Source organism: Nyctereutes procyonoides, unplaced genomic scaffold (genome assembly GCF_905146905.1).
Source record: "Nyctereutes procyonoides isolate TBG_1078 unplaced genomic scaffold, NYPRO_anot_genome, whole genome shotgun sequence".
NCBI lineage: Eukaryota > Metazoa > Chordata > Mammalia > Carnivora > Canidae > Nyctereutes > Nyctereutes procyonoides.
Window position 1 is genome coordinate 11545240 of NW_026575135.1, and position 144179 is coordinate 11689418.

The following is a 144179-nucleotide window of genomic DNA, read 5'->3' on the forward strand; positions in this document are numbered from 1 at the left end:
GAACCCCATAGAATAATACAAATATTATTTTAATATTTGGATTTAATATGGATTTAATGTGGATTCAGTCTCAGGAAACCTCTAGACCACTGCAAGGAAGTCATGTACAGCATCGCATCACAAGGTATGTAAGGATAAAGTGGTGATGCACCCAATATGTTGTGAGGGATGAATGTTTCCTGCTGGGAGCTGGAGGATGGTCTTGCAGAATATTTGAGCTTTACACATGTGGCAGTACAAGGATAGAAGGAGGGGTGGAAGGGATTCTAGAGGGAAGGAACTACATGAGCAAGTGCAGAGAAGTCAAAGAGAGTGTGAGCAGAACGGAGAGCAGGGTACCACCTGGCTGAGTGAACAAGAGAACATGACGGAGAGTACCAGGAGCAGAGGTCTGCAAGGCGAGATGGCATCTGATCGCCAAGGCCTCGATGCTTCTCTCAGAAGTTAGAGCCTCACTCCCTCAGCAAGGAGAAGCCAAGCAGTGGGATTCAGGGTGGGAGAAGGGTAGGCCAGGGCTTCATTAGGAACGTGGATCTTGCTGCTGGGGGACAGAGACATCAATGTCGGAGGCCAGAAGGAGGAGAAGCCACTGGGGAGGCTGCTGCCGTGCCCCCAAGTATCAGCCAAGGTCCAACCAGGAGACAGAATCACACCTATAATTTGGAAATGAAATATAAAGAACATTTTTTTATTGTGGTAAAATATACACAACATAAAATTTGCCCATTTAACCAGGTTTAAGTGCACAGTTCCACGGCACTAAGTACATCTATACTGTTGTGCAACCATCACCACCGGCCCTCTCCAGAACTAAGTCATCCTCCCAACCCGTAACTGTCCCCATTAAATAGTCTCTGCTCTCTACTCCCCCTCTCAGCTCCTGGCAACCACTTTTTCACCTTCTGTCTCTATGGAGTTGACTATTCGAGGTATCTATATAATTATAAAGGACTTTTTAAAAAAGATTTTATTTATTTATTCATGAGAGACACACAGGGAGAGGCAGAGACACAGGCAGAGGGAGAAGTAGGCTCTTCGTGGGGAGCCTGATCTGGGACTTGATCCCTGGACTCCGGGATCATGACCTGAGCTGAAGGCAGATGCTCAACCACTGAGCCACCCAGGTGCCCCATAAAGAACTTTTGTGAACTATGGTTAATTAGTAAAAGGAATAAAAGATGCAGAAGTAGCAAGTGCAGAGAGCCGCTACTACCTCTGAAGCACAGTGGACAAGGAATTTCAAGACTTAGAAGGAGACCCCCTCACTCTCCTCTCCTCCTTCCAAGGCTGAGATTCAAACCCTTTTGGAGAGCATGTAGCTCCCACAGGATTATGCAACCAACTGATGACAGAGAAACATGCCACAAGCTAGTGCAGAGGACTAGCCTTCCAGGTGGCAAAAAAAAAGTTACCAGAAGGTGCAGGTAGGCTCAGATCAGTCAGTAGGAGCAGCCTCTCCATGGAAGACATCGTGTATTTTCTCATACTGTTACCACCCCCACATGCACCCCAAGATTTAATTTAGTCTAGCTCATTTTCAAAACCTGATGTGATGATTTGATATACATCTATACCATGAAGGGATTACCACGTAACATTGGTTAACACATCCGGGACCTCACATAGTTACTTTTTTTTTTTTTTAGATTCCATATATAAATGAGATCCTACATTTATCTTTCTCTGTTTAATTTCACTTAGCATAACGCCCTCCAGGTCCATCCATGTTGCAAATGGTAAGATTTTCTTTCTTTTTATGACTGAATAATTTTCGTGAGTGTGTGTGTGTGTGTGTGTGTGTGTGTATACACTTGTCAATGCATCCATTGACAGACACTTAGGTTGTTTCCATGTCTGGGCTATTGCAAATGCTGCCATGAACATGGGAGGGTGGTGCAGATAGCTCTTTGAGGTTCTGATTTCATTTCTTTCAGCTCTATCCGTAGAAGTGGGATTGCTGGACAACACGGTAGCTCTATTTTTTAATTTTTTGAGGAAGCTCCATACTGTTTTCCAATTTACACTAATTTACATTCCCACCAACAGTACATGAGGGTTCCCATCCTCCACATCCTTGCCAGCATTTGTTATCTCTTGTCTTTCTGATAATAGCTACCTTAACAGGTGTAAGGCGACAACTCATTTTGGTCTTATTTGCATTTCCTGGATGGTTAGTGATGTTGAGCACCTTTTTGTGTACATGTTAGTCATCTGTATATATTTTTTAAAAAAATGTTTATTCAGGTCCTCTGCCTATTTTAATCAAGTTGTGTGTGAGTGGTTATTGTTTGCTTTGCTGTGGAGTTTGTACATTCCTTATATATGTAGGATACTCACTCCATACTAGATCATAATTTGCAAATATGTTCTTCTATTCCATAGGTTACCCTTTCATCTTGTTGATTTTTTTTTGATAGAAGGTTTTTAGTTTGATGTACTCCCACTTGTCTATTTTTGTTGCTTCTGCTTTTGGTGTGATGTCCAGAAAATCATTGGCAAGACCCATCCATGTCAAGGAACTTTTCCTGTATGTTTTCTTCCAGGACTTTCATGGTCTCAGGTCTTATCTTTAAGCCCTTAACCCATCTTGAGCTAATCTGTGTGAGTGGTATAAGAGAGAGGTCCAGTTTCATTCTTTTGCATGTGGATATTCAGTTTTCTAAATATTATTTATTAAAGACACCATCCTTCCCCTCATTGAGTATTCTTGGCTCTCTTGTTGAATATTAAGTGACTATATGTGTGGGGATTTTTCTTGGTTCCTGTTCCCTTGGTCTATATGTCTATTTTTTATGCCACTCCATAGTATTATGATGACTATAGTTTTATAGTATAGTTTGAAATCAGGAAGTGTGATGCATTCAGCTTTGTTCTTCTTTCTCAAGATGGCTTTGGCTATTCACGGTCTTTTGTGGTTCTATTCAAATTTTAGAATCATTTGTTCTATTTCTGTGGAAAGTGTCATTAGATTTTTTTTTAGATTTTATTTATTTATTCATGAGAGAGAGAGAGAGAGAGAGAGAGAGAGAGAGAGAGAGAGAAAGGCAGAGACACAGTCAGAGGAAGAAGCAGGCCCCATGCAGGGGGCCCGATGTGGGACTTGATCCTGGGACTCCAGGATCACACCCTGGGCTGAAGGTAGGCGCTAAACCGCTGAGCCACCCAGGCGTCCCTGTCATTAGATTTTTGATAATGATTGCACTGAATCTATAAACTTGGGTAATATGGACTGTTTAACAACTAATTATTCCGATCCATGACTATGAAATATCTTTACATTTATATGTGTCTTCTTCAGCTTCTTTCATCAATATCAGTTCCCAGGGTGAAGGCTAGATTTTAAGTAGCAAGGCTCTTAAGCACTGGTTCTCAAACTTGGCTGAAAACTAGAATCACTTGGTCAGCTGTAACTTACATACATATTTAAGTCTTATCCTCAGAAATTCTGACTTCATTGGCTCAGGATAAGTCCTGAGCAGTGAGATTTCTAAAGCCTCCATGATGTAGTTCTAATGGGTGGCCAGTTGGCCCAGAGCAGAAGTTAAGTTATAGGTGGGTGGCCCCTGGGCCAACTCCAATCAGCTCATCTGTTTGGTTTGGCCCACCTAGTATTTTAAATTTGTTCCACTGGCAACATTCAAAAATGGAAATTTCATATACATGCACAAACAAAAGCCTACAATTCCAGCTTTTCCTGAAAAATCAGAAAATCTGGTGTACTCAGTCGGATCCCTACATGGCCACGATGGACAGATGTGAGGGAGCTGCTGCCCCTGGAATGGTCCTTCAGAAGCTCAGTCTGTTCTCTCCTCACATGTCCTTACTCTGTGGACATGTAGCTGTGCTAACCCAGATTAGATTCTAGAAGTACCATGGGGCCTTCTCCCTTGGATTCTGTCTCTGGCTATGCTGCTTGGCGGGGAGAGAAGCATTTCTTCCCAAAATTTGGTTTTCGATTTTCAAATTGCAAAACAGCCAGTGTGTTCTAAGTCTGCGTACCATGCCCATACATCTTAATCTTCAATATGTTACATACATCCTGCACAGTATTGTTTTATAGGAGTTTTTTTTTAATATCCCAGGACAAATTATGATCCCTTGTTAGAAAACCATATAACCACTTGATGAATTCAATGCCTGGTTGGTTTTGCCATTTCAAATTAATGCATCTATTCCATGATTCACTTCCACGCATCAATTGTTTGTATTTGCATGCAGAATAACACTCCCTCGTGTATTCAGAGTTCTGTACAGCTTTAAAAGCACTTCCTCAGATGTTCTTTCATAAGATCATCACAGTAAGCCAAACAAAAACAAATACATTATTCTCAGTTACTGACAAGAAAAATGAGGGTAAGTGACTTTCTCAAGTTCATCTGGCCTGTTATTCAAGACTCCTGCAGTTTTACTGATTCCTACCCCTACACTTTCTACTTCCCTATGCCACCTCCAAATGCTCCTCTAGGAAGTCCCATGAGAACTGTGACCCTTCACTGTAGAACGTTAATCTGGAAAAGACAAGACTTTGGAAATGCTCACTCCTGAGGTCACATCTGCTTTCTGACCTCATTCTGTTCAGATTAGATTGCTCTTGGAAAAGCCTTGATTTATCAAGAAACAAAAGTTATTAAAGGATGTTTGGTACAGTGGAAAGAACATGGACTGTGGAGTCCTACAGAACTGGATTCCAGGGGTTCCTAAACTTCACTTCCATCAGCCCCATCAAGGGGAAACCAGATGCACTCAATTGGCTGAGCATGAATTAGAATGAAGAAAAGGAGAAGCAGAACCTGAGGTGGGGGTGGGTTTGGGGGAGGCAAGACATTAACAGACAAACAAAAAATGAAGAGGACTGTTTCATGTAAAGAAAAGGGCAGAGAGGAAAGCTTTGAAGTCTAGCTTAAGTGGATTTAGAGCAGGGAGGGCGGGTGGTGACTATTCCAAAGGAAAGCAAAGAACTGTTTTATACCATCTTTGGGACTTAGCATGTATGCACAATAGTTTGCTAGGGGCCTCTCTGGTATCAGGCTGTCCCTTCCCACCCTCCCTTTCACTAGGATAATAGTTACCTTGTTTTGCTTGCTTAGCCAAATTCGCTCTCATGCTAGAAGGTTGTACAATGAAGAGGAACTGGGGGAAGGTGTATCAGATTTTGTCTCCAAGAATATGTTTACTAATTATGCTTCTGGGCTTGAGAGAGGACAAAGGGATCAGTGGAACTCACCATCTCCATCCTGCTCTCATTTTTGCTCATCATTTTTTACCTGGACCACTGCATCCATGCTAAGAGAAGTGGTCTCATCCTTGCTCACGGACTGGAATCACCTGGACAGATAAGGCAATAGATGAGGGAGGCTGGGGTCTGGCTGGGAATGTTAGGTAATGACAGTTATAGGATTTATACTTCACCGTGTAAGTAGTTTCAGGAAATTGTTTTAGCACAGTAGCCCTCAACCCTTGACTTTAGAATCAACCGAGGAACGTTTTAGACTCTCCATACTGAGTCACACCCCAGATCAATTACATTAGAGTTTCTGGGGGTGAAGCCCAGGCATCCCAAGTGATCCCAATTACATCAAGGACGAAAGCTACTGCTCGTGGCTACAATGTGGAGGATAGATTGGAAGAAGAGGTGCTAATGAAGAAGCAAGAGGGCAGGTTAAGAGGCTGACACAGTGATCCAGGTGAGAGATAATAAGGCAGGAATCAGGGCAAAAGAGCTGGAAATAGGAAAAGAAGGACATGAACTAGATTAAGGAAGGAGTTGGCTGGGATAGGCAGGACAAGGGAGGCATCAGGATGATTTACAGAGCTCTGCTTGGTTAACTGGTTGGTATGGCATCATCACCAAGAAGGGGAAGGGCGAGAAGTAATGGGGAGAGGAGGAGACGTTGAATGTGGTGGGGCTGTAAGGCACTCAGGAGGAGATATTGAATGTAGAGTCTAAAGTTTATGGGCGATACCTAAAGGAAAGAGCATATGGTCCTGCCCTGGATCAGAAGAATAGTTTGAGAATCCTCAGCATCTAAGTGGTAGTTGAAATTATAGGTGTTGATGTGATGGCCAGGGGACAAGGCGGGAACAAAGTCAAGAACATCAAAGGGGAAACAAATAATAACAAAGTAATAGCAAACAAAAAATTTAAGACTGTGGCTAAGGCTAAGGGTTCTTATCCCTCAGTATCCTAGAAAGCAAAACAGAGAAGAGAGAACAACTGGCCAGACTTGGCTCCCAGCTGAAGCTGAAATTTTGCCTAACATATCACTGAAATATTTTGAATACCGTCATCTCTGGCCGCACCCTCCCATGTGCCCCTAGCCTGAATTAGGGATGACATCTGAGTTTAAAAAAAAAAATAAACCTGAACACAATATCCTGTCCACCAGGTTGGCATCAAGAATCCCTGTTCATCTCATAGATCCAAAATCAGGGAGGAAATTCAGCCTCATTCCATGGATTTGAAAATGGAGGTTCAGAGGATGGAAATGCCTTGTCAAGGTGCCACAGCAAGTTGGTGGTCGAGTCAGGGAGTGGGAACCCAGGTTGCCTTGGGACCAGTCCACAGCACCCTTCGTTGCAGTTTGAACCCTATGTCTCACTGGCACAAAGTCCAGCACAGCGCTCAGCATCTGCTCAGGCACTCCACACAGTAAAGGCATATCGAAGGGAAAAATGTATCAAAACTATGTGGGACCTAACAAAATGGAGATTATTAGGGAGAAGGCAAGAGGGCATCAAGGGTCATCAACTTGAAAGCATTCGTTTGGGCCCAATATTTGCCGTGAGGAAAATGAAGTCTACTGTGAAGAGTATTTCCTCGGATCATTAATGTTGTCCGCAGGCTGGTCTAACAACCATCAACGGACTCTAAAAGATGTCATCCTGGTCTGGGGTCAGCAGAATTGGCTACGTAGGAGAAAAAGCAGTGGAGGCCATGCCCGGTTCTGCCAATTTCCCGTGTCTTACACTAATCGTGTCCCCTCTCTGGGTTGCCTGTGAAGCGATGAGGTCAGGCTAAATAATCTTCGAGATCCTTCAAAACCAATGACTTGGTTTATCCATCGCCTTTCCCCAGATCCCCATGAGATAGCTACTGTAAATTCTTTCCCAAACATGGAATAAGGACTCTTCCTTGCCCAACGCCTGGCGCTCTCCTCCAGGTGGAATTAATTAGCTATCAAGGCTTGATGTGGGGAAAAAAGAATTCCATTCTCATGTTATATTTGTTAAAAACACATTTCCATATAAGCACATCCATCTGTCTTTGTGTTTGCACTGAAAGATACTTCTGCTGACAGTTTCTTGGAGAGTTCAGAGACTCAAGGCCTCTTTTTCCAGCACTCACCTCGCTAGGAAGTGAGGACTTTGAAGCTCAATTAATGGAGTAGACTTTATGGTGTTGGAGTGCTGGTATCTCCCCTTCTACCTTGTAAGGTGCTTCCCCATTCTTTATGTCCTTGGGCCCTCACTGCAGCCCTACGAGGTAGGTGGTGTAGACGTGTATTCTTACTATCTGATTGGTGAGGCATCTGAGGTTGAGGGACTTGGCCAAGGCCAAGATCACACACTGGTCGCTGGCAGAGCCAGGACACCAATCAAGCTGTCCTGACCCCCACAGCCAACGCTCTTGCCATTACTCATTCATTCATTCATCCATCCATTTGACATACATTTACTAGGCTCCTCATGTGAGCCAAAGATGGTGACAGGCCCTGGAAATGCAACGCTGAGTGAGACAAGGTCCCTCGCTTGAGAAGCTAACAGTCGAACGAGTTGGGAGGCAGGTCTCTGCAGCATGGATGGGAATACAAGTGCTGTGCTTCAGGAGGAGAGAGGAGAAGGAAACCAACTCTGCCTGGGGAAACCTTCTCAGGGAAGCAGGTGCTGGGATAGGAGTTTTCAGAGCTATGAAGAGGGGAGAGAGCACTGCAAGGAGAAGGCACAGCACGGGTAGATATAGGCCCAGAGGCATGAATTGTCGATATGTTCAGGGGGCCCCGCAAAGTCCAGTGTGACTCAAGACTAGGGTGTGTGTGTAGGCACTGGGGGAGATGAGCCTGAAGGCTAGGGACCTGGTGGTGAAGGCTTTCTGAGTGGAGCCGGCCTTGACCCAGTAAGTGAGGGGTCGTTGGATAGTCAGCACATGGATGTTCCAGATTTTCCTGTTTGGCTAATGCTGTATCTGCCTAATCCACAGTCACCTACACAGTCGTCTCCTCCTCCTCCTCCTCCTCCTCCTCCTCACATATGGCTGACTTGACCCAATTATTCCAGAACATTGTTCAATTTCAGTATAGCTCCCATAAAAGGCCAGAGAGAGAGAAAGAAGAAGATGAAGAAAATGAAGAAGAAGAAGAAGAAGAAGAAGAAGAAGAAGAAGAAGAAGAAGAAGAAGAAGAAGAAAGAAGATTAGGAAGGAGGAGGAGGAGAGAAGAAAGAAGAGCGATGTTTGAGCAATGCAGATGGCCCAGCTGAGCTCTGGCCTCCCCAGAGCCCATGTGGGTTTCACATTCTCAAGAAAATATTTGCCACCCTCACTGGCAGAGGGCGAGTGGAGATTCTTCACAAACTGTTTGGGCACAGGTCTAGGCCTGAATGGGAGTGAGTCACTGGCCTTGGGTGGGGCTGGAAGGGAGCCTGGAGGCTGACGGTGGGCATGGGTGGAAAGGGAGCTAGGAGGGTACTCTCCTGGCCAGGGAGACTTTCCTGCTCCTGAGGCTCTCGCAAATCATCAGAACTCCTCGGGTTTCCTTTTGTCCCTCCCCCTCCACCCCAAAGACAACGTTAGGAATAAGGGGGGCTGGTCAAATAAGGAGTGGAAAGAACGATTTCGGCTCTGTGTCTCCAGTCCTGATGTACAGGTTGCAGCAGTGACCTCCACCTACAGACACAAGGTACAGTGCCTAGTATTCGCAGAGCCCCTTAGAGTTTATACTTTATCACTCAAACTGGGACCCTTGAGAGCCTTATGTTGCCAAAGAGGACAGGACGTCAGGTATAAACTGGAACTATTCTGGATTCACTGTGATGTATGGTCAACCTCGATATTTCCAAATCCAGTGGTTCATTAAACCCTCATGTTTTTCTTTTATGATTGAAGAGAAGCATGTGTTTCCTGGTGGCGTGCTGCCAAAGGGGTGGAAGAGGAAGCTGGGCCAGCAGAGACCAGGCGGGGTCAGCAGCATCCCTGCCCAGCTCCTCATGGGCAGAAGAGGCTGTGTTGTTAGGAGTGCAGCTGGGAAGGGAAGTCCCCTACGTGAGTGCTTGGGACAAGGCGGGTCTTGCCTTTAGCACGTATCTATTCATTGCCTCATTTAATCCTGACATTCTGTGAGGAGATCATATTTTGCCAATGAGGAAAACAAGATTCAGAGAAATCAAGTAATTTGTCCAACATCCAGAGGTGTTAAGTGAGGGGTGGAGATTCGAATTCAAAGCAGCACCTTTTCCATCACACTAGGGCTGCTTGGTGTGGCACATCAGTACACTTAGCCTGGAGTTTCTCAAGAAGACCTATGTCTGGTGGTGCTGGCCATCCCCCAGCATTCCTCTGTGGCTTCTTTCTTTCTTTCTTTCTTTCTTTCTTTCTTTCTTTCTTCTTTCTTTTCTTTCTTCTTTCTTTAAAAAAATATTTTATTTATTTATTCATGAGAGACACAGAGAGAGGCAGAGACATAGGCAGAGGGAGAAGCAGGATCTCTTTGGGGAGCCTGATGGGGACTTGATCTCAGGACCCCGGGATCATGACCTGAGCCAAGGGCAGATGCTCACCACTGAGCCCCCCAGGCACCCCCGTGCCCTGTTTCATAGCCAATTGCAACTTCAGCAGCCACTTATCTGGATGCGCCTTGAGTCTAGCCAGCGTTGTACCAATATGAGATAATTCGAAAGAGCCAGCAAACAAACCATCTTCACTGGACCCAGCTGCTCGGACGAGCATTTCCTGCAGACACTGAGGGAGAAGGCGAAGAAATGAGCTACAGAGATGATCTCTGGTTGTTTCCTTACACTCCAAGACTCCCTCTGGCAGTGCAGCTACCAATGTCAAGGGCAGAGCCCCTGGCCACTTCCTCTGGTCTTGGGATACCGTGCTTTCTCCTCATGCCATCCTGATCCCCAGTAACTCCAAGAAACCCCCTGGCAGCCCGCTCACCTCGTCTCTGCCCAAGTGACAAGGCAAGGTGCCCAGCTGCCATCACTCGCCTCTGCTCACGAGCGGCCCCTGCACACAAGGCAATGGAAGCCTGGAGAGCAAATCCTCCTTAAGCTCCTCATACATTTCCTAAGATGAGTGCGCGTGGCCGACTTACCTCATCCCGGATTGCTTGTCCAGGTGGCCGCACGATCTTGCCAAGTTTTCTCTAGAACACTGTGAGCCCTGTGCGGTTCCTGTTTGTCTGAAATCTTCCTCTCCTCTCTGGTGAGTCATTGCCTAACGTGGTCAATTCCCTCGCTACTCAAAGTGTAGACCGTAGATCGTTCTGTTGTGTCGACGCCACCTGGGAGCTTGTTCACGATGCACAATCTCAGCTCCCACTCTAGACCCACTGAGTCAGAGTCTGCATTTGCCAAGATGAAAACATCTGAAAAGAACGGCTCTTCGACGCCCGTGAGGGTCCAGTTCCAAAATTCCATCATCTCCTGAAGTCAGTTGCGTACAATGAAGGATTGAAGGTGATGGTCAAGTGCTACAGGTACTATCCAAACCCTGCAGAGCGCTCCTCTCCTCAGGTTATTAAAAAGTTACTTGGGCACCGGTTCAATTAGTAAAATTGTCCTGGTTCGAGAACATTTATGGTCTGATTATAGGCCAGGGCCAAAGTATGCTTGTGGTGGCCATGGAGCCCTACGCTGAGAACATGTTTAGGTTTGGGTTAGAGTAGAGGCTAAATTAGGTTTCGTAGGAGCAAGTTGTGATGGGGGAGCAGTGTGTGCCGAGGACCAAGGGCTGTAGAGTGGCTGCATGTATGGCCCGTATTACCCTCCCTATCCTAGGCACTCACTCATTATAACTCTACTCAGCTCCTGGCATTTCCCAGTAATTCCTGGGAATAAGAACTGGGTGCCTTCAGACCTGACCATTTAGGATGAGCACTGACCCCAACTCCTGCTCCCTGGCGGGTGGACACTGAGCACTCATCCTGGCCATTTTCTACCCTATAGTCAGGAAGAAAGCACAAATGCGGCCCTGAAATGGGCTCCCCTGTTGAATCTGATCCACTCGTCTCTGTGCAGGGGCTGGTGGGACTATGGGTCTGAAACCCTCTTACCACAGGGTCTGAAACTTCATATACTTCCTGGAAACTTGTCCAAGTGGCAGGAGCATTACCCCCAATACTGGTTTTGCCCCGACTCTACCATTCAAAGTTTTAGGCAACAAGTCAGCCACCCTTTTGCCTCAATCCATCCTGCTCAGTCCAGGACAGGGACCGAATGGTATGAAAACATGTGGCTTGGAATTTCATTAGGGAAGATGACTGAGGCCATGCCAAGAGGCTAAGGGCTCAGCCTGGGATGCAAGAGAAAGCTGCCCTCGTTTCCCTCTTGGAAAGAGCCAGCCGCCCAAACTTTCTGGCCTCTGGATCAATAACTCTTTGCTTGTCTTTGAAAACAAGCACCGTGGAGGTTTCAAAACCAGAACCTGAGGACACCAAGGCCTCTTCCCTGGGGCTGTCCCAAGTTCCCTGTCTTTCTACAGCTGCCTAAAAACTGGGATCCAGGGGTCGGGTCCTGGGTGGCTCAGTCGGTTAAACGTCTGCCTTCAGGTCAGGTCATGATCCCAGGGTCCTGGGATCGAGGCCTGCATTGGGCTCCCTGCTCAGGGGGGCGTCTGCTTCTCCCTCTCCCTCTGCCTGTCACTCCCCCTGCTTATGCTCTCTCACGCTGTCTCTCAAATAAGTAATATCTTTAAAATTAAAAAAAAAAAGGGAACCAATATGTATTGCATGCTATGCAATGTCATAGTGATCTCACTGACACTTTACAACAATCCCATCAGGTCAATGTCATTATCCAAATTTACAGACAAGTGAAGTGACATGTCTGAAGTCACACAGTTGGTAGGTGGCGGAACTAAAATTCAAACCCAATCCTACTGGATCCCAAGTTGGCCTGCCTTCCATGTTCATCATGTCTGCAGTGAAATCCAATGACCTCCCTGTTGCCAGAACCTCCTGTTTCCTTAGTCCTCATCTCACTCTATGTCTTAGTGACATTTGACCCAGCTGACCTGTGCCTTCCTTCTTGGAACACTTTCTTCTCTTGGCTTTTGCACACTGTTACTTGCTGACAGTCCTCCTACTTCACTGGCTCCTCCTCCTCAAGTGTCCTTTTCAGACTCTCCATTTTCTACTTAATTTCTCAACTTCAAAAAACTCAAGGCTTGCTCTTTCTTTTCTTTCTTTCTTTCTTTCTTTCTTTCTTTCTTTCTTTCTTTCTTTCTTCTTTCTTTCTTTCTTTCTTTCTTTCTTTCTTTCTTTCTTTCTTCTTTCTTTCTTTCTTTCTTTCTTTCTTTCTTTCTTTCTTTCTTTCTTTCTTTCTTCTTTCTAAAAGATTTTACCTTTAAGTAGTCTCTACGCCCAATGTGGGGCTCGAACTCACAACCCTGAGATCAAGAGTCACATGTTCCACCGACTGAGCCAGCCAGGCGCACCTCCTGGGCTTTTTCTCTTTTCCATCTACACTCTGCCTTGAGTGATCCCACTTATCTCCTGAGTTAAATACCATTGGTGTATGGAGGTTTCCAAACCTGTGATTCTCATCCTGACTTCTCTCTGGAGATCCAGACTCACATAACCAACTTTGATATTTCTACTTAGATGGTTAATAAGGTTATTATTTTTTTCCTGAAAAAATAAATTCTCCCTCCGTTTTCCCCATCAAAGTAAACAGTATCCAATCACCCAAGCCAAAAATCCAATTGTCTTTGACTCTTCTGTTTCTCTTGCTGTCAGCAAGTCCTGGAACCTCTACCTCCAAAAGATACCCCAACATCCATCTCTCTCCTCCACTGCCAACACCCTAATCCCTGAGAACCCCTTGCCTAAACCACTGCAGTGCCCTGCAAACTAGCCTCTCTGCTCCCAATCTCCCTGCAATCCGTGTGCCACGAAGCAGCCAGAGGATCTTTCTAAAGACATAAATCAGACCAAATCACTTTCTTATTTAAAAAACCTTTGATGGGATGAGCACTGGGTGTTATTCTATATGTTGGCAAATTGAACACCAATAAAAAATAAATCTATAAGAAAAAAAAAAACCTTTCAGTGACTTTCCATCTTCCTTTGAATAAAATTCAAAATCCTTGCCCTCCCTCACTGATCTTACCTATCTCACCTTGCTTATACCCTCACCCACCATGCTCCAGCCACACTAACTTTCCTTTATCCCCCACACTCACCAGTAGTTTCTGTCTGAGAGCCTTTGAACATGTTGTCCACTTTCCAGAATATTCTCCTGATCTTCCCATGTTGGTACCTTCTTGCCATCTGCTGAAGTGTCACCTCTTCAGAGAAGCCTTCCTTGACCACCAATCCAAAGTAGATATACCATCAGCCATTTTCACAATCTTGCATTTTAAATTCTCTGAATAACATTATCTGATCTTTTTTATTCAGATATTTGTTGCTTTACTGTCTTAAATTCATTATTTTTTTGTTCAAATTTTTATTTAAATTCTAGTTAGTCACCATATAGTGTAATATGGGTTTCAGGAGTAGAATTTAGTGGCTTATCACTTACATATAACACCCAGTGACATCAAAACAAGTGTCCCCCTTAGTGCCCAGCACTCAGCATATCACCCCCTCCCTCAACTCTCAGTTTGTTCTCTATTGATATGAGTCTCTTAATGGTTTGTTTCCTCCTCCTTCCCATATGCTCATCTGTTTTGTTTCTTAAATTCCACATATGAGTGAATCATATGGTATTTGTCTTTCTCTGACTGACTTACTTCGCTTAGCATAATACACCCTAGCTCCATCCACGTTGCTGCAAGTGGCAAGATTTCATTCTTTTTTGATGGTTGAATAATATTCCATTCAGTGTATGTATGTATGTAATTACATATCCATTATCCATCTGTCGATGGACACTTGGGTTCTTGCCATAATTTGGCTACAATTGATAATGCTGCTATAAATATCAGGGTGCATGCATCCCTTCAAATCAATATTTTTGCATCCTCTGGGTAGATACCTAGTAGTGCAATTACTGGATCCTAAGATAGTTCCATTTGTAACTTCTTGAGGAACCTCTACACTATTTTCCAGAGTGCTAAGTTCCTTATTATAAATCAGGCTCCAAGGCCATCCTTGCCTTGTTCACCATTGTATATATAGTGCCTACAATGTTGTCTAGCACATAAGAGGCTGTCTGTAAATATTAAACGAATGGGGGTAGATGAATGACCAAGCAGACAAAGCACTGGTGTTTGTAATTCAGAGGGACAAAGCCACTAGACAGCTTTCGAGGAGAAGAGAGTGTGGCAAGCCAGCTCAGCGTGGCTTAGGCACATCAAAGTCGTGTTCTTTAGAGGCAAGGCCCTCATCTGGGGGGCGTGTTTGAGAACCTCCTTCACATCTTCAAGGATAAAGTCCATAGTTGGAACTTATTTCCTTCCTTTCTTCTCTCCCTTTCTTATTAATTAGAGAATGAATTTTAAAAGCTACACATAACCCCCTCGCCCTAACAAAGAAATTCTTTTTACATAAGTGTATTTCTATCAAGTCTTGTTTCATGAAAAAGCAGATACGGTTTTCACAAAATTGCAATCATGGAAGATGAAGTATTTAGTGGATTATTTGCGTTGGTTATTGTGTCATAAACATTTTCTAAGCTACTCCATATCTGCATGGCTTTTTAAATAATATTAATAATAGTTGGCACATACCGAGCATCCATGATGTGTCAGCTGCTACTCAAACATTATCAGGGCTTATCTAATTTTATCTTCACAATAACCTTCTAAGATAGGTACCATAAGATAGGTACTACTAGTATTTGTTCTGCACAAGAGAAGACTGAAGCACAGAGAGGATACTTTGTCAGAGGTAACACAGCCAAGAAGGGACATTCTGTTTCCGGAGACCAAACTCTTATCACTATGTTTTATTGTGTCAAGTGGAAATTACTTTATCATTCTCTGGCTATTGGATATTCTTCTGTATTTCTGGATATTTTTCTGTAAAATAGGGATAATAATTGTGCCTCCCTCTCACGGTTGTTGTTTTTAGGATGAAGTGAGTAAAACGTATAAAGTATAGGAACAGACAGTTCACAGAATTCAGGCAGTCAACAAAAGAATTAAAAGATGCTCCACTTTACCAGTAATCAGCAAAATGAATATTAGAACAGCAATGGAAAGCCAATGTCAGACATTGGCAACAATTTGGGGAAGGATGCAAATTCACACACTGCTGGCAGAAGAAATGGTGACAATTTTTTAAATTGCAACTTGGCAGTTGTAAGAATAAGTATAACCTTGCATCAGCATCTGGGATTTCTCTTCCAAGCATCTGACAAAATGCACGTGTGTGGGCACGATATGTATGCTCCAGGACACTCAGAATAGGATTGTTGATAACATTTACTGTATATCACCTAAATATCTAGCAAAAATAGGATGGTTAAGTAAACCATGATACACCTATACAGTGTAATAGACTAGCATTAAAAAAGAATTGCAAAGGGATGCCTGGGTGGCTCAGTGGTTGAGCGTCTGCCTTTAGCTCAGGTCATAATCCCGGGGTCCTGGGATTGAGTCCCACAACAGGCTCCCTGTAGGGAGCCTGCTTCTCCTTCTACCTGTATCTCTGCCTCTCTCATGAATAAATGAAATCTTAAGAAAAAAAAAGAATTGCAAGGATCTACATAAACTATCATGGAAAAGACATCATTAAGTAATAATAATAATAATAATAATAATAATATACGGAACATTATGTGCATTGTGGTCCCACTGCATTTTTTTAATTTAAAAGTTTTATGTGAATGGATAAGCAAAGTGTAGTATAGAAATATAATGAGCTATTAAGCAATCTTAAAAAGGAGAGAAATTCTGACATATGCTAGGAAAACCTCCAGGACATTACACTAAGTGAAATAAGCCAGTCACAAAAAGACAAATAGTATAGGATTCCACTTACATGATGCTATAGACCAATGTTTGTGTCTCTCCTAAATTCACAAGTCAAAACCTAATCCCCAGTGTGATGGTGTTTGGAGGTGGGTCCTTGGGGAGATGATTCGGTCATGATGGTGGAGTCCTTATGGATGGGATTAGTGCCCTTATAAAAAAAAAGACCCCAGAGAGTTGCCTTGACCCTTCCACTGTGTGAGGGCACAGGGAGAAGACAGCCATCTATGAACCAGGAAGCAGGCCCTCTCTAGATACCTAATGTGCTGCCATCTTGATCTCAGACTACCCACCACCAGAACTATGAGGAATAAATTTCTGTTGCTTATAAGCTCCCCAGTCTAAGGTGTTCCATTAGACTAGCTCAAATGAATGGAGACATATGAGATATTGGAGCAGTGGAAATGGTAGAGAGTTGAGCAATGCTCACCAGGGGCTGGTAGAGAGAGGAATGGGGAGGTATTGTTTAATGGATATAAAGTTTCAATTTGCAGGATGGGAAGAGCTCTGGAGATAGATGGTGGTGCTGGTTGCACAACAACATGAATGTACCTAATGTCACTGAATTGCGCACTTAAACAGGGTTAGGATAGAAAATTTTATGTTATACATAATGAAAATTAGATATAAGATGTGTGTGTGTGTGTGTGTGTGTGTGTGTGTGTGTGTGTGTGTGTGTAGCCTTACAGGTAAAGAGAGAAGGCTAAGAGAATGTACACAAAACTGTTGCCAGTCGTTGAGGACAGAAGTCATGGAAGCGCAGTGTAAAGGGGGAAATTCATTTCCATTCTACTTGCTTACATTGAGAATGTACTGGAAATGGATGTTCATACAAGGATTCCTACTTGACTATGTCAAGTGATTAACTCGATTGCTTTTGTATCGCCCTCCTGCACCCTGCTTAGGAGAGGGCACAGTTCTCTCTGGAGGCCAATGTGGAGATTTACCATAAGGTTTTCGATTCCTACTGCAAGATAAATTGCTACTTTTCAAATTGTGAGCTTGCAACATGAGAAGAGGGAATTTTGAATTTGACTTGAAAAGTAGGTGGGGAGGGCAGTGTGAAACATTCTTGAGGGCCACTCCTTTCTTCCTGTTCATTCCAGACCTTTCTCTGTGGGCTCCTTTATTTTGAAGGGTAGCTAGGGTGTGCTAAGCTCTTGGTGGGTGGGCTGGTGATAGAACACTCCACCTGTCACATAATAACTAACGGTAGATGGTTGTTGAGTGAAGGACAGAGAACAATAGGAGAAACTGAAGGAATTACTTCAAGGAAGCAGGAGCTACATGGGTGTCCGGTAATGGCAACCACACAATGCCATCCCGTGGGGATTAAGGATGGGGGCGCTATCTTGGTTGCCAGGGTGTAGCTGGGCCATTCCGTTCTGTGTCACGATGGCGGTAGATGGTGTGGAAAAAGTGTCATCCCCTGTTATTCTGAGGAGGGATGTCAAGCAAGTCAGGCTAAGGGGCTCTACTCTTGGTGATGTTGGCTGCTTTGTGGTGTTTCCTGCCTGGCGGCACACAAGTGACATTAATACCAACACACAAACATCAATCCAAAGTAGTAGCGATGATTCCAATCAACTCGTTTGGGTTCTTAGAAACCTTCCCCCAAGATCGGCCACATGGCCTGCAGGTCCCAGTGCAAAATGAAAATGCGAGGTCCCTTGTTCAAAAAATACGAAGCATTTCGGGGTGTCTGGGTGGCTCAGTTGGTGAAGTGGCCAACTCTTGATTTCAGCTCAGGTAGTGATCTCAGGGTCCTGGGATGAAACGCTGTGCCACACTTGGTGCTCAGGGGGGAGTCAGCTTGAGAAGTCTCTTTCTCCCTCTGCCCCTCCCTCTGCTTGCACTCTGTCTCTCTCTCTCTCTCAAATAAATAAATAAATCTTTAAAAATATGGAAAAACAAACAAACAAAAAAACCAAAGCAAAACATGAAGCATTTTAAGAAGGTGACACAGAGGAATAAGCCAAGCACAGGGCCCCACTAAGCAGGAGCCCCTGTGTGACCGTTTGGCCCAGGCTGCCCTGCCGTCCACCTCAACCCCTACACCTCAACAACACCCACCATCTTTCTCTGACTCCTCAATCTCTCATTGTCCAATTCCTCCCACATACCCCCCTTAAGCCACTCCCTCAACCCAGTGTCCCCACCTCCCTAACTTGGGTAATTCCACCGTCCTCACGTGGGAGAGCTCTGACTCAGTTTTTGCATCTTGCAAACTCTGGAACCCTGTTTCACCAGTTGTTATGGGAAATGCTGCCCTACCTGTTTTCTGAATCAGTCCCGTGGATTGGGATGAGGAGGGGGTGTGGAGGTTTGGGGCCTCTCACTGCAGTTTGACCTCCGCAGCAGAGGAAGATCTCACCCATCCCTTCTGAGCTACCTGAGGCCAACGCCCCTCACCACTGAAACCATCCGCCTTCTTCCAAAGGGAACCGTCTCGTCTCATACAAGGAGTACATATTTTTCCTTTGAGAAAAAAAAAAATCAACCCTTTTCCTAGAAACACCACGGCCCTGGCTTTTTTTGTGCTCAAAGAAGCTTCTTTGTCCTGTGTTTACTACAGAGAGCCCCACATTAGCTGAATTCCTTTCTGACTGAACTGTCTGCAACTATTCTAAATAGTTCCTCTCTGATTCTCCATTTTTTTTTTCTTTGACAGAAAGAGGAGATTGAGTTTCTGTCATCCCAGCACATCAGAACAGGCCAGAGAGAGCAAGATGGTAAGCCTGATTCTTAGAGGTGATGGCTGCAGGGGCAGGAATGCACCTATAATACTTCGCAGAATCCTTACGTACAAGGTTGACTGATCCTGACCTGGGGATGCCATGTTACTGCCCTTGGACTTGGTTCACATTTACTTGCCTCCTCTCTGGGGGAGCAGGGAACATCACGAGGTTCTAAATCCAAGCTGGTGGAGTCGGTGGGCCCATGACGTTGCTCCAAAATCCTTTCACCCAGCTCTTCTCTTGTTGCTGATCCAGCCTTTCAAAAACGTCTTGCCTCACTTTGCATTTCCCAGAGTCCCTCATCCTAGAGAACTCTGTCTCCTTCTGCACCAACTTAGATACCAACTTCTCCTTCTCAACTCATCTCTCTATTTTCACTTATCTTCCTTAGTCCCCTTTACCTGGCCTTGGAATCCCTTCCATCTTCTTCAAAACCCTGTTCCATGGACTTCCTTCCTTTTCTGTCTCTGACCTCCAGCCCTTCTTTTTTTTTCCCCCCAAATATTTATTTATTTATGATAGACAGAGAGAGAGAGAGAGAGAGGCAGAGACACAGGAGGAAGGAGAAGCAGGCTCCATGCCTGGAGCCCGACGTGGGACTCGATCCCTGGACTCCAGGATCGCACCCTGGGCCAAAGGCAGGGGCCAAACCACTCAGACACCCAGGGATCCCCCCAGCCCTTCTTCTCATGGGTGCCCCCTCCCTCCAAAACCCTCCGAATATCTCCCAGCCTGAAATAACTTTCCCTTCACCCTGGCTTGCCCTTAGATGATCATCGCATCTCTTCGCAGCACATAAATTGAGCAAATATCCCTCACCCTCGGTCTCCACTTCTTCACCTCCACACATCCTCAACCCACAGCAATCTGGTTTCTTCCAGGCCTCTCCACTGAAACCACTCTGACAAAGGTCAATAACTTCCTTTTGCCAAAGCCCGTGGGTGCATTCCAGTCCTTATCTCTTGACCTCTCTGTGAGTCTCATGTTAATCACCTCCCTTCTTCACGAAGCTCACTTCTCTGGGGCTCCACACCTTTCCCTCAAGTTTCTCCTCCTACCTTCTTGGCATCTTGCTCCTTTTCCTGGTTATATCACCCTCAGTCTCGATGACAGCAGAGAGAGAATAGTAATTAGAAGTAGGACATGAAAGTTGGGGTCCCAGGGATGTTGCTTATGGGGAGCTAGACAGGATCCCACTGATTGTTAAATGAGAGCTTGGAAAACCCAAGGCGGAGGCACCTGAGGAGCTAAAGATTGTGTATCCAGGTGCTCAAGCAAGTCCTCCGGAAAATTGGCATGGTCTTTCACCTCTTCAAACTGTCCGCCAAGTTCCCAGAATCCTTCCTATCAGGGTGGAGACACCCACCAAAGAGATGCATGGCTCCATGGCACACAATAAATCAAAACAGTTCAACCACACCATGCTGATAAGGATCAAGGGTGAGGATTGGTTGACGTGCAGTCTGTCCCTTCATGCGCTGTAGGAACATCACTCTAGAAATTCTTCGGCTCTCTGCTCGACATGATCATTCCCATCGGCATACAAAGATGTTGCTATTCCTCCTGCCTTTGAAAAAGTAGCATCATGTCGTACTTGTCTTTCTATGTCTGACTTCTCTCTGACTTAACATAATGCCCTCAAGATCCATTCATGTTAAAAAAAAAAAAGATCCATTCATGTTGTAAAAAATGACACAATATCCTTCTTTCTCATGGCTGAATAATATTCTGTTGCGTGCATGCGCGCGCGTGTGTGTGTGTGTGTGTGTGTGTGTGTGACATCCTCGTTATCCATTCATCCCTTCATAGACCCTTAGGTTCTTGTAAATATAATGCTCCAATGACCATGAGAGTTCAGGTAAGTTTTTGATACCCTGTTTTCATTTCCTTTTGATTCTACACCCAGCAGCGGCATTGCCAGATCATATGGTGGTTCTGTTTTTAATTTCTTGAGGAACCTCCATACTGTTTTCCACAGTGGTTTCACCAGTTCACATCCCCACTGACCATAGGAGGGTTCCCTTTTTTCCCCACATCCTTGTCAATACTTATTATCTTTTGCATTTTTAAAAATATTTTATTTATTTATTCATGAGAGACACACACACACACACACACACACACACCGAGAGAGAGAGAGGCAGAGACACAGGCAGAGGGAGAAGCAGGCTCCATGCAGGGAGCTTGACGCGGAACTCCATCCCGGGTCTCCAGGATCATGCCCTGGGCTGAAGGCAGGTGTTCAACCGCTGAGCCACCCAGGCGTCCCTCTTGCATTTTTGATGACAGTCATTCTAACATGTGTGAGGTGATATTGTGGCTTTGATTTGCTACAATTTCTAGAGGAAACAAGGAACAAAGGAAAGATGCTGTAATTATTAAAGCTTAAACACTTGGAAGAGGAACCCCATTCCTTAGAAAAGGAATCTGAGCTGAAACCCAGACCTCTGAGTCATTTCTTGAGTGGGCTAGGGCCTCTATGTCTGGGGTGGCTCAGAGAGCCTTGGGCTAAGACTCTGCCGGTTACCAAAGGTAAGTTGCTTCTCAGGCTCTGCTCCGTCACTTGTAACAGAGAACTAATGATGCTGACTCCTTAGGGCTGCTGAAAGGAGAAGTCGGGCAGCATAAGCAAAGCAAGCCCTTCCCCAAAAGTGGAGGGCAACCAGCTGACCAAAGACGAATTTAGTTGTCAGATCTATAGGAACATGACTAAATAAACAAAGAGCTTGGGGAACTTCCTCTGGGGAACCTGATGGCAAGGCATGGGGCAATCAACCTCGTGTGATGTTATGGTGGCACAGGGTGGGTTCTGGGTAACTCATCACCTGGCTCCTTTCCCTGAGAGCCAAGCCATTCGAGGAGAGTCAGCTGGGCACCAAAATGCCAGTTTTGGGCTATAAAGCTGGACTGGAGGATGTAATTTGGACCTGCCTACTCCTTCTCACCTGGGCCACCACCCAGCTGTGCCCTAACCGTGCCCTTAACTGCAACTGTAGCCACAATCCTAACCCTAACCTGTACCCACCCAGCCCGAGACAACTGTTGGCTTCAGGGCAGGGCTGGCTACGGAGCCCACGAAGGAGGGGGGAGCACATGTGTCCTGGTGGCCTCTGGAGGGACAGAGGAGCAAAGGACGGCAGGATGACTCCATCCCTGCCTAAGTGGGGAGGAAGGGAGGAGGAGGAGGAGAGTGAGTGGCCCTCTAGGTCAGGGGAGGGAAGGTGGCATCCTCCCTGACGACGCTCCCCCCCCCTCATCACCAGGACTTTGCCAGAGCCAGTGGGGCTCCAGACCCCTGGGGGTGCAGGCCTGCAGGTGGATTCCAGGCTCGAGGCTGGTCCTGTGGGCTGAGAGAGGGTGCTCCTCCCAGGACATAGGACCAGCCAGTCTGGGAGCACGGACCCTGAGGTACCGCACGGTGGCCGGGGGAAGTAGCCCTATGTGTGGGTGTGTGTTTGCACGTGTGTGTGCAAGTGTATGTGTGTGTATGAACTAGAAGAGTCCCGTCACTAGAGCACTGTCCCGTGGCACTCATTTCTTCTTTTGTTAAAAATGTTTTCTTTTTTTTCTTTATTTTTTAAAGACCTTATCTATTTATTCATGAGAGACACAGAAAGAGAGAAAGAGGGGCAGAGACAGGCAGAGGGAGAAGCAGGCCCCAGGCAGGGAGCCCAACAGGGGACTCGATCCTAGGTCTCCAGGATCAGGCCCTGTACTCAAGGCAGGCCCGAAACGGCTGAGCCACCCGGGGATCCCCCTTTTATTTAAATTCAGTTAATTAACATATAATGTATTATTGGTTTCAGGGGCACCTGGGTGCCTCAGCGGTTGAGTGTCTGCCTTGGGCTTGGGTTGTGATCCTGGAGACCCAGGATCCAGTCCCCTATTGGGCTTCCCACTGGGAGCCTGCTTCTCCCTCTGCCTATGTCTCTGTCTCTGTGTCTCTCATGAATAAATAAGTGAAAATTTAAAAAAAAAGGAACTATTATTGGTTTCAGAGGTAGAGGTCAGTGATTCATCTGTCTTATGTAACACCCAGTGCCCCTTACGTGACACTGGCGCTCATTTCTGCAGTGGGTCCTGGCTCCCCAAGGGTGACATTGAAGGGACAGCAGTCCCGCATCCTGAGGAACAGCCTGGGGATGAGTATCAGCAGCGGCAATCAGAGGACACCACACCTCAACTTACGCTGAGAACTTCGAGGCAGTGCTGGGATCCAGAGAGGGGGAACAGTGGGAGGTGGTGGTGACCGGGGTGGCACAGAGGTCACCGTCAGCAGCCAGCCTTCCCCGCCGCCAACCAGACAGACGCAGACACAGGTGGTGGCTTTGCTCCCCGCAAGTGGCAGCAACAACACTCCAGGACTGACTATCTCTGAGGTCAAAACCCACCCCTCTGGGCTTTCTGGGTTTACCAGAGTCGGGGCAAGTACACAAGCCGAAAAAGGCTTCTTTGTAAACAGCCTTGGGATCATTCCATTTGAACTTTCAAAGAAATCTGACCTTATTGGGAATTCCAGCTGTTAAAGTGGTACATATAAAGTTACCTAGTTTGTCTTGGTTATTTTTCACACTGAAATTCGATTCTTTCCCTGATTACATCAATAATACATAGTGATCTTTATTTTTTTTATTTATTATTATATTTTTTAAAAGATTTTATTTATTTATTCATGAGAGACAGAGACACAGGCAGAGGGAGAGGCAGGCTCCGTGCAAGGAACCTGATGTGGGACTCGATCCCCGGACTCCAGGATCACGCCCTGGGCCGAAGGCAGTGCCAAACCGCTGAGCCACCCAGGGATTCCCCCATAGTGATTTTTTTTTAAAGATTTATTTATTTATTTATGACAGGCATAGAGAGAGAGAGAGAGAGAGAGAGAGAGAGAGAGGCAGAGACACAGGAGGAGGGAGAAGCAGGCTCCATGCCGGGAGCCCGACATGGGACTCGATCCCGGGACTTCAGGATCACGCCCTGGGCCAAAGGCAGGCGCTAAACCGCTGAGCCACCCAGGGATCCTCCCTCCCATAGTGATTTTTAATAATGAGAACTACAGTTGGCCCTTGAACAACGCGGGTTTGAACCGCACAGGTCCACTGACACGTGGGGTTTTGGGATAAATACAATATAGTACCGTGAGTGCGTTTTCTCTTCCTTGTGATTTTCTTTTTTTTTTTTTTTTAATTTTTATTTATTAATGATAGTCACAGAGAGAGAGAGGGGGCAGAGACATAGGCAGAGGGAGAAGCAGGCTCCATGCACCGGGAGCCCGACGTGGGATTCGATCCTGGGTCTCCAGGATCGCGCCCTGGGCCAAAGGCAGGTGCTAAACTGCTGCGCCACCCAGGGATCCCCCTTGTGATTTTCTTAATGACATTTTCCTCCCTCTAGCTTGCTTTATTGTAATAATACAGTATATACGACATATAATACACAAAACGTGTTAATCAACTGTTTATATTACCGGTAGGGCTTCTGGTCAATACTATGCTCTTAGTTTTGGGGGAGTCCAAAATCCTTTTTTTTTCCCCATGGGAATTATTTATTTTTATTGGAGTTCAATTTGCCAACATACAGAATAACACCCAGTGCTCATCCCGTCAAGTGCCCCCCTCAGTGCCCATCACCCAGTCACCCCCACCCCCCGCCCTCCTCCCCTTCCACCACCCCTAGTTCGTTTCCCAGAGTTAGGAGTCTCTTATGTTCTGTTCCCTTTCTGATATTTCCCACTCATTTTTTCTCCTTTCCCCTTTATTCCCTGTCACTATTTTTTATATTCCCCAAATGAATGAGACCATATAATGTTTGTCCTTCTCCGATGGAGTCCAAAATCCTATGTGGATTTTGACTGTGCGGGGCTTGGTGCCTCTAACCCCTGTGTTGTTCAAAGGTCAGCTGCATTCATATAAACATCTGAACAGAAAGTGTCACCTAAAACGGTAGCGCCTAAGCTAATTCTTGCGCCTTTATGCATACGCACTTTTTTGCGCCTCTTCATGCGTTTATGGACATGCACATATGCACACCGTCCTAAGTGGGAAGGCATTGTTAAGTTTTGACATCATCTACCCCTTCCCCTCCCATGCCCCCACCCCACCCGCAGCCTGCGGGCAGGCCTTGCTCACAGTCTGGTGGGCGTCCTTCCTTTTCTCTGGACCCGGACCCGCACAAGCCTGTCCTCTGTTGTGCGTAGGTGGCTGCTGTTGGTCTATGTTTTATCAAACGAGGTCCCCTGTTTGCTGGCATCTGGCTTTTCTCTGTCAGCAGCACACCTGGAAAACCCTCCGAGGTCACTGCATATTCTGCGGCCCTCACAGGAGGGTGAAACTTCTCCTCCACCCACGTTTCCCAAGGAGTCCGATCCTTGCAGGTGCAGATGCGATGGGAGTCCCCTGGGAAGGCAGTGAGGCGCCGGGGGACACGAGACCCTACTTGCCTCGGTACCTGCTAAGCATAAACTAGGAAGGCGAGGGGAAGCAAGCCTTTTAAATAATGATGATGGGGATGCTCGGCTGCTGCCCGCGATGACTGACATTTGCGTGTATTGGTTTTGACTTTCTTGCAGACTTTTTTTTTTTTTCTAAGCTTACCTTTTCAATAAATAATGCCTTGCCATGGTTCAAAATCCCCACACTTATAACAGTTACACAGGGAAAAGATTCCTTCCCACTCCCGTCTCCCAGCCACCCAGCTCCCCATCCCATAGAAGTACCACTCGTGGGTACTTTCTTCCTTTTTTTTTAAAGATTTAATTTTTATTTATTCATGAGAGACAGAGAAAGAAGAGAGGCAGAGACACAGGCAGAGGGAGAAGCAGGCTCCCTGCCGGGGGGGCCTGATGAGGGACTCCATCCTGGGATCATGCCCTAAGCTGAAGGCAGCTGCTCAACCCCTGAGCCACCCAGGCGTCCCTAGGGGGTACTTCCTAAAGTATAAATAATTTGATTTTCTTTATTCCATTTACTCATCCTACTAGAGGAAAATAGGTAGTAGAACAGTTATCACTCTGCCACGAACGAGGAATCTGAGACTCCAAGCTTCAGACACTAAGCCCAGCATGGATGGGGGCCCCCAGTCTGTCAGACCCCTGGCCCACTGGGCTGGGTTTCCTACTCACTGAAGGGGCTCACCGGGTGGCTCGATGAAAGGAAGCCAATCATAAATCCTTGTCTAGAGTGACTGCTCTCTCTCCCACTGATTTATCACTTTAGCAAGCCTGGATTTTTCTCCCCAGAGGCTTTTTCTTTTTATTTTTTTTTCCTACCGCACAGCAGGCTGCTTCCCTGAGCAGTGGGATGTGACCTAAGCCCAGGACTGTCCCACCTACGTTCTCGCAGCATCTGGAGCTTCTAGAGAAAGCTGGTGCTTGTGCAGCTGGGCCCCTCGCGCCTTGTCTCTATCTGCCTGGTGTCTGCCCTGAGGGCCTCAGGACAGAGGCCGTCTGTTCCTGCGTCTGTTTTGCTGTCTCTGCCAAGCAGCCTTTCCCAATAGCCCTTGATAATCCCCAGATCCTCAGTTGAGAAAGATCACCTGGGCTCCATCCACTTGATCCTCGCAACAAGCTTATGAGACAGACATGAGGAATCTGAGGCCCAGAGAGACCAAGCGACCCACCCAGGACTCCACAGCATGCAGGTGGCCCCACCAGGACTGACCCCAGAGTTTGCTCAGGCCAGTTCTCGTGCTGGGTCGACTGAGCCAGGCCACCTGCATGGACTGCCCGTGCCCTTTGCTTCTGCCTCGGGTGCTATACAGAGGTTAAGGTCGTGGGTTTGGGGATTAGCAGAGGGCTGGCTTTGACCCTTGCCGGCTCTATAATTCAGGACATGTTCCCAATTTCTTTAAACTTTAGCCAGCCCGGGAGTGGAGGCAACAAGATTCATCTCCTAAGGTCCCGGAGAGAATGTGAGACCGTGTACGTAGCCTACTTGTTGCGGGCGTAGTTGGATGTGAGCAGTGGAGGCTAGTTTCTATGATGATTTTAAAAACTGACTCATTAGCTCCAGTTCTCCTCCCCTGTGCTCAGCGGACAGAGGCCTGGACCCCACCAATCGTTGAGCACAGGGCAGTGTTTTGCCCAAAATGGTTGACTTTTGGGGGCTCAAAGAGGGACATGTTGAACAAACAAAGGAGAGGCTGCCAAGGGCAGCGAGTGTGGGGGGGGGCATGCAGAGAGGGAGAGGCTTGGAGAAGTAAAGAGGAACCAGGTCCATACCACGGGGCTCACGTGGAGAACGAAACTAGCTCCTGGCCCAGCGGGTCCACGATGGGGATCAAACCAGACCTCTATGTCTAAGACTATTTTAGGCAAGATGGAAAAGAACTAGAACTTGCTGGGTGCCTCCAGCCACCCCACAGCTGATTGGCAGCAAGAACAGACTTCTTGTTGGAAGAACTCATGTTTCTCTCCCCAGTTGCAAGGTTTCCTAGTGGACCCCTCTGATTCCCCTAGATTTACCAGTCTACCCTTCCCCCACCGCTAGGATAATTCCAGATAAAGAGGATCCATTACGAATTCGAAAGTAGGAACACTTAAGAACGTTGAGTTGTAAAATCAGAAAGGTTTGCCTTTTTGAGGTGAAAGGTCACACTGAAACAACGAAAAACAAGGAAAACAAACAAAAACCTGCCTTCAGCTTCATGTGTCTGCAACACAGCAACACAAATGTTTAAGTTTCTTCCTCAAGCCACAGGAGGGAAATTCTCTAACGTTTATACACAACAAAAGGTGATACTTAGGGGCACCTGGGTGGCTCTTGGTGGTTGAACTTCTGCATTGGGCTCAGGTCATGACCCCAGGGTGCTAGGATCAAGTCCCGCATTGGGCTCCCTGCAAGGAGGCTGCTTCTCCCTCTACCTGTGTCTCTGCCTCCCTCTCTGTGTGTCTCATGAATAAATAAGTGAAATCTTTTTTTTTTAAGTGATACTTTTTTTTTTTAAAGTTTTTATTTATTTATGAGAGACACACAGAGAGAGGTAGAGACAGAGGCAGAGGGAGAAGCAGGCTCCATGCAGGGAGCCCAATGTGGGATTTGATCCCAGCACCCTGGGGTCATGCCCTGAGCCCAAGGCAGATACTCAACCACTGAGCTACCCAGGCATCCCTAAAGGTGATACTTTAAAAATGACAACACAGTGCCCATCATTTCTCATCTCACGTATAGACCACATCACCAGCACTTGCTTTGCTTAATGTGCCACGTTCATTAGGTTATTCTCATGCCGGTAAAAATGTTCCTAAGCATAACCTAGTTTCCCCCAGGTCTTGCGACCTGTGGGGCATCTTGGGGTTATCCTGAATGCTAATAACTCAGTTTCTTCAGTCTGTGCCTATGACAGAATAATGGTCCCCCCCCACAGAGGGCCATGTCCTAAACCCCAGAACCCGTGACTATGTCAGGTTACATGGCAAATGGGAATTAAGGTTGAAGATGGATTTGAGACTGCTGATCGGCTGCCCTGAACATAAGGGGGCAATCCAGGTAGGCCTGACGTGATCACCAGGGTCTTGCTAGGAGGGAGACAGGAGTGTGTTGAAGCTGAATGACACGCGACAATGGAATCAGAAGCCTGAATAACGTGGCCACAAGCCAAGGGATGTGGGTGGCTTCTAGAAGATGGGAAAAAGCAAGGAAAAACAGATTCTCCTGTGTGCTCTCTAGAAAGGAACCCAGCCCTGCTGACACCTTGATCTTGGCCCCATGAGACCCTCTGACCTCCAGATCTGTAGGACAACAAATCTGGATTATTTCAAGCTGTTCATTTTTCGGTGATTTGTTGCCGCAGAAATGGGGAACTGAGATAATGCCCCTCCTTGCTGATGGAGGAGCTGAGCCCTTTCCACCCACTGGTGAGTCTCATGCTTATTCTGGACAGACGTCCCTGGCTGACTCATGTAACTCACAAACACGTCTTCGGCATTCTTCCATTCCAGCTCCTGCAGTGATGTGTGATGCCCACGTTGCCTTTGGCCATGCTTTGTCCCTGTGGCAGGGATCCCCTGGGAGCCCCCAGGACCACCCCCAGTGGATCATCTTACAGGACACACAGCATCACCTGCTGGGGGTCCCAAAGCGTCACTGTCCCTGCTGTCATCCCTGCAAACCCCACCCTGGTCTACAAAGGCACTAAAAGATTGTTCTCCCACTTCATGCTTTGCTTAGGCATCTGGTCCCAAGGGGACTGCTGCTTGGGCGCCCATACAACACAGGCACCCTGTGTCCCATCTCCTCCAGGGGAAAGAGTGGGATCTGTCCTGTCCCTTCTCTCCCCGAGGCCCCTGCTCTGACCTGCCCACTCCTTCAGCCACACAGCGTCATGGACGTGACCTCCCTTCCCCACCACGTCCGTTCTCAGCAGACGTGCCAGATGCATTTTCCTCCCTGCTAGGCCACAGGGGTGCCCTTTCATGGCCGTAGAAGAGCTTTAGAGTTTTACTTGCCCCACGCTGCTCCCTAACCCATGTTTCTAGAATCCTGGTTTCCTCCACACTGAACTCAGCCGACCGTGGGGGTTTTAAGACCTTGGCCGGCCAGTAGGGAAGAGCCACTGCAATGCTTCACTCTGGAGAGGCAGGGATCCCATCACCCAACTTCCCATCTGCAGCTGGGCTCACTGAGCAGTGAGGCGTCAGCACCTTGTTCCCATGCACACTCTAAGGCTTTTATTTGCCAAGTAGCATTTTTAGAAGTGAGGCTGTGGCAGGAAATAAATGCCATTCCCTGCCCGACTCCCCACTCCTCACCCCATTACACCACTCCCCCCTAAGCTCCCCTGCGAAGCTGTTCAACACCCACCCCCGATGCCCCTCAGGAGGGGTGGGGGTTACCCAGGCCCCATCCCAGCCCCAGGTGGCTGCTGTGGCTGCTAGAGCAATCCTGAGTGCAGGGGGAGGAGGTGGAGGGGTCCCCTGCAAGCTGGGCGCGCCAATCAGACCCCCGACTCTGCAGCTGAGTCTCTTGCGGAGCTCATTTGCATAATTTGGTTCAATATTTACTGAGCCAACCTCATTTTCTGGGCCGTCTCCACGGCCGACAGCTGGGAAGGCTGCAATTATGGCATTACTGGCGCGCAGGGAAGCCGCGGCGAGTGCACACTGAGAGGCGGCTTCCAAGCACATGCAGCCCTGGGGGGCCCACCACGGTCTCCCCCATGCCCACAGCTGGAAGTCTGCCGGGGCCCAGCTGTGAGCCAGGCTGCACCCCGACGCAACTGCCAACAACAGCAAGGGCAGCGGTAACAGTAATCCTCATAGGCGGCTCCAGCTGGGTGCAAGTGTGCGGCCCCGGTATCTCAGTCATCTTCAGGGCCCGGGGAGGAGAATCAGTAAGGCCTGTTGCAGGGCCGCCCAAAGGAGACTCTGATGGGCCAGAAAGAGCCTCCGCTTCAGGCCCAGCTGGATTCAGCGTGTGAGTGATGCCCCATCAAGACTCATTTTTCTTCTGTGCTGGAGCCCTGCGCCGGGAGCTGCGGGCCAGCCGCCGAGCAGCAAGCACAGTCTGGGGCGTCTGCCACAGACCTGGGGTCCCCAGGTTGGGCAGGCCGGGAAAGTGGCTTCTCCAGGGCCCCCCTCCGGGAGCAGGGAAGGTGGGCGAGGACCCGAGGGCGGACAGGCACACGCCAGTCCCCACAGTCACGGACTGCCACCGGAATGCAGGGGCATTTAGAGCAGGGCCCGTTGTGGTCACTCCCCGGCACTAGAAGCGTCTGCACAAGGGAGGTTTTCAAATAAATAGGCTGATTCCTGCTTCTTGAGGAATGAAACATATTTGAGGCTTAGTTTAGACAGCCATTAAATGTGGATAAAAATAGCTATCCCAGGGGCGCCTGGGTGGCTCAGTCATTAAGCCTCCGACTCTTGATTTCAGCTCAGGTCATGGTCTCAGGGCCGTGGGATCGAGCCCCACTGGGCGTGGACCCTGCTTACGATTCTCTCTCCCTCTGCCCCTTCCCCCACCACCCCCTATAAAAAAAAATAAAATAGCCATCCCAGTGTGGTGATGATTAAATGAGAAAATATAAGTACTCATGCCTAAAATTCCAGGTAACACATAATAGGAGCTCCGTAAAGGACTGCAGACTCCGTGAACTCATCCTTTTTCTAGCTGTACTTGACCTTGGTAGTCGACCCAGGCAGACAGTAGTTTCCTGTGGATTACTTGTGTCCCCTGACAAAGTGGTTTTTAAAAAATAATCGCAGTAACCACGTCTTTGCATGCTTGGCCATTTACATGCATCTCATTTGATCATTACAATAATGATCTCATTTGATTCTAAACATCCATATAAATTACACGATAATTAATATTAGTTGAGGGCTTGTCCATGCCAGGCACGGCTCTAGATGCTTTGTCTTTACAGATTCCCTTCATCTTCACAAGAGCCCTAAAAAGTAGGTGTCCGTCTCCCCATGTTCCTGAAGCCCTGGGTACTGGGTGGTTAAGTCACACGATGGTATTACTACTACTTACAGCAGAGACCCAGCTCACTGGGCTTCAGTGCGCCCCCTTTAACCACTAAACGCGCTGCTGTTCTGTTTGGTTCCATGAGAAAGCTGGACATGGAATAATGCAGAAGTCTCACAAGTAAGTGCTAAGTGGCAGAGGTGGGAATGGAGGGCAGTAATCCGGATCTTTGTGGATTCCTTTCATTCCACAGTGGGAAGGTCATGTGCTTGGAGCACCGCAGACTTCAGTGGGCAGCTGCCCGTGGGGCTCAGGACCCAGAGCAGACACCCGGCGGGGAGCTAGGCGCTCTGTGAGTTGGCCGAGTGGTGTGGGAGCAAGAGCAGGGGTCCCCCACTTAACTCTCGTCTTCACACCAACCCCGCAGGGCGTGAGCCTGGGTGGCAGGCAGGTCAGACAGAAGGAGTGAGCGAGCTGGAGGCTGCTGGAGAGCAGAACCGCGGCCTGCAGAAGCTCGGGGTGCCCGCGACAGGCACCTGCCCCCAGGCACAGGGAGCGCACCAGGAAACGTCTGATGGCTCAAAGCAAGACAAGGACGTAACTGAGCTGGGCCCGGTGGGAGTTTCCTCCACACGCCAGCAGACAGGAGACCCAGAGAAAACAGAGCCGGGTCGCGGGCCGCAGTCTGGGGCTGCCCACACACACCTGGGGCGGTGAGCGGCACCTGTGGGCCCTACAGCCGCGGAGCCCGCGTGGGAATGGCAGGCAGTGGGGCGGGCAGGTCAAAAGTTTACACGGAAGCGTGCAAGCCTGTGGGACGCTGAATGCAAGGTGCTATCTTGGTTTGATCTCAGAACAGTAAAAGGATATCGGTGGAAAGCCACATAAAGTCTGTGGTTTAGTGAATGGCAAGATGTATACCAGTTGATTTCTCAGTTGTGACAAACGTCGTGTGAGATGTTAACATCGGGGGACACGGGGCGAAAGGTACGCAGGAGGTCTCTGCATTACGTAGTCCTGCAATTTTTAAATTCCAAAAGAATTTTATTAAACTTTTTTTTTTTACATCTCCAGAAGGAATCTCAATGCTGTTGCATGCTATGCCACCTTGACCGAGTCATTTACGCACTCCGTGCCTCAGTTTCTTCATCTGTGCTCACAAGCATGGGGGTGATAACGGCCCCAGCCTGTGACCTTGAGCCTCATCCAGCACCGTAAATACTCCATGGATGTTTTCTGTTATTATTATCAGTACGGTCTGCTCTCAAGCGTAAACTGCATTCCCGGGTTGGGGTAGATGGGGGACGGCTCCCAGCACCCGCTTCCTAGAAGGAAGGTCATGTCCCTTGCTGATGCATGGGTCCCTTGCTGAGGTCATGTCCTCCCCGGGGAAGAGGGAGGTGGGGGGGGTGGGGTGTAAAGATTCAGCTGCTACAGGGATCCCTGGGTGGCGCAGCGGTTTGGCGCCTGCCTTTGGCCCAGGGCGCGATCCTGGAGACCCGGGATCGAATCCCACATCGGGCTCCCGGTGCATGGAGCCTGCTTCTCCCTCTGCCTGTGTCTCTGCCTCTCTCTCTCTCTCTGTGACTATCATAAAAAAAAAAAAAAAAAGATTCAGCTGCTCCAGCCAGATGGGGCACAGCTCTGCCAGGCGAGGCTGGCTCCCTGGGCCGGCCGGAGCTTTGTCAGGCCCGGGTGACTTCCCTTGCCTGGTTCCTCGCAGGCATTGATCCCCATCCACGTCTTGCCCCCACCCCTCGTCCAAACCCAGTTTCATTGTTTCCTTGCCGAGAACCTAACCTGCAGCACCTGGTGCTGGGAGGGATCCGAGAAAGCAGGGGTGAGATGGGGGCTTGGGAGCTGTGCTAGCCCCTCTCAGCTGGCACGGAGGACCCCATCACTGGTGGGGTGGGGAGCACAGGCAGGCCCTAGCCCAAGGTGGCTCCCAACTGTTAAAACTTGTAGCAGTGTTGGGGGGCCTGGGCGGTGCAGTCAGTTAAAGGTCCGACTTGGTTTCAGCTCAGGTCATGATCTCAGAGTCGGGCTCTGTGCTCAGTGAGGAACCTGCTCAAGGCTCTCTCCCGCTCCCTCTGCCCCTCCCCACTGCACCCTGTCCCTCTTTCTCTCTCGAATAAATAACTATATCTTACAAAACAAAAAAACTATAGCAGTGCGGGTGGAGTGCGCTGGCAGGCAGTGAATGCATCGGGCATTTGAGGCTTGGGGGTCGGGTAGGGGGTAATAGTGGCTCCAAAGATCACAGTATTAGATGCCATGGTTAGCACTGTGGATGCCCCCCCAGAAAGACAATGAACAGCCGAGGCCTAGAAGCGGACAGTGGAAAGCCAGGAATGGGAGCCGCGGGGCCTCGTTAATTGTATCCAAGGAAACTTTCGTCTTTCAAACAGGGAAGGGGGAATGAATTCAGGACAAGCCTGAAATAGTCCGAGTGGCTAAACTTCAAAGACAGTTGATGTCCCAACCAGGCCAAGTCTGTTAGGCCAAGGTAAAGGCCTGGGATCCTGGCTAACAGGATCGGGCCATCTCGGGCGATGCCTCTGAACGCTTCAATTCCCCAGACTCCTCTGAACCTTCTGAACCAGGAGCATGGTCCAGCCTTCCCCTCCCCTTGAGACGATACTGAGGCCTCTACCTGCAAGGCAACACGTGCCCTCCCCACCTCTCAGGGCCCACCTCAATCTCCTTTTCCCCATTTGGTATCTCCTTTAAGAAATCCTTACCTTCCCTGAGATTAAAAGAATGTTCACATTCCTTCCCCTCCCCCCAAGTCAATACAGCTTTTATTGCATCTTTAAGATACCACAAATAAGTCTGGAAAATCATCCGGCTGTTTCTGTAGCTAGATGACTTAGATCTTATTCATCAGTCTGCTGAACTATTCCTTTTTCGGAAACACAGATAACATCCAAAACTTTCCCGACATCCTTGTCTTCAACTGTTGTGGCTTGCTGAATCGAAGCAGCTGGGTTTGATACAAGTTCAGTGTCATTTCCTTCAAGAATTAATTCATCTTTCTGGGCTTGAGATACCGAACAAGGAACGCCTGATCTCACCTGAGCCCTGTGGATGTATTTTTCACTCAAGAAGTTTTGGATTTCAACAGGAGAGCGATTTTCCTGAATAACAGCGTTGATGGGGAAGTGAGTATACACAGGCCTCATCTTGTAACGGAAGCCCAGTGTAACCCCCCGATCGTGTTCTGCTCACAACTACTGGTAGTGCCAACAGTAGCCAGTTCTTTTCTTTTTCCCACCATTTGTCAGCTCAGAGCCTCTTCTTTTTCTTTCCAAGGAGACTGAGTTCTACATTGATGTGACTGAAGTCCGTGTGCAGGGTTCCTCTGGGGCTCTTCCCAATAACAGTGCATCCCTTCAGAATGATGTTGACATTTTCTGGAATGTCGACAGTCTGATTGCTGAGACTGGTCTTCATTCTTGCAGCAGATTTGGCAAGGCCAGCTGTTTATATTCCTTTTATTAGTTTATTTTTTTCCAGCATCCCAAATCTTTTTAATAACAAGACAGGATCTGAGGTTAGTTTTTGTAGCCACGGTGGGCCAATTGGCCTCTGGTGCACTCGGACTTCTGGCCCTTGGAACATTCACAGGGATTGGTGGGGCTGTGTGGGGTTCACAGGGCCTGTTGAAATGCCTATACACCTCTAGGCCCTTCCAAGGATCAGAGAACAGGATGGTGCCACAGCCCTTGCAGGAGTCCAGGGCCAACTGGTTGAAGGTAAAAATCTTGCTCCTGGTCTTAAGGATGTGACTCATGTGCAGTGAGGACACCTTTAGTTTGGGGACCTCTTGGACACGCACATCATCCATTACAGTTCCTACAAGAATAGTTGTTTTATTTTCCTGGTAACAAAGCTCTGTCTTCTCAATCATCTAGGAAAGGAACAGAGGCCACCAGGTAGTGCGACTCAAGTACAATCCCTTCAGTACAACTCGGTTGAAGGTGGAGCTGGTTTGTCCAGCCAGAAGTCTGTACAGATTTACCAACAGCATCAGAAACGGAGGCAGAACATAAAGACTCCTAACTCTGGGAAACGAACTAGGGGTGTTGGAAGGGGAGGAGGGGGTGGGGGTGACTGGGTGATGGGCACTGAGGGGGGCACTTGACGGGATGAGCACTGGGTGTTATTCTGTATGTTGGCAAATTGAACACCAATAAAAAATAAATTTATTATTTTTTTTAAAAAAAGATTTACCAACAGCCTTAGGTAGATGTCCTGGCTCCTAAGCTTACACCAAATCTTTCAGTCCTTGTGGGTGGTGGGTGTCCCCTCCCAAGATGGTGCCTCCTGCTCAACCAGGTCCATAAAGCGCTTTTATTAGTTTCTATAGTTTTACATTTCACATTTAGGTCTTTAGTCAACCAAAGATAACTAAGGACACACATAATAAGGTGCCTATATTTTTGTCTGGATAGAAGCCAGTTTCCCCAACATGATTTATTAAAGATTCCACCCTTTGTCCATTTGTTTTTTTTTAAAGGATTTTATTTATTCATGAGAGACACACAGAGAGAGGCAGAGACACAGAGGGAGAAGCAGGCTCCACGCAGGAAGCCTGATGTGGGACTCGATCCCAGGACTCCGGGATCACTGTCTATCTGTTCTTTTTTTTTTTTTTTTTTTAAAGATTTTATTTATTCATGAGAGACACAGAGAGGCTGAGACACAGGCAGAGGGAGAAGCAGGCTCCATGCAAGGAGCCCGATGTGGGACCCAATCCTGGGTCCCCAGGATCACACCCTGGGCTGCAGGCGGTGCTAAACCGCTGCGCCACCGGGGCTGCCCTATCTGTTCTTGATGTCACTTCTTTCATACATCAAGCTCTCATGTGTTGTTAGAGCTGTTGCATGATGTTATGTTTTCTTCCATTTTCTGCTTTGTCCCATGCCTACTTCTTTGGCTATGGCTTTGTAATATGTCTTAATAGCTGGCGAGTGAGGTAAGTGTGAATGGTAATTATTATCATTACAGATGAGGACACTCAAGTTCAGACAGCCGAAGTGATGTGTCCAAGATCACATGACTAATAAGTGGCCAGACCAGGATTTGAACTCATGTCTGAGTTATTTAAAAGACTGGGCTCTTCCCATTGTGCCAGGCTGTCCTCAGGGTTGTCTCTTTCCCCAGGAAGGAGAAGAGGTGGGGAGGGTACTTTGATTACATTGGCTTCACACTTCTGGCATCCAAGGAGGTCACATTTCTTCCCAGAAGGAACTGACATTTCTTTTTGGCTCCTGCAACCAAAGGGAGAAGCCACATTCTCTGACTATTGCCTTTTCCTTGGGAGCACCCATAGGGTAGAGAGAAGCAGGCTTGAACTGGGGGCCCAGAGAAACGCCCTCTAGTCAGTGGGCTTCATGCTTCCTGTACTGTGCTTGCCAGCGAGGGCTGAGAGACCACATAATTATCTTTATCTTTTTGAAAATAGATCTGACCATATCTGTCTCTCCTGCTAAAAACAAAATAAAGAAATGACACTATACACCCGCCTACCACCACCCACCAAGAAAAAACAAAACCCAAGTCTGCAATGAAGCAATCGGCTGCAGACTTTTTGGTGTTTGTGTTTCTTTTTAGTTGATAAATCTCTTTTTTTCCTGTAATAGAATCATATGCAGGAGCCCCAAATGAAAAACAATGAAGTGTGGCTTTATTAGCGTGTAGCTTTTCAAGTCCAAAGTGGGGATCTGCTCAGCTTCCTCCTGTGCCTGACACCTAGTAGGTGCTCAGTAAATACGTATGGATTTAATGAAATAGGCTTGGGAGCCTGTCCATGGGACCCATTTGGCATCCACAGACCTTGAGGTCAAGCATGAGCCTCCATGATGGCACTTAAAAGCCTAACTTTGGCCTTGTTCTGTCTCCTAGACCAACACCAGCTGTACTAACCAGCTCATCATTCCCAAATTTGCCCGGTCCTTTCTTTACCTGTGCCTTTGCTAAAGCTCTTCTCTCAGCCTGGAGTGTCTTTCCCTCCCACGTGTCCTGCTGTGTGGACCACCAAATCTTTGTAACTCAGCTCACATAACCCCTGCTCCGTGAAGCCTTCCTTGATTCCTTGCCAGCTACCCTGGAAGCCCCATCTTTGTGCTGGCTGTGCATCGGCTGTCCTACTTGTCCTGGCCTGGTAAAGCTCTGCCCTGGAACTCCTCAGGGCAGGGCTCAGGCCCTTCGTCCCCATCCTCAGTTTAGTATTTGGTCTCTTAGGGCTCAACAACTATTATCTGAATAAATGAATGAAGAAGTGAATTGATACATGGATATGGAGACAGTAGTCAACCCGCTGGAGGCCTGTCATTGGAGGATCCAGCCCAGGACAGCCCTCCCAGAAGGACCCGCAGTGGTAAACACCCAGCAATGTGTGGCAAGCCCCAAGAAGGTGGCTCCATCACTGTTACAGGCTGGGAGGGGTAGGAATCTATGAGGCTGGGTTCCTGACATCTGTAGCTGTGAAGTGGCAGCCAATCAAGGGTTGACTGCAGGGGTCGGGGCCTTGCAGGGGTCGGGGCCTTGCAGGGGTCGGGGCCTCTTCCTGCCTGGGGACTGCTGTTTTCCAGCTCCCACACTTCCCTCTCTGTTCATCCCAGACCTGGGCCTTGGGGAAATCACTCCTACCTCCATAACCTCTGAACAGTCCTGAGGGAGAGCCCCTTCCACATTCTAAGTCCTGAGTTTCCTTTGGACTCTTGTAGTTGGCTGTTCACGGGCAGCTTCTTTCATCCCAGAGAACTTGCCTGAGGCTCCTTTCCAGACGGTGATCCTTCTGGAGGTCTTGGTCCCACCTTAGTAATCATTCTCTCTGCTGGCCCATGGTGGTGCCCAATGCTGGGCTTTGTCTGAGAGGCTCAGTGAATATTAAATACCCAGCAGATCTGTGGGAGCACAGAAAGGTCACCAAAACCATCAACAAGGTCTAGCCAGCCCTGGAGCAGGACAGAGCCATGAGCTCCTCTCCAATGGGAGACATGGTAAACAGACAGCGACAGTGTGGTCAGCTATATACATGGGTATGCTTTCAGCAAGCACCAACTTTATGCCAGACACTAAGTTGCTATCATACATGGTAATGTCTTGCTCATCAGATCGTTGAGGAGCAAGTATAAAAATCCCCATTTTTTAGATGCGGAGACCAAGGCTTAGAGAAGTGAAATGACGTGGTCAAAGTTTCACAGTTAGATGAGTGGCAGAGCTGCAGTCAGAAGCCACATCCCTCTGCTGTAGGAACTTTGAAAATAAAAGCCATTCCCTGGATGGTGGTTGGTTGGTTTTCATGGGGGGAGGGAAGCACAAAGGAAGCCTTCATGGGTAGGATTCTAAACGTGAGCCTTGAAATTCCTTAATAACATTGGTTCATTTATTCAACCAAAATGTATTGAGCACCTACTGACCTTCCCTGAAGGAGCACAGTCTAGTGATAGGAAAAAAAAAAAATCAGAAAAGGCAAAGCTTATGTCAGTGGCAAGTGTGACCGGCGAGTCTGTGGGAGGGTCTCCATTCAGCATGGGGGGAGCAGGTCATAGAGGGCTGTCAATCCAGTATGAGGGACCACGGGAAGCTCCTACTACCGTGTCGGGGATTGTGGGAAACTCTTGGTCCAGTGTGGAGGATCATGGGAAGCTCTCCAGCCAGTGTGGGCATCCTGAGAAATTTCCTGGCACAGTGCAGTGCGTCTTGTGAGGCTTGGGGAGGAGGGGATAACTGCGCTGAGTCTAGAAGGCTGAGTGGGACAGGAAGGGGAAGAAGTGTCCAGAAAGACCCTGGAGCAGTACGTGCAAAGGCCCGGAGGCCCGGTCTTTTCCGTGGGCCCCAAGAACAGGCTGACAGCCAGCCGTCGGCGCATGTGTGTTTGTTCCAAGCCCACAGTGGGGAATTTATGAGACCTGAGTCAATTCCTGGGGTTAGTGCAAGTCCAACGTGGCTCAGAGTTGCATGATGTAGTTTGAGATTATTAGTTTCGTGAAGTCATAAAGAAAGGCACACGGAAGGTTGTAAAAGCATTCCAGGCCCCAGGAAAGGAAGAGCGGCCCTTTGGAAGCGTTGGCTCATTTCTTCCAGGCACCCTCCTCCACCTGGACGCTGTGGGGGCCTCTGGTTGAAGAATCCACAGTCTCCTGAGGGCCGCTGCTGCCGTCGGAAGGCGGCTCCGGGACTGGCTCGGGGCAGACAGCGAGGAGCAGGAGCTTGGGTGATCCCTAGCCCTTGGGGGGCCGGAAGGCCCAGCTGTCTCCGTTTGCATGGGTTCTGGAGGAGAACAGGCCGATTCTTCTAGAGAGGGGCCTCTCCACCCCCACCCGCTCCATGCACAGCAATACAAATCCGAAGGAGAAGAAAAGCCCAGGGCTTCAAATCCTGTGAGCTCCCTGGGCCTCCCCCTCCAGCCTTGTCACAGGAGGGCAGAGGCCCAAGGCCGCCTCAGAAGAAAAGTGCAGTCTCCCCACCCCAGCACGGGGATCGACAGAAAACTGGCATGAAGGGGGCCCCGAGCCAGGCGTGGGCCTCCGTTCTCCCTCGGCTATGTTCTAATGAGAACTTGGCAGAGGGCTCAGGCTCTCTGAGCCGCGGCCTCCTCTCGATGAGGCTTCAGTGAGTCAAGGCAGATAAAGTCCGCTGCCCACGGGCCTGCACGTAGGTTTGGTTCCCCCCTCCGCTCCCCTGCCCAGCGTGGGCAATGCAAGTCCAGAAGGGCTGGGTTTTCTGGGCTGGCGTCGTCCTTCCGCCCTCTGGATGGCTCCCCCACAGCCTGCTTCCCCCTCCCGTAACCCTTGCTTGCGTGGCGCTCCCCACCCGGTTCCCCCACCTGAAACCCTGCATGGCTCTTCCTCACCGCAGGGGGCATGTCAGGGCAAGGGGGGGTGGTTAATTCACCTTTCCAGACTATTCTATCCAGAACTGGCATTTGCCCATCACTCACTTGGGCTTTTCCTTTTCCTTTTCCTTTACGGTGGCAGACCAGCCCTCTCTTCCCCACCCGACCCCACAGCCAAGCCTTCCAAGCACAATTCCTAACACTTCCCTTGTTAGCCATGGGGGCCGAGCTCCTACTGCCACTGATTAGTATGGCAAGGTGTGTTTTTGGCTTTGAGGCAATGTCCAAAAAAACCCAAATGTGCAAATAAATAATTATGCTCAGACATGCACATGCTGTGTGCTACATGATCGGAGAGTAAGAACAAGGGACAGGCCTCTGCTGGCTCCTGGGCTTTCAGGAGAGCCTTTGCAAAGCATGTAACATTGAAGTGGGTTTTAAAGGTCGAATAGGAGTTCACACGAGGAGGGAGGAATATGAGAGAACTTCTAAGCGGAGAGACCAGCGTACGTAAAGGTGGAGAGGTGTGGAAAGGCCTGGGTCACGAGGTCCTGCTGTATGTCGGGAGAGAGGGAAGGAGACAAGTTGAAGCACTGGGACAGGCAGGTCTGCACATGGTGTTGAAAGCCAAGCAGGAGTCTAGCATTTGTTATCCTGAAAAGGAGGAATGGAGGGCAGTGTGCAGAGGGGCCTCAAAGAGTTCCAGGTGTCTCCTGTTCCGACCACGTACTCAGCAGTCAAGAGGCAACACTTCAGTGCCCCCCTGACCTGCCCAGTGTTTTCTGGGTCACCTAACTGGTCAAAAAGTGGAAAAACCATCACCAGAGCAGTTCTCAAACTTTCTGGTCCTTGGAGCTCATTTCCCTCTTAATAACTGTTGAGAAGCTCAGGACTTTTTTGTTTCTGTGGGTTATGTCTATCAGTATGGACTCGATTAGAAGTTGAAGTCGAAAAATCTAAAAAAGAAAAAAGTCAAAAGATCTAAAATATATTAAGATTAAACCCACATGTCCAAATGTTTAAAAAGTCTTCATGAGAAATATTTAAAAAAAATCAGTGAGAAGCGTGGTGGTGTGTTCGGTTTTTGCAAATCTCTGTTGCCCGGCTGGCTCCATAGCGGGAGGACAGCTGGATGGCCACATGTGCTCCTTCCATCTGTTGTACTATCACAGGTCACACAGCCTCTAGGAAATGCCACTCTGTGCCTCTGAGAGTGAGAGTGGACACAGAAAGCAGAGTCTAGGGTTACTACAAAAGTCCTACTGACCTCCTAGACGCCCCCCCTAAGTAGCCCACACGCTGCCTTTCAAGAACTGCTGGTCTAGCAGCAGCCAGGCAAATCCTCAGAGGAGCGAACAGCTGTCTGAACAGCGGGGAGAAACAAAAATGAAAACGAACCCAAAAAAACATCAGAGGAAGAACAGACTTAACTCTGTGATGCAAAGAGGAAGGGACGCAAGTGAGGCAGTGTCACCTTGGGGTGATCTGGGAGCCAGGGACATCGGCGTGCCTCCCGGCTCCGCCACTTATGGCCTGCTTGACCAGTTAGCCCATCTGTAAAATGGCAACAAGGCTAGTACAAGTAGAGCATGTGGCACAGGGCGAGATGCAGGGACTTTGTAAAAATAGCATTTGTGCAGTAGCCAGGAAACGCATGCGAGAGTGGTGGTAGGATCAGATGTGGGCTCCAAATGAATGGCAACCTTGAAAACTCTGGTCTATTAGCACAGCTGCTCAAGGTGTGATGTGGCTGTTAAACCAGCAATCTCAACTTTAGGTTGCATTAATGGAGGCATCATGTGCAGAACAAGGGAGGAGAGAGGGAGCGCTCCTTCCGCCGCCGTTCATAGTGCTCAGACCCTCCCTGAAGCGCTTGGTTCATCAGGATGGGGAACAGACTTGACGTAATTCATTCCAAGCGAAGGGTTTTGTTCAGCATCTGCAAGACTTGGCCAGAGGGTGAGAGGCGATCAGGAAGAGACACAGTCACTCCTGAGGACCTGAAGGGTTGACACGTTGTCTCAGAGTGAGTCTGGCCTCTGCTGGGAAGCACAGGAGTTGGGCAACCACTGGAGTGTCTGAAATCTAGGAAGTCCGGGCGGGCGGCAAGGGCCCCATCACCAGAAGCATCAGGCACGGATGAGGCTCGGCGCAGCTTCCCGGGTGGCGCCCACAGAACCCTTCCAAATCCCAGTTCCTGTGCCTCTGGCGGCTTGGAAAGACGGTCAGAAGAAATGGAAGGAGAACGTGGAGAAGAGTCCCCAGGGATGGCTGAGAGGGGCAGGCGCCGTTCGGGCAGGCCGGAGGCTGGCTTCCCCGCCAAGTTTGATCCGGAGATGAACCTGCCAATCGCTTGGCCTAGAAACTGACAGGAGAAAATCCAGCATTGCTCGCAGACAGTCCAGGGAAATTAGAGCTTTCCGCGCCTGAAACGCCCAGCGTTTGGGCCGGGCTGCCCAGCCGAGGGGGAGGCCCAGCGGCCTGGTGTCAATACTGCGAGGACAGAACAGTCTGCGAGGGCAGACGCGCCCGGATGGCTCAGCACGCGGAGTCCTCTCGGGCACCCTTCACCCTTCTCCCCGCTGCAGAAGGTACGGAGCTCCTTCCAGACTGCAGGATGGGCGTCGGCACCCACGCCAGAACACGGGCCTGGCCTTGGTAAGGACGCCCTCCCATCCTGCCTCTCCCTCGAGGCGGGCTCGGCTGGATGGCTGAGGAACCGGACCCGGAGGGCCAGGGGCATGGCGGATGTCCCACAGCTGCCGTGGGGCGGGAAGGCAGGAATCCAGGCCTCATCAGTCCAGGTCCCGACCCCCAAGGCCCTCAGACCTGCCTTGGCCTGGGGCGCCCGGGAGCGCAGCTGGCGTGATCTGCTCCCCTGCCCTCCCCCGAGGTCTCAGCTGCAGACCCACCTGGAATGAGTCACCAGCTGCCGCTGGCTCTACAACCAGTCAACTCACTGGATGACGTCGGGTCTTCCAGAATCTGGTGCAGAGGTCCCAGGAGGGAGGACACAAAACCAGGGCAGCCTTCAAGGTATTGTTCATTGTCCCTCAACTTCGTAGTCAACTTCTAGAACCAAAGGGGTGGCAGAAAGGAGAGGAGGGCCTACAGCCCCTGGAGCGATGACGGACGTCCCAACCACACAGTCACGGCTCATGTGCATCTGACATGGGCCGGGCGTGTCCTCTGGTCTCGCCCTTCACCAGATTCTGGGGATACAGAGAGGAGATGCACAGGTTCCCAGGAAGAGGCGCCTTGTAGAGTCCTCAACATGGACTTGCTGCACGAACGAGTCGGGGAAGCAGCCACGGGCCAAGTCAGAGTCACGACAGCGCAGTCCTCGGGGGCGGGGGCCCGGAGGCCACGAGGAGCCCGCGTGTGGGCCGCCCTCCTCTCCAGCAGCCGGCCCCTCCTGCAGGCTCCCTCAGCGCTACTAGCACCTAAACCACACTGGTCCCAAGTACAAGAACCTGGGAAAACTCACCCAGCATTTAGACCCCTGGGCTAAGAGATGGCGGGGCACCTGGACACTGGTCTGGTGGCCCAACAATGGGAAAAAAATAGGGCTTTTTTCTCCAGCGTCTAGAGGTGCTATTAGTGGAGCACTGAATTCAGAAGAACTTGTCTAAACACACTATCGCCTCTGTTTAAGGCTGGTGAAAAATAACACTTAAAATATTAATGTTCCAGCTGTGCAGAGACGTGACTGCACAGGCTAAGCGCTTGGCACTCACACAAGAAAGGTACTTTGAGAGCTTAGGAGATGAGTTACACGCACGGGAGGTGACAAGTCAACGCTGAGCACAATGAGCCAAGTTTCTCACTGTCCTAGAAAGGAGAACGTGGAAAGTGAGAAGCGGGACTGCACCTAGTGTTGCACCGAGTGAAAAGTACCAGTGTGAACTCATCGGCCTTTATATACAGATACAGAAATACAGATGTAACTGTGTGCACACGGGTACTTTCTATGTGGCTGCCCAGATGACTCGGGAACAGTGAGCAATAGCAAGGAGCACACCTAGCACCAAGTTTTGGTTTCTTTCTTTTTTAAAAAGATTTATTTATTCATGAGAGACAGAGATGGAGAGAGAGAGAGAGAGAGAGAGAGAGAGGCAGAGACATAGGCAGAGGGAGAAGCAGGCTCCCTGGGGGGAGCCCAATGTGAGACTCGATCCCAGGACCCCGGGATCATGACCTGAGCCAAAGGCAGACACTCAACCACTGAGTCACCCAGGGGTCCCCCAAGTTTTGGTTTCTAAATACAATGTTCATGGAAGGGAACCAGAGCTCCTTGAAGAAATGGCTAAGTCCAGGTCTGGCACATAGAAGTACAAGAGTCTGGGACACGGTACTACACCACAAAGTGAGGAAGTACTCAAAAAAGTGGGAAGAAAATGCCAAACAGAAAATGGCCTTCAGAATGCACAAAACAATGGCAAAACCTGGGACAATGAGCACATCAAAACCGCAATAGTAATGGATATTACCACTGAATAAAACTGCAATTTGAGCCCGTAGCGATGCAGATTATGAGTGGGGAAAGCGAATGCCAGAAGACAGTCTTGCTAACTAATAAATGTAGAAATCATGCAATCTGAAAATCACTTGGCAACCATCTTAGTAGTCCATCAGGCAAGAAGCATCAATGGATACTAAAATTCACGGAACAAATTTTCAAGAGAAATAGGATATTCTGTCTCAGAATTCCTTATCGCAAAACACTTACTAAATACAAAGGGAGATCGAGTAACTGTTCAGTGGAGAAGCTGGGCAGACACCACCTTCCTTGAACAGAAGGAACCAGAAGTGGGGTGAGCCGACACCCTGTGCCCCCTCATGAGATGCAGCGAAAAAAAGCACAGTAGCACTTCTGTAGTTCTTCCAAAATCACATTAACTGGAGTCTAGTCATGAGGAAACAACCACACATACATTAAACCGAGGGCCATTCTAGAAGACAACGGTCCCGTGGTGTTAAAATGTTATGGTCATGATGACCAAGTGTGAGCCAAGGAAGATATAAACGTGGATCAGGTCCCCTTTGCTATGAAGACACTTACGGACACTGAAATGGGTCCGGGAGCGGGGGTGTCCATGGGAGCACTTTGTATTACCCCCGGGACTTTTCTGTGAGAAGTTGTTTAGGGGTGAAAAGTTATTAATGGTTTTTGCAAAAATGCAAACATAGTCTAAACATTTTAACACTAAAGATATGAAAATAATTAGTGAAAATATTGTACTTTAATTTCCTTAGAACTGGACACAAAGTAAAAATTAGTGAAGCTATTATCAAACCAACACAGGGAGGCCTAATTGACCAAAAAGAAATTTGAACCCTGCCCCCCTGCCACCACCACCAAAAAACCTAAAAGTTGCAAAAATCACTCCAAGGTTCCTAACATTGTCCAAAAATATCTTCACCTCAGCTGTTCCCAGGCCACCGCCACCAGCCCCAACCATTCTCATCCAGTTTGTAGCCACTTTTGAGTAATGTTCCAAGTATTTTTCTAACTTGCTGTTGCAAATTAAAACCCAGACTGGCTGCTCTTACTGCCGAATCATCAGTTTTGAGACGACTCTGGACTTAGTCAAAGAGATGGAAGCCGTCAGTTCCACAGGCAGTCACCAGGCCCGCGAGCCACTGGCTTCCATGCGGTAGGCGCGTCTGGAGAGCCAGCAGGAGCCTCCCAACCTTCAGTCAGTGTGAAAGGCTGTCCCAAAACACGGGGGTGGGGGCGGGGGTGGGGGTGGGACACGAGGCTGCCTGCTGGACGGCCAGGGTTCCAGGGTTCGGAGGAGCTTCCTCACTGCCTGAGGAGGATTATGCGCTCTCAACATGAGTAACTCCCACCAAACCAGCTGGGAAAGGATGAGGTGCTAGGTCAAGAAAATTGGAAAATGAAGTGACACAGGAACCAGAAGTCTGCGATGGCTATTTTTCTAATCTGTGCTCCTGTAAGACAAGTGGGCGAAGAATCCAGTACTACTCAAAATGTTCTGTCAGAATCTCCAACTCAGTGGCAGGGACCTCGTCTTCAATCATTGTGGAATTGGCAGCACCACGCACACGAAGCCCATCTGTCACCACTGAGGTTTCTTCGGGGGTCCCAGCCTCCTCTCCACGGAGACCCTGAGGGACCACTGCTCTCCCGACCCACCCCGAGAGGCGGCCTTTTATAGCCAACTTGTCACCACCACTGCTGCGGTGCTTGATCCTTTTCCTAGCAAGTTCAGGCCTTCTCTCCCTGTCTTGTCACTGCCCCTCCCATCCTCCCATTCCCGAACTACCCACACTGTTCTGGAAACTAGTCCGCCACCCAAACAGGTCCAACAGCTATACTCCCCCTCTGGGGTTCCCCCCACTCTCTTCTTCCAGCTGTGGTTATGATGCTTCTTCCAATTGTCTCAACTCTGATTCTAGAGCCCAAAGGTTCCCAGATGCATTCATCTGACTTTGTTCTGGCTAATTCATCACTATGCCAGGTGTTCTGAAGTGTGCTTACTGCTGAATTTCATTATCCAACTGTTAAGAGCAAGGAATGGCGCAGCAACAGCAAATAATAATGTCAAAGTGGTACCTAAGACACCACATACGTTAGGCTAGCACATACGGCACATATGCTTAATACCATTACTCTGGAAAGAGCTTGTGATAATATATGATGGGCGAGTCACAGTCTAAACAGCGGTGTTTTTTTCTGTAAAGGGCCAGACAGTAATTATTTGGGCTTTGTAGGCCCGTCTCATCTCCAACTATTTAACAGTGAACCTCTGTGGCACAAAAGTAGCTACAGGCAATATATAAACAAACGAGCATGGTTGTTTCAATAAAACTGTAACACTAAAATTTGAATAATCATCTTCAACATCATAAAACCCTTTTTTGAAAACAACGTAAAGACCATTCCTAGCTCATGGGACTGAAGTTAGCCAGTCCCTGGCTTTGATCTTCTAAATGGATATGGGAGGTCAACTAACATGACAGGTTGTACCCAAGCCTCATGGCTAGGGAGCTCACCAGAACTGACTTGGTCAGGAAGGATTTACACCATGAAATTGCTTAATTTTGGTCGAATATTTTGTAGTTTTATTAGGCTGGTTGCTGTACGACAAGAGCATGAGAAAAAAGGGAATTTAAAATTTCAAAAAGCCCTCATGAACACTGATCTACGGTCCAGCAAGTATTCCATCTCTGTGTTGATGTTCTGATTGAGGACACAGGAGACCCAATAAAACTGACCCAGCACCTGGCCCCCTAACATGCCCATCACTGAAGAAAACAGAACTATGGGTGACACAGGCACTGTCAGCTCCCAATCTAAGATTCTATATGGCAAAGGGATCATTTTAAAAAATGAGAAGTGCAATGGTGGATGTATTGAAAATATTTTATAATTAATTCTCTAGACTCCTAGCCATGTAGTACAGGAAAAAATTATATGCTGGAAAATAATATTTTTAAACAATGTGAAGACATATTTGACTAAAGGATGGCAGTAAGAATTTAATATAAACTTAAGCTTCCTCACATTTTCCAGAGCAACTGAACAATAAAAATATTTCAAGAAACAGAATACCTCAAACGCAAAATTCCAAAGTCAAAGAGCCACTTACATTAAGAGATTTACCAAAACTGTTTGTAAATTAAAAGACAACAGCAAAGGTCACAAAAAGCCTGTGTCTTTCATAGCATCTTGGCTAATTCTTTCAGCAGATTAAACAAAGTAAAGAATGGTCAAAACTTGGCCTCAACTGTCTTCTTATAATAATGATTAATCCCACTATTTGTGGTTTTATTGTCCAAGGACAAAAACTCCATGCCACCAACTTCTGCTGTCACTTTCCAGAGAAGAGGCTGCTCCTGGGGTTTGTGTGTGTGTGTGTGGTTATTTTTTTTTCTTCGCTTTTTGCTTTTTTCCAGTTTTCGCTATGCTGAACAATTAGGCAGCAGAGAGAATGACATAAAATAAATGAAAATATTCCATTATTCGACCAGAAATGCCCTCTTCCCAACTCATTTGCTTTGCCTTGAAAGATGAACATATTTACAAATCCTTATTTTATTCTCCTGAGACATTTTGCATGATCCATTATAAAACATACAGGCAATACAAAGTCCAAAGGTCTGCCGTGTTTAAGGAATACACACATGAATATTAAACTCATGATAACACTGTGGGGAGAAATCATGGTCTCATTTATTTTCATTAGAGACGGGTACGAATGCATGACGTAAAAGCTTAAAAGTCATCCCCAAACTTTGCTAAGGATTATTGCCAAGAGATTACGCAGGGAGAAATCTGTGCAAATTCATTTTCTTTACTCGGTATCAGATGGTAGGGGAAAAAACTATTCCTTTAAACAGTCTTATTTATATTCAGGAAAAAGGTTTGAAAAACTCAACAAGTAGACATATTCCCCCTCTTTATCATCAAATAATAATGCCAATGAAGATTCTAATAAAAACAGTTGAAAAAAATTCAAATAAAAGCCAACACTGCTATTAAGATTTTTCTTTTAATATGCCATGAGATATTCTTGATTGTATATTTTCCAAAGTACTTTTCCAGCTGCATCTCCCAACCTTTCCAGAAGATTCCACCAGTCTTTCCAATGCAATAAAAGATGCTGGATTATACTTTTGTCCACCTTCTCTTTTTGAAAGTAATATAATCCTAATGACTTTAATGGTCATACATTCTTATCTAATAAGGAAAAACACTTACAAATATCAGAAACCCAGTTTTGAAACATTTGCATTAATTTTGAACTGAATCAGCATTTTTGTGGGTTTAAAAAAAAGGCAGCAATTTGAACTCACGACTTATTGACAAACACATTTCTGCAGAGGGAAGGGGAAGAGAGGGATAGTGAATGCTGCATTTCTCCATTGGCCCCAAAGTGCTAATTTCACAAAGGGATACATCAAAAGCAAACATGCAATGGTGGTTTTAAAACTTTTACTGCAATATAACAATGAAGTAAACAGTAATTAGACACCTACCAATTTTTTCCCAAAACAAACCAAAAAAAAAAAAATGTAAACAGGAAAATAACTCTGCCTATACTTGTACAGCTTCTTAAATCATGTTAGAAGGGTCTCACATTCGATGATCAAGAAATTTTAAAATAGCAGTAATTATTTTCATTTTAAGAAAAGGATCCCCTCCCCCCCCCAAGTATTTAACATGAAAGAATGGGCTTTCTTACACATTAATTCAATACGTATTTGAAGCAGCAACAATAACCATCAGTAATTTGGCATTTCTGTTTACAGTTGCTCCAAAATTTTTTCAATTTCACAAAGCCATTATCCAGTGTTGCCATGAAATAGAGACTGTAAATTCTAGGTAGCAAAGATTCTTTCTGAAACCAATGTTAAGTCAAAGAAATATAAAGCAGGGCATTACACTAAATTTCTGGATCTAGTACACTAAAAAGAGTGAAACCTAGGAAAAGTTACCTACTGTTTTATAGAAGAAATAAAGACCTGCAAAAGCTGATTTTTGGTTGTATAATATTTTACACACTGTGTGGATTTGCGGCATCTGCTAATTGAAGCAGACATGCACTGAATTTATCCCTGCCCTATATCCTAGATCCCTCCCTCCCCACCCCCAACAATCTACTACCTTATACCAAGTATTGTGGATATGAGCCCAAGTCATCCCAGACAATCCAGTGAACAAAGTTAGTGTAATGCACTGGTGTGAAGTGTGAGATTAAAAAAAAAAGTCCCTTTCAATCTTCATCAAAGTTTTGCTGTAGAAGAAAATTGGCAGCCAAGTTCTCATTCTTCTCACAAGCAAAATACGCTTGTATCACAAGTCCTTCAGGAAATCCTAGTGCCTTTAACTGGAAGAAAAGAGAGAAAACACAAATGGGTTCCAGCAGAACCAGTATAGGCAGATCAGCATTTGAAAACATGAAGACATGAAAAAGCTTTTGAAAACAACACATGGAACACATGCTTATCTCAGTGTGGATTCACTGTCCAACCCCAAGCAACTAGATGGGACCTATTGCCTTTCCTTTAGCAATGACCAACAAAATTCTGCTGCTAGTTAAAGCCATTAGACAAACAGATACTCTGCTAACACTCAGTGTTACAATAAAAATTAGTTGCTGACTTCAGTGGTTTAAAAATAAATGACCCTATAGAAATGTGTAAATCAAACAGCTTTTAGTATGTAAGGGGGAAAGATACAGATAAGAGCAATGAAAGAGGATTGTTTAACTACTTCATCCAATTATTTGTAAAGAATGTCAGTAGGCTCAACTATCAGTCTCCATCTCCTCACCTAGAAAAATGGGTGGTCAATTATTAATAATATTACATGATGTATTTTGAGATTAAGATTAGGGTACTCTATATCTGCTTAATTTTTATAGAATTTTAAATGGTGATACCAGCTTAGTGGTTTTCCTAGTCTATTAAAAAAAAAACACTTTGATTCAAAAATGACTGCTTATTTTGAAAGTCTTTAAGTACTCAGCTATCTAATTCGTTAGGTACTATATATTTGTCAGCCAAGTATTTATGAACCCTCTGTTCAACTGTCTAAATCACCTTGTATTAGACTGTGTCAAGAAATGACCTTAAAAAAAAGTCTCAATTCAGCATGATTAATATTCATCCATGAAAGGAAAAGAAAAGCTCAAAAATGATTTTGTTACCTAGGTCTGGTCCAGATTAAAGCTGGGCTAAGCTGAAGTAAAAGGTAGATAGGGCACGATCCAACTACATGCTTCTACAAGATACACACTTTAGATTCAAAGACACAAATATGCTGAAAGTAAAAGGATGAAAAAAGATATATATACCACACAAACAATTACAAAAAGGAAGCTTGGAGTGGCTATATTAATATCAGACAATACACATTGTGATTAAAAACTGTTACTAAAAACAAGGACATACTCTGATGATAAACCACCAGGAAGACTTTGTTATAAAGAAATGTAACAACAGAACCCCAAAATACATGAAACAAAAACTGACAGAATTGAAGGGAGAAATAAATGGTGATTTAACAGTAGTTGGAGACTTTGATATCCCCACATTCAATGCTGGACACAACAATCAGGCAGGAGGCTGACAAGGAAATAGATTTGAACATTACAAATCAACTAGACCTAATAGACATTTATGGGATACTTGACAACAGATCACTCATCCTTTTCAAGTATGTATCAAATATTCTCCATAAAGACATGTTAGGTGACAGAACTAGTCTCGATACATTTAAGAGGATTAAAATTGTGCAAAATACATTTTCTGACCACAGTAAAATGAACTCTGAAATCAGTAACAGAAGAAAATTTGGGAAATTCAAAATCTGTGGAAATTAACATAATCCTTAACCAATGGATGAAGGAAGCAATCACAAAGGAAATTAGAAAACATTTGAGATGAATGAAAACATCCCACGCACTAAAACTTAAAGGATGCTGCTGTAGCAGTGCCTCGAGGGAAGTTTACAGCTATAATTATCTATAGTAAGACAGATCTTAAATAGATAATCTAAGGTTCTATTTTATGAAACTAGAAAAAAGAGAAAATGAAATCCAAAGCAAGCAGGAGAAAAAGAATAAATATTAGAGAGAAAATATGTAAAACAGAGACTAGAAAAATAGAATCAATAAAACCAGAGGTTGTTTTTTTTCTTCAGAGTAACAACACTGACAAACATTTTAGCTGAACAGGGGGAAAAAAAAAAAGAAATCCGAGGATTCAAATTACTAACATCAGAAACGTGGAAACACTAACTACTTTTTATAGAAATAACTATTTTAGGAAAATACTGTGAACAGTTGTATGCTAACAAATTAGATAATGCGATGAAATACACAAATTCCTAGAAGACAAAACCACCAAAACTGACTCAAGAAACAGAAAATCTGAATAGCCCTTCATAACAAATGGAGAGATTGAATTAGTAATTACAAAATTTCCCAAAAAGAAAATCCAGGCCCAGATAATTTCATTGGTGAATTCTACCGACTGTTGAATAAATTAAAACTATTCTTTATAAACTCTTCCAACCAACAGGAAAGGGGGAATACTTCCTCATTCTTCAATGAGGCCAGTATTACTGATACCCAACCAGACAAAATCATCAAACACACAAAAAGCCACAAACCAATATTCCTTATGAATACAGCTGCAGAAATCTTCAACAAAACACTGGCAAACCAAATCCAGCAATATATAAAAAGGACTATCCACCATAATCAAGTGGGATTTATCCTAGGAATGCAAGACTGGTCCAACATACAAAAATCAATGTAATAAAGTGTTAACAAAAAAGAGAACAAAACCATACTATCATCTCAACACATAAAAAGCGTCTGACAAAATCTAATACCCTTTTGTGATAAAAACACTCAATAAACTAGAACAGAAAGGAACTCCCTCAGCCTGATAAAGGGAATCTAGTAAAACTCACAGTTAACATCATACTTAAGGATGAAAGGTCTCTCAAGATTGGGGACAAGACAAAAGATGTTGACTCTCATCATTTCTACTCAACAATACATGTATACAGAAAGCTGTAGGCAAGACAATTAGGCACGAAAGAAAGAAAAAGAGAAAGTAAGGAAAGAAAAGAAAAGAAAAGAAAAGAAAAGAAAAGAAAGAAGGGAAAAATGGAATAGAAAAGAAAAGAAGAGAGAAAGAAAGGAAGGGCATCCGTATTGGAAAAGAAATAAATTAAAACTAATTGCAAATGATATTCTACAAATAGGAAATCTTAAACAAATTATCAGAATTAATAAAGGAGTTCAGGAAGGTTTTAAGATAGAAGTTGTATTTCTATACAGCTAAACAATGAACAATCCAAAACTAAAATTAAGAAAAACATTTCCATTTATAGCAGCATCAAAAAGAAATGAAAATGCTGAGGAATAAATTTAACAATAGAAGTACAAACCAAAGACTATAGAACATGTCTGAAATTACAGAAAATCTAATAAATGGAAAGGCAACTCTTGTTTATGGCTTGGTGAGAATGTTGCTAACATGGCACTACTCTCCAAACTGATCTGCAGAAAAAATACAGAGTATTAAAATCCCAATCAGTTTTTGGTTTCGCATTTCTTCTAGAAATCAGACAAGTGGATCTTAAAATTGATAGAGAAATGCAAAGGATCCAGAACAGCCAAAACAATCTTGAGAAAAGAAAACTGGAGATTTCAAAACTTACCACAAAAAAGCCACAGTAATCAAGACTGTGAGGTATTGGCATAAGATAAGCATATAGATCACTGGAACAGAACTGAAAGCCCAGTGAACCCTCACAATTATGGCTATTTGATTTTCAACAAGGATGCAGGACAATTTAATGGAGAAAGAGCAGAATTTTTAGTAAACGGTGGTGGATATCCACATACAAAAAACAAGAAGCTAAACTTCTACACCTCACACTACGAACAAAAATTCACAAAAGATCACATAGACTTAAATACAAGAGCTATGTAAGTCTTCAGAGAAAAAACAGGTGTCAGTCTTCTGTTCTGACCTCCCATTAGGCAACTTCTCTTAGTATGACACCAAAGGCACAAGCAACAAAGAAAAAAATCTCCAAAACAGAAATCAAAAACTGATACCCCTAACCATTAAAAGAAAGTAATAATAAAAAATTTAAAAATGCTATAGAACAATTGAGGCAAGTATCATTCACTCACTTCAGTTACTTGAGGGGGGAAATATTAGCATGATATATAAAGTATCTTTGAAGAAACATGTAATTATAAACCTTGAACACTTGAAATGTTTTATCATATATATGGACAAAATATCTTTCAAATGATTTTCTAAGTATTAAAATGCTCTTTATAAGACTTCCATCTCAATACACTTGCTAAGTAAGATAAGACAGGGCAGTAACTGATTCCCTATTTACAAATATTAACAATAAAGGCCAGAGAAAAATGAACGACTTGTCTTTGTATCATACAAACTAAGTTACTGCAGTGCCTCATGTGAACTGGTTAACCTAGTAAGGATGAAAACAGAATCGTGGTATCAGGTTCTGATGTTTAACGTACATATTTTTTATATATAATTCACATACATATCTATTTTACACTCTAGTGACAGCAGTAAAGTAAAATTTAAAAAAGTGAATAATCTTGAGTTAGGCATTCACTTTAATATAATTTTCTTCATAAATTTTAAGACCTAGATGAAATTTTTAATTTTTAAAAATATTTATAACTATTTTATAAAGCTAGATTGGCATTCATTGCTAGTCCCTTGGCTTCACAAAGACCAAGATGTGAGAGCAGGGATGAAAAATACACGGTCTTTACCTACTGTTAATCCTTAGAACAATGCTATATTTGGCTCTGTCCAATATAATATCACCAATGGCAGAGATATTCTGTATCTGTGCTCCCAAGGCAGCAGCCACTAGCCCCATGTGACTAATGAGCATCTAAAATGTGGCTAGTGTGACTGAAGAACTGAATTTTCAGCTTTACTTCTACTCACCCTTTCTATAGCTTCTTTTTCCTGAGGTGTTACTTGAATGTAGTTCATATGACCACTTCCGGCTTCTGCAATTCCTCCACTGCCACCTCCACCCCCTCCTCCTTGACCACCAGCTTCTTGAACTGGTTCATTTAACATCTGAATAAAATGCTCCTGGTGCTGGCTAATTTGCTGTGGTAATTTGAAGAACAGAAAAAACAAAAAACCAATGCAATGACAAAGTATCTTCAGGAAACTAAGAATTCAAATATGAGAGAAAGCTAGAACTTTGCAACTGCCTTATTTTTAGAATGATTCTGCATTAGTCTTTGGAAGAATGTGATCTCTCTTATAATATTAACGAAACTTGGTACTTCTGAGTGAGGTAAACAGCGAAGAATTAAAAGAATTCAAATTCTCTTTCAGGGTTGCCTGGGTGGTTCAGTTGGTTAAGCAGCTGCCTCTGGCTCAGGTCATAATCCCAGGGTCCTGGGATGGAGCCCCACATCAGGCTTCCCTACTCAGCAGAGGGTCTGCTTCCCCCCCTCCCTCCTCTCTCTTTTCATGCTCTCTTGCTCTCAAATAAACAAAATTTTAAAAACAAAAAATAAATTCTCTCTCATAAATGCATCCATTTCCCCAAATTAACGTTAAAAAAATTACTGGGGGCCTATAAAAAGAAACAGAACTTCTGTATCTTCCACACTAGTAGGCAGTACAAAGCTGTATAAAACTTACTTTGTGACTTGAGCATTAAATAAGCCCATGGGTATGTCTTTAAGAGGCAGTGCTGCACTGATAATAAGTTTGGGAAAAAAAGATTTTACAAACAGTTTCTATGGTAAAGAGTTTCTCAGATTCTTTAATAAAGTATTTCCCCAAGGATGTAAAGTGTTAGTAGCTGATCAATTTAAATTAACCTAACCTCCACCCCCAACACACTCTCTCTTTTTTTTAAGTACATCTAACCTATAGTATGTTCTATTAAATGCAGCTCAGAAAAAGTTTATGGAGCTTGTGGGGGGGGAAAGGGAGTACTCATAGACTTTAAAAAAATATGATATACTTTAGAAATTCACTTTTGAAATTAACTCTAGTTAAATAGTTACCTGCAGTAATTGAGGATTTTCTCGACCTATCTGTTGTAGCAATGCTGGGAGCAGGGAAGGATTCTGTTGAATAATTTGTCTCATCTGTTGAAATTGAGGCTGATTCCGTAAAAATTCAAGGGGATGTCCTAAAAATACATAAATATTTTTAAGCAAAAGCAGCCATTACACATACAAAAGGCTGGTTCAATCAGAATTTTAGACAGCAAATGCTGTCAAGTAAAAAATAGTTGTTCTCAGATGTACATAAAAATAAATAATGTCAAAAATTTTTCAATTGTACCAACAGGCAAGTCTTATAGTACAGAAATTACTATTTGCATAGGCAGAGAGTATAGAATGACGTTTTCCTCAATAGTCCTGGGTACTCAATATTATCAAATAATGAGAATGTATGACCTGCATGTACTCTATCAAATAAAAAGTACTAAAATTGTTCCTAAGATAAATATATACCCAGGACTAACAAAATGAAAAAAAAAACCGCTTATTTTATAAACAACCCAAACCCTTAAGAAAACAAAAAACAAACAAGACAATCTGAGCTTGAATTCCCGGGAAATTCTAAACCAAATAAGTGAAAAATAATACTTAAAAATTAAAATGTTCAGATACGTAGATAAGAAGTTTTGTTAACACAAACTTGAACTACAATTAGAAAAACAACTTTGGTTATGATCATTAAACCTAAATATTTATAACACATAAATGCTTGAGATAAATAAGATACAAGTTGGTACTAATATATTTACAGCTTGTTAGTTCAAAGTCCCATAACAATAATAAATATTAAGGATGCCAAATAAGATACAGAACTTGCAACTTTTTGGAGGTAGTGTGGTTGTCTGATTATTCTTAGGAAGTCAAAAATTGCATGTAATTACGTTTTTGAGGTTTCTAATTCTAATGAGAATTCTTTATTTTTTTTTTCATGAGAATTCTTTAGATGTTATTTCTTAAATTACTCAAGAAAACCATTCAAATTAAAATGGCCATAGGAGTATGAGAAGTATCCTTTCTGTGACACCAGTTTTATAGATGAAGAAATTCAGACTCAGAAACTAAGTTAACACACTAAGTACAGCTAAATGGAATAGGAGCCCATATCTGAATCAAATCTGAGGCCTCGTCTTTCACTCTCATGCCAACTCTGAAGCAATGAAAAGCCTGTCCTCTGGTAAACTGTACACAAAATGCCAGGGCTTTTTGTCAACCAGAGCTGACTGTCTTAAGTACAGCTAGGAAAAGCATCAAAGAAGGGCTTCTTCAAAATTAACAGTTTAAATTACTTTATCAATACGGCATACAGAAGGAAACTGAAGGAGAATGCAGTTAATTCCTGGGCCTACCAGGCCTTCCTCTGTAGTCACACCTTTAGCAATGGAAGGGTAGGTGCTGACCAGTACAGGGAGGTAAATTCAAGCTTGGCTTTTACCTCTAGATACAAGTCTTCAAGCTTCTCAGTGTTTTATTTCTTTGGTGGTATAATAATCACTAGGATCCTATTGGCTTTGAACTTATACATATTTTATGACATTCATAGGGAGAGAGAAGAGACAAGGTGAGCAAACATTCTGGCTTCAGAATGTAACACAAAATGTGAACTGGAAAGCATTTCTTCCTTGAAATAGGCTAAACAAATGCCCTTTGCCAAAATTACAATGCTAAGGCCTCAGCAAGAAGATATGTAACAGCTACTTGGGAGAATTCGTTTTGGGCTCTTCTCTAACATTAATGGATAGAGACCTTGTGTGAAAAGTCCTCCAGATGCTCCAGGGACAAGCCTTACCTCAGATTAACCATATGTTAGAAACTCAGGACCGTGCCCCCTCCAACTCCCAGCAGCCCAGACTAACCTCCAGGACTCGCTGTGGTTGTTGATGCTGTTGTAGTTGCTGCAGCAGCTGCCACCGAAGATGGAGGAGCCCCAGTGCTGACTGCGGGAGGGGTGTCCACCACAGCCTGACTCTCTCTATCTCCAGGGATCCCCTACAATACAATTTCCCAGCTTTAAAATAGCTTGTCATTCAAAGTTAGTTCAATACAATACAAAGTAAAAGATTTATTGACCTATTTAACGTGCTTGTCTAATTTCCAAAAGCATCAAACAGATGTCTGTTTCAATTAAAAGGATTAAGATTTATCTGAAAGCTGCATATATTCAAATGAGATTAGAAATGATCTGAGCATGGTATAGAAGAATATATATTGCTATAATGTAAGGCAGCACTGTCCAGAAGTTTCCATGATGAAAGAATGTTCTCTGTGCTAAAAAAATTTTTTTTAAAAGATTTTATCCATTTATTCATGAGAGACACAGAGAGAGAGGCCGAGGGAGAAGCAGGCTCCATGCAGGGAGCCAGATGTGGGAGTTGATCCCGGGTCTCCAGGATCACACCCTGGGCTGAAGGCCGCACTAAACCACTGAGCCACCCGGGCTGCCCTAATTTTTTAATATACTTTTAATTTTATTAAATTCAAACAGCTACCTGTACTAATAGTATTTAACAGCTATTTTACTAGGCAGTGTAGATCTAAGGTATAAAGAGATTTGTAGTTTAAAACATAAGTCATAAAAATGATTACATATAGCAAACACATTACATCTAACATCAAAGATCATAAACTTGGCAAATAATAATGTACATTTTTAAAAGGCTATTAGAATTTTACAATATCAATACAAATCTTACTAAAATTGGGCATGTTTGTTTTTTATGCTATACATTACTTTAGTTAATTCTGAACTTTATAGAAACTTTCAGCAGCTCTGTGATAGAAAAGTTTGCATTTGTAACCCTAGCCTTAAAATTACCCAGAGGGGTTCCCTGGGTGGCTTAGCAGTTTAGCGCCTGCCTTCGGCCCAGGGCGTGATCCTGGAGTCCTGGGATTGAGTCCTACATCAGGCTCCCTTCATGGAGGCTGCTTCTCCCTCTGTCTATGTCTCTGCCTCTCTCTCTCCTCTGTGTCTTTCATGAATAAATAAATAAAATCTTAAAAAAAAAAATTACCCAAAGAAACAGGTTTTGATGCATGTGCAATTCTGAAATGATCTCTAGGGAAAAAAGGTCTAATGGAGACAGAGACAGTGGCAACAGTGGCCAAGTGAGGAGATCTCCTCTACAGATACATGGTTCTGAGAAAGTGTCATCCAAAAAGTATCACATGCAAAAAATTAAAGTTGATTATTCAAAACTTAAAAAGTACATATAAGAACCTTAAATATTTCAAAAAAAAAAAAGAATCTTAAATATTTCAATATTTAGGTGATGCTTTTTCTAAGTTGATAGCATTTGTTTTCTGAAGTTATTTTTAACTTAAAACTGCACTGAAACTTTTGGAACGCTATTTTGATGGATGATTTACAAGACTTTTCATATACAACATATTAAAATAAGTCTTTATGAAAGCCGCATAGATTGTGGAAGAAGAATGAAAAGGAAATATTACATGTAGGTAAGGGATGATAATGGCAAATGCTTCCATTTCTCAATAAATCAGAAGTCAGAATCATAAACATACAAAGAATTAAGCATAATGAATCACATCCAGGGTAATGGTTGCTGGCATTAGATGTCACTCCAGGCATTAGAAACCAATGTTTGTGAAAATCTCTTGACTACTACTGACCATAAATAAGCTAACAATTCAAATGCCAATGGAACTAGGCAAGTTAACAGTGAATTAAATACACAATGTTATGTCAGGTAACAGGGAATGGATGGAAAGATAGTGAATTAAAGAGTCTATAATCTAAAACTTTTCCTTTTTTTTTCTTCTAAAACTTTTCCTAAACCCTTGCAAAAATCCAGAATCCAAATTGTTCAGACAAACCAGCCAACTGAATTAATTAATGTCCTCAATAGTACACATCCAGGAGAGGTGCCTGGGTGGCTCAGGCGGGTTAAGTGTCTGGCCTTTGGTTCAGGTCATGATCCTGTGGTCCTGGGATCGAGCCCCACATCGGGCTCCCCATTCAAGAGGGAAGCCTGCTTCTCCTCCTCCCTCCCCCAGCTTGTGCTCTCACTCTCTCTGTCAAATAAAATAAAAATAATGTCTTTAAAAAAAGAAACTGTATATCCAGAAGTATGCTGGCCATCCATAAAGCTACTAAAAGGGTAGATTAGATTTTTCTGTCCCCACCCTCCAAACACACAAACTGTCATCCTTTGAGGATGACATGAATGGGGCAGAAGGTAGTACTCCGAGTGGACAGCCAATTTTACAACTCATTTAGCCATGTCCTTTCCTATCTAAAACAATCACATCAAAATTACTTACTTACTTATTTATTTATTTAACATCAAAATCTTTTAGGTTACATTTTACCAACACAAAATGTTAACATACTAAAAAAATGAAAGCATTATGTAAATTACTAGCACATACTCTCATTCTCCCATTAACTGTTATTATTCTTTTAAAATCTTTGATATTTTGGTCTTAAACTAGAATAAAGTGAAATATTTCTCACCATTAAAAGATACTCCACTGCTCTGTCAGGGTTGTTGAAACTGGCTCTCAGGGCTGCAATCACTTGTTCTCGTTCATATCCCATTGACATGATCTCAGTTACCATATTCTCATAAGACTGACCTGTCACTAAAAAAAAAAAAAAAAAAAAAAGTGTGTGGTGAGGAAAAGAAAGGCAACATTTAATATACATTTCTTCCATATTTCTTGAGTGTGTATGCATATACAATGCTTCTGGCACTACAGGGCAAAGGGACACAAAGACAATTAACAGCACAAACTACAACATATATAATACGGTAGGTAGAATAATACCCCCCCACCCCCAATAACCTATAAATATGTTAGGTTACAAGGCAAAGTGGAATTAAGGTTGTTAATCAGCTGACTTTAAGAGAGGGAAATTATCCTGGATTATCTGGGTGGGCCCAATGTAATCACAAGGGTCCTTAAAAGAAGAAGGAAAACAAATGGGAGGGTCCAAGAAGCAGATGTAAGAACAAAAGGAAAAATGCAAGGTCACAGATGCTATGCTGTTGCCTTTGACGATAGAGGAAGGGGCTATAAGGAATGTGCGTAGCCTCCAGAAGAAATTTCCTCCAGAGTGTACAAAAAGGACTGCAGTCCTGATGGCAGCCCAGTGATTTAGCTCCTTGATTTTAGTACAGTGAGTACTATGTTAGACCTCTAACCTACTGTGCCTTAAATCTGTGTTGTTTCAGACAAAGAAGTCTGTGGTAACTTACCATAGTAACAACAGAAAACTAACGTATAAGTACAATAAAAATATCAGATACAAATGTATGACAAATACAGGACAGAATTAGCAGATCAGAGAAGACAACCTAGAGGAGACAGATTAACTACTTTTTGAAAACAAGTAGGAGGGACATTTCAAGCAATCTATTTAACTGTTAACAACTTTAGTTTTCCCTTGACACCTTTTATCATCAAAGCAGAGGTTAGAAGGAGGAAAGTCAGACTTTCACATACCATACAGAGTTGGTGCAAAGCCCCAAGCACTGTTATCCCAGGGAGTCACTTCCCACAGGCTGCCTCCAACCCAAACTCGCTCTTTGTGGAAATGTCAGACGACAGACAACAGTCTGAAAGAAAGCCAACTCTCTAAACTAAACTTATCTCACTTAAGCCATCTTTTCTTCCACTTCTCTTCTGGGTACTATTCCCTTTCTTGTCTCCTCTAAGAACCGGACCCTTTGGTTATCCTCCCTTTTATCCACCTCCCACCCTTCACCCTCCACTTCATTATCCTCATCAGCAATTAACTATATCCTAGAATGTCATCTTAAAAACAGAAGCATAATCCCTTGGCCACGTCCCAATTCTTCTTCTAGGAATTGGTCCATTTGTCTGCTCCCTTCCCAGGCAGCTAAAGCTACCTGCACAGGCTGTGTCCATGTCTCACATTCCACCCACTCCTCAACCAATACTGATACATGACTTTGAATCTCTAAAGATTTCCCCCTCAGACGTGCCCCACCATTATGTGCCTTCTCCATTTCCATAAATGGCACCTCTATTCACCTATGCACAAGAACGAGAAACCCTGGTGACTGAAAGTTCCCTTTCCCTTCCCTTCCACACCTCATCTACCAGCATATGTGCTAGCTCCTATCTCTGAATTATAGTGCAAAACTACCCAGTTCCCTCTTTCTCTACTGCCTTCACTCAAGACCAGGCCACAACAATCTCTGGTCTGGATTACACCCTGCTTCCTTTCCTGCCTCCGAGCCTATAAGCCATTCTTCAGCTGGCTGGAAGAGTGAACTTTTAAAAAGAAAACCTCATCTCATTTAGAGTTCTCAACACTCAACAATCTCCATACAGCACACTCCAACCACAGTGATGTTTTTCAGGTCACTTCAGAAGTCATACCTTCTAGAAATGTCCCAGAACCTTTGCGCGCGCGCGCACACACACACACACACACACACACACACACACACACAGATTCTCTGAGGGTCAGTTCCTTTGCAGGCTCCAGTTCTTAATTTAAAATGTACTACTTTACCATCCTAAGTATGTTCTGTTTTTCTTTATGAAACCTATTATTTCCTTAAAATCATTAATCATGATCTGCAATTTACTTGGTTTCACCCTTTTTCCTTCCTCCATCTGAACAAAAAGTTCAACTGTGCAAGGGACCCTGACATTTTTCATCACCATCTCCCTGGCACAGACGACATTCATTATAGCTGAATGTTTTTTTTTCCTCTGCAGAATTTTCAATAAAGGCATTTAATAGCTAAAAAGTATAATTTTAAAAAACTAAATATCACTGACCAAATGTGGTATTTGTATCTTTAGGCTATTGACTTTTCCTTTCCCCTTTCATAAAGAACTTTTTTTTTTCATAAAGAACTTATTTTAATTTTCTTAACTACCCATTCATGTAATTCTAGCACGAAGTCACTTAAGTGCCAATACCTTTTTAGTAATCTAGTTCCCAGATACAGAAATTAACCACATAAACAAAATTAAGAACTGTGAAGTATCTGAACTACACTATTTTGACACAGTGTTTTTCATGTCATTCTCACAGTAACTCCATGAGGCTTATTTTGAGCATGGTATATATAATAGCTGATAAGTCATAGTAGAGACTAACAGAGGCTGTCAGTGTCCAGAGCCCCCACACCTAGTCATGCTAAAATCATGCCTCCTAATTAATCAAGTTATAAAACTCAAAAGGAAATGTCTATAAGCAGTTTGATACTTTTTAGATCTTAATAATACAAGGGCAAACTACTCATAGGAAACCTAGAGGCTATGGACAACACAAGAGAGTGCTAATGAAGCTAAAGCAGAGAGGTAATGAAGAACCTATGTGTATCATTAGAGTGAGTTTTGGGCTTATCTTCCAGGTCACAAGGAGCTGTGAAAGGAATTAACAATGACCTCAATAGGTCTGCCTTTATATAGAGTCCACTATGACAGGGCCACTGACCAGTTACAAGAGAATCATGCAGGAGTTATCAATGAAGTAAGGATGTGAACTAAGGCAATGAAGTGGCAGCGGAAACAAATATTCCAGTAACATTAGGAAGGAGGGTCATGAGACCCTGAGACCCTGGGCTCAACCAGCCATGAGGGGCAGGGAGGTCAAGGACAATGCCAAATGTTTGGTAGAGATGATGATACAAGTAATGATGAACAAAGGAGAATAATTAGATGAGGGAATAAAACAGGACTCAGTTTAGAACCTAACGAATTTATGGAGGTTGTAGGTTTCCCAGTTGGCGATTTAAAGCACAAGCCTGCAGGTTCAGAGAGAGGTGTGGACTGGAGTTATAATTTTAGGAATCCTTACAGTGTAAGAGTGAGTGGTATTTTTCATTCCCATAATTTCAACTTTGAACTATGATCTAGAGAAGATCCATATGCTTAAAGGTCAGGTAAAATAAAAAGAACTAGAAAGCCTGAAAAGGAATAGTCAAAAGGCATGGATCAAGAAAAGAGTAGTGTTGTAAGCCAAAGAAGGGAAGTTTAAAGTAGCAGGTATCAACATAAAGACTGGGTGAATTAAAGAGTAAAGGGATCCCACAACCTACGTTGTACAGGGTGACAGAAGAGGTAAAGGTAAGACACTGCCTTCAGAGGTGTAGGCACAGTAGCAGCAGCTAAAGCTCGTGCTTTCCAACTGAGGTGGCAGCGGTGTCACCAGACAGTTCAGCATCATCAGGGACAAGTGCCAGTTGGTTCCAGTTCTGTGGGTAGACAGAACCTGACTGATCTCTGTGTCATCTCTTCTAGTACTTCCAGTATCTCTTTACCAACTTCCTAGGATTAAGCCTTTCCCTATTTGAAAGTGATGTCTATTTTGTTGACTGGACACTAACCGATACTCATTTGATAGCAGACTAGTCAGTCTCAGAAAACAGTAAATGTAAAGATGTAAATGTGGGTATGGTATATCTGGGTGACCTTAGGTTAATTACTTACAATCATTTTGCCCCTACATGCTATGGGCAACCAAGGTACCACTTTCACTGCGATGAGAGGATCATGGAGTTCAAGTCCCATTAGGTCAGAGGCCTACCCCCAGATCTTATGAGGTGCTAATGCTGTTGGAACCCTGCTGCTACAGGAACTCAGGAAAGAATCTAGAAGCCCTTATCACTGAAGCTGCTGCTCCCTATCTTCTGCCTCCCTACCATTTCTAGTAAAGTAGAACACTACAAAGGAGAGGAAAGGGGTTGCCAATAGATCAACAATTAGCAAGCACAGTAGGAAATGTACTAGAGGTGTTACAATGGGAAAATAGGGAAAAAACAAGACTGATTTTGGCAAGTTAAGTGTGAAAAAGCATTATATGAGACAGTAAAAGTTGGGGGACAGAAAAGTACATTCACTGCAAGTACAATACAAGCAACAAGATACAGATGGGACCCGACAGGGCTTCAAACTGGAATAAAGGCTGGAGATGAATAAAGATCAAATGAGAGACAGACTTAGTAACGTTTTGTACCCATTTCAAAAACATTTTGTAATAAGCCTATCCACAGTTCAAACTTTGTTAAGACCTCAGTTAAAATTCACATTTGGAAAATGGAAAATTATCTGCTTTGACTAAAAGAATATGCTTAACCCCTAGTAACACTACAATTTAAAGGATTCAATATATAAATATATTAACTTACAAAGTCTTTAGTGGCATTAACTGAGCAATTATCCAAATCATTTAGCAGCTTGATTATATGCAACCATGAGAATGAACACATTTTCATGATCTAGAAAATGAAATTTGGAACCTCTTCCCTATTTCTTGCGTTATTTACAATGTAGATACTTACCAAGTGCACTTGTCGCATCTTCAAAAAGGTTTGACCGAGAAGAATCTCCTGATGTACTGAAAAAGTTTTTAGAGAATTGTACATCAGAAAGTATATAAAAACTTAAAGTTTAGTAACTGTCCAATTTGTAAAGAGTTTGATTTTAATGAAATGTGAAAGTCTGGCTACATACAGTGTTTAAACCGTCTTCTACATTAAATCCCAAAGCTTTACCCATAACATTTATGGCTTGGGAAAAATTTTCAATCTTAAAATTCATTCTATTCTGCAAATGCATCATTTTAAATGTCCAAAGATATAAAATAACAACTGAACAGAATGCTTACCACTTAAGGAACATAAGAAAGTTAACACACAACTATTTCCCCCAAAGAATTCACAACGAGGGACACCTGGGTGGCTCAGTGGTTGAGTGTCTGCCTTCGGTTCAGGGCGTGATCTCGGAATCCCGGGATCAAGTCCCACATTGGGCTCCCTGCATGGAGCGTGCTTCTCCCTCTGCCTAGGTCTCTGCCCCTCTCTCTGTGTGTCTCTCATGAATAAATAAATAATATCTTAAAAAAAAAAAAAGAATTTACAATGAGAAGTTAAATAATCTGTAAGTCAAGTCACAATAGAATTATACCAAACAAGTATCCCCCACTTTTCCAAAGTATTTCTTTTATGAGAAAAGTGAAAATTGTGTTTCATTTGTTTTGCAGCAAGCCTTTCTTTATAGAGGAACACACCCTGAGAAGTGAGGTGGCCCCACCAAGTTCCTTCCCCAGGGACTATACTCAGCAAGCACCTCAGGAGCAAGCCACCACAGCTCTGAACTGCGCCTATGACCATCTATGCTTCATCTAAATTTAGCAAGGTGACGTGTCCTAAGTTATCAGAAAAGCCTGAGAGGTTATTTTATGGTTCTGGGAATGACCAAAATTTTTTCCACATAAATTTACAGCAGTTGCTTCTTAGCTTTATGTCATTTAGGCTTACAGTATGTTTCACAGGGACGCTCTACTTTCAAATAGTAGAGGAAACCTATACACAATAAATAGCCAAAGTAGAAACCACGTCAGGCTGGAAAGGCTAAGGAAATCTTTACATAACAGAATTTCAGTTAGGTCTTATAGGTAAGTTTTGAACACAGAAACTAAAAGAAGGCAATCAAGTCAAGGAATATAGCAAAAAATGGAGAGGTGTGATAAAATCTAAGTTGTAACTTAAATCAGTTTAAAAGGACTAAGTTTCTGCTGGGCAACTGCAGAAGTCTGGAAACAAAGTAGACAAAAACAGGATTATGAAAGACCATGAAGAGTAGGCCAAAGAAAAGTAAATTGAAGTTTACAAAGTAGTAAAAGTAGCAGTTAGCAGTTTAGATTAAAACATACATAGAACACACACTTATACCTGTGTCCCAATTTTAAAAACAAAACACAGTAGGGGAACCTGGGTGGCTCAGTCAGTTGAGCGTGCAACTCTTGATTTCGGCTCAGGTCAAGATCTTAGGGTGGGGAGATCAAGCTCTGAGTGAGGCTCCAAGCTGAGCATGGAGCCTGCTTAAGATTCTCCCTCTCCTCTTCCTCTGTCCCCCCACCCCTCCTGTAGCATAGCAAGACCAAAGCAAGTGTCTAAATTTGAATTCATAAATTATTTTCTAAGCCTCAGTTTCTTCATCAGTACAATGAAGTCAACAAGAACAGCCATGTATCTATCCCAAAGTGTTGTACATAGGGTTACTGCTATAAAGTGTTTAGCAGAGTGCATAGCAAAACATCCGATATGATCACTATGATTAAACTGATTTTTTGGAGTAATTTTTAAGTTATCTTCATTAACTATGTAAGGTAACTTATATTGAAAGCAAAATTTTGAAAAGAATTATATGTAAAAAAACTAATTCTCCTGCCCATGACCCCTGCTTAGAGAACAATCACTACTACCAGTTTCTATATAACAATGACTTGTGTCTTGCTTTTGGGTGTGTTTTTTTAATTATCTCACATAACTGTAACGACCTCAAATTTTCCTCACAAACACACAGTATTCCACTTAATTGGCCAAATCAAGTTCTTCATAGGGAAATTTTAGTTAGGTTTACAACTTTCAAATTCTTTCTGTAGGGATGCCTAAAGTGGCTCAGCAGTTGAGCCTTCAGCTCAGGGCATGATCCTGGGGATCCTGGGGTCCGGGATTAAGCCCCTGCAGGGAGCCTGCTTCTCCTTCTGCCTAGGTCTCTGCCTCTCTCTCTGTCTCTCATGAATAAATAAATTAAATCTTTAAAAAAAAATTCTGTAATCAAATTTATTAATTGTTCCTTTTATGACTTTTTAAATTATTTTTATTTTTCCCATGTTCTCTAGTTTATGGCTTCACTTTTATGTTAAATATCTATCTAGAATTTAATTTTATAATATAAGGTATGTGATCCATCTTTTCCCCTTCTATTTGGCTAGGCATTAATCCCAACAGCATTTTCCCCACAGTGATTTGAAATTACATCTTTATCTTACACTAAGTCCCTGGTATGTATTCTGGTCTGTTTCTAGACTAACCATCTATTTAACTGAGCAATCTTCTGGTAAGAGCCATTCTAAATTATTGCAATCATTACCCAGTATAATACATTTTACTACCTGGCAGGATTAGTCTCCATCATTCCAGTTCTCTTACAAAAACAAGTTGTGCTGTTCTGCACACTGCTTTAAAATTTCCTTCTTTACGTATCTCAGATAAGAGTGAGGTGCAGCTGAACCATAATCCTTTAATCTTGTTTCTACCTCACCACTTCTCCTTCCCCACCTGCAGAGGAAACCACTTATCAGGGTGCTGTCCCTCTGCTACTATTTTTCTACACATTACTATCCATACCCAGAAAATGTATGACAATGTTTTGTGGCTTTTGTTTGGTTTATGGTTGCTGCCCATATTGTTTCATCATGTTTTTCTCACTTGATTACAAAGCCCTGAAACCACATTCACTCACTATGCATACATACTACATACTTCAGCTGGCCGATAGTACTGGATATCAGGGCTTCTCAAACTTTAGGAAGCCCAAGGATTTAGCAGGAGAGCTGGTTTCAGGGATCCACTCCTCAGTAATTCAGATTTTGGTTAGAGGTTTACTTTCAAATGAGCTCCCAGTGATGCTGATGCAGTCTACCTCCACTTGGAGCAGCACTGCTCTCTAATACGTATAAATCACAGGTCAAGTCATTCTCTCACTAATGAGGTATTTAGATTGGTTTCAATTTGTCTTTAACAACAAATAATGTAGTCAGTCTTTGTGCACATGCGCAGTTTCTCTAAGGTAGAAATAAGTAAGTAGAATTTGTATTGTAATAGGTAGTTTTCAAAGAACAAAACTGGCCTAAAGACACAAATGCCTATTAATGAAATGTCAGACCAGTGGTGATGAATAAACTTTCTGATGTCCTTCAAACTAATACCAATGTGTCTCTTGATAATCTCACTAAGTTTTGTGCTTTACAGGACACTCAATGTTTTACAACAACACAGAAGAAAGGACAAAGGCACATTTAAACTGCCAATTTTGAGTTTCTCTCATCCTTCTTTTCCCATGTTATCTTTCTCTAAGGGGATCATTTGGGGAAGTAAGAGTAAACAGTTGATGTATAAAGCCCAACCAAGTAACTCAGGATCTGCTCTCTGGATGGTCAGTACCATCATCTACTGATTTATGCAACCTCTGTAGGTCTGAAAACATAATACTGACTTTTGAGAATGGGTAAATAAAACTGTACCCCCGGGAAGAAATTTTAAAAGGAGATAATAATAAATTTGGATAGATGATACTAGCACATTAAAAATGTACTGATTAATTCTGAAATTCTCACTATGAGCTTTTCAAGAGCTGAAAACACATAAGAAAAGAAGATATACTGCACTGAATGAAGACATATTTAATTACACATGCAATGTTTAAGTGATTTGGGAAACCAATGTGTTAAAAAAATTTAAGTTCCCTCCCATACACAGAACTGATGAACAACCTTCTGATAGAACAACTTAACTGGAGTCTGGGTTGTCTCCCACTAGAAAAGAGTGTTGAATGCATTTCTAAATATACATGGGAGGAGCATCAAGTTAGGTAACAGTGTCTCAGAATGCCTGAAGCAAAGCTCAGCAAGCAGGCTTCGGGGAAGTATTTTATTACCTGAATCTCCTCTTAAAGGAATCAACTTCCTGGAAAGAGGCCCTAAATGAGCAATGAATGAAACCCCTTCAAACATCATGGACTGGGTCAGACAGAGAAACATGACAAAAGGCAAAACACTAAAAAAAAAAAAAAAAAAAAAAAAAAAACCTAAACATTTTTATAATCCTTGTGTTTATCACAGTGTTCCAATTTCTGTATAGCTCTCTATCCTGTCTGGTTCTGATTCCAAGGACTCTAACTACTGCCACTGAGGTCCCATGTTGTACCTAAGTGTCAAACTATAAACAGCTCCAGTGCCAGTGTACACTGGACTTAAAGAACCCATGTTCTCAGATAAAGAAGAAATTCCCTATATGAGTCCAATCAAGAGAACCAAAGTACTTGTGGTTATTTATTTATACTTGGGGAGAAAAAAACCTTTGACATAAACTACTCAACAATCCTGCCAACATCCCATAAGAAATTATTTCTTACTCCCCCAAATATCCCAGCACGTTTTCTTTTGTTTTAAAGACCTACACAGGTAAAAAATTTCTACAGAAGCTCATAAAAATATAGATAAAACAGAGAATTCAAACAATCCACATTAACTATGCAAGATAGCTGTTACTCACTGCTGTGAACATGTGCTATTTCACATCTTTTACACTCATTATTTCATTTACTCCTTATAACAACTCTAGGATATAGGTCTTACTGTCACAAACATTTTACAGATAAGGAAAATACCCAAAGACGTCACTTTTGTAAGGTTTCTTTCTCTTTCTTTTCTTCCTCCTTCCTTCCTTCCTTCCTTCCTTCCTTCCTTCCTTCCTTCCTTCCTTCCTTCCTTCCTTTTCTTTCTTTCTCTCTCTCTCTTCCTTCCTTTCAACATTTTATCTATTTATTTATTTATTTATTTATTTATTTATTTATTTCAACATTTTATTTATTTATGAGAAACACACACACAGAGGCAGAGACATAAGCAGGCTCCTTCCAGGGAGCCTGATGCAGGACTCAATCCCGGAATACCGGGATCACGACCTGAGCCAAAGGTAGACGTTCAACCACCGAGCAAGGTTAAATAAGTGCAAATAAATATCAGATCCAAACACAATGGTATGCAGCAATTGGAAAGATTTAGTGGCTTCTATAGAAGGATGTTTACAGTATAAATGACAATGATCAGAAAAGAATATAGATAGAATATAAATAATGATTATGAAGGTCAAGTTATTTATAATATGTCCAAGTATAATAAAATATCAAGTTATTTTTATAATTCTTTTAGGTCATTTGTATTTCTTATTTTTTCTACACAAAATGAACAGAGACTCTGACCCGCTTTCCCTTCTCCCTGGAGGAAAAAATATGCAGAGTATAAAAATCTGGATTATGGAAATTAAAGCAGGCACAAGCACACTGTTTTAGTCACAGTTCAATGTTTAGAAAAAGTTTAATGTAGCAGAAACAAAGTTAGTTTGATCAAAATAATCATGAAGATAAATACATGCCTGAAGTTCGTGTCCTGAACTTGTGTTGATGCATCTTCTAGATGGCAGGTCTTACCTGTCAGTTGCTGTTGGACTTGTAGCCACGGGTGTCTCTGCTGGCTTTTCCGCAGGTTTCTCTTGTTGTGTCACACTAGTAGGTGCAGGTTCAGAAGATGTTGTCGCTGGTGCTGGAGTGACAGATGCAGGAGAAGGAGTGGGAGCCAGAACGGGAGGGGCTGGGGCCTGAACCACAGTCGGAGCCGTAGAGGAGCTAACTGTAGTAGTGGTGGCAGGATTCGACTGCTGGGTTGTAGCTGGTGCCGGTGTTGTCACTGCTTTGGGCTAAACATATTAAAAAAGTAAAACAATGAATTATGATAAAATACTGTATTTACCTGATCTCTAAGTAGATTGTATCATTATAGGAGGCCACAAACATAACACTAATAAATAATATAAACTTGTAACTTGAAAATAATTTTGTTAAGAAACAATAAATGACCAACATTAACTATATGAATCACTATTTATGTCACTCTTTCAAAGCCAAAGACAGCATATGTATTAACTATCGTTCTTAATTAGCTTTGGCTAATAGTTTCAATCTTTGTTATTAAGTTAATATGAAAAAGAACCATAAGCAGTCACTATTAAGAAATATACAGACTGTGTACTGGAAATAAAAACTATATAATTACTGCCCTCCCCATTACACTTTAAGAGCCTTGGTTATAACTTTCAAGTATTTATTGTTATTCAAAAGCATCACCAAAGTAACTTTCTTGTTCGACCTATGCTAGTACAGACTGCACTGGAGAAAGACTGGCTGTGCAAGGTAGGGCAGGGGACTTAAAGAAAAATACTAGCAGTGTTCACTTCCGCCTTTCCTTATTCTCAGTCTTATGTTTAGCCCTGTAGCTTTTTTTAAACTGCCAATACAATACTCTGCAAATTATTAATGTTCTAAAACTCCCATCTAGATGAAGTGAAATTTAAATGCATTACTATGCTCATTTACTATTTCCCTGAAGATTACTTGTGATCAATATAACACGGTCACATTCCATGCCCTCAAAGTCTCTGCTCTACAGTGTTATTTAAGCCTCATTCTAAATGGTACCAATCCTATCTGCTTTTTGAAGTTTTTCTGCTTACTTTTGATCTAAATAGCTTTTTCCTGTCCCTTCTTTACAACGAGGTCATTTCTCATTGCTTCCATAATGCCTAACTCTTCCCTCTTCTAATAACTGGCCATTATTAATTTGAAAATAAAGTAATGGTAAATAGCATTAGAATTCTATATAAAATATGAAAAGGCTCAGCTCTAAGTAGCTATACCTCAAATGCATGGATCTGAGGCCTATCCTGCTTAATTATTGTGTTTTAAATAATCAAGGTTATTATAATACTAAAGAAAATAAGACCAACATACATATCCAAATATGTGGCTACCACATTTTCCATTATGTACTATGGATGATAAAACTAGATGAGACAATGGAATACTATTCAGCTGTAAAAGGACACAAATTCTGGCATGTAGCCAACATGGATGAACCTGGAAGACAGTATACTAAGGGAAATAAGCCAGTCACACAAGGGAAACACTGTATGATTCCACTTATACAGGGTATGAAGTAGTTAAACTAATAGAAAGTAGGATGGTGGTTACTGGGGCTGGGAGCAGGGAAATGGGAGTTACTATTTAGTGGGTACAGAGTTCCGGAGATGGATGGTTGCACAATGTGAATGTACTTAATGCCACTGAACTGTACAATTAAAAATGGTCAAACTGGTAAATTTTGTGTTACATGTATTTTATCACAATTTAAAATACTAGATTGAGACAAAGTTTCCTCACATGATTCTTTTCTTCTATATGCAAAGTTTAACATTTAATGAGTAAGTGCCATTAAAACAAAACCACTATGGTTCTTAATGGATTAAAAACTTCTAAATCCAACACATGTAAATTGTTCAGTTGCTTTTTTAAGGACAAAAATACACATTTGATTAAATTTACTATTTTCTACTGCATATATTACCTTAAACTTAAAAAAAAAGAATCCTCACATTTATTCTGTCTTTGATAAATGGTTTCCAATTAGTCATTTAAACTTATCTTCAATGTTATAAGAATCACTGTTCTCAGATTATGACAATTCAATCCTAAAAATTAATGTCACAGGTACCTATTTTAACTCTCTACTGCATGCTTATGTATCTTTAAAAATACAACAGAATCTCTGAAAGAACTCAAATTCATCCTTTGCTTTGAAGAAAAACTGACTTTTAGAAACTGTCCCCAAAATATTTCAGTCCAGTAAGTGATAAAAAAAAATTCCCTCAAAAAAAGAACTTCCTCAAGGGGCACCTGGGTGGCTCAGGTGGTTAAGCATCCAACTCAATTTGTCATGATCTCAAGGTCCTCAGACTGAGCCCTGAGTCCAGCTCTGTCCTGGGCATGGAGACTGCTTAAGATTCTCTCCCTCCTGCTTCTCTCTTCCCCTAACCTCTCCCAAAACCAAAACCTTCCTCACAGCAATCATTCTGTCATTTCTTCAGCTGCCTTTTCCTTTCTTAGCATCTAAATATCTACCCTATCAACTAGAAAGTATCACTGAATTTAGGAGTTTATATGCTTTGTCTGCCTGAGGAGTTGGTTAGATATAGCACATAATACTGCAAGTCCCTTTAAGGCACCATTAATAAATAAAATAAGAAATATTTATTCAATTTCTAAGAACCACATTTTTAAATAATTACATAATTACCGATTTTACGACTTCGGCAAAACAAATTTTACACATTTTATCAACTGTTTTATTTTAAATTATGTTTAAGCTATAAACGTATAAAATAATTAACTTTATGGCTGACTCAAAATAGACTATTAAAATCTTTAACAGTTAAGTGCCTGCCAAATGGATATGCATAAACTGTATTCATAAAGGCTGGACTCGGGATCATTATATTTAAAAAAAAAAAAAACCTCACATGCATATAAACAGTACAAGGCTGAAACTTACTTTTGTCACCATAACCACCACAAAGTTTTTTTCGTCAATTTTATATTCTTTTAGAGCAGTATCATCATTAAGGATTTTGCCTAGTACATTAAGAAAAAGAGAAGACATTATTTGAAGCCCCATAACCTTTGTCTTACACATATTAAAGTTAAAACAATCCCCAATGTCAATTCTATCAATTAATACTTTCCCTAAAGAAAAACAGTAACTAATCAGCCAAGATAAATATGAATGGAAATATAATCGGGTAAAAAAGTAACATTTTGACTAAAAGATATCTAACACAAACACCATATATGTTTATGACAGTCAAGTTGTTTACACAATTTGTAAGATGACAATTTCTAAAACTAAAGAATGTCACTGTAAGCAAGAAGATAGCACATTACTTTCAATACTTAATTCATACCTGCATAAATTAATTTTTGACCTGCTACAGGAAAGGCATCTTTCCCCTTTTCAGATTCAATCTTCTCTTTCAGTGCCTTCACCTATGGAAAAATAAAGATTTTTTTTTCCCTAAAAAGTCTAAAACAAATGACTACCTAGAATTTGACTAAATAATGCAAAGTAAAATCTTATACGTATTATTAATAATTCCAAAGCTTATCATGTATTCACAATATTATACTAAAAAAGACTCATTCTTAATGCATTAGGTATAATAGGTATAAGCTTTGTTTTACCACCAGCCGCTACACATATAAAGATTAGAAGAGGAAGGGGAGGTGGGCGGGGGTTGGGGGTGACTGGGTGACGGGCACTGAGGGGGGCACTTGATGGGATGAACACTGGGTGTTATTCTATATGTTGGCAAATCGAACACCAATAAAAAATAAACTTATAAAAAATGATTAGAAGAAAAAACTTTACCATTGATTTGATAAATCCATTCAAGATAAAGGTTTCAACATCAAAGTTTTGATTCTCATTATAAAGTTTATGGGTTTATTTCCCACAGAGCAAAAAAGTAAAGAAAGGCTCTCTAAAAACATTGAAGACACAAAAGAGTCACATCTACAATAATAATAGAAGTTAAATATGAGTGTTAAATGGCAAATAATTCATTTTAAAAGTCAAATATGTTTCATTACAATCACACGGGGGGCTTCATTACATCACATTACATCCACGGGGGCTTCATAAAGATCAATTAAAACCTAATTTCTGGAGATGGTGCCTGAACATCTTTTTTTTTTTTTTTTAAAGAGCTTTACAGGTGGTTCCAAAGTTCAGCCTTGGCGGAGGACCACTGTATCACTTAAATGATCTTAAACAAGTAGCTTGGTTTCTCTCTCAGTATCCGTCTCATCTACAAAGTAAGAGGAATAGGAACAGATGATCTTGATGGTCTCAGATTCCTAAAATTATGTAACAATAGGCTCATTATAAGGTATTTTGAAAATGAGTACAATCAATTTCTGAAACTAACTGATCAGAGTGGCTGAGGAGTAAAAGAGGCAAGAAGAAATAATGGAACTAGTTTCATTACTTGAAAGGAACAAGAATCAAGAGGGAAAATTCTATTCCTTCTATTTCCCAGAATACTTCTAAAAATTGTCTAAGTTGATAGTTCTGAGCTTTAGGTGAAAGACTGCCTGATAGGGATACAAAGAGAGAGTACTAGTTTCATTACTTTAAAGACACAGGAATCAAAGAGGAAAATTCCATTTCCTTCAATCTCCCAGAATTCTTCTGAAAATTGTCTAAGTTGATAGTACTGAGCTTTAGATGAAAACTGATAAGATATAAAGAGAAGGTTCCTTTGTACAATTAAAAAGCAACAATGCATCTTCCAAAAGAAAAAAAAGACAGTAATGCTTATACAGCTTTAAGTACATTAACATACACAATTTCACATAATCTTCAAAACTCTGGGAAAAATGGGGTTATCCACTCAATTTTACAGATGAGGAAAAGAGAGGTTTACATCTCCTCTCCAGGTCACAGTGCTACTAAGTAGTAGCTGAAACCCAAAACAGCTTTCTGATTTCAAGCTTTAAAGCAGAATATTTTGCACACACCATATAAATTACCCTTCGTTGCACTGATCTTCCTGTAATGAGTCAACAGCATCACCACTATTTCTGATGTTCCCCAAAGTAGAAATACATCACAAGTATCAAAGTCCACTATTTTCTATTGTTCTGAATTTCAAAAGTTAAATTAATACAAGTAACAACTTTTAAAAAGAAAGCACTCAGAATCTGATCTCAACATCAGTAAACTCAGGCTATAAATTCCATGGCCTTATTCAATTTCTCTTTTTTTTAATTTTTTTAATTTTTATTTATTTATGATAGTCACACACACACACACACACACACACAGAGAGAGAGAGAGAGAGGGGCAGAGACACAGGCAGAGGGAGAAGCAGGCTCCATGCACCGGGAGCCCGACGTGGGATTCGATCCCGGGTCTCCAGGATCGTGCCCTGGGCCAAAGGCAGGCGCTAAACCGCTGCGCTACCCAGGGATCCCCGGCCTTATTCAATTTCATACACTGCTCTTTATCAGATGATAAACTGTCTGCTATGTGTGTTTCAGAATAAAGAAGTACAAGGACTTCACAACTTCCGTAACGCTACAGCTGACCCTTGCTTTAAATTATATTTATGTTGACGGTTCTGATTGTACTTATACATTCAACTAGCAGTTCATGATAAAATCAGGAAATAAAAGATACTATCCAAATTTCTAAGACAAAATAACTTAAAGACTATTTAGTTGGGATGCCTGGGTGGCTCAGGGCGTGATCCCTGGGATTGAGTCCTGCATTGGGCTCCCTCCAGGCAGCCTGCTTCTCCCTCTGCCTGTCTCTGCCTCTCTTTCTGTGTTTCTCACGAATAAAATCTTAAAACAAAACAAAACAGAACAATAAAGACTATTCCCTGCACTGCTATGGATGCTAAAGCCTGGAGCAGTGATTCTCTAAGGTGGGGTTGGGAGGCCGTAAAGGCTCATAAGACCCTAGTGGGTGGTCTGCAAGGTCAAAAGACATTATTTGCCTGTTTTCCATCCTAATTTTCTCACAAATATATACCTGAGTTTTCCAAAGACTACAAAGCATGTGATACCAAAAGACTGAATACAGAAGTAGATGAGAATAGAGCTTCTGTTAAGCCAAACATTAAAGAGTTTTGCTGGGGTGCCTAGCAGGTTCAGTCAGTAGAGCATGGGACTCTTGATCTCAGGGTGGGGAGTTTGTTTTTTTTTTTCTTTTTATAATTTTTTTAAAAGATTTAATTTATTTATTCATGAGAGACACAGAGAGAGAGAGAGAGAGAGAGAGAGAGAGAGAGGCAGAGACACAGGCAGAGGGAGAAGCAGGCTCCACGCAAGGAGCCCGATGTGGGACTAGATCTTGGGTCTCCAGATCACACCCTGGGCTGCAGGCAGCGCTAAAACTGCTGCACCACCAGGGCTCCCCTCAGGGTGGGGAGTTTGAGCCCCACACTGAGCATGGAGCCTACTTAAAAAAGTTTTGCAAAACAATAAAACAATGCCTTCTTACTGCTTTTTGTTTTGGAAAATAATTTTTTACATAAATAATTATAACATTTATTGGGTTTATTATCTGTAAAAGATCATTTAAAACATTTCTCAGTTTAATTTCTAATACAGTAAACACAAGCACATAGACAAAAGCTATTTTGGAGTCCTCAATAAATTCTAAGTGTATAGGGTCTTGAAATAAAAAATTTTGAGACCTGCAATCTTCCATACTAAATGACTTGCCCAAAAGTCAACTGAGTGATGGCAAAGCTCAGTTAGAGAACTCTGCGGTGAATAATAAATTTCCTTCCACATACTTCTTTCTTCAGAGAGGGAGAGAAGATGCAATATTTGTAGCTCTGGTGGCTTTTTTTTTTTTTTTTTTGAATTCACAAATGAATTACAGACCACATGTGTTACCATGAGTGAATTTAGTTCTCAAAAAAGTACATAATGGTATACAACACAGCAGTTGTTCAATTAATACTTGAATAAATTAATAGAGCATAGAAATATGTGAAAAAAAGAAATATATGAAGCAATAAACGAAAGAAATAAAAGAAACAAATCTCATTCTGGACAGGTCAGGATATGTGGGCAAATAAGACAGACTTAACTGATATGTATATACAGTTTCTGATAAAAATTGTATCTTTTTTCTAGCACCGATAGAATATATAGTTTAAAAATGTAGGCCACAAAGACCTATATTTTCATATAAGCCTAAACAAATAATGGACCCACTCTCTAGTTCTATCAAAGAGGGAGGAGGGGACAAAAAAAGCTTAGAAGTTATAAAAAGCAGAACAAAAAACACCTCCAACCATTTTGCTCCTAAGAAACCAAACTGGTGATTAAAGAATATTAGGAACATAACAATGAGATCTCTACAGACGTCCATACCTATATGATTTGGCCAAAAAAGGTAATCACAGACTAATACTAAAAGTGTTTATTATTGGAGCACCTGGGTGGCTCAGTCAGTTAAGCATCTGACTCTTGATTTCAGCTCAGGTCATGAATGATCTTGAGGCCGTGAGATCAAGTCCCATGTTGGGCATGCTGGGCATGGAGCCTGCCTGGAATTTTCTCTCTCCTTCTTTCTCTGTCCCGCCACCCCCATTGTGCAGTACTCTCTCTTTAAAAAAAGTGATTATTAAACAAAGAATGAAAATTAAACAAAGGGCAGCCCCGGTGGTGCAGCAGTTTAGCGCCGCCTGCAGCCCAGGGCGTGATCCTGGAGACCCTGGATCGAGTCCCACGTCAGGCTCTCTACATGGTGCCTGCTTCTCTTCTGCCTGTGTCTCTGCCTCTCTCTCTCTCTCTCTCTCTCTCTCTCTCTCTCTGTGTCTCTATGAATAAATAAAATCTTTAATAAAATAAAACATATTAAAAAAAGAAAATTAGTAAACCAAGCACGGAATTCAAATAGAAATAAGACCAAAAAAAAAAAAAGGAAAAATGCAAATAAGAGAAATGGTAGAAAATAGTTCTGTGCCAACAGAAAAATGGAACAAATAACAGGGCAGCAATCCACAGGTACGGTCAATAAAACGTTCAACCTTATTAGCAATCAAAAACACAGTTTTTAGTCAGACATGATTATGCACCGTAACACTGGAAAAGACAGCCTTAAATAATTCTTGGTGTTAGCACCAAATGTGAAGAAATACACTCTTAGAATGAGAGTATCAAATAAATGTAGTATTTAAGGGCAATCTATTTAAGTCATCTAACCACAATACACAGGCTGAATCCTGTCATTCTAAAACTGCCCCATCTTAGAAATTGTAAGCACCAACTGCTTATTCCTACCAGCTCTCAATACTGTTCACTACATCTGGTCTTGCATCTCATTAAGACTTTGGTCACTAGAGCTTCTATTTTCATTTTGATCTTTATTGCCAGCTCTATTCAGCACAGACAACAATGCCATGGCTTCTATTACTTTTCTTCCTATTATCAGGCATTCTTGTCTTTTTGCTGCTCCTGCCAGGCAAAATTCCATATTTGGACATAACTGAATTTATTTCTATCAGTACTCAATATAAAATTTAGTTCAACCACTTCACTCCTACCTCACTTAGCTAACAAATTTTATCCTTAACTATCCAACCCCTGCCTATCTATTTATATCCAGTCTTCTAAATGCTGAAGAAAATGAAAGCTACCCTAAATCTTCTGTTCTTGTGGTTCTCCTCCATTCTCCAAAAGGGAATTTCAAACCTGCACTCTTCTTTATGTTTCCCAACACTACCCTACCCCTGTCCCCACAGATGACCATCTTCTACTTCATTCAAAACATAGATTATCAGTGCTCGCTTCGGCAGCACATATACTAAAAAAAAAAAAAAAAAAAAAAAAAAAAAAAAAAATAGATTATCAGAGAAACTCATCATCCAGTTTCTGCCACCAAAAGGCCATACTTTTGTTTTGCAACCAGATTCACCTAATTTCCTTCTCCCCTATTAAATGAAAAAGGTATCCCTCTCTTTCAAACCTAATTCTTTCCACCTGTCCCCTGGTTCTTCCTCCAGTGTTCTTCAGTACTTTGCTAGATTCATTGTTTCCTACCCTCCCCTGGCTATATTTTCAACCTCTTCCTCAAAGCCAGTTTATTTTCATTCACACTTAAACAGACCTAATTTTCTGTTATCTTAAAAACAAAACAAAAACTTCATAAGCCCCCCATTATTTCTTGTTAGCCCTACTCTCCTCTGCTTAGTCTCAGGCATTCTTCCCCCCCAAAAAATTAACTACACACACTGTAGTATTTACTCGTAACACCATACCTATTACTCAACTACACACTGCTGACAGAAGCATGGACTTTATCCTCATTCTGCTGCTTATTTTCTCCCTATCCCCATGATTCCATAAGACTGCTCTTACCAGTATCACTGAATTCAGCAAAAAAATCATTACCAGACACTTCTTAGTCCTTCTCTACCTTACTTGACTTGTCACATTAAACAGTACTGGCCAGTCTCTCCTATTTACATGGTCTTCCTTTGATTTCCATAAGGCCATTCTCTTCTGGATTTCCTCCTATCTCTCTGTTAATGGCTTTTTGAAATCCTCTTCCTTGGCCAGCCCTTTAAGTGCTACTCAGGGTCATGCCCAAGGCTGCCTTTTGTTCTATATAAACTTCCCAGATAATCCATCTCCTCTAATTTTAATAACCATCCAGGTGTCATTTCTATCTCTAGCCCAGCTCTCTCCTTTAGTCAAGCATACCTAAATGTCTACTTGACATCTTTACTGGATATCCCACAGGCATGTCAACATAATATATTTGCTGAAAGAAGGTCTCTAGACTAGTCTAAATCTTAACCTCATCAGATTGAACATACTTTAAAACTGCTTAAAGGGATGCCTGGATAGCTCAGCAGTTGAGCTTCTTCTGCCTTTGGCTTTGGGCGTGATCCTGGGTCCTGGGATCGAGTCCCACATCGGGGTCCCTGTGAGGAGCCTGCTTCTCCCTCTATGTCTCTCATGAATAAATAAATAAATAAAATCTAAAAAAAAAAAACAAAACAGCTTAGAGGGAAAGGCCTTCTTTCTGGATGTTGCAAAAAAAAAAAAAAAAAAAAAAAAGGAAGAGGTTGTACCTATCTGCACATGGCTTTTCTTGTGAAGGTTATGATCAGCAGTGGATGCAGTTATGACTCCTTTAACTGTGCTGAACCCCCTGCCAGTGCTCCTATTTCACTGAGTAGTGAACAGGATGGATCTAGAATTGATCACTATAGTCCCAATATATAACCAAGGCTAACCTTTCATTCTCCTAAACTTTTCTCTTGCTGTTTATTTCCCCCTAAGGAGTCAGAGATTATCATCAACCCAACCCCCAACAATTATCAAGAAATCAAACCTTTTCCCTAGTCGCATACTTCTCTTATGAAATTGTGTGCATTTTAAAAAGAACATACTCTGTATCTAACATTAAACATGGTTGACTTGGCTTCTTTTCTCCCCCAAAAGGGAGATAATTGCAATAATAATAGACTAAAAGTGCCAACACAAAAGCTGATCCCAGTTTTCATGGGATGAAAAACATCCCATTCCCATGAGGTACTTATCTCTTCCACATTCCTCACATCAAATCATTCATCCAGTGGTTCCAACTTACCATCTAATTATTTCCCTTTTTTTCAAAAAAAGGTCATTTATTCATTCATTCATTCATTCATTCATGAGACACACAAAGACAGAGGCAGAGACACAGGCAGAGGGAGAAGCAGGCTCCATGCAGGGAGCCCAATGTGGGACTTGATCCCAGCACTCTGGGATCATGCCCTGAGCTGAAGGCAGATGCCTAAACCCCTGAGCCAGCCAGGGGCCCCACCTACCTAATTATTTCCTGATGTGTATATTACATTGCATCCCCTGGCACTACCACAGTTCAGGCCAATAGCCATTAAAAGTAGTCTTCTGCATTCAATAAATTTAAGTTGTACATTTCAAATATTAAAATAATGTCTTACAAATTATATCCCTACGATAGTAACACGATGTTTTCCATCTCAGTCTTTTCTTTCTTTTTTAAAGATTCATTCATTCATTCATTTATTTATTATTAGAGAGAGAGAGAGAGAGAGAGAGAGAGAGAGGCAGAGACACAGGCAGAGGGAGAAGCAGGCTCCATGCTGGGAGTCCGACACGGGACTCGATCCCCCCAGGATTGCGCCCTGGGCCAAAGGCAAGTGCTAAACCGCTGAGCCACCCAGGGATCCCCCCACCTCAGGCTTCTTACACAGCACTTTTGCACAAGATTTCTAGGACTACAGCTTGTTGACTAGGTTTACAATTGAATATTCATGATAACTCAGCTTCCTCAATGTTACTCTATGTTTTCCTTATTTATGCTGTAACTTTGTTGTTCCTTATTACTGTTATAAGTCATAAAAAGAATCATGCAAGGTTTAATGGGTAGCCCTGAAATACAGAGGCTGAGTAACAGTTCATGGGTGGTATGTACTTACCACAGTATATAAAGAGCTTCATCATATGTAACTCATTTAATCTGTGCTATATATCTCTTATTTGAATCTTGGCTAGTTACTGATGTGGAAGTTGGTATTTGTGAGCATCGATGCAGGCAATTTTGAGGCAATCTGCCAGCCTTTGATCCAATAATTCTACATCTAGAAATCAATGCTAAAGATGTACCACACAAATACTTTAAAGATACATGAACAGGGAATCCCTGGGTGGCTCAGTGGTTTGGCGCCTGCCTTTGGCCCAGGGCGTGATCCTGGAGTCCGGGAATCAAGTCCCGCATCAGGGCTCCCTGCATGGAGCCTGCTTCTCCCTCTCCCTGTGTCTCTCATGAATAAATAAAAATCTTAAAAAAAAAAAAAAAGATACATGAACAAGTGTACTACATTACTGTTTAAAACACTGAAAACAACCCTAAACGTTCAATGGTAAAATACATTATTGTACATGCATTCATTTACATACAATGCAATACAAGAACAATCACTATACATGCAAGGTATTCACTGACTGCATGCACGTATGAATGACATTATTTATAATTATCTTTAAAGGACAAAAGCTAGTTAATTTTTTAAAAAACATAATGCAGTTACATTTATGTGTTACATATAAATAAAAAAAATGTCTAGCAGCATACAGAGACCATAATGGTTATTTAAACTAGCGTAATAAAGCCTTCTGCTTTTTTATATACTTTATAGATAACAAGGCTGGATTACTTCAGTAATGTAAGGGAAAATTTATTAAAAGAAAAAAAATTCACGGCACCCCCCCCCGCCCCCGGCATTTCTTACTAGTATTATACAATACACTGCAATTTTGAAAAGAGTCTTCATTAAAAAAAGAAAAGTCTGGGGCGCCTGGCTGGCTCAATTGGTAGAGCATGAAACTCTTGATCTCAGGGTCTTGAGTTTGAGCCCCACACTGGGCAAAGAGATTACTTAAAAAAAAGAAAAAGAGAGAGGTCTGAGGCCATAGTCTAGTACCTAAATTTTGAAAAATAAGAGCAACCCAAATTTGCAATTAACCCAAAACAGAAGGATTTCAGAGATTCACACTGTTGGGTAATGCTTTTTTTTTTTTTTTGATCCCTTGGGTGGTACCATTCCATTTGAGAAAATAGGATAGGTATCAAGGAGTATTTCCTGGATTCCTCCCTCAAAGTAGGTTCCTACTAATTCTAAAAAAAGAATTGATTATGTAGAATTAGCTGGCTCTAGTGCAACAGGAAAAATCTTCCCACTAGATCCAAGAAATAAAAGAATGTAGCAAAAGAGATTTTTTTAATCACTGAGAGTACAGTATTAATATTGTGTGAATAGACAGTAAATAAAGCCATAAGCTCTCAAGTTATTATTATGATCCAAAAGGCTATGATTTTAAAATATAATCTGAGGGGCCCCTGGGTGGCTCAATTAAGCATCTGCCTTAGCCTTGAGTCATGATCCCAGGGTCCTGCGATGCAGCCCTGCTCATCCCAGGAACCTGCTTCTTCCCCTTCCCATTGCCCCTCCCCACCACGCATGCTCTCACTCTCTCAAATAAATAAATAAATAAATAAATAAATAAATAAATAAATAATCTTTAGAAATAGATAATTTGAAATCCAGAATCTATTTTTTCCCCAGACACTATGATCTTTTTCAACAAGATTAAAACAGACACAGACTTTGAAAACTGAGAAAAAGTAGATATCTTAAGATACCTGTAATTTTTAAAGTTTCTATATAGGCAGGGAATGGATCTAACACACTACAAAGAAGCCACCTACCTAATTCAACCAAAAGTTTGAGGAGGAGGAAAGGAGAGAGGGAGTGACACAATTTTTATACACCTGTTGAAGTATTTAGGATCTGTTCATATATATTAGCCAATTGTAGCCAATCTATCTCCTCTGCTTGAAAACGTTTACGTAATGTTTAAAGGGTTTATAAAGTTCATTGAGTTATAAAATTAGTTCTTGGAGACACTACATAAGGAATTTATCCAAACTTACAAGAACAGATGGTGTGATGTCCTTCAGCAGGATTCTCTGTGGTTATGGCAAGCTCAAATTTAGCACATTTCTTTCCAAAAGTAACAGAAATTTTATACATTACCTATCATCTCATAATTTCCAAACTAAAAAAAAGCAGAACACCACTCTTAAAAACTCTGAAACTGCTGATTTCATCAAATTGACACAATGAGAGGATACCACATCCACACAAACGTTTTTTAGAAAAGATAGTGAAAAACATTGATCAAAATAATGAAAATTGATGAGAGCAGGATTTATTTAAAAAATGCATATTTATTTTTAATTTCACAATTCACTAAAAATTTTGAAATCCATGATCTCATTTGATTCTCACATCAACTCTACAAGGCAGGCTTATTACTACTCCTATTTTAACTAAAGAGAAAATAGATTTAAGTGCTCAAGGTCACAGGACAACTACAAAATTGGAAAAAACTCACGCCTAGGTTAGCAGTAGTGTAATGTATTTTAAAGAGAGCAAGATGTAAAAACAAAGAAGACTCAAGAGCTACCCTTAAGTTTTGCTATGAAGAGCAAAATGGGAAATGAGGGAAATGAGGCAGTAGCCATAGAGGGATATGGAGATAAGAGAGGGTTTTGTTAAGATGGAGGAAAATGAATATTCTAGAATGGAAAAATCAATTAGGCAGACGAGAAGAGGAAAATAGATGGAGTGAGGTCCTTCATGGACGACCAAGTATAGGATATAGAGGAAAAGTAGAGGGATCAGCCTTAGCACCACCCACAACAAAAGGAGGTAGCTCTGGTAGGACTCTGCAAAAATTCTGTCCCAAATTGTTTGTATAGTCAGTTAAATCTAAAATCTCAAAAAAATCTAAAATCTAGGGTTATCAGCTGAAAACAAGGAAATTATATAAAATCTGCCTATGACAGGAGAAGAGTTAATGGGTAAAGTACACTTATCAGGCAGTACAAAGGGCCCAATTAAAGTTAATGTTCATGAATTTTAAGTGAGACAAATCAATGTGGCTGTGTGTTTGTCTTCTAGCTTCACAACTGCAAGCACAAACAAAACTGAATGTAATCACTTTTGGGGTTTTCCAAGCAGAAACAATGAAATGACAGTGGGACCATGTTGTCAAGCACGGTCATGGTTTTCTGTGTATGTCCTCAACCTCATAAAACCATCCAAACAACTATTTGAAGTTAGTACTTTCAGTGGCAGTACTCTCATTTTAAGATGAGGAAACAGGCACATAATTGGGTAACTTGTTCAAGGTCACAGAGCAAGTACTACAGCCAGGACTGAAACTCAGGCAGCCTTGGCTAAAGAGACATGCTATGCTCATCCTTGCAAGAGAGTAATTATAATCACTGACCCTATTTTAGCTGGTCAAGAGTGGAGGCAGTAACATGCAGGGAGGGCCAGCAAAACGAAGTATGGAGCAAATGAATTATACGTCTCATTAGAACTGGAATCAGAGGAAAGGTAAAGTAGAATACTAAAAATAGATTACTGGGAATGGGGGAATAGCTACAGTTTTTAGTAATAAGGTCTAGTAACCAGTTATGGGACTGAATAATTGAGGTAGAGTAGAAGGAAAAGATCACTGGGTGAGAGATTAAGGAATACAAGACCAGAGTATGACCAAGACTGTCTTTCACAGATACTGAAACTACCAAAGCCATTGACTTTGTGCTGGTGGCAAGTTAGTAATCACACTGGCATTCATTTCTTCTTTCTAAAATGCACGCTATCAATGTATTTTCCATAATTCTGGTGTAGCTTTCTTTTTAAAGCAATGTCATTCACATGCTGTGAGCCTCAGAATTGTGATCATTTTACATGGTTTTGACAGAGATAAAGGCAGCTACATCAGGAAAAATGACCATCAAGGTAACTAATATATGTCCATAGTTACTATCTACACTTCCCCATCTCCCATTCATTCTTCAACCCAATCAAACATAATTTTTGGCTTCACCATTCCATGGAGATTACTTGTAAGGGTCACTAATAACCTCCAAGATGCCAAAACCAAAGGGAATGTCTTTTGAATTCTCAAGCATTAGAAACACTTGATCCTTTCTTTTTCCTTGAAACATTTTCTTTTCCTGGATTCTTTTCACCTCAAAGGTTCCTTGACTGACCTCTTCACTATTCAATCTCCACATCCAGGCTTCAACTCTAGGCCTCATCCTATTGCGTAACAACATTCTCACCATGGTTCTTCAATTCTAATAGCACACAATTAATTACATATAGTGCATAATTTAGGGCTCGATTTTCACAAGCAATGGACACTGAAAAAAGATTGCTAGATCTCATCTGGTCCAAAGGACTGAAGTCAACCACATATGCTGCCTATTGTCAGGGCTCTATCTCCAACCCAAACTTCTCTCTGGAATTGAGATTCGTAACAAATATCTTTGTCATCTTTACTTGAAAGTAATAGGCATCTTGAACTTAAGTCTTGAGTTCCCACTCCAAGCCCAAACCTGCTCCCCTTCCCACCCTCCATGTCTCAGGAAAGACCACAAGTATTCGCACAATTTATACAAAATTTAGGTTTAATCTTCAATTTCTCAATTTTCCCCACTCCACCCCTTCAAAAACCCTCAACTCTACCCTCCCAAATATATCTCAAATCCATCCACTTCTCTTCATATCTGTGCTATTTCCCTAAAGCCTTGTCTGTTTAATAAGACTACTATACAAGCCTAAGTCCCTGCTTTTCCTCTTGCTTATCCTACTACCAATTTTCTATACAGCAGTTAAACTAACCTTTAAGATCATAAAAGAAATTTTTCTGCTCTGCTTAAAATTCCCCCAAAGGCTTCCTATTTTACCTCAAAAACCTCCTGCTTATTACAAAGTCCTATAGACTCTGGCCCCTTGCCTAACTCTATCTATCCCCTCTCTTCTCCCTCACCTACTAGATCAGCAATACAACCCTTTTTTGATTCCCAAAACACCGTCTCAAAGGTCTTTTCCTACAGAGATCACTCTTCCTCATCTGAGTACTTATTATTATTCAGATCTCAGTTTAAATGTCACTGTATTCAAAAAGGCCTCAATGACTAGTCAATTTAAAAGTAGCCACCCAGTCATGCACTATCACGTTACCTCACCCTATTTCAATTCTCTACATAGCTCTTAGCATTATCTGATTATTAAAATTTGTTTTTTAATTGATTTATTTCATTGTAATATATGCACTGTAACGGGACAAGATTTTTAGTAAGTACTCAACAAATACTAAATAAAGGAATCAACATTCAAATGTTGAGGGATCACTAAAAGAATGCATTCAAATCATTCAAATGAGGTTAATTAAATACCCACTATGTGCTAGGTATAGGAAAAGCAAAACTCTGGCAGAAACCATGCCAGATTTCCCAGGTACTTTCCGTGTAATGTTTTATCAATATGCCAAGAAACCTTAATTTCATCTTTGTAATGGAGTATTTTTTTTTAGAGATGTTATTAATTTATTTTAAAGAGGGAAAAACATCTCAAGGAGACTCCCCATCGAGCTTAGAGCCCGACATGGAGCTCCATTTCAGACCCTGAGATCATAACCTGAGCCAAAACCAAGAGTCAGACACCTCAATGGACTGAGTCACCCAGGTGCCCCTGTGATACAATATTTTAATACATTTACTCTTAATGTTTTAATAATCTAGGAATCTTCTATAATAAAGTACTATCTCCTGCACAACTATATTAAAGCACAATAAACCACATTAGGAATAAGTGCTAATAAATGATGGCCAACAAATATATGCAGAACAAGTACTAATAATATTTTACAGCATAATCACAAATATCATACAAATAAATCACAAACCAAAGCAATTGTTTACACATTACTGTACCGTACACTAAGTGTACTACTTATAGTAACTGAAACTACTGTTATCTTTCTAATTCTTTTATCCAAAACTTCCAACATATACACACAGCTTTGATGTCACTTTATGTACTATTATAATCACATTTCAGCTTGTTCATTTAAAGTCTCATCTCAAACATACTATGTTTTTCCACTTATTGAAAGCACAAAACAGTGACAAGGGTTAGTATATTAAAGAATTAAATGTGAGTATCACATACTCTTCTGTGTCATCATTTTTAGTGATACAGTAAGAGCTGCAATGTCTACAATCATCTCAATTTTTGTTCTTTAATCTACCTGTCCTTAATTAACGGGTTGACGTAACCACAAAACAGAAAACTAATGGACTTTGGATATAAGCTTTATTTAAAGATTTTAGTTTTTAAATTTTTATTATTTTTTTTAAATTTACTTGACAGAGAGAGAGAGAGCGCGAGCACAAGCAGGAGGACAGTAGGCAGAGGGAGAGGGAGAAGCAGGCTCCCGTGGGGCAAAGAGCCTGACATGGGGCTTGATCCTAGGACTCTGGGATCATGACCTGAGCCAAAGGCAGACGCTCAACCAACTGAGCCACGCAGGCGCCCTGGATATGAGCTTTAAAAAAAAAAACCGGTGTGTATCTCATTTTTATCTAAATGCCGTTTCATCACATCACCAATTTTCAGAATTTTTAGGAATTTTATAAGATTAGCAGTCCATTAGACATCTCAGAACTCTTTACATAAATTAAATTCCTCCTCCTGTTTTGTTTTCTTTTTTTTTTTCCAGTACATTTCTTTAACATAAAACTTCACACAGGGATCTCTGGGTGGCACAGCGGTTTGGTGCCTGCCTTTGGCCCAGGGCGCGATCCTGGAGACCGGGGATCGAATCCCACATCGGGCTCCCGGTGTATGGAGCCTGCTTCTCCCTCTGCCTATGTCTCTGCCCCTCTCTCTCTCTCTCTCTCTTTGTGACTATCATAAATAAATAAAAATTAAAAAAAAAATTCACACAATTAAGAATATTCTCTTTAAGCAATGGTCTTCCCAACCAATCTTCTCATTTTGTTTCTATATTGTTTTAATATTTTATACGAAAAATACAGTACTATTGTAGTAGTAAAAAGACTTTTGCACTGGTTATCCCTAAAGACAGTGCATGGTAATGGTCAAGTAAATGATACAAAATGGCTAATAGGAGTTACGAAAATTTTGGAAGTTGAAAAAAGGGAAGAGGACTTTCAGCATTCAAAAACTAAAGCAGGGGATCCCTGGGTGGCGCAGCGGTTTAGCGCCTGCCTTTGGCCCAGGGCGCGATCCTGGAGACCCGGGATCGAATCCCACATCGGGCTCCCGGTGCATGGAGCCTGCTTCTCCCTCTGCCTGTGTCTCTGCCTCTCTCTCTCTCTCTCTATCATAAATAAAAATAAATAAATAAATAAATAAATAAAAAACAAAAACTAAAGCAAACACAAACAATTTAAAAACAAATTCCACTGCTTTCCCCACTTTGTACATCTCCTACTCTGTAGCTTTTGAGCGACTAGGTCAATAAGGCTCCCAGAATACCTACCGCATCCCACATGTACCTGTACTCCTGTGCTGCCACTCAAAGACCACTAAACATATACACGTTAAAGGAATCACTCCCAAGATTCCTCTTATCTCAGTCTTTTCTTGCTCATTCCTTTTTGCTCCTGCTCATCTCAAGCTCATGAGAGTTTCTATACTGGCCACTTCAAGTTGCTTAATTTTCTTTAGTTCCTTCTAGGTAAAAATCAAACAAGGAGAAACGTTTGAGTAGCCAAAATCGAGGTCTCAGAGAGCAAAAACTATTCATTTTATGTGGATCTCCCTACAGGTCTCACTAAAATCCTATTTTCTCCCCTTTATTTTAGAAATATCTAATATCCTTGGTTACTTAGTTTCACAACAAATTAGAAACAAGACACCTAGATTCTTCCCATATTAATATAACTTTCATTGTTTCTTTTCTTACAGGAATTTTACCTAAAATATAAAAAATGGATATTAAAAAAAAACCCACTGTAAACATTTCTGAAATTTAAATCTGTTAAAATGAAATCCTACAAGGGGTGCCAGGCTAGCTCAGTGGGTGGAGTGCAGGATTCTTGATCTCGGGGTTGTAAGTTCGATCCCCATGCTGGGTGTACACATTACTTAAAAATAAAATCTTAAAAAAAAAAAAAAGGAAATCCTACAAGTCATTTTAATGTAAATGCCCCATACCTCACTGATGAAATGTTTTTATTTCTTGCTCCAGACTAACAACTTTAGTTTTTATACTTAGTTACTACAATATATTTAGACAAATAGCAGCAAAAAGCTGAAAAAGCCACTCTCTGTAACAATGATCTTTCTGAAAACACACTTTTAGAAGTATATTCATAAATCATTTAGCTCAAGACATTCCTTGGAAATAAACTGGTAAACAGCAAATAGAATTAAGAGTATATCACAAACACAATATTGGCTCTAAGATAGTCAATGCACAACTTGCCTAAAGAGCTATACAAGTATCACAGAAGATTCAGTGGAGCTGTAGAAAGTCACTGCGTAACTTCCATAAACCCACAGGTATTTACAAAAGCCTCCTTTAGGTTTCAATAATTCTGGAGTTAATTCTGAATGTCATAAACTGGTGAAGTTCCTGTTGCACCGATATTACTGCAAAGAACCAAAGTCAAACTGACTTTTCGTGAAAAGTTTTGTCTGAAAACACTAATCATGACAGCTGTGCTTTAAACTTCCATCCTTTAGCTTATTATTAGTACACCCTCAGCAATAAAGAAAAATTCAACACGATGTCAGTAACATCAATCTACGGGTGTTGTCAATTCTGAGGACACTGAAAAGTTTCTCATTTATCACTACTAACTCCTGCACCTTTAAGAACTTACCATAAAGCATACTTTTACACATTCTTGCAGTAGAATCATTCCATGCCAGAGTTCCAAAAAAGATTGGGAACTACGTTTTCTTAAATAACTGAAGATGCACAAAACTTCAAATTAAATGAGACAGGTAAACCTCACCCAAAGAGTACAGTGTTCCTTAAGGGCTGCTTTCATTTACTGGCCACCAATTAAATACCATTTAACCCTCCCATCTCTGAAAGGCAGGTAGGTAACAAGTCACAGAGGCACAAATGCAACTGGTCTAGTGAACGCCAGGACCCTTGATCTCCACCCAAAACACGACCAACTGTCTCTTCTAAAATACAGACGGGCAGGAAAGAGCTGGTTTAAACTTAACATGACAATCTTAACGGCGTACAGAACCACGATCCCAAAACAAAAGCAGATTTACAGCGGCGGCCCACTGAGATTCTTGGCATGACGTCGTACTGGCTTCAACACTGTGGCTTTTTTGCAGTCACAACTACACAAGATGGCATTAAAAGTCCACCACGTGGACTTCGGAGGTCTTCGAGGGTTTCCCTACGGACGACATTCCAAGTTTTTATTCTCCTTTTTTCTTTCTTTTTTTTTTTTTTTCCCCTCCCCTGAAATGTCAACCATTCGGGGGCTGGAGGAAAAAAAAAAAAAAAAAAAAAAAGAGTGCAGGGTTTCCTCCAGTACCCTACATTGACGAGACTTCTAACACGGGTAGTTATTATTACTCGGGAGTTGAGCGTGAGCCTGGATTTGAAGGGCTCTAGCGCACACGCGCGCGCACACACACACACGCGCACACACACGCACACACACACACACGCACACACACACACACGCACACACACACACACGCACACACACACACACACGTCTTCACCACCAAGGAGGCCTCGAAAAGTGTGCGATCTGCGTGCGGGTGTGGGCTCGGCGGCGGGGGAGCTGCGGCTCACACGCGCGGTCCGACAGGCTCTCTCCATGCAAATAAAAGGGTCACCGGTTGTGGGGAGCAGGGCGCGGGGGAGGGGGGCAAAGGACCGAGTCCCCCGCCCCTGCGCGGCGCACGGAACCCGACGGAACCCGTATCTGTACCTCACAGCTCATCCCGTCCGGCGGCCACCTCCAGACGTTCGCGCCCTAACCGGGGCCACGCAGGGCTGGGGGACGGCGCCTGGCACCTCGGGCGGCTCGGCTCGGGCCCCGCACCTCAGGCCCGGAGAGGCCGGCTGCACCCCCATCCCCGAGGCGGCCCGCGCCCCCTCCCCCAGCGCCCAGGCCCAGGCCCAGGCCCAGGCCCAGGCCCTCCGGTGCCCCGCGGCCGTGCGCCCCACAAAGCCGGCGGCCGACTCCGAGGCCCCGGCGGGCCGCACGCCGCGGGGAGCCGGGCCCGCGCCCCTCGCGCGCCCCCGCCCCTCGCGCGCCCCCCGCCGCTCGCACCGTCTCGTCGGGGTCGATGTCGATCTTGAAGGTCTGCTGCTGGAGGGTCTTGAGCGTGACCAGCATGGTGCCGGCGCGCAGCTGGGCCGCCGGGCCTGCTCCGGGCGCGGGCCGCTGGGCGGGGTCTGTGGCCTGGCGGGGCCCCGGGGTCGCTCCTCGCGCTCCCGGGAGGAAGGCGGTGGCGGTGGGGGGTGGGGAGGTGGGGAGGGGGGAGGGGGCTTGTCACCTCCGCCCCGCCGAGCGGCCTCTCCCCCGGCCCCGCGCCCGGGCCGCGCCGCTCCCTCCGCGACTGCCGCCTTCCCCGCGAGCTCGGGCCGCCGTGCTTCCTCACGCGCCGGGCGCCGGCCACCGAGTCCGCGGGACGCACGAGCGGGCTGTGCGAGCCGAGCAGAGAGAGAATCCGCTACCTCACCGCAGGCCGGCGGCCGCCATCAACGTGACTCGCCGAGACGCGCCCCCTCCCCCACCCGAAAAAAAAAAAAAAAATCTGGGGGCGGGGGGTGGGGGGGAATGGGGGCCGGGCCGACCGAGCGCGCAGGCGCAGGGTGCGGCGAGGCGGTGCGCAGGCGCGGCGGAGAACCCCGCCCCGGAAGTGGGGCGGGGCGGACCGCGGCTCCGGAATGTCGGCGGCCTGGGGCCGGCCGTGCGCAGGCGCAGTCCGGGGGGCGTCGCGAGGGCTCGGGCTCGGGCGGCGTCTGCGCCCGGGGCGCGCTCCCGCCCGCCGCGGCGCTCCGCCTACGGCCCGGCTCCTCCCGGCTGCCGGAGTTGCGCAATCCGTAGCCGGGGAAGCGCTACGTGGAGACCGCGCTAAGTGGAGGCCGGAGTCTGGAGGTGGGGAGCTGGAGGGCGGTAGGTTGGGGCGGGGTTTAGGCGGAAGGCTCCGGGCTGCGCGGTGCCGGGCCGGCGGGCTGGCGGGGCGCTGGCCGCGCGGGTGGGCCTCCGTGGTGGCGGCTGTGATGCCGGGCCCCGGGCCTGCAGACCCCCGGCGCCCGACCGCCCGGGCGCACCGCGGGCCTAGGGAGGAGCACGGGTGCAGGAGGTCACGTTCTCGCGCTGCCCCGTGGACAGAACTGCCCGCCGGCCCCTGTCCCCCGAGAAGTAGTAGAAGGTCACGGTTGCGGCGACTGGATGCACAGCCCCCGCCTCTCCGCGCATCTCCTCCCGCCTGACCCGGGCGCCCGGGGCTGCAGGTGGGGCCCAGGCCCTTGCCCCCGCCCGAGGGACCTGCCTTTGCAGTCGCTGTGCCCGCTCCCGGGTCCTCCGGGCCCGCAGGACTCACTGGCCTGGGGGCTCACTGTCTCGCCTCCTTCAGATCTTGGCTCTAAAGGGCACTTGCTCCGTGAAGTCGGCGCCGACCCTCGGCTCAATAAACCCGCAGCTTCCTCAGCTCCGTGAGCTCCGTGGCATTTACCATCTTCCAGTTACCGCACGATATGCATATTTATCTGCCATCTCTCTTTTCTTTCTTTTTTAAAGATTTTAGTTATTTATGAGACACAGAGAGGCAGAGGGAGCAGCAGGCTCTCTGCGGGGAGCCGGATGTGGGACTCGGTCCCAGGACCACCCCCTCCTCTCCGGGATCACGGCCTGAGCTGAGGGCAGATGCACAACCGCTGAGCCACCCAGGGGCCCCAAATCCAGAATTTTAACCCAAAGCGCAATGACTCCAGATGCATGTGCTCCCAGGTGCTGGGCTGTTCTGCCTCTTAATAAGGTACCATGTGGCACATTTGACATAAGATGGGTCCAGTATAAAGGAACGTGACAGATCACTACCCACGTGACCAATCGCAGACTGCGGCTCTGTGCCTTCACCCTGATACAGTGTCACTGCTTCGTTTCTCCCGGATTTGAGAGCTCAGATATAATTCTTCCATGGGTCGTTCCTGACCAACTTCCCTCTCCACTAACCTGGCATTTCCCCTTTCACTGCGCCCGTGTGTCCCTGTATTGTAATTGTCTAATCCTCTGTCTTCTGTATTCCTTTACGTCTCCTGTTAGTCACCGCATGATCTCATCTTGTCTTTGGTTTTGAAATACCTCCAGCCTGGACCTGTCCCCTTGGCTGTAGACAGAGTTAGCCGGTTGCCCACACTGTACCTTCACTTAGAGCATATCAAGCATCTGAAGCCTGTCACAGCCCAACAGAACCATTTTTCTCTGGACCTCTCTTCCCCATGAAACCTGTCCCTCTACCATCACCACCCCTCCCTCCCCCACCTTTTAGTTCCCGGCACCACCATCTAGCCAGGTGTTCAGCCCAAGCATCCAGTCAGCATCCCTGGTAAATATTTCCTTTTCCTAGTTCCTCACCTACCACATGTAACCCATTATCAAGTCCTGTCAACTTTATTCTCCAGATTATATTCCAAATTCAGCCATTTTCACCATTTCTAATTATCTGACCCTCGGCTAACTGATCCATCGGTATCCTGCACCTGCCTCCCAACTGGTGTCTCTGCTTCTTTTCTCCCAGCAGCCTCCCCAGCAGGCAGAGTAGTCTTTTACAACCTATAATGTGACCTATCATGTGACATGATAAATCATGTCACATCTATTCTTAATACCTAATTACACTTAAGAATACAGTTCAAACTCTTTACCTGGCTTTGAAGAGGTCACATGATCTGACTCCTGCCAAATTCTCTGGCTTCATCTTTTTTCTTCTCTCTCCCTTTCATTCACTGTCATCCCTCTGAACCTCATTTCCTTTTTTTTTTTTTTTTTAAAGATTTTATTTATTTATTCATGAGAGACAGAGAGAGAGAGGCAGAGACATAGGGAGAGAAGCAGGCTCCATGCAGGGAGCCCGACGTGGGACTTGATCCTAGGACTTGATCCTGGGACTCCATCCTGGGACTCCATCCTGGGACTCCAGATCACACCCTGGACCAAAGGCAGGTGCTTAGCCACTGAGCCACCCAGGCCGTCCTCCTCACTTCCTTTCATGCCTCAAACAGGCTGAGCTGGTTGTAACCTCTGGGACTTTGCAATTGAGGTTACATCAGCTTAAAACTCTGTCTTTCTGCATCTTTGAATAGCTAACACCTTTTCATCATTCTGATCCCAGGTCACATTTTATTCCCTTAGGACTTCTTCAACAAGTGCAATGATAAAAAATAAATATTAACTGTTTAGGTGAGGCACTATCCACTTTATGTGGATGATCCCATTTGAGTCCCCACAAAAGGTACAAGATCATCTTGGCTTAAATTTTTTCATGGATCTACTTGAAATTATTATTTTTCAGCTTGCTTATGGTCTATCTCACATTACTACTCACTTCCCATGTCTGCTTTTTGGACAGAGGAACTCACTTGCGTTATTCACAGCTCTTTCCCAAGCACCTCGGTCAGTGCCTGGAACGCAGGTGCTCAGTAGTTTATGTTGACCGAATCCCAACTCAGCTGTAAGCTCCACGAAGCCAGGTGTTGTGTCAGTCTTGTTAAGAATGGCATCTTTAGAGTGTGAATGCTCAATATATTTTGGCTGAAAAAATGGTGAAGTTACTTTAATCACAATTAATTTAGTTGAAATTTAAGCAGTTGTAAGAAACTTAATCTGAAACCGTTTTATAATTTATTATAGTTTGATTATAAATATGTTAGAATGTATTAGAATTCATTTTTATTACAATATTAGATATATTTATTATACCTTTATTATACTTATTTGTTATAATAAACCTTTCTGCTACAACTGCTATTATCTAGCAACAAAAAAAGGGAGGTGAGAGATGCCTTTTCATATTTTAGTGTATATTTTTTAAAATACCTTTTGCTCATAGCAAAATAATCAGCATAGAAAGGGATTCATTGAAAATAAATCCCCTTGTCCCCTTCCTAGAAATAATTGTTTTGAATGTCTTTAGACATCTTTTAGATATATACTAGAATATATCCTCCCAGATAGTTGTGGCAATGGTAGATTTTTTTTTTTTTAAGATTTATTTATTTATTCATGAGAGACACAGAGAGAGGCAGAGACACAGGCAGAGGGAGAAGCAGGCTCCCCACAGGAAGCCCGATGTGAGACTTGATCCTGGATCCCAGGATCAGGCCCTGAGCCAAAGGCAGACGCTCAACCCCTGAGCCACCCAGGCATCCCAAGCAACAGTAGATTTTTTTTTTAATTTTTATTTATTTACGATAGTCACAGAGAGAGAGAGAGAGAGAGAGAGAGAGAGGCAGAGACACAGGCAGAGGGAGAAGCAGGCTCCATGCCGGGAGCCCGACGTGGGATTCGATCCCGGGTCTCCAGGATCGCGCCCTGGGCCAAAGGCAGGCGCCAAACCGCTGCGCCACCCAGGGATCCCGCAACAGTAGATTTTAAATGCCAATTGAAAGATTCACCTGACACACTTTTTAAAGTACAGTATTTAAATAAAAAGTTGTTTTTTTGTTTTCTTTTAATTTCTGAAAAAACTATATATAGATAGATATAGCCAGATATAACCAATAGCTCAGGTTGGACAGGCCAAATGCCTCCTTGTTAGATGTAGTTGCCTTTACCCAGAGTCCCACAGTTTATATAACAGATGATGGGACTCCACCCCCCCACACACCCCTCCCGATACAAAGGCCACTGAGATGAGAATGCTTGTGAGCAAGGCCTTGTAGGATAGGCCTTGGGCTTCTCCAAGAGCTATTAGGCCAAGATAAAAAGATGGTGGGAGTTGTTGATTCCAAATACTTGGGAACAAGCCAGGTAATTTTTCTTGCATTTTTGGAAGTCAGTCAAATGATTTCAGGGAAGAAAATGAGCAAGCCAAGATGCCGCAACTGCTGACTTAGAAAATACTAGGGCAAAAATGCCAGAATTCAAGCCATTCATTCAACAAATCATTACTGAGACTCTCCATGCCAGGAACAGTTCTGGATGCTGGGGATACAATAGGGATCAAAACAAAGTCCCCGGGGAGTTTATATTCTCCTGGGATAGTAGATAAATTGATAATGAACTAAAAAGCAAAGATATTTTTAATCTATGAGGTGATAAGTGCTGTTTTTTAAAAAAGCACATGAAGAGCATCAGCAGTGCTCAGAAAAAAATAGAGTTGGTACAGAGAATGTGCCAGATATTCTTCATTCTTTTCCCCATCATTCTTCCCTCTTCGTTGCCCAGCAGTTGGTTGTAAGGAGGCTGACCTATGAACTACCACGACTGGCTTCCTGGGGAATCCCTTCAGGAGACAGGTGTGAGCAAAGAGAGTGAAGTTAGGGATTTATTCTTTGTGGTTGGTAGTGCTCTTGCTACAAGGCTGTATGGTGCTCCTCCAGGGGCAGAAATATACCCAGTGGGTCACTGGGGTTGGCAGATGGGACCACTCCTGTTTTCCTGCCTTCGTTCCTGGGCCCAACTGGTCTTCCTACTGGGAACAGAATGCCCTATAGGGTTCTCTGATTTCGTGTGTAGATTGCATCCTGGAGAATGAGATCCTCCTGCATAGTATTGCCTCTGAGATGGTACTTTAGCTGTATGATCAACCAGCCATTCCATTGCTCTCTCAGTTTGGTTCTTCTGGAGAGGGTGGTATATGAGAAGATCATGTGATCGCTCCCAAACCTCCAGTGTGAAGTGGGTCCTTTGACTGGATGCTGTGATGGGTGGGGTTCCACGTCTGTGGATCAGGTGCTCTGTAAACTCCCGTATGGTGATATAGGCTAAAGCTCTGCTGCAGGAAATGTAATCTACCCCAAGAATAAATGTCCATTCTCATGAGAATAAATTGGTCCTCCAGTATGCAAATGGCCCAGTTGCAAGTCAACTTCCCACCAAGTGACAGTTGATCCTTCAAAGAACAGTACCACACCGAGAATTCAATACTGGTCTCTCAGTCTCTGACAGTTTGGATATTCAGAGGTGATGATTGTTAGATCAGCCTTCCTGAGAGTTCATGCCAAGAGACCATGCCTAGTTTCCATCTCTGCCACCATGGTCACTCCATTCATGTGCCCATCATATTTCTACTCTTGCATCTTTAAAGTCTATTCTAAATAAAATAGGGACATAGGGACATAGGGAGAGACATAGGGAGAGAAGCAGGCTCCATGCAGGGAGCCCGACGTGGGACTTGATCCTAGGACTTGATCCTGGGACTCCATCCTGGGACTCCAGATCACACCCTGGACCAAAGGCAGGTGCTTAGCCACTGAGCCACCCAGGCCGTCCTCCTCACTTCCTTTCATGCCTCTGTTCATTTACACTGCAAAAGCTCCCCGCCTCAATCAGTAAAATCCCATCTTTACAATGACCTTCCTCCTGTTTATTACTTTCCTGACTTTGTTAGCTACACACTTCCTCCAGTTCACTGTGTTTCAGTTGCACTGGCCTCCTTACTGTCTGTTGAACTGGCCAGGTCCACTCTCCACCACCGCACCCCCTACCCCCACCCCACCAAGGATCTTTTGTCTTCCTGAAGCACTCTTCTGTAGATAGTTAAATCTTCTCCTTCACTTCCAACATCAAATCTTTGTTTGAATTTCACCTTCTCAGTGAAACCTACCCCGACTCCTTTATCATCCTCCTTAATATCATAAAATGCCCTGCACTTCACCATCTTGCAGTCTCCATGCCCCTTACCCTGCTTTCCTTTTGTTCCCTATTAAACTTACTGTTTTCTAACATGCTACATTCTTTATCTGTTGTGTTTCATGTGTAGTATCTGTCTCCCCTGCTAGAAGACAGGGCTCTTTGTCTACTTCGCCCCCTCACATACTTTAAGCACCAGAAAAGTGCCTGGAAACAGAAACAGAGCTAAGTTAATAATGAAAGGAAAAGTGAGCCACCCATGAATAAAAGCAAACTAAAACAAGGTGATACTTTCTGTTAAAATTGACAATTAAGACTCTGTAACCTCCAGAAATATCCAAAAGTGTATGGGAAAGATATTTCCATAGTTTGCTAGTGAGTTTACAACCTTTTGGGAAGCCATTTAGCAATACAGCTGGTTCTTCACTTCTCAGATTTCAGTTCTCCTATACACTACATGAATATTTCCAAAACTACTTAACTCAGCCTTACTAGCTAACTATGACTTGAAAAGTTGATTTAATGGTGTAGTCAAGCCAGCCAGTGGGGCAAAGGCCTGGCATTCACATGTTTTATGTTTAAACAGTATCATTTACACAACCCCAACATTCCTTTTTCTCATTTGAACTGATTTTCTCATTAGTTTTGCAAGACTAGAAAAACTGTTAGCAATAAATTGTGAAATAGATCTTTCGCTAAAGTTCAATATGTTTAAACAGTTTTGGTTCTTTTGTTTTCTCGTTTTTCCCAGCTCAACTTTCTGTTTCTCATTCAATAGGCTTTTTCATTTCCAGCTATAGTTGATTTTAATTCATGATTTATGTCAAGTATACCTAACTTGTCTTTGGGGCAAAAAACCATAGCTGGCTTTTTGTTGAAGTCATGTTTATTTGTTAATTAGTTTATTATCATTTATCCTCTAGTATTCATTGGAAAGCAATTATATGCCGGGCCCTACCTAGGTCAGGCTGTGTCTGCCCTCAGGAGGTTACTAGGAGAAACAAGTAACTGTGTGATGTTCTGGCATTGGAGCAGGCTCCAGGAAGGCAGTGAGGCTTGATTAACTCTGGGTCAGGTGGGAGCTGGACACGGACTCAGCATCTTTTCAACTCTATCTCTCTTCTACAGCTGGTTATCTAATCTATGTATTAGCCAAAATTCTGCAAATTGTATTAGAATGTTATCTTGTCATAAAGGAAACTGAATAAATTAATACACCTCTGAGCTTTTCTGAAGAAAATTTATTTAGAGCATTTAAAAAACATGTTTTTTAAACTTTAAGTGGAAAGTGTGGGTTCCTTTTTCATGGACCCATGTTTATTATTTCTGGTTTTGCAATATATGCCTGCTTATGTTTTGCAGACTTGTTGCACTATATATTAATTAGGAAGAGCCCCAGGACCCAAAGTGTTTGAAGTTTAGATAGTAATTGTCCCACTGATACATCTTTTCTTGTGTATTTATTGTGACATGAAATTGGTTTTATAGTTTCTTCCTTACATATAACCTAGTTATATATATAATTGTATGTAGACATATATGTAATTATATAAAATTAATAGAATTGACTACATGAAGATTTCATGACCTCATCATGTAAGAACAATGTAAACAGAATAACAAGCATGCAACCAACTGGAAAATATTTCCAACATGTGACAAATTTAATATTCTTAACATATAAATTACTCACAAATTGGAAAGAAAACCATTATGATCTAATTAAGCAGAAGCATAAAAGGGTTAAACAGAAAATTCATGGAAAAAGTACAATTAGTAATGCTTATTATGTGCCCAGGTGTTTTATTACTTGCTTAATAGATTGACTTTTAACCCTGATGTCAATTATGAGATGTCTCTGATCAAGTTACTTAATCTTCTTGTGCTTCATTTTCCCTCTTCTATGTACATGTCTAGGAATTTTTCTGTCAAAGATGTAAAGAAGTGAAGTTGCTGAGTTGTATAAATTGTATATTTTAAATTTAATAGATCCTACCAAAATTCTCTCCACATTTTCATGTCAACATACATTCATTCCTATGAACACTGTTTGAGATGACCAATTTCCCCAGCCCCAAGACAACACTTAACAGGCTCTATAATTCCTTTTTGGCCATTGTGGTGAGCAAATCACTTCTGTCTCTCAAGAATTCAACTCCTGCTGAGCATCTTTTCATGTGCTTCATGGCCATTTGTGTATCCTCTTTGGAGAAAGGTCTATTCAATTCCTTTGCCCATTTTTAAACTGGAGTATTTTTTGTTGTTGAATTCTAGGTGTTCTCTATATATTCTTTTTTTTAAAAAAAGATTTTATTTACTTATTCATGAGAGAGAGAGAGAGAGAGAGAGAGAGAGAGAGAGAGAGAGGCAGAGACACAGGCAGAGGGAGAAGCAGGCTTCATGCAGGGAGTCTGACATGGGACTTGATCCGGGGTCTCCAGGATCAGGCCCTGGGCTGAAGGCAGACACTAAACCGCTGAGCCACCCAGGTTGCCTCTGTTCTCTCTATATATTCTGATTGTTAATCCTTTATCAGATATATAATCTTGAAATATTTTCTCCTATTCTGTGAGTTGCCTTTTAGTTATATTAATAGTATCTGTCTTAGTCTTATTTGGGCCACAATAACAAAATACTGTAAATGGGATAGTTTATAAAGAAAATAAATTTATTTCCCATAGTTCTGGAGGCTGAGGAGTCCAAGATCAAGGTACTGGAAGATTCAGTGCATGGTTAGAGCTTACTTCCTGGTTCATAGATGGCAGTCTTTTCACTGTCTTCACATGGTGGAAGGGATGAGAGCTCTCTCTGGAGTCCCTTATAAGGACTGTAAGCTCATTCAAGAGGGCTCTTCCCTGATGCCCTAATCACCACTCAGAGGCCCCACCTCCTCATGCCATCACCTTAGGGTTCAGATTTCCACCTGTGAGTTTTAAGGGGACACGGACATTCAGAACATGGTAGTATACTTTGATGCACAAAGCTGTTTAATCTTCATGAAGTCCAATCTGTTTTTCCTTTTGTAGCCTGTGCCTTTGGTGTCATGTCCAAGAAAGCATTGCCATATCCAGTGTCATGAAGGTTTCCCTATGTTTTCTTCCAAAAGTTTTATAGTTTTAGATCTTAAGTTTAGGTCTTTGATCCATTTTGAATCAAATTTGTATATGGTGTTATGGAGGGGCCAATTTCCTTCTTTTGCATGTGGATACTAGATGTTCATTTTTATTACATTTGATAATTTTCCATTATTGCAAAACCCCTTGAAGAGCACTGTCTTATAATCCTTTATATCTCTTCTAGTACCATGCATTTAACATGAGCTCAGTGCACTTTAAAAAAATAAATGCCTCATGGCTGCTGACTATTGAATTGAGAATATTACTCTGCACCTTATTTGTGGGACCAGCTCATAATAGGCATTTAAAAATGTTTATTGAATTATGGAATTGAATACATACTTATTCTAAGGGATTTCATTGTCAAAGAAAAAAATTTTTCAATTAAGTAATATTGACAGGATTGGAGAATGAGAATTTTTGTAAATGTCATATTACACAATACATATATATTAAGAGAATGATATAAATACCTCAAAATAATGTACATAGCCAGTTTCAAAGCACATACTCAACTTCTACTTTGAAGATGGAAGATGGTGAATTAAAACAAAGAATTTGCTATTTTTTCTCTCCTCCAAATCTTTTAGAAATAATCCAATTAAAAGAAAAGCCATAAGAACTCTGGAAAACCAAAAAGGGTGATGTAATTGTTACACAAAAATGTTCCCAGGGAGCAAGGCTTGTTGGCACCTCACATCCTTGTATAGTCACTTCCCACACTGAAGCTGGACTTTAACTAGTAGATCAGTGAGAGTGATGCTGTACCATTTGGATCTAAGTTGTTAAAAGTCCTGTCAACTTCCTCTTTCACACTTATAGGGAAGGAAAACAGCTTTTTTCCTCTATCCATCTTAAGTTCATCAGCTGGGGCCCTGCAGATTAGACTCACTAAAGACAGATTAACAGGAGAAAAATGGAAGATGTTAATTTTATTAACACCTGCATTGCTTATATACACAGGAGAACTCAGTGATGAGTAACTCAAAGAGGTGGTTAGAATTTGGGCTTATATAGCGTCTTAGCAAAACACAATAAATTCGTAGAGAAGTGACAAGATAAAGGAAAAAAGTTGTAGGCTTCTTAAGGTGGGAAGGTCAATATTTGGGGAAAACTAATGGAGTAAGGTTTGTTTGTGCAGGTCCATTTCAGTGTTGGCTTTCTGGTGTGTGTGTGTGTGTGTGTGTGTTTTTTTTTTTCATAGCTATAAAACTTCTCTGGGAGAGGGGAGTTATGGCGGTCCTCATTTCTCAGAAGTTCCTGCTTTTAGTCAGATAAGGAAGGCTCTGGGTAGACTTCTTTCTGCATCTGTCAATTCCCATTTGCCTCCAGCTCAAAATAATCCTTATGCCAAAGTGGCATATTTTGGGGTGGCATATTCTGGTCCCCTACACACTCTTGGAAACTGGCAGTATGTGAAAAGGTCTTTAAGACTTTTTATGACTTTTGCCATAATAACTCTATTTCTAGGTATTATTCCTCAGGAAATATTCAGAAATATGAACTCTTCTTTACAAGTAATATTTACATATCATTGTGAATTATAATAATAAAAATTTGAAGGTGGAAGTAGCCCTACTGTTGAATGCTAGAAGAATGGTTCAACAAATTATGTTGTATACATTTGGTAAAATTGCTTAGTCATTGAAAATCATGATTTTGGAGCATATTTACTGACAATGAAGTGACTCATTCATTTATTCATTCATTCTGCAAATATGTGTGAATAATGTGTTCAGGCACTATTACAGACACTGGGTTTTCATAGTGAACAGAACTCTCTTATGGAACAGCTATTCCTCTGGAATAGTCATTTAGGAGAGGACAGAAAATAAATAGGCAAACAAATATGTAAGGTGGTGATAAATACTAAGAAAAAATCAGGAGCGCTACTACTGTTAAAAATGATATAATAACGCAATGCTAGGAGATATTTATATTGTAGAATCCCAGTTTTAAAGAAATGAACAATCATTACTACCTCAATAAATACATGTATGTGAAGACAGAATGACTTGAAAAAAATTAAAATATTTACAGTGTTTAGCCCAGAGTAGTAGAATAACTAGCAGTTTTTGTATATGTTCCCACTTTCCAAAATGTAAATAATGAGCATTTACTTAGGATCAGAAAACTACAACACAAATCATTGAAAAATTCATAGAATTAAGTTTAAAATGAAAATACTAATTTACACATGTTTATTATTAAATTTAATTGCTAAAAGAACATGACATTTGCAGGACACATAAAATGTACAGCATGGAGTGGACCCTAATTTATAGTATGAACTTTGAGTGATAATAATGTGTCAGTGTTGTATCATTGAACATAACAAATGTACAACCATGCTCATAGAGGGAAAAGTTGTGTTAGAGTGGAGGATAGGGGTTATATGGGAATTCTCTGTACTTGCTACTTAATTTTGTTGTGAATTTAAAACTGCTGTAAAAAAATGAAGTTTATTTTTAAATGATTTATGAGAGAGAGAGTGCATGTGTGCACATGCATGAATTGAGAGAGGGGCAGAGGGATAGGTAGAGAGAGAAACCCATGTAGACTCCCCACTGAACACAAGGCCCAATATGGGCTCTGTCTCACGACCCATAAGATCATGACCTGAACTGAAATCAGGAGTCAGATGCTTAACCAACTGAGGCATGCACATGCCCCCAAAATAAAGTTTATTAATTTGAAAGAGACAGACAGAGAGAGAGAGAGAGAGAGAGAGAGAGAGAGAGAACATAACAGCCATAATGATGTCATGTCAGGCATAGAATTTCTTTGAAGAGGAAATTTTGGAAAGTTCTTTATCTCAGCAAATTTGGTGCAAATCACATTTCTCTTCCTCACAATTCCAGAATGGTAAGCACATTCATTTATAAGGGGCAAACCAATATTTACCAAGCTCATCAAACTGAGATACAAAACCACTGCCTATTTATTATTTAGAATGAGAAAGAGTGCTGTCACGCCAGCTGGGATACATGTGTTGGTATAAGCAACAATTTTTCTGTGTAGGTATGGAAAAATGTTTTATTATCAGAAGTTTGGCTGGAGAACCTGAAATTAGAGGAAGTAGTAGCTACTTTTACGATTTGGTTATCAAATGAAGTATTTCTTAAAGTGTAGGTCCATGGACTTCCTGCATCAAACTCACCAAGGGTGTTGATTAAAGGCAGATTCCTAGACACTAACCTAGATTTACCTTACCAGGATCTCTAGGTATGGACCCAGAAACTGCATTTTTTAATACAGGTTTTATTTATTTATTCATGAGAGACAGAGAGAGAGAGGCAGAGACACAGGCACAGGGAGAAGCAGGCTCCATGCAGGGAACCCGATGTGGGACTCAATCCCGGGTCTCCAGGATCATACCCTGGGCCGAAGGCAGCGCTAAACTGCTAAGCCACCGGGGCTGCCCGAAACTGCATTTTTAACAAGCGTCCAAGGTGGTATTAATGTGAATGAAAGTTTGTAAACCACTGGTACTTGGATAAAAGGTAACGATGCCCTTTCTCTGCAATATGGAAGACATTGCTGATGAGAAATTAACAACTTGAGGGTGTTGATGGGACATACTTTTCTCTAAATCTACTCTGAGAACATGGCTAATTTCAAACTCTGAGCCTCTGCTTTCCTCTTAATTCCTTGACTCTGTAACTTCATTTAATTACTGTCAAGTCATCATAGAAAATCATTCCTTTTTCTGTTCATATCACTGCCCAGAGTTATAATATTCTTTTTATGTATTCTATAAGAGGGGTGATTGCATACAATGACCAGTGGCAGTTTGGTGAGTTTTGACAAAAGCGTATATCCATGTAACGAACATTCCAGTTGAAAAGTAGAGTATGCCATCTTCCTAGGAAGTTCATTTGGGTCCCTTTCCATTTTATCCCTGCCCCATCTATCCTGGCAATCACTAGTGATTTATATCCACACAGATCAGTTTGGCCTATTCTGAAATTCATAAAGTGATGTATTGATTTTGGGATAACCCCATAGTTGTTATAAAAGTTGGCACCATTTTTCCAAGTTCTTTATTTTTTTTTCTTTTTTTTTCCAAGTTCTTTAAAGAGAAACTGCTCTAGACAATTCTTAAGAAACTCCAACGTATTTCAGTTTTCATTGGTAAAGGTGGAATACCTTACTTAAGATTTCTTTGCCTAGAGATGCATACAGGATCCTGCTGAGAACTTTATAAACTATCTTTCTGTAGGCAGTTAAGCCTTCAGTTAAAACCAGCTTTAATGTATCCAGCTTTAAAACTCTAATGGTAAAAGAGAGAATGCAATTGGAAGAAATTTTTCTGACCCAAAAGAATGATATGCAGCTTTTGCAAGAATTTGAAGATCAACTTGTTGAAATACCATGAATAGTACTTAGTAAGAAAAAGTTTGGAGATAGGCAGATATAAACCAGTTGATCTTCACACCATGGACCACCACCAAGTCCGGTCCCCGATTGGAGTCCAAAAGGGATCAGTAACATTTTCCCCAAACTTGGGTTTCACTATACTCTTACACACTTTTGTGTTTTCAGCCCCACACTCGCAGTCCTTATCAGAGCCTAAAGGAATATGACATCGTTTAAGAAATAGTACATCCTTTCTACCATCCATTATCATAATTCCCTCAGTCCCATAACACTTTCTCTGGTCCTTATCACTTTTGCATGCTTTGATTCTGCCAGGATTTTAACATTTCTGCTACTATTTGTGTGGTTCCATGTCCCGCTTGTAGAATTGTCATTTACCTCCTGCCTTCTGAATGTTCATTCTCTATCCTAGCTTAAAGAGCTCTGTGTCATCACTTTAATTTTTTTAAGAATCTCCACATTATCTCCCCACCTTTTATTCCTCACTGGAGTTGCCCAAGGTCATATTTCTGACACTTCCTGATTTTGTCTTCTTTTGGAAACTTGTGGATTTGTGCCTATGTTAAAAAAAAAAATATGTTGAAGTTTAGCTTCCAAAAGTCCTCTGTACACATCTTATCCAACTCAATCTTGCCCTGCTTTGTGTTTTTTTTTAAGATATTTTATTTATTTATTCATGAGAGACACAGGGGGAGAGAGAGAGAGGCAGAGGGAGAAGCAGGCTCCATGCAGGGAGAGCCCAACATGAGACTCGATCCCAAGTCTCCAGAATCACACCCTGGGCTGAAGGTGGTGCTAAACTGCTGAGCCACCCGGGCTGCCCATCCTTGCCCTGCTTTGAAGATGATGTGGCCATGTTCTTCCACGTCCCTGTCCCTTCCACCCCGAAGAATGGCTTCTTCCCATTGGTTGAAATCAGAGCACAATTATTTCTATTACTTCCTCTGCCCTGTAGGATATGAAATTGTTAGGCAAGTGAAAAACTCTGCTTTTATCTGAATGAAGTATCCAAATGTTATCTGCATTGTGTCTCGCTCTGCCGATTTTGTGGCTTTCCTCCGTGTGGCTCAGCTCTGCTTCCATGAAAACATCGCTTCTGTTCCTCTCTTCTTTCATCTTGATCCAAGTGTTCAGAGCGTCCTCTGAATCTATTGTTATCACAGCCTACAGTGCCGTTCCATCTCCTTCCAACAGGTTTTTGTGCACAGCACACCCTTCCATCACTGTGTTCCCATGGATCTGTTCCATCTTGCCAACTCTCAGTGGTATCTGTGAGGTCTTGTTTGTCACCCTGTGCTAAATATCAAAGTTGCTGTGTTGCTTATGTTCTATGCATGATATCTGGACATCTGCTGCCTACGTTTTCTTTCTGATGTTCTTCCGATTGTTTTCTTATTGAATCACTCGGCACCTCCCTCACTGTTGAAATTCTTCCCAGGCCCTCCTTAATGTCATTCATGGAAACCCATTTCAGTTTAATCTAGGTGTTTTTCTCTCCCTTCCCATCTGTTTTCCATTTACAGCCCCTTTGGCCAGAGGAGTTGGTCTCTGACTAAACACATTCTTTTCAGTCTTTGAAAAATTCTCTTCATTCCTAGTCAAATATCCGTCATTCCTACATTTGAAGCTATGGCCCTGAAATAAAAATTTGTACAAAGTGTGTACCTAGTGGTTCACTTTTCATATCATATTTTTGTTCTAAACATTTGTGCCATTAAGTCTTTTATGTCCCAAATTTCACATCACCTTGAAATGCTCCCATACTCCATTTTGATGGCCTTTCATTTCTCTGTAACTTGGCAGGTGATACCTTTGACCAGCCTCAGCAGGCTTTGCCATGTGCTAGATTTATACTCCATGAAGATAACACTCCTTCTTGCATGACTTGACTGTGTCAATTCAGACATGACATTACCATATCCCTTAAAAGGGGATCCCCAAGTCCCAGTACTTGACTTTTTCTCCATCTCTTTACCATTTCATGTGTCTTTTTCCTTTGTAGAAAAGCATTATTAAGTGGTATAGTAGAAAGGAATTTTTCTCTGCTGCTTGTTACTGGTAGCTAAAGAGGACAAACAAGTGAACTCTACAAGCCTCAGCTTCTTTCTCCTTCAAGTAGGGATTGAATATTGACCTTACAGAGTTATTGTGATGACTTAATAAGACACTATGTATGAAACCACTGTGTAAGCTAAAAGTAGCATAAACATAGGTTTTTAAGAATAATCATTGGATTATTTAGTTTTCCTCCACCCTGTAGAGCACATGGAGCATGCATGAGAAGTTGCTCAACATTTGCCCCAACCCCATATTAATTCATTTATTGAGTGCCTCCTGGAAGCCAGATCCTCTGTAATGAGAAACAAGGCATGTACACAAAACTTGATGGTGGAGTACTTGGCCAGGAAGAAATTGAATTTGGGAACATTTCCTTCACCAGAAGAATAAAATGGGCATTGTGGGAACCTGTATGCTTCCTATAATCATTTATGTCATGCCTTGTTCTTTGGATTTTAACATTTTATCAAGTGTTTCTGGGCACCCAGAGGTCATTCCAGTGGTGTGCAAGAATCTGCTTATTTGCTAGAACCCAGGACCTTTAGCTTGTGCAGGATCCACCCTAACCTGACTTCATCTGGGAATTTGCCACAGTACACCCTTCTCCATTCTAACCATGATGGGATGGCATGGTTCTCTAGCAAGTTTGTAGGACAAGTATAATAACAACTAACTATGATAATACCAATTGCAATTCACATGTATTGAATACCTATCATACGTCCGTACTCTGTTAGGCTCTTTATATACATCAGTGCTTTTCAACCACTAAAAAATTATTGCTCCCGTAAGAATTACTCCTCATTCTTAGACATGTTTTTCTTAATATCCCTTATATGACATTTTAATACCACAGATACATTGTGTATTTGTTTAGGTATTGTTTGTAGGTAGGTACTTTTCTGTGATTTATATGTGAAAAGAGTGAGGTTTTTTTCACTTTCTCTCCCAAGAACCAATTTTCACCCCCTCTGAGGGTAATATTACCCCTGTTGAGAATATGTGCGTGTGTATATGTATTCATTCCCTTCCCTCAATCATTCCCCAAGTAATGTGTAAACTGTTTGCTCAATCCCTGAACCTATTACACAACTATTGACCCCAGGGAAAGAAACCTTAATTTGGAGGTAACAGCAAACATTCCATTTAAGGAAAGGCTGCATTTTCTACATAGAGCCCAGCCCCCAGGTCAAGCCTGGACAGACCCCAGCTTGATGAAGTCTTGTGGTCTCTCTCACACACTATTTTCTTTGTGACCTCCTCCCCCAGGACCTTGAATGGATGCTGGACATTCCTCATCAGAAACCTGAGGAGGCTACTAAAAAGACAGCCACAATTTTCCTTCTGCTTACTGCCGAGTTTCTTGAGGGCCCAGCTGTTGGGGTAAGATTTTGTAGGATTGTGTGTGTGTACACACACACAGACACACATATGTGAGTGTATGTGTATTTATATGTATATACATACATACACATATGTATATGTGTATGTATGTATATACATATACACACACACACACACACTGCAATCTGAGGTGTCAAATGCTGTCTTAGTTTTCTGTGTCAAAGGGCTAGAAAATGTGGAAATGAGGGAAGGTAGTAGAAGGATCAGTGGAGAGAAGGAGAGAGACGAGAGGTGGGAAGACTAGAGGGATGGGGGTGGGAGGAAGAAAGAAAAGGAAGAGAACATGTAATGGAAGGAGCAAGGGCCTTGCAATCAGACAACTAACCTGGCCACTTTGTGACCTCGGGAAAGTTATTTAAACACTCTAGGTCATTAAAGGACTTGTTCTACAGAGTCTATCTTTGTATGTATATCTGGCGTACAAAGGGTGCCCAGTTGTGTCAGCATTGTTATTATCATTAGATATATATATTGATAATAAAAGGAATTGGAATCAAATAAGTTTGCAACTCAAGTTTTCTAATCTTAGAAAAGGCTTAAGTGTACCAATACATTCGGGGCCTCAGGAGCAAAGGATAATGGCAGAGGAGGACATTTCTGGAGTTTCTAAGGGGCCCCCAAAATAGCACTCCTATTTCCTATTCAATTTTTGAACCAATTGAGATCTAAGACTAAGAAGTCACCAGTGGAGGCCAATATATATATGGTCCTCATTACTGATAAATGCTACTTTACATAAAGAGCTTGGCTTCTATTTTTGAGCAAGTGGAGTTCTCAACACCAAACTCTAGCATTCAGCCAATTTACTCATCAGCCTCAGGCAACATCAGAACATGGCAGCCTTTCCCATGTATAGAAAAATGCTTCTTTCTATGGGTTCTTTTTCCCTAAGAAAAAGAACAGAAGCAAGAGTTAGTCCATGCATGACTTCTTTCTCCTTCTAAACTCACCAGTCAGGTAAATCAGTTCATCTCCTGGGGGGAGGAATGTGTTAAGGAATCAGAAGAGGCCAGCTGTGTTATGTTGGTGGATGTCCTTTGACCTGGACAAGGTAAAAGAAGAGGGGGTTGAATGTGAGAGTCCCACCTTCTAATTGGCTCATAGTTAGTAATGCAAGGTGACAGAACTAGGAGAATTTAATCAGTCTATAGAACTGGCCCTACGTGGGAAGGAAGGGATACTCTAGTGTGCTTCAAAATGGTTAACAATTAGCTCTCTGGGGAAAAAAAAAATCATACCCCTTTATAAATTTTACTGATATAAAGGGTGTGTAGCACATAATTTATAAATAGTAATAAAACATATACTACTCTCTTCTAAATTCCATATAGCCTGTTGTTTCTCACAGAATGTTTTCACTAATTTTTTGCTGAACTCTTACATTCATAGCCAACCTGTGGTTGCAGTTTAACCATGATTTGACGAGTGGAGTAATCTCCACCATCCAGATAACAATAGATGTAAATAACTCACAAGCATAGATAATAGTTAAATGTAGTAAGATTATTAAAAACTGATGAGTTTGCGTGTTTATGACCTTTGTTTTTAATGTAAATTGTTTTATATAATATAAATTTTAATAATGGCAGTGATTAACAGTCCAACTTGTGAAAAGCCTGAAAATTTATTAGTCAGGACACCACTAAGGGATATCCCAGAGTCTGAATTCTGTTCGGCAACCCCTAGGGAGATACTGGGATACCACTGGGTGGAGGCAGGGGCAGGCTGGCTGTGGGGATTGCCAGGCAGAAAGGAAATCAGCCACCAGGGGGCAGTGTGGTTCCAGGTGGTCCCTTATGAGGGAGCGAGACCTCAGCCTGTGGTTACTGGGGAATAAGGACAAGCATCACAAGTGGAGGCAGAAGGTTGAGACTTGGGACTTCTCTCTGGGTGCTGACCAGGGGACCAATCTGGAAACCAAAACACATGACCTGATCTGCTGCTGGAGAAGGGGTCAGGGAAGAATCCTGCTGCCTGCACCCATCTGGCTTCAGGGCAGGGCAGAAAGGCTCACTGCAGACCCCTCTCTGGACAGAAGATGTTACTTGGGGCTCAGGAGCTTGAGCGAGATGGAACTTAGTTACCTAAAATAGGGTTCAGAGCCTGTAGTTGAGAGGGCCAGAGAGGGGAAACCAACACTAGAAGCCAAGCAGAATTTCCTAGTCAGCTAAAAAATCTGAAGCCGTGGGAGACACAAGCAGAATCATAAAAATCAGATTCCCAAACTGCGTTCTTTTCCTTCACACAGGAGCTGCAGTTGGGTTTTTAAGCAGGAGCAAGTCATGCAGCACAGCACATCCATCAACAGAGGCTCTGATATGATAAATACCTTATATCCTAATTCCATTTCATAGGCTCACAGTAACTTTCTAGAAGCCCCACATAAGGCTTAACTGCCTCTTTTAGGAGTTTGAAAGTGTAGTTTCTTGGTGGCTTACTTTTTCCCTATTTGAAATAAATCTAGCCACCTTAACAGAGCAAACGCAAAACTTGTACCTGGAAAAAAAAATCGCATTTTCTTGCTGATTTAGGCAAAATTGTCTCTAGAATTTTATAAACTATCCAAATCATTTATATATAGTTTTTTGGTTTTTCTCTACACTCACCTGTTAGGAGATTACTTTCTTGTTTTGTTTATAAAGGCCTAGCTTTGTACGGAAACTTGAAAGCCCAGGATTTCAAAAGAGTCGTGTTTATCTCTTTGTTTGCTACAGGTATGAATTGCTCCTAGCCCACAGGAGAAAAGTCAGTTCATATTGATGTGTGGGCCTTAGGTTAATAGAAGACCAACAATTTTAGTTTGAAACAATAACACCTTGCATTGTTATTTTTAACAGTTTATGAACTGTTAAATTCAGTGATATATTAGAAATGGGAAAACAGCAAACTGTGGGTGATTAGTATCTAGCATAAACTAGTTGAAGTTGCTAAATTATTTATTGCAAACAGTGTATTATGTCTATGTTAAAAAGCTAAGTCATGTTTCATATAGAATAAGAGAAAAGATATCTAAAATAATGAATAGGATCAGTCTATGTACTATTTTATAACTTAAAATATTTTTATGGTATATAATTTTTAAACGTGCAGAATAGAGTATAATGAATCCTCAAACTGTGAATCTTGTTTCATCTATAACTTTACGGCACCATCGATAGGACATTTTATTTCTAAATACAGAACTTAATAAATACTAATATACCATTGCCACATTTAAAAAATCATTATAGTGCGACTGGGTGGCTCAGTGGTTGAGCATCTGCCTTTAGCTCAGGTCATGATCCTGGGGTCCTGGGTGGAGTCCCACATAGGCTCCCCACAGGGAGCCTGCTTCTCCCTCTGCCTATGTCTCTGCCTCTCTCTCTGTGTCTCTCATGAATAAATAAAATCTTAAAAAAAAATAATTATGAAAACTCCATAGTATCACCCCATATATGTTCATTGTTCAAATGTCCTCAACTTTCATGTGTGTGTGTGCACCCACATGTGTGCACACTTGGACTTATAAAGATGATACAATATATTGCAGTTGGTTAATATGTCTCAAGTATCTTTTAATCTGTAGATTCTACTGTCTTTTGTTTTTATAATTTATTAAAGATAATATTTTTTGTTAATAAATCACAAATATTTCTCCATTATTCTTTAAGACCTCATAATATTCCATCATGTGGATATTCCATGATTTATTTTCACAAGTTTCTAGTAGGATAATTAACTGTGTCCAATATTCTCCTAACATTCAATTTATTGTGAACAACACCCTAATACATACATCTTTGGAGACTTGCTTGATTGTTTAAGAAAAAATAAATGCAGAATTCCTGGTTGAAAGAATCAGTGTCTCGCTCTCTAGTACTTTTTCCAATGGTTTACTTCACTTCTAAAGTAAAGGTATGGGCTTGCTTTTGAATTTGATTTGAATTAAAACTCTCCAAAAATTGAGGATTCTTGTAATAAATATTGAAACCATTTCTTTCTATACTAGTAGGGTTCAGAATTTAGTAAACAATCTTTCATTATAGAAGGGGCAGGGAGAGATTTATGGCAAGATTACTATACAGGTGTTCACAGTCAAAGAGCAGGTTAGACTGGAAGGTGTCATATGTCCTCAATGACCCACCCCTCTGGCTTGATGAATCACTTTAGTTTGAACTGAATATGTCACCCTCTTTCATATGATTGATGAAAAACCCCGAGCATGTAAATAGAACGCCTTGGAAAATGTGTTCACTCCTTTGATTGGCCGTGCTCATATTGTGAGGTTACAAGAAAGTCTAGTCTCCTGGAGGGAATGTGAGTAGTTGTTACTGCCACAGGATAAGATTCCATAACTTCCTTTGAAAGCTCTGAGGAATTCTGTGTGGGTTTGGATGAATGGGAGGGGGGCGGGGGTAATGATAAAACAAGATCAGCCGTGAATTGGTAGTTTTTGAAGCTAGGTGATAGGTATATGGTAATTCATTCTTCTGTTTTCCCTAATTTGGAGTATGTGTGAAAATTCATGTCCATAATAAAAATTTAGAAGATCTCCAGAGCAATATGACCAGTCCATGGCCTGTGCCCCTGGGTGGCTCTTTGGGGTTCCAAGCACAGCCCTTGAAGCAAACATGAATAAGATTCTACAATAAATTATTGTAATGGGGTGTTTTTAAAGTAATAACAAGTCCTTGGAGAGATTTCAAATGATATTCCACGCAAGCATGTGCTACCATTCACTTTTATTTCATGCAATAAATGAATCATATAGGAATATTTTACAAGGGAAATTATTTGTAGCCCCTTGTCAATGACGCTGGAGGATTCTGCTTTATATCTTCTGTCAAGGAGACCACTCTTACAGTGCAGTCTTGAAAAAAAACCTTCACAATCAGAAAATTCTACTTCCTGTATAATCTGGTTTATAAAAGGTATGAAAACACCTATGGTGGACCAAATTGGAATTCATGAGATAATACTGAATTTTTTTCTTTTAAACTTCTTTAGAAAATCAGGGATGCTCTGGGACCTAACACACAGTAGGCCGTCACCTAGAGCAGCTGGAAAATCAGTGTCTAAAAGTTTAATTGTAGATTAATCCCATGTTCTGATGGAATATATGTGATTTAAAGAATGCTTACATTAGTTATACAGATATTCGATTTTTAGATACCTCCTCTTAGTAGGCTAAGGACTAGGTGTTGAGAATGCAGAGTCAGATCACTTAACCAATCTCAGTTAGTGATTCTCTGACATTCAGGGAAAAGAGGATATTTCATCTTATGAGTCAGCAACCACAGCAAGCAGATGGCTGTTTTTTTCCCTCCCCTATACCCTGACAAACTAGAAAGCTATAACCCTTAATGAGCATAAATTAGATCTTGATTATAAAAGACCTCATTTCATAAAATAATAAAGATTCCATCCCTTCGAGGGATTCTTCATTTTACACATAAGGAAACAAAGGGTGAATGAGGCTTATAAACTCAAGGTTAGATTGAAATCATAGTTTGTTCTGATTTGATTACATCAAATGCCAGAATCTAAAATTTGGTGACTTCCATCATCAAATAAGAAAACATTTTATATTCCCTGTGAAAAAATGGATTATATTGTCTGCCACCACCAACAGCTTGTTTCTAAACTAAAACCAATATACACAGTATCATTGCTATTTAGAGTTTGTCGAGAATTGAGGTATAATACAATGGTGAACAGAAGCCATTCTGAGCCTGTCTACACATCTAATAGCCTGTCTACACATCTCTTCCCAACTCCGAGTTCTGTAACATCATGTGGAGGCCTCAAAATCAGGCATGGTGGGAGTATTTGCACCACAGAAATTAGCACACATTGCAACCAGGACTTTTTTTTTTTTTTTTTAATTGGGAGAGCCAGTTTGCCAGTACACCACTTGATATACAAGAGATGCTTAATAGTCAAGGCTTTAATATTTATAGTTTCAGCCAACTTGCAAATGATCACGAAGGCTCATTACATCATACTAAGGCACTGATCAAGTCCAAAATCCTCAGTATGCTCTGGCCCTTGCCCATGTCTGGAGCTTCATCTTATGTCATCCTTTTACCTACTTGCTGTTCTTTAGATCCACAGACCTGCCTTCATTCCTTTGAAAACTCCTTGTTCCTTCCCCACACTTGGATTTTTTACAGTTTTTTTCTATGCTACAACCCACCTGCTCCTAGTTAACACTTACTTACATGTCCTTCAGCTGAATTTCCACTTCCTCAGGGTAACATTCCTGGACTCCAAGGCTAGGTCACATACAAGAGTTAAAAGTCTTCCTCACACACTCAACCTTAGCCTTATAAGACAGATCACAGTCTGTAGCTCTGTACCCATTATGATTGTTTGATTCAGGGTCACCTCCTTCCCTGGGTGGTGACTCCTGTGGGAGGTGGGGCTGTGTCTGGTTTTCCTCCATGTGCTTTCCCTACCAACTAGAAAGCATAGGGCCTTTTAAATTATGTATTTAGAAAATAGTCCAAAGATTCAGAAAAATGTGGAGGATAATGTAATAAGCATCTGTGTACTTTATCAACCAGCTTTCACCTCAGTATTTTGCTAGAATTGTTTCACTTTTTATTTAAAGAACAAAAACATTAGTGTTCTAACTAAAACCCTTGTGAATTCTTCTCAATCCCATAGCCGTCTTTTTGTCCCTGGAGAAAACCCTTAACACAAAGGTGATGTGTACTCCTCCATTGTTAAGAAGCCATGATTTGCCTGGGAAGGTCCATCTATGGGTATATTTAGAAGAGATATTAGTCATCTTTGCCAGCATTATGTGGTGGCTGGAAGTGAACAAAAGACCCTTACTAATGAGGATTTATGAATGGCATGCTTCTTAGAAAGGGAACTAATGCCCTGTTTGGGTCAGGATTTCCCAATATGTAGTGTGAATCAACCATTTTATACTGTTTTTTTTTAAACTCTTTTATAATTTGTTTGAAGTTGTCTAAGTTCTGACATTAGCTTGATTTGTAGACACTTTAAGCTCCATTAACATAAGATGACAAAGAGGGAGTGTTGAGTTGTGGTGAAGAGCTTGAACAGCTGGGGTGAAGTTTTTATTAGCTCTGGGATCTAGAGCAGAGCATCCCTGAGCAGCATCGTGGGCATCACTGGGGAACTTGTTAAAAATGCACATTCCTGGCTCGCACCCCAGATCCCCTGAAGCAGAAACTCAGGGGGGAGAGTCCAGAATCTGTTTTGATAAGCCCTCTGGTTAATTCTGGTGCCCACTACAGTTTGAGAACAACTGATCTACGGCAAGAAATTTAAGCCCTCCAAGCTTCAGTTTATTTATCTATAAAATAGAAATGATAATACTTAAGACACAGGATCTTTGTGAGAATTGAATATTAGTCAGTATTTACTGAGCACATCTCCCAGTGCCAGGCACTGTTCTTAGCACTTACCACATTTTATCTCATTTAATCCTGAAATTAACTTCATCACAAAGATGGGAAAAGTACCTAGCACATAGCTAGCACTCAATCATCGTTGCTATTATATTATTACCTTTCTGAGGTGTGAAGATGAAATGAGGTGATATAAATACTTGGCACATTTAATACATAGCATATGCATAACACCTATTAACTATTTGCACATAAAGGTATTTGTCTGCAGAGTAAACATTATTCCCATAGGTCTTTATGGGAAGTGGGATCTACTCTAACATTTTAAAATTTTTTTTTATTTTTTATTTATTTATGATAGTCACACAGAGAGAGAGAGAGAGAGAGGCAGAGACACAGGCAGAGGGAGAAGCAGGCTCCATGCACCGGGAGCCCGATGTGGGATTTGATCCCGGGTCTCCAGGATTGCGCCCTGGGCCAAAGGCAGGCACCAAACCGCTGCGCCACCCAGGGATCCCCTACTCTAACATTTTAGACCAGACTAGACTGACAGAGAATCTCCCACTGGGGGGGAAAAAAAAAAAAAAGACCATTACAGAAAAAATTTATAGATCACATTTCAACATTTCTTTTTGTGATTTGTCAAAAGTCAAGGAAGCCAAAGAGAGCTCTTTGAACTAATTGGGAGGGCCAAGAAGGTATTAACTACTCTCTAATTAAGCTGGTAATAGCTGCCCTCTATTGGTGAGATCAAAGGCCAGTGAAACACTGCCTTCGAGGACTTTTGAAGACAGGCTGCTCTCAATGATGACAGCCTTGAAGTTTCGGACCCTCCAAAGTAGCTCAGAGAGAGAGAGTTGCTCTGTCTGTGGGGATCTGAGAGAAAGGCAGTAGGTCCAGGTGGATGAAGCACAGTTAATAGTCTGTTAACAAAGCATTTGCTTATATTTGGGCATTTGTATTTGTTTCAGAATCTAACTCTGAATTGTGTCTTCTAAAATAAAAACGTCAAAAAAATGGAAATGAAATAAAAAAGTCACTAGCTGTTGCTTTGCAGCTTTATATAAAGAATTCCTGAGTATTGGAGAAGGACTCTAGAAAAGCATGCTTGCTCTCACCTGCTGTGACTTGGAAGTCTTTCCTATTCACATTCTCTACCCCAGTGAAACTGACCTCTGCCTCTTTGGGCCCAAAACACCACTGACTTCTCTTATGACACCTATGCACATGGAAGTGCTTGGCTTTTTCTTGCTCTGGATCAGAGCTGCCAATAGAGCAAGCTACCTTTGTTGCTTAGGCTTTTTTTAAGTAGACACTAAAAACAGTGAAAAGGAACAGGTGAAATTAATTTTAGTAATGTACTTTATTGAGACCCGTATATCCTGTATCTTATCACCTTAATATGTAATTGATATCTAAGTATTAATGAGGTATTTTACAGCTTTGGAAGGGTACCCATTCTTTGAAATCCAGTGTGCATTTTACACCTATAGCACATCACTATTTGGATTAGCCACATTCTGAGTGCTGGATAGCCACATGTGGCTGGGGTTTCCGCTTTGGACAGTATGGGGCTAGAGTATGAGCAACTCGAAAGCAGCATCTAATCTATCTTTGTACCCACAGTGCATTGTTCAGTGCCTGAAACAAATGTTGTTCCATGGGTAAATATGGCATGTAAAATTCTTAAGTTCACGTCCAGTGATCCTTGCCTTTGTATGATCTTTTCCTCTTTGAAGGTGGGTGGAACATATGAATGTGATATCAATCTATTGATTAGGATGTGTTATATGGCAAAAGGGAAATTATTTGGGTGGGGGCTTGCTCGAATCAGGTAAGTCTTTTAAGAGAGGGAAACATTCCTGCTGGCCTGGAAGAAAGCATACAGCTATGTAGTGAACTACCAATGGAAAGGAGCAGCCTCTAAAATGGAGACACGTCCCCAGTCAACCAACTAGAGAGAAAATAGTGACCTCAGTCCTGAAACTACGAAGAACTGAATTCTACCAACACTTTTATTTCAGCCTTGTGAGCCCCGGAGCAGAGAACCTAGTTGTGCTGTGCCCAGATTTCAGACTTGGAGACCTGTGAGCTAATACAGGGGTATTGTTTTAAGCCAATTTGTTACACATCAGTAGAAAACTAATACAGTAAATAAATGTCATAATTAGCAACATTATCCAGCTGGCAGCAATGTCTCTAAACTGTAGGCATAGTCCCTAAGAGGAATTAGTGACCTCTGAACTTTAGACTTAAACTGGTATCACGATGACAACATATTTATTTAACCATGCCAGAGTATTGGGAATCTCAGTGTTTGAGTTAGGCTTTCTTTTCCAGGGCCATTTGCATCAAAGGGAAGAGCTAAGTGACAGGCAAAAAAACCCCAAACAAAAGACAAAGCCACTGGAAATAAATTTGATATACTTACCATGTAACAGAGTGACTGTTGATTAGAGACAAATACAAAAAGTAATGACAATAGTAAGGATAGCTCACACTTGGTGGGTTTGTACCTCTGTGCCAGGGATATCATTCACAGCCCTAAAAGGCAGATATAATCATTACCTTCCTTTTATGGATGTGGAAACCAAGCTTAAGAGGTAGGAGGAGATTTAGCGGCATAACTAGGCAATAAAGGTAATTAGGAAGGAAGAGTGGGACGCCTGTGTGGCTCAGTGGTTGAGCGTCTGCCTTTGGGTCAGGGCATGATCCCAGAGTCTCGGGGTCGAGCCCCACGTCGGGCTCCTGGCATGGAGCCTGCTTCCACTCCCTCTGCCTATGTCTCTGCCTCTCTGTGTCTCTCATGAACAAATAAATAAAATCTTAAAAAAAAAAAAAAAAAAAAGGAAAGAAGAAGAAGAGCAGCCTGGGTGACTCAGTGGTTTAGCGCCACTTTCGGCCCATGGCCTGATCCTGGGGACCCGGGATCGAGTCCCACGTCAGGCTCCCTGCATGGAGCCTGCTTCTCCCTCTGCCTGTGTCCCTGCCTCTCTCTCTCTCTCTCTGTATCTCTCATGGGTAAATAAATAAAATCTTTAAAAAAAAAAGTAGGAAGAGGAAGAAGAGGCATTTTTCAATGAAGTACTCTTTAGAACAGATTAGCTTGACTCTCAAATGCAGCCCTTTCTCTTGGATGACAGAGAGCTCTGTTTCCTCTCTGTTAACAGGTTCTCTTTATATCCCTTCCTTCTAATAGAGTGTATTTCCCAAGTGGTCCTCAACCTCTGCATTCTCCTTTGGGGACATTGAGTCCTGGATCTGAAAGGTACATCTTGTTGTTCCGAGCTCCAGCCCTTTAGGGACATTTCCACTCAGATGTCTCCCTGTCCTCTCAGGTTCAGCTTGTTCAAAGGGGAGTTCAGCACTATGCCCTGAAAACCAGCTCTCCTCCTTGATACTCTACACCTACTAACAATTCCATAACCACTGGTAGTCCACCAGGTTGTAGACTCCAAAGACTCTTCAGCCCTTTCTCATTTCCATTCCCTTTAGCCAATCAACTGCTAAAAGCATCTTTCCTGAATGTTTGGTCAGCCATTCCTTCTATACTCTCCTTTCTTCTGAGCCCTTTAGTCCATTGACCTTCTTTACTATATTCCTTATCCAACTTTGATTCTGTGGTGAATCAGTTTGGTCCCTCTTGCCGGGGCCCAAATCCCCTTGCCACTGCTATTTTCATCATTCCTATTTGACACAACTTGAAGCCAACCTCCTTCTTGCTCTTTAGCTGGGAGGCTGAGTAGTACTGAAAAAAAATTGCACAAAGATAAAGTAGGAGCCACTCTTCCAGTTTTCACTGAGACCTTAAGACTGAGGATGCCAAATACTGTCACATTCCAGAGCAAATGATTGACACCTTCCTATGCATGACTCCTAAAGAAGGTGGATGAAAACAGGTTTTATGAACTTTATCTTTCACTTACCTTGAGCTGTGAGTTTTTCCTATCTGATACTCCCTCCTACTTACCCCTCTAGCCATGTGGGAGCTTCATAGTCACCTTTGATGGGTAGCTTTTGAACCTTGAAGGGCACAGGCAAACATTAGACTCATGCCTAGGGAAAAAAGTCCTTAATGAGAGGTTGGCTGAAATGAACTCTGTCAACACAGCAGAGGGCTGCATTTAGGAAATAACCACATTCTGGCCGATGCCAGGTCAAAGCTGCATTTTTTTTCAAGGACCAAATGTGAAACCGACAGGAGGAATGTGAGTCTGCCTTGTTTAGAAAGGAATCTTGACCCAGAGGGCTTCCTGCCCGTGGCAAAAAGAGGTCAGGGGTTCCACTGGGTAGAGAAGCAGAAGGGAATTATAGATGGCTGGTTAGAGGAGAGGACTGCCTGAAACAATGGGATTCCAGAAGGAAGGATCCACCAGGAGAGCGGCTGAGGAGGCTGTGGATGCTCCCATGAGAGAAACATCAGCCAGAACCAGAGGGAAACTATACCAGCATACATCTGTCAGTCAGATGAGGCCTTCCCTCCCCTTACCTTCCTGTTGTCTCTGCTCCCATCCTGGAGGGTCCATTAGTAGTCAGGTGATGGGGGAATGGAGTGGGGGTCCAGGAGAAGTAGCATTATTGGGGAAATATAAATAAACACCCCATTCCCTACTGCATGGTCTTTGGGGATGAAGTGACCAGGGGACATTTTGTTATCTGAGATGATCACAGTTATATTTCATCTGAAGGATGGGGGAAGAGTAGGCCTGAAAGAGAGGATTCGAATGGGCATGTGGGGGTGAAGAATAAAATTGTTTCTCTTTACATCCTATGAGTCCAGCCTGCTCAGTGAGACCATTCAATTTGTGTGAGAGAAATAATCTCAGTCCACAGTCAAGCTTGAAGCCATGGCAATATAACATTTTTCTGGTGGATGCACTGTCCTATTCTCTGCAGAGTTACCTTATACTCCTCTACTTTCCTTGACCCCTGAACTTCACACTGGCCCCTTGCTCTCAGATAATCTTGTCTCAGTCTTTGCAGAGAAACTAGAATCTGTGTGATGGGAGGAAATGCTCTCCATTTTTTCTACATCACCAAATGGAGCTAGAACTATACTTAGAGTGTTAATTGTTAATTGACACATATGTTGTAAGTATATAAAGGATGGTTCCATTCTTTGACAATAGTATATTCTCTTAGGCAGGTGGATATTTCCTTCATAATCTTATTCTCAATATCAATTTGCATATCATCTCATTTTCATATAATGTAAAAATAAACTTTTAGCTTAATTGAAACTTGGAAACTTTTCCCATTTATATTAAACTCTATGAGAATATCCAAAGTTAAATTTTAATTTATTTGTATTGCATTCTACAAAATATGTCCACAAGATTACGATTTGTATGGTAGTATTTTGCAATATTTGAAATAGGCCATTTCATGCCTTTGCCATCACCCTCAGAGAGCTTTTCCAGTCTCAATTCTCTTATTCCATCTAATTACAATTTCATTTTAAAAGCAGTTGGGAGCATATATATACCCTGAGCATTTAAAAATGTTACATTTAATGTATGTAATGAGTTTTTAATTCCAATATAACTAACAAAAATAATTGAAAAACAGAGTTGCTAATGGAAGCACGTTTCTCTATAAAAGTAATTTACATTATCTAAAGAATTCTAAGCTGGTTGTACAAAATTTTGAAAATCACAGGAAAGTATAAAGAATAGAAGAAAAATAAACTATAATCACACCACCACTCTCACACTCATTTTTGAGATCTTCCAGTCTTTTCTAGGTTTCCAACGTGGCATAATAATGCACACACATTTTATTATTTATTTTATTTTGTTTTATTTTAATTCGGTGTAGTTAACATATAGTGTTGTAGTCATTTAGGTGTGCAGTATAGTCATTCAGCAATTCTCAACATGACTCAATGTTCATCGTAAGTGTACTCTTAATCCCCTTTACCTATTTCCCCTGCCCCCCCGCCCCCTCCCCCGTCACCTCCTCTCAGGGAACCATCTGTTTTTTCTCTGTAGTTAGTCTGTTTTTTGGTTTGTTCCATTCTTCCCCTTTGTTTTGTTTCTTAAATTCCACTTATGAGTGAATCATATGGTATTTGTCTTTCTCTGGCTTATTGCACTTAGCATTATACCCTCTAGATCCATCCATATTGTTGCAAATGGCAAGATTTCATTCTTTTTGATGGCTGAGTAGTATTCCATTGCATAGATAAACCATATCTTTATCCATCCACGTGTCAACAGACACTTACATTGCTTCCATAATTGGCTATCGTGCATAATGCTGGAATAAACATATGAGAATGCCAACATATTTTAAAACCCTGCTGTTTTCCTCGGAACGTTATATTGAGGCCATCCTTTTCCTGTGATATTGAACACTCTTCAGCAATCTGGTTTTGGTGACTGAATTGTATTCCATCATATTATAATCTGTTATAATTTATTATATTATTGCCACATAATATATAATCTCATCCTATTATAATTTCTTTAACAACCCCCAGCACGGTTATTTTTTAAAATAGAAAAATCTAGTATATCATTGGCTTCTGGAACTTCTTCAGTTTTGGTATTTTCATTCCACCATCAATAACTGTAACTTAGATTCTTGCCAAATTGCACACTTTCTAGTCTAGTAAACAACCGTAGTCTTGTTTTAAATTCAGCAAAAATAAGGCCACCAAGCTCTTTAGGTTTCTGAAATTGTGGCCTCTGTTCATGGTATATCTCCCTTTCTGTTACTTCCTAATCTCTTATTATCCAACTCCCCGCCCGCCCCCCGCCCCCCACCATTGAATTGTTTTTACCCCTTCTTCTGTCTCTCTTCAACATGGAGTTTATTTCTATTGGAATTTTTCTTCTTATGGCTCACTGTAGAAAAAAATTAGGTATTGCACATAAGGCATGTAGGCCTTACGTTTGTATATTTACATTTGTAAATATATATTTATGTGCATATCAAGGGTGGGACCATCTGGTAAGAGATTCATAATACCAGGTTCATCCTACTGATGTAAAAAAGTAGACTACTAGGGTTTGGTTTGTTTGCTTTTTTTTAATGTTTGTTTATTTACTTTAGAGAGAGAGCATGAGTGGGGAGGAGCAGAGGGAAAGAGAGAATCTTAAGTAGACTCCATGCCCAGTGTGGAGCACGACAGAGCAGGGCTCGATTTCATGTCCCTAGATCATGACCTAGACTGAAATCCAGAGTCATATGTTTAACTGCCTGAGCCACCCAGGGGCCCCAGAATGCTGGTTTTTAAATTTACCTACTGAGCAATGAATGAATGGAGTTGATGTGTAGTCTGAAATGCTCTCATATAAGTAACACAAATCCTTACTGAAGGAAGACCATTAAGGAAGCCCGATCATAAGGAGACATGATATGTTTGCTTAATAAAAGTGAAATCAGAGGAAGGGTTTTGGGAACAGACATTTAGAATGTTCAGTAGAAACAGGCCAAGGCAGCCTTATATATGCATTGTTATAATTGAGGAATTGAGGTTAGATGTGGGGTTAGGGTTAGTCCGAGGGACAGGAATTGTAACTGAGAAATTCATCCAGGGAATGGGTGCTGTCTTGAAGTGCCTCTTGGGTTAAATCGCTCTGCCTGCCCTTGCACAGTGCACCCTGCTCTCAGAAACTTATGCATCATTCACTTGCTTCCTTCTCTGTGCTCTCTCCTTCCTCATGGTCATCCACGACTCCTGCTTTCTTGGTCTTCTGTATCTGATTGGTTTTTTGTCTTCTTTCCATACTAACTCATAGTTCTTACATCTCTGGAGTAACATGTATCCACATTCTGTCCTGAGTCTTGGAGGATTCATTCATGTGGCTCCTGATGTTAATTTAACACTCTTCTTCTCTTTCCAGGCACACTGTTGGATGACATGTCCTGCCTGCCTTGTCATTGGATGGGGCCATGTGATGAGTTCTGGCCTTTGAATTATGAGCAGGAGCAATATCTGTCACTTCTGGGCCAGAGCATTTAATTATGACTTTAACTTTATCCTCTACTTCTAATTAAGTACATTCCAAATCTACTGAACTAAACTAACTTCATTGATTACCTGAGCTCAGGTCCCAGTTTCCTAGTTACCTTGCAATCAGTCAGTTGTTCTGTTTTCGAGCCTACTCTGCACTTCTGCCTTTGGAGGCACCTGGCGTCCTCAATTCCCATGGCTCTGGGGATTCAGAGACATGAACTGGTTTGCTCCTGGTTGACTCCTCCTCCTCCCATTACTCCCCTTTATTTCTGCTCCTTGGATTTCCAGTTCCAAAATATTGTGACTATTTATAATCTGCTGTAATCTCCTTTTTTCTATTCTTGTGGTTCATGTTTTATTTTTTTCTTTTAAGGGAAGGGAATGGCAAATTTGTGTGTGTAATCTTTCATGTTTACCAGAAATCCATTCACTTACTCTTTCTTCCATGTTTTATTACATCTCTCAGAGCACTCCTGAATGTGTCTTGAACCCAACAGGGACTTGACACAAGTCAAAGCAGTTGTAATATGGTAAGATGGCTTCCCTGACCCAAAGGGAAAAAAGAGCAGAGATTAAAATTACCCTGAATGAAAATTTCTGAAAATAGCAGATAATGCAATATTTAACTCCATTTTCTTTTCCAACGTTCATTCAAAACTTGGTGAGCACCACACTCAGATTTAGGAGCTGGGATGTGGATAAAATGATTAGAAATCTTAGAGTCTCTCCTTTTGAATTCCTTTTGTGTTTCTTCATATGCTGCATGGTAGTTCAATCACTAACGTTCAATCACTAAGTTGACCTTTGTTATAGGCTGGAGGGACGGAGAGGAGTGACTGTCTTTTTATAGAGAGAAAACAGCTGTGCCATCATCCCATTTGCCAGGGGAGAGGAAAAATTGTCAAGGGTTTCTGTTTGTCATTGGCAAGAACAGGGAGATGCTGGGACAACACACATTATTCCAGAGGTACAGACTCCTCTGTCAATTTCCAAGAATTAGCTTTATCCACAAAGACCCTGATGGAGGGTCTGAAATTCCTCTTTTGACCAGCCAAAGCATGGCCTTTTACACAGAACACTTCAGGATGCCAACAGATAGTTTCCAGAGAGGAATTGGGAATTAAGTTGAGCTCTGGTTGCGGATGATTCTTTTTCATGCCTAGCTACCCAAACAAAGAGAGTGAGCCAGAAGCCAAATCTGCAAGTGAACACACAGAATGGAATCGGTGCATGGGAATGTACAGGGCTCAGCCTGATTAAACTGCTGCCAGAGCGCCAGGGGGCGATTTCTATCCTCCTCCCCAGCTCGCATTTTGGCAGCTCTCCCCTACCCCCATCACCCCCTTCCCCATGTCCTCAGATCCATTTGCACTGTTGTTTGGAAGGGGCCCAACTCACACAGATTGGCAGCACTGTAATTGGTGTTTTACTTACCTCTGCCTCTTTTCTCCCTGCGTTTGATCATTCTGATAATGACAGCTTATTTTCTCTCTCTCTCTCTTTACCATCGGAAAACAAAAAGGAAACTCTTGAAAGAGTTGTGGAGTTATAGTTGAGTTTTCTGATGTACCGCTATGGGAAATACAATTCATATTTTAAAATGTGTTTTCCGCTTCTGTTCCCCTCCTACTCCCCCCTCACCCAGTCTGCCCTGATGGGAAACATTCATGTTGAGAATTGATTTTCCCCTCAGAAGGTGTTGTGACTACAGTGGCAACATCCTTGAGAGTTGACATGTCAAAATGTTGATGTTCTCGTTGAAGACCTTCATCATCATCATCATCGTTAGTGCCTTCATTTGCTAGACTCTGTATATATGCATTTTATTTCAAGTGATATTTCTTAGGATAATATTCACAAGGGTTTAGGACTTCTGGAATGAAAAGTGTTATATAAACTGCAATGCTTACCCCCGGCAAAAGGTAATCTCCATTGCACACACCACCTGGTTGTAACAGCTCACATTTGCACAGTGTTTCTAGTTCAGAAAGAATTGTCATGTCTATTGTTTCATGTAATCCCCCGATAGCACTGTGAAGAGCACATCAGAGATGTTCTGGCTCCAGGAATCATCCCACCTTGCCATGCCACCAGGCACATGTGCTTCTGTACCCTGTGTACTGCTAGCTTTTCACAGGTGTTACTGTGCAGCTCTCTAGAAACCATGTCCCAGGTGGTTTTATCTTGGAAAGGAGTCAGGTTTATAGAGGCACAAATTAGCACAAAATAATTAGAAGGATTCTTTTATTTCCTCATGTCTCCTAAGGAGGAAAACTGGGCAGGTAATTAATTACAGGATCTCTATGGCAGACTGGGGGAGAGGGGAAATCTGTGGACACTGTAAAATTAATAAAACTGATTCCATCACAACTATCTAAACATTTCAGTTAAGGATACAAATAATTAGGGTGATTGTTATAATATGAAATGAGTATGTCATGTGATTTACTGTGGGTCAGGATGCTACTTCTTATGAGTGATTATGATGCATTGGTAAGCCATGGCAAAAAAATAAATAAAAAAGCTGTATGTTTACTGGGACATAGCCTTTGAACTGAGATTTTATAAGGCAGCATTTCATTTCAAGATAGTAAATAAACAGTTCCTCTAGAAGAGCATTCTTCTAGAAGAGAAGACCAAGCAATACTTCACTAATTGTGGGTATGGTTTGATTCCTTTGGAGGTCTTGCCTAGAAGTCTAGTTTTTGAAGGAATAACTTAAATACAGAGCTGTTGGGGTGCCTGGGTGGCTCGATTGGTTGGGAGTCTTGATTTCATTTGAGTCTTGATTTCAGCTCAGGTCCTGATCTTGGGGTTGTGAGATGAAGCCCCAGATTCTCTCCCTCACTCTCCTTCTGCCCCCTCCCCTCCACTCCCTTTCCTCCCTTCTCTAAAATAAATACAAAACTGTTATTGAACACAACCATAGCTAGCCATATAATGGGAAAACCCTGGGTGGGGAAAAACACAGGCTTTTGAGCCACACACTCACCTTTGACAAGCTAGAACTGAGCTTGACTTGTGGATCCTCCATGTGCTATTTTGCAGTCTTGGGCAAACCTTGATTTCTGTGAGCCTCGGTGTCTTCACATGAATATCCGTGGATTACAAATACCTCCTTCACAGCAATCCTTGTGGGGATCAAGTGAGATAAAACGTGCAGCGTGCCTGGCCTGAAGAAGCAGCTCCACAAATGGCGGCCATTCTTCCTGTGGCTTGATGTCACTCCCCTTCTCTACGGAACCTAAACACCTGAGAGTCAGAGACTCAGTTCAGCTTCTTTTTCTGTTCCCTTGAAGCCCCAAGTTACAAAGGCTCTCAGAAAGTTGGCTGCAGTTGGTCTTTATTCATCACAGCCTTGCCTCCAACTCACATCCTGATTGATAAATTGGCTCTACTGGATGAGGCTCAGAAAGGACTGTTTAAAAAGCTCTGTGTTTTGGCTGATCACACATGGCTGACACTAAGTCCAGATTCTGGTTTGTGTGAATGATTGTAAGTAGGAATCAACTTTTCATTTCTCATGCAACAAAGGAAAAAGGATTATAGCTTTATCTGTTACACACTGTAAATCACTTCGATGTCTCTCCCCTACGTGTTCTGGAATGGTATTCAAGGAACGTGGGAGCATTGAATGTATTTCCCAGAATCTGAAGTCAGAATCACACTCACCCTGCATTCCTTTGTCCTTTACACTCACCATGGGATCTCTGGTGAGAGGGGACTCATCTCTAGAGTAGAGTCAACTGGCCATCTTCCTTTTGCACGTAACACATCTCGTATAAACAAACTCAGAAGAAGGAGCTCCGATAGTTTTGAGACTGAGCTAACATATTGGTTAAAGGCTTCTTGTTTTTATGGAAATCTGAGTAATCCAACTCAGGCAAAATATAAAATGTATTGGCTCATATGACTTGGAAATTCGGGGATGCTGCTGGCTTTAGATGCCAGGTTATCAACCCTAATGGAAAAGAGGTATTCTGATTACTTTAGCAGCCAAGTCCTGGGGAGGACTCCCCTTAGACTTGCATTGCTGGACTAGGGAAAGAGTATGCACTATTGCATGTCATAGTTTATCATTCACTGCAAAAATCACATGGTAACGAATACTGCAGTTTTGTTTTCTCTTTTTCTCTTTCTTCCTTTTCTGTGATCTGGGTGTAGATCGGTAAATATACTTAAATATATGTTTTCTATTTCTATTTTACCCATCATGGCTCTGCTTATATCACATGTCCATCTTCCAGCCATTAACCATGACCAGAGAAGTGAGCACATTGATTAGTCATTGGTCAACATGACTACTATTGCATTGGGGGGAGGGTGGCATCATTATTCATGGTTGCAATTGGACCACATGAACTGGGAAGGAAGAAGATAAACAACATACCCACTTACTACACCTAACCCTGTGTTGGATCTTTTCTGGTGAGAGGTATAATTGTGACTAAATAGATTCCCTTTGGTTCCAGTTCAGTCCCTTTCCTCTTCTGCGAGCTGGTCTGAATCTTTTCATGATTTTCTCTCAATAAAAGGTCCTTAAAAGTTAAGGCCTAAGTTAAGCCCTTAAAAGTTCTTGAGAAAGTACATCATTTCATTGCCTTTATAATCTTAGCAATAAGAAGGTTCATTCCCTATATAGGCCACCGAAACAAGACAACCCCTTAGCAATAAGAAAAAGAATTTCTTTTTTTTTAATTTTTATTTATTTTATGATAGTCACACACACACACACACAGAGAGAGGCAGAGACACAGGCAGAAGGAGAAGCAGGCTCCATGCACTGGGAGCCTCACGTGGGACTCGATCTGGAGTCTCCAGATCGCGCCCTGGGCCAAAGGCAGGCGCCAAACCGCTGCGCCACCCAGGGATCCCAGAAAAAGAATTTCTATTTCCATTAAGTTTGCAGATAAAGTTTATTTATTTATTATTATTTATTTATTTATTTATTTATTATTTATTTTTCACTCATTCATTCATTAGAAAGAGAGAGAGAGGCAGAGACATAGGCAGAGGAAGAAGCTCCCTCCCCTGCAGGGAGCCCAAAATGAGACTCAATCCCAGGATCATGACCTGAGCTGAAGGCAGACGCTCAACCACTGAGCTACCCAGGTGTCCCTCAGGTAAAGTTTGTAAACGTTTTGTCATCTTCAAAGATCTGGTAGACAGTGTTTTTTTTTTTTTTTTTAAATCTTTCTTGCCTTTTTCTAGTTCAGGATTCCAAATGAAGCCAATGTGAAGGATATAATGTAGAGTATTAGTAAAAGAATATGAATTTCTGGGTTAACTGACCTGTGTTCAAATCCCACTTCAACCACTAGACCAGCAGTGGTTAGGGAAATGCAAATAAAAAGTCTTTTTTCATTTGTTATATTGGCAAACATTTTTTTTTAATTTTTATTTATTTATGATAGTCACAGAGAGAGAGGCAGAGACACAGGCAGAGGGAGAAGCAGGCTCCATGCACCGGGAGTCCGACGTGGGACTCGATCCCGGGTCTCCAGGATCGCGCCCTGGGCCAAAGGCAGGCGCTAAACCGCTGCGCCACCCAGGGATCCCCTATTGGCAAAAACTTTATTTATTTTTAAATATTTTGTTTATTTATTCATTAGAGACACACAAAGAGAGAGAGGCAGAGACACAGGCAGAGGGAGAAGCAGGCTCCTCGCAGAGACCCTGCTACGGGACTCGATCCTGGTTTAACCACTGAGCCACCCAAGTGTCCCCTGGCAATCATTTTAAATATTGATCAAGTACACTTGTTTTTTACCCCCTGCCCTGCATCACTTCCTTCTTCTGTTCCATGGCAACAGTTCCACAAAATTTTGTCTCCATCCCTATCTGAATCCATATCTACTCCTGGACTGCTTAGTTATATGAGCCATTAGGTTCCCTTTTTCCATTTAAATCATTTTGGGTAGGTTGTCTATTACTTGAAATTGAATTGCAACTCACGTAGTGGATAATTTCCCTTTCTTATGAGGGTATGGGGAAGGTGTCAGCCAGGCACCTGATAACAGATGGACCTCTACCAGATCCCTTCCTGCAACACCACGTACAGCAGTAAGGACTATAACTTTTTCCAGGAAACCCCTTGTATTAAGTCTTTTGTAGAGTCTGTGGAAGTCCACCACACTGAAAGCTGCCTGCTAAATGGGACTTCACGTAGGGCAGAGTGGATGGGAGCAGTGCAAGAGATGTACTATATCAGACACTTGGTGTGTACCACTTACATCCTCACATATTCTCAGCCCACATTTTACTCTGGCCACTGCCATAGCAATGAGCTTTGTGCAAACATATTCTGACAGTGCCTCACTTCATCTGCATCATGTCTTCCTGCCCTGGGACTTCTCTAATGCTGTGCTGTGCGATGGCTATGGAAACCCACTCAGGCATACACAGCCTAAAAGGGCAGGGGAGTTAAAGCCCCATGGGGCATCCCTTTTCTAATGGGGGATGAGAGCTGGTGGATAAATGAGGCATGTTATCTATGGCTCCTCAGAAGGTCTTAGTGGGTCAAGCCCTAGTTACAGCAGTGACCAATACTCCTATATTGCCATTTCTTCTTGACCTCACTTTTCTGGATCATTTCCCAAATAAACTGCTTGCACACAAGCCCTTGTCTCAGGCTCTTTTTTTTTTTTTAAAGATTTATTTATTCATGAGAGACACAGAGAAAGAGAGAGAGAGAGAAAGAGAGAGGCAGAGACACAGGCAGAGGAGGAGCAGGAAGCCTGACGTGGGACTTGATCCCAGGACTCCAGGATCACGCCCTGGGCTGGAGGCAGGCACCAAACCGCTGAGCCACCCAGGGATCCCTCAGGCTGTGTCTTTGAAGGAGAATCTATAATCACTAAAATCCTAATGAGATCCCCAAATTTATTTCAAGTTTCCTCAAGTCTTGCATAAATAAGTATCATGGAGCTCAGTGTGGTTAATAACCAAATATTTTTGGCCCTGGTGCCAAACTGCATGATCCTATGAACACTGATCTCAAATTCTTAGTCTCTGGTTTACACAGTTTATGCCCATCAACTGAAAAGTCCCTCAGTGGTCATGCCTTGGTACTGTCGCTGATGCCAGGGCCTTGGGTGACAACACTTTTGTCTGTGTTCTCCAAGTGATGCCAAAAATGCAGACCCAAACTCTTCTAGCTTCCAAGTGGCTCTGCACTCCCTTGAATCTTCTCTGTGTTGGATCCATACAGCAATGAAGAGAAGATCCCTCTTCCCATCTGGGTTACTCTTAATTCCCCAGGTCAAGAGCACAGGGAGCAATATTTTCATGACTCCTTTTAATTCTGCCTGCAGCCCAGAGAGCTCGGACCTGGTTCGTGGGCTGGGCCAAGGAACAGTATACAAGGCAGATCCCAAATCCTTCATTTCTTCTTTATTTGTCTTGAACATTTTTCAGACTTTCTCCACTAGCTTCCTTCCAAATAGTTCCATAATTCAGAAAGCTCTTTCCTCAGTGGTTACTCAGTTATGGCCTGTCCTTTGTTTTATTTTCAGGAAGTTCTGAAACTCAGCATGGTCTGGGGCTCACAGGGAGTCCTGCCACTTCTACTCTCACAATATTATCCTGAGAAAATGAACTTCATAATTAAAACACTGGCGTTCAAGTGGAGTAGAATGTCAAAAAAAAAAAACCCTTTTGTTATATACTGCGATTTCAAGTGACTTATGGATTTCCAGGCCTCTCCAGCCTGATTACCAAATAAGGCCATAATTCCTTTTGAGATCTAATGTAAAATGATCATAAGTCTCCATCCTGTGAATACCCTTCCTCTGCTGAGTCTTCCTCACCAACTGACGTCTGGGAGTCGAGAACATTCCCATGCTTTCCAGATCGGTTATGCTAATCGTGTTTGTCAGCCATTCTCACCCAAAGCAACCTGTTTCTTCAGGATTCCTCATGCTCCACATAGATTTGCAAGTATGGAAGGGGGCTTGGAAACTGGATAGATTTAATCAATTTGATAATCATCGCTCTTAGGTCTTTGTAAAAAGAAGATAACACTAGTCAACCAAAGAAGTTTGAGGTGGGTAACGGTTTGCCACTCCCACATAACCTTGCTACCATGTTACGATGAGAGCAAGTCTCAGATCAAATTCCGCCAGACAAGCAGACACTTGCTAAACACACATTCACTAGCAAGCAGGCATAAAACAGGTCACGGCCATCTATTCTGGACACTTGATGAAGTCACAGCTTCTGTCTGGCCTTTTGGATGGTCTGATGAACACCTTGCATGAACTTCTGTTTACTGGAGACAAAAGCCAACACTGCAGAGGCAGGGTTCTGTTATTCTTTCAGTCAATATCAGACAACAAGCATATTCCACATCCATGGGCACGCACTGGGGTGCATGTTTAGCCTTTTAGCAATCAGATGTCCCTGGGGTTATAGATTACTGGGCTGTCTGGATTCTGAGACTCTGATTGTGCAAGGGTAGAGGTATGTTAGCCAGCCTACATATTAAGAATACTTTTTTCTTTCACATTCTTAGAAATATCTTTATTACAAGTGTTCTTTTTTGAGACTTTTAAAAACTTTTCTTTAATTGAAATACATTTGGGACGCCTGGGTGGCTCAGTGGTTGAGCATCTGCCTCTGACTCAGGGTGTGATCCCAGAGTCCCAGGATTGAGTCCCACATTGGGCTCCCTGCATGGAGCCTGTTTCTTCCTCTGCCTGTGTCTCTGCCTCTCTCTATGTCTCTCATGAATAAATAAATAAAATCTTTAAAAAAAAAAAAAGAAATACATTTGACTTTTCATTAGTAAGAACCCATTTCTGGGGATCCCTGGGTGGCGCAGCAGTTTGGCACCTGCCTTTGGCCCAGGGTGCGATCCTGGAGACGCGGGATCGAATCCCACGTTGGGCTCCCGGTGCATGGAGCCTGCTTCTCCCTCTGCCTGTGTCTCTGCCTCTCTCTCTCTCTCTGTGTGTGACTATCATAAATAAATAAAAATTTATATTAAAAAAAAAGAACCCATTTCTGACATTTGTAATGCTGGTCAACAAGACACCATTTTGCACAATAAAAACCCATTTTTGACATTCCACGTGCAAATTCACAAGTTTTGACTATTTGAGATACAGACAGCAAAATCACTGGTGGGTTGACTCACATCAGGATGCTAGCTGACTACCACAGTTACCACTAGAGCTAACACTGAAACTAACTGGCATATGTAATATCTCACTGGCTGTGTTGACGTGGTTTTTCTTTTTTTAATTTTTTACTAAAGATTTTATTTATTTATTTGAGAGAGCGAGCGGGCAAGAGAAAGCATGAGCAGTGGGGACAGGCAGAGAGAGAAACAGATTCCCCACCGAGCAGGGAGCCCAATGTGGGACTCTGTTCCAGGACCCTGGGGTCATGACCTGAGATGAAGGCAGACACTTAACCAACTGAGCCATCCAGGCACCCTGTATTGATGTGTTTTAAAGTAAATTATTGTTATCTCTGTAGGTCCCTGAACCTCAAAGTCTAAGACCCCAAATCTCTTGGATTCTACAGATTGATCCCTGGACCCAGACAAGGAATCACTATAGCTGGATGTTTTTCAAACTGTAAATTATAACCCATTAAAAGATCATAATATGAATTCAATGGGACATAGCCAACATTAAAAACAATGAAATAGAGTATATAGAAATATCAGTATTAAATTTGATAAAGGTAAGTATTGTTTCTGAAACTTCATGTTAAATATTTGTGGTATGTGTTTACTGTTACACTTTGTAAAATACAAAATAATCTTTTAAAATGCTTGTTTGAAAAAAATAAAATAAAATGCTTGTTTGAGGGCAGCTGGGTGGCTCAGTGAGTTACCGGTCCTACTCTTGATTTTGGCTCAGATCATGATCTCAGGGTGGTGAGATCAAGTTCCACACAGGCTCCAAGCTTGGTGTAGAACCTGCTTAAGATTCTCTCTCTCTTTCCCTCTGTGCTTCCCCAATCCCCCCCCAAAAAAACTATAAATTGAAAAAAAGTTTGGTTTTTATCAAAAAGTTGAAAATACTCAAATAGTTTGAAAATATATTTCACAAAGTTGGTGTTATTTGCTCTTTAAATAGTACTTAAATACCAGTTCTCCTACTCTAGATTCACATTAGGCAAAACATTTTTCACCCTCTTCAAGGGCATGGTTTTGGCGGAAGTTACCCCCACTTACATCACTGGGCAGGCATCTTACTCTGCAGCATCAGCATTCAGATGTATGGTGATTTCACTGCTTTTGCCAAGGACAATGGGTGGATACTTGCTTTATATTTATATAATAACTACAGGGCCAACCCTGGAACTTTTCCAGAGACAAAAAGAATCTGTTCCAAAGACTGAGAGCTTTCACAACCTTCCCACTAAAAGTGGCCAGTAGCCTCCCACTGGCAGTTCCAGGAAAAAAGGAGAAAGAAATTCTGCCTTTACCAGGCATCAGCATCATACCTGCTCACAAATAGTTTGTATTCTGGACATGTAGCCTAAGCCAGAGGTTTTCTTTTATATCAAATAAATTGAAAAGAATGGTTGAAGCTTTTCTGACGATTGCATTGCCTCTTTGGCTTGTGTACGGTGACTTGTGTAGAAGGAGGAATCTGTCATATGCAACCAAGTTCTGTCAAGTGTTTTCAAGAACTCTCTTACTGAAAGGTAGCACTACCCCAGAAGCAATTTTTAACTTCCGACAGCATTTTTATTAGCTAAGTCATCAATGCTCCAGGATCCTGCATAAAAATTGAAAGTGGAGTTTGCAGAGATGAATAATGTCTACATGGTTCTTTGAAGTTAAACCGAGTTTTTATTTAGTAATATGATAGAAATGTATACTTTGGGCTTCTTGTATTAAAATAGAAATATATATGATATATGTGTGTGTATGTGTGCCTTAAAAAAGAATAGAAGAATATTGTATGTTAAAAGCAATGAATGGAAAGCCAATTTGTTCTACCAGGGGGACATTCCAATGGAAGGGTACATGGTTGGTTTACCTGAGAGAAAAACATACTTGATAATGAGTAGAAACTACTGAAAGGAGCTCACCAAGAATGAATGGCACATAGTCATGATCACCACCAGACACTGAACAGAAAGTACTTTGTGTTGTCTGTGGCACAAGTCTGGGAATAAAATGATCTGGAGGCCTGGGTTAGGGTGTATGCAAAAGTGCTTGTCTGAGAGAAGCAGAAATAGTGCCATTTGTGGTGAGGGAGCCCATTAAGAGTGATCCCGGAAGTGACTCAGAGGGTAGTGGGGATGAGTCATGTCAGGTTGTGGTTCCAGAACCAAGGAGAGAGCTTGAAAGCACAAGTGAAACACGTCATGCTTAGGGCAGCCGGCAGATAATGGGAGTCCTCCTTCAGCTAATCGGTGCAGCGTGAGAAATACCCTAGTGAAAAAGCTCAGTCTCCTGTTCCAGCAAACAAAATAGTCCTATTCTTTTAAACGACTTCACTACTGACACCTTTTTATTTTTTTAGAATCAGGAAAATGTGACAAACATCTCTTTTCTAATTTGCATTTTTTGGATGGGTACCCTCATAAAAAATGAAAGTAAAGTTCTAAAATTCAAGCACATTTTAGTTTCTTGAACATGTGTGTAAGGAATAATGTAACATATTGCCAGCTTGTTGGGTTTATCCTTAGGCTTGTGTGGTCCACCCCCGTTGTTTTAGATGCCCAGTGAGGGTGAGTAGGGCAGAGGGCAGGGAATGGTGTCCGAGAACTACAGGTGTGCAAGAGGAGTGATAATACAGAGGTCACGGGCAGCCTTAGGCATTGGACCTTCCCATCTCTGCTTTGCACTTTCTTTCTTTTTTTTTTTTTAAAGATTTTATTTATTTATTCATGAGACACAGAGAGAGAGGGGCAGAGACACAGGCAGAGGGAGAAGCAGGTTCCACACAGGGAGCTGGACATGGGACTCGATCCCTGGTCCCCAGGACCAGGCCCTGGGCTGAAGGCGGCGCTGAACCGCTGAGCCACCTGGGCTGCCCTACTTTGCACTTTCAACCTGGGCCTTACCTTCCTCTGCTGGAGATCTAGAGCAGGGTCACTTGGAGTTTAATTATTTAAATTGGTTGGCTGTGCAGGCCCCAAATCTCCGTATGATTTTTCAGATCTCTGCTAGTTCTAAGATGCATTGAGATTAAGCATATAGGTCCTGGGCCTATTGCTCAAATCCCAGCTCTGCCACTTATGAGCGAGGGGACCTTTGGGCAATTCAGCAACCTCTCTGGATCTTGTTCACTCTTCTCTTCTCTCTTATTCTTCTTGTTCTTCTCAATCACAAAATTGAGATGATGGCAGTACCTATCTTGTGAGGGTTTTTGTGAGTGTAAAATTACTCATGAGGACACCCTAAGTCCTCATTAGCTATTGCTATTATAATAAAGAGAGGCAATATAGCATTGAGGTTCAAGCAAGGAGTCAGAGCCAGACTGTTTGGATTAGAATCCTGGGTGCATGACCTTAGGAAAGTTCTTTACCTTCTCTGTTACCTCAGTTCTCTCATTTATAAAACAGGGATAATAGGAGCACCTCCTTCATAGGACCTGAGCAGGAATTAAATGAGTTAATATGTTCAAAGTTCCGAGTACAGTGCCTGGCATTTAATATATAAGTGTTCACTGCTATTAAAGTTGGGCATATTTTGTATGTTTTTTTTTAAATTGAAATCTTGCACTGAGCCTGGCCCATGTTAGGTACTCATTAAGAGGCTGTCAAACACATGAATAAATGAATATATGTAGTCAAATTTACTAGTTTGCAGTATTCACGTTGGCTGTCCATAGTATTCCAGATTTGCCAAATACACTTGGACTTGTCTGCATCACACACGCCTTTATTTTTTATTTTTTTAAGATTTTATTTATTTATTCATGAGAGACATATAGAGAAGCAGAGACACAGGCAGAGGGAGAAGCAGGCTCCATGCAAGGAGCCCGATGTGGGACTCGATCCAGGATCCCTGGATCACGCCCTGAGCCAAAGGCAGACGCTCAACCACTGAGCCACCCAGGCGTCCCTACACACACGCCTTTAGATAAAATGTAGACACTGTTCCCAGCGCCCTCTCTCATTCGGCCCTGTGGTGCTCAGTGCTAAAAGCCAGAGCCTATAGGACATGTGGCCATAACAGCCTGGGGAAACAGCTCCCTGTTTCTCTGTCAGCACACCAGAGTCATCCTAACATTCTTAAAGTTTAGAAATCCAAGGATACAAATTAATTAGAGACACAAGTCAAATGACCCTCCGTCCCTTTCTCTGTGAATATTTCTGGTGGAGAGCCATCACCACTGTCCTGGGGGAGTGAGCAGGCCCACAAAACAGGCAGGCTCCCTGTTAACCCAGAGCCCGTCTATCTGCTGCCTGGGTGGAGCAGGCCCTCTGCCCCTTCATAAACATCAAGACACAAAATAATGGAATGTTTAGTCTGTGTAATACATTAAGGAAATCAATTAAGCCCACATGCAACTTTCTAAGATTTTAATTACAGTACTTAGGGTACCACACTAGAGCAGTTTGTCAGGAACATAATTTGTTAATGAATAACAACTGACAGTGAATTAGTCGGGATTGTAATTAGCTCTTGCTAGCCATCCATTGGAACCCTGATCAAAAGCCAGTCAGCGAAAGAGGGCTAAATCAGCTGTGAATGATAACCTCGATGGCTCTATCTGGGCCATCCCCTTGGTGCCCGTGTACTCAGAGGAGCCTGGCTGAGACCATGTGCAGGTTTAACTCAAGTGTTCTCTGGGGAGCCGCACCTGCCTCCCCTAGAAACCTGTCAGCAATGCAGACTCTCAAGCCCCACCCCAGACCTGTTAAATGTGCATTTTAAGATGCCTTGTGGCTTTTAAGTGTATTAAAGGTGGAGAAACACTGTGGGAGTAGGAAGAGCAAGGGTTCAAAATCAAACAGATCTTACCGCAACTCCTGACACACTCACCTGCTCACTAGAGTTGTGTCCTGAGGCAATTGCTAAGTCATTTGGAGTTACGTGTCCTTGTCCATCAGTTGGATCCACTACATCCTATACTGTAGGATCACCATAGTGACTGGCAATAGCATGTGCGAATGTGCCTAGATGAGCAATAATGATGTAGGAGGAACTCACAAGGCTTCCTGAGAATTGGGCCTGACCACAAACAGTGCCACAAGAAATGTCTGAGTACCTTCATCTCTCCAATCTTACCCTCCTAGAATGGGGCAAGACGAGGAGAAAAAAGATAAAATATGAAAACTTAGTTAAAAGGATAGGGAGAATTTTTTTTTAAAGGAAAATAGTGGAATTAGCCAAGGAATATGCTAAAATTATATTACTTTCTTTTTTTTTTAATGGCCAAATGACCAAATAAGAAAATGTGGCTCGCTAACATCAAATAGCTGAGAGACTACAGGACCGACACTGTTCTATGTCTTCCCAGAGGAGGAAGGATCCTGAGGAATGAGGTGGTCATGAGCAATTCTCCCAACATGGGATTTGTACAAGAATCTCGAGAACCGGAGATCCATAGTTGGATCAAATGTTTTAGGAAACATTCTTGACATGCTACACAATGAATATAGATAGAGCATGCAAACTTAAAAATATGTATACCAAAGCAATTTTCTCATAAAATAATTTCCCTCGACGCTTCCTCACCTAACTCAACATAGTATTGGAAAGAGGCTTTACGGGATCCCTGGGTGGCGCAGCGGTTTGGCGCCTGCCTTTGGCCCAGGGCGCGATCCTGGAGACCCAGGATCGAATCCCACATCGGGCTCCCGGTGCATGGAGCCTGCTTCTCCCTCTGCCTGTGTCCCTGCCTCCCCCCCCTTTCTGTGACTATCATAAATAAAAAAAAAAGGAAAGAGGCTTTACGTAACCTATTAGATCATGTGCTCAAGTGCAGGGGATTAGAGGATTACTGTTGCATCATGGCATATACAGAAAATGGTAATATTTTTATAACACATTGTGGGTAGACTGAAGGGGTTCTGGGGAGATCTATGTAGGACAGGAGAACAAAATAATTTTTTTTACATCATGTAATTGCAAGGAAAATTAAATGTCGAGTAATATTTAGACAGTAAGTTTGCATAAAATACTCAAATTGACTATTGTCAACTTCTTAAATGAGAAAAAGATTTTGCTTCTGGAATTTTTTTTTTATATTAAGTTTGATGCTTGAAATGATGATCCTTAGTTCCTGATCAAAAGTCTTTAATAATGATCTCTTCAAATTTTGGATATTCACTATTAATGACGATGATCAGTGTTTGATGAGAAGATCATAAAAAAGTATTTAAACTGTTTTATAAAAAAAACTGTTTTATGACTGTTTCAAAATTCATAGTAGTTGAAACTATATTTGAGGACTATAACATCCCATCCTTTTATCAACAAAATCAGTGTTGAAATTCTTAAGAGATAATGCAAATATTCTCCAAATCTAATTGAACTTTTTTATATCTAGTACTTCAGAATGATAAAAATATGGCTCTAGTTCTCAGAACTCTCACATATCATTAAAACGGTCACTATTAAAAGAACACATCAATTACAAATGGGCAAAAATCTCACACCTATGTGAAGGCCACCACGAGAAGTTCAACCTTCTTGCTCCTCCTTCTCTCAAAATAGACAGGTGGCACCTACGGTTATGCACTGTGCTCCTTGGTCACCAGGAAGACAAGCTCCTCCAAAAGCTCCATGGGCCATGTGTTTATAGTAGGCAAGCTGGGCTCCATTGTTAGCCGTGGTATGGTGGTCCAGATGGGAGGGCTCCTCCCTAGCTCTGCTTAGCCTGTTGAAGCTGAACTGTAGTGCTCGGTGATTCTCACTACATTCCTATCTGTAGGGACTGTGGGGTGTACAGACAGATGTCACTCATCTGGGGCCATCCTTTGCAGAGCCCCCAGAAAGGCTGCTTATGGGCCTAAGTGACCAATTCAAGATCTTCAACAGCCCTAAAGACTTGGGAGTTTAAGGTCTTGTGGTACTCTTGTAACTCATTCATGGCACACAACTTGACCGGTTGGGAAGCTTGATTACTCAGGGGCAGAAACCAAGCCAACTTCTTTCTCTTTCATTTCTTGAATCTAGGCATAGTGGGCTCTCCAACCCCCTTGCTCTTTTACTTCCTGCTCAAAGGATTGTTTAAAAGACTTGGTTATCTCCATTTGGCTCTCATTTCTCCCAGATGGTAATCTGACCTTGTCTACTATTCTCATCCCACACTAAGGTGCCTGGGCTACTCAGAGCGCCTGTGTGGCTCAGTCAGTTAAGCATCTGACTCTTGATCTTGGCTCAGGTCAGGGTTGTGAGATTGAGCCTTGTGTCAGGCCCTGCTCTGGACGTGGAACCTGTTTAAGATTCTTTCTCTCTCTCTGTCCCTCCCCACTCATACTCTCTTTCTCTTAAATAAAAAATAAAAAGATGCTTAGAACACTCAGCAGTAGGTGGGGATCAGATGTGGTCTTTTAAGTGGCTTGATTTGCTCTACTTCCCTTGGTAGTTGTGAGATACTCCTTTACATTAGTTTTCCTTGCACATTAGTGATAGTGTCTCACCCTTGGGTTTGGGGAATGAGAGAGGCAGAGATTCAATGAGTGGGAAGGAAGAGGGTTCAGGCTTCATCTTCATTCTCTTACAAGGGCTTTGCATTGGAGCACGTAGCCACCTTACTTACCTTATCAAGCTCTTAACTAGCTATTAATAAGTATTATATTTTTTTCCCTCATTCGGTCACTGAAAATTAAACAGGTGGAAGTTTCAATCCCTGCAAGAACATACAATCTAAAGGTGATTTTAAGCCATATACAGGGGTTACAGAGAAGGTAGGTTGAAAACCATAGCTCACCAAACCCACAGCCATATCAAGAATATAGTAGGGTTGAGAGAGTGGAGATTTAGAGAAAATGTATGCGGATTTCTTTAGAGAGAATTGTGGCTGTGCTGTGAGTCCTCATTCCCCATCCAAGGGGGAGGTTTGAAGGAGCTTCCCTGTTCACCTTGTCAAGGAAAAGGAGTTCCAGTGGGACCAGAGAGCAGTTACGGGAGCACACAGACCTATCATCTGACCCCACATCACTGCTCCACCCAGGATATCGGAGTATGACACCTGCACCATTTAGCTGCTGTGGCAGCAAAGCAAAAGAGAATTGTTCCTTCCTGGGGACTGACCTTCACTCCCAGAGTCTGTCAGGGCAAAGACAGTATATTTATGAGGCAACCTTGAGCGGGTCCATCTTGTAGTATCCAGTCCAATAGAGTTATCAAGGTGAAATAAGTGCCTCAAAAGAGGCTAGGCCAAAGTTGCATTTCTGGATTCTTAGGGGCAGAGGAAAGAGTGAGCAATGCTAGACCAGTGGCCTTTTGCCTGGGTCGAGGGCATGGGCTGTGACTACTTACCAGCAAATTGTCCCAGAACACAATGGTAACATCTTCCCATCCCGAGGGCCCCACCTGTGTATGATAGTCAGGTTAAACATTTTCTGCTCTGCTACTCTTACCTTTCTTTCCTGCCTCCTATTCCCACTTGATCCTGCCTTAGCCCGACCATGAGGGAATCAGAAACTGCAAATGACAAGCTGGGGGTGGAGAGAATTAGCAGGTGGAAGAAGCTCCTGCACCTGCTGGCCTTCCTCCAGCTCTACCCTCTCAGTGGGCTTCTTGCTGGGAAGGTGGGCAAAATCATACATTCAAAGTTGTTACGTTGGCAGCTTTTATTATTATCACAAGAGCCTGGCCATTTTATTTTAAAGACTTTTATTTATTTGAGAGGGAGAGATCACAAACAAGTCGGAGGGATAGAAGGAGAAGCAGACTCCCTGCTGAGCAGAGGACTCTGTGATCATGACCTGAGCTGAAGGCAGATGCTTGACAGACTGAGCCACCCAGGTGCCCACACCTGGCCATTTTAATCACCAGGTTTATAATCTTATCTGCCACCAAAAGTGGCTATCAGACTTGATCAGAAAGTGATCCAAAAATTATGAGATTGCCTGACTTTTCACCCCACGGATAAAATTTGAAGGGAAGGTGGGAGACAGATATAAAGTTGCTACCTGGTTTCATTACATGAATTCTGTTTGTTCAGGTGCTGCTTACTACTTCTTAACATATAATCCCTAAGCACAGAGCTCTATAGGGATGGGAGCATTGGAGCAAACCTTATAGGAAGCTCCAGCATAGGGTCACAGAATGTCAGGCTTGGAAAGAAGCGTGATGACATCTACTTTAAATGACCTCTTCCAGGGATCCCTGGGTGGCACAGCGGTTTGGCGCCTGCCTTTGGCCCGGGGCGCGATCCTGGAGACGCGGGATCGAATCCCACGTCGGGCTCCCGGTGCATGGAGCCTACTTCTCCCTCTGCCTATGTCTCTGCCTCTCTCTCTCTCTCTCTTTCTGTGTGACTATCATAAATAAATAAAAATTAAAAAAATAGACTTATAAATGACCTCTTCCTACTATTTTGAGCCCCTTTGCCATATGCCTCCCAATGCTTACTGCACTTGTATTTGATATCTGCAGAAATAAGTACACACATCCTCCCAAGACAGTTCACACCCTTTTGAACGCCTTTCATTTAGTTGATTGTTTCTTTTGCTATGCAAAAGTTTTTTAGTTTGATGTAGTCTCACATGTTTATTTTCGCCTTTTGTTGCCTTTGCTTTTGGAATCAGATCCAACAAATCATTGCCAAGACCAATGTCAGGGAGCTTTCCTCTGTTGTTGTTGTTTTTTTTTTTTTCAAGGAGTTTTACAGTTTCAGTTCTGTGAAAGTCTTGGATCCATTTCAAGTTAATTTTGTGAGTGGTATAAGATGGGGGTTCAATTTCATTCATCTTCTTGTGATTATCCAGTTTTCCCAGCACCGTTTATCGAAGACACTGTCCTTCCCCCATTTAGTATTATTGGCTCCCTTGTCAAATATTAGTTGATGATATATGTGAAAGTTTATTTCTGAGCTCTTGAATCTGTTCTGTGGTCTG

At 42.5% G+C, this 144179-nt stretch overlaps 1 protein-coding gene and 2 pseudogenes across 1 annotated transcript; all 3 read right to left on the bottom strand.

Annotated features, from left to right (window-relative positions):
• Positions 1-34124: 34124 nt before the first annotated feature.
• Positions 34125-34730, bottom strand: LOC129495141 (60S ribosomal protein L9-like; annotated as a pseudogene).
• Positions 34731-34831: 101 nt separating this feature from the next.
• LOC129494982 (ribosomal protein L18-like) lies at positions 34832-39156 on the bottom strand (annotated as a pseudogene).
• A 9267-nt stretch (positions 39157-48423) lies between these two features.
• On the bottom strand, positions 48424-92847 carry RAD23B (RAD23 homolog B, nucleotide excision repair protein). Its single transcript, XM_055302064.1, has 10 exons — positions 92374-92847; positions 74072-74153; positions 73663-73742; positions 70710-70975; positions 64994-65049; positions 60181-60308; positions 57563-57695; positions 55707-55834; positions 54619-54789; positions 48424-49979 (listed from the first exon to the last, which is right to left on the bottom strand). The coding sequence occupies exons 1-10, from the start codon at positions 92437-92439 to the stop codon at positions 49866-49868; spliced, it is 1224 nt and encodes a 407-aa protein (XP_055158039.1). The 5' UTR covers positions 92440-92847; the 3' UTR covers positions 48424-49865.
• Positions 92848-144179: the final 51332 nt, after the last annotated feature.

Coding starts and splice junctions, on each gene's coding strand:
- RAD23B (XM_055302064.1), bottom strand. CDS start 92,439: ATGCTGGTCACGCTCAAGACCCTCCAGCAGCAGACCTTCAAGATCGAC. Junction 57,696..60,180: donor CAGTGGAGTATCTTTTAATG/GTGAGAAATATT, acceptor ATTGTATTGTAG/GGGATCCCTGGAGATAGAGA. Junction 55,835..57,562: donor AACCACAGCGAGTCCTGGAG/GTTAGTCTGGGC, acceptor ATGTATTTTTAG/GACATCCCCTTGAATTTTTA.